The sequence below is a fragment of the Mytilus galloprovincialis genome, chromosome 1, assembly GCF_965363235.1.
Source record: "Mytilus galloprovincialis chromosome 1, xbMytGall1.hap1.1, whole genome shotgun sequence".
In the NCBI taxonomy this organism is placed as follows: domain Eukaryota; kingdom Metazoa; phylum Mollusca; class Bivalvia; order Mytilida; family Mytilidae; genus Mytilus; species Mytilus galloprovincialis.
Genome location: NC_134838.1, coordinates 45,478,478 through 45,622,656, shown reverse-complemented (window position 1 = coordinate 45,622,656; position 144,179 = coordinate 45,478,478). Strand labels below are relative to the sequence as shown.

At 31.3% G+C, this 144,179-nt stretch overlaps 3 protein-coding genes and 1 long non-coding RNA gene across 8 annotated transcripts in view; 2 read left to right on the top strand and 2 right to left on the bottom strand.

Annotated features, from left to right (window-relative positions):
• Positions 1 to 20,510, top strand: part of LOC143075788 (uncharacterized) — a 21,964-nt gene extending 1,454 nt beyond the window's left edge. Inside the window, exons 2-4 of one of the 2 annotated variants that reach the window (XR_012978413.1) lie at positions 12,230 to 12,334; positions 15,920 to 16,126; positions 18,472 to 20,510. This is a non-coding gene — a long non-coding RNA (uncharacterized LOC143075788). The remainder of the gene's footprint in view (positions 1 to 12,229; positions 12,335 to 15,919; positions 16,127 to 18,471) is intronic. The other variant, XR_012978414.1, reaches the window with a different exon arrangement.
• LOC143075742 (TBC1 domain family member 30-like) overlaps positions 1 to 21,219 on the bottom strand; it is a 75,704-nt gene extending 54,485 nt beyond the window's left edge. Inside the window, exons 1-2 of the mRNA XM_076251304.1 lie at positions 20,518 to 21,219; positions 18,698 to 18,862 (exon numbers count right to left, since the gene is read on the bottom strand). Coding sequence (XP_076107419.1) covers positions 18,698 to 18,862; positions 20,518 to 20,881 — 529 coding nt within the window. The 5' untranslated portion in view covers positions 20,882 to 21,219. The remainder of the gene's footprint in view (positions 1 to 18,697; positions 18,863 to 20,517) is intronic.
• A 9,118-nt stretch (positions 21,220 to 30,337) lies between these two features.
• On the top strand, positions 30,338 to 43,989 carry LOC143075733 (EF-hand calcium-binding domain-containing protein 12-like). Its single transcript, XM_076251290.1, has 7 exons — positions 30,338 to 30,437; positions 34,813 to 35,622; positions 35,972 to 36,158; positions 36,956 to 37,485; positions 38,081 to 38,285; positions 42,645 to 42,954; positions 43,647 to 43,989. Exons 2-7 carry the CDS (start codon positions 34,882 to 34,884, stop codon positions 43,912 to 43,914), a joined length of 2,241 nt encoding a protein of 746 aa, XP_076107405.1. The 5' UTR covers positions 30,338 to 30,437; positions 34,813 to 34,881; the 3' UTR covers positions 43,915 to 43,989.
• Positions 43,990 to 48,146: 4,157 nt separating this feature from the next.
• LOC143075756 (uncharacterized) lies at positions 48,147 to 143,223 on the bottom strand. 4 transcript variants are annotated; one of them, XM_076251323.1, is made up of 11 exons: positions 143,054 to 143,223; positions 116,333 to 116,390; positions 91,811 to 91,918; positions 86,027 to 86,166; positions 84,347 to 84,476; positions 81,128 to 81,294; positions 72,970 to 73,023; positions 67,802 to 67,898; positions 66,289 to 66,426; positions 62,038 to 62,103; positions 48,147 to 58,473 (listed from the first exon to the last, which is right to left on the bottom strand). In XM_076251323.1, the coding sequence occupies exons 1-11, from the start codon at positions 143,168 to 143,170 to the stop codon at positions 57,404 to 57,406; spliced, it is 2,145 nt and encodes a 714-aa protein (XP_076107438.1). In that variant the 5' UTR covers positions 143,171 to 143,223; the 3' UTR covers positions 48,147 to 57,403. The 4 variants fall into 4 exon arrangements, with proteins under 4 accessions (XP_076107438.1, XP_076107442.1, XP_076107448.1 ...); XM_076251327.1 differs by having other exon boundaries at positions 66,289 to 66,387; XM_076251333.1 differs by lacking the exon at positions 143,054 to 143,223 and adding an exon at positions 131,409 to 131,523.
• Between the last annotated feature and the right edge of the window lie 956 nt (positions 143,224 to 144,179).

Sequence of the window (144,179 nt, the reverse complement as noted above, 5' to 3'; positions counted from 1 at the left end):
AAAAAGAAAATGATACATTTTTTAAATGGTTAGAATTCTGTGGAAAAAATCGCGTCATCTGCAAACAATAGACTTATAAACTATAATCCTGCGTGTTGAGCGAACAAGCAGCAAATACATATCAGTCTGGTTCGACTTAACCAGGGTCGAACCCATGGCCTATCAAACTCGAGGTGAGTATGCTATCATTCCTCAGAGGAAGGTACAGTAAAAAGACGAAGCAAAACTGTTGCCTTCTGTGCTACATGGGCCTGCTGATGTGAATAAAAGATACATATTCGTGGAGTAAACTGTATAATGTCTTTTAATGAATCGATTGTTTTATCATGATATAATTCTTATATGATTTGCATATCTATAAATACTTGAATTGGATTGGTCAATTAGAATTTTTCTCTAAGTTTACACTTCGATAAACCATGTTCCCGAAACTACTTTTGTAATCTATTCATGCGCGATACACAAGCTTGCAGTGATCCCAGGATTTTCAGCAATTTGAGATTTAAAAACAATTGCATAACAGTTGTTACTATTCTAGTGCATATATAACAAACAAAAAAAAAATAATTCACTAAGCTTCGAAAATGTATAAAAATAAAAGTTAATAAAATTCCGCGAAATTTCATGAAGGATTTGGCGAATTTACGTCATGGCAAAACACGACGTCATACGAATAGAAATTTTCAAGGGAAAGATTATTTCGTTACGTGTATGCTTCAAATTCAAATAACATTTAATTAAAATGAAGTTTTTGAGGTAGATGCTATTTTATTTCAGATTCCGTTGTATTTATCTGACATTTATGGTTTTTAGAAAGTCAAGATGGCGGCGTACTCCTTAGTTACGACTTCCCATATTGTGCTTTTGATGGTAATATATATAGTAGCCATCATAAAAAAAAATGTTTATTAAATATCACAAATGTTTGGCTGAAGAATTATAAGGATTAAATACATTTTTTCTAGAGGTTATTGATGTGTAAACCGGGGCTCTTACTCACAAACTCAACATAAAAGTCCTTCGGACTTTTATTCAGTTTGTGAGTTAATCGCCCCGGTTTACACATCAATAACCTCTAGAAAAATGTGTTTAATCCTATAGTAATATATATAAACAAGTATAAGTATGTCCGAACCAGTGACAACTCTACAATAGACTTATCCATCTGATCACCAGCAGTGATGGCGATACATGGCTGTATACATTCTGTATACACAACTTGTCTAAACATCAACCTAACAATGTTAGATCTGATAATTTGCTTTCGCAATAGAGATAGAAACTTGCTCCCTCAATTCTAGGTCTGCAATTTCCATTTTTGCCGTAGTCCACGTCTTACGGCTCCAACGAGTTTTCAAATCAAAACAGACGTCAGAGCAATCTCGGACTAAGATGAAAAGTATAATCAATTTTTAACTCCAAAAGTGTCAAACATTGATATGAGAAATAATTTGTTGGTTAACTTCTTCAAAATGATAATTAAATGGCAAAAAAAACTGTCTTTAGGAAATTCGCTACAGTTTTAAGATACTTGGTTATTCTATACACACTTTAATAAATTTTAACTATAAGCCGGCATTATTTGACCTTCGAGTCTTCTCATTGGCCACTCCATATTTTCTTACGTATATATATATGATCATATATGGTTTATATACATTTATGTTAACACAAAAAACGCCAATTGGAAAAGATAAATTATCCCGTCCTACGCAGTATTGTACAATTTTTGTTTGCCATGATCTAATATTTAAAAATGTTCTAAATACATTCAATGACCCACATTTAAAAAATGCATCTTTACTAGGATTTCTTGCAAATCATGTCAAATCGCCATATGTCTTCGTACTGTCTCTAAATCTGCAATCGATGTTTCCAGATATAATTCAATTGATAGTAAAAGTAAAATCTGAGTGTGCTTCTACACATTAATACTATCAGGGTTCAGAAGACATCCGATTATGGTAGTTTAATTAAAGCGGAATAGTCAATGAAAATCTCGGTTCGTGACGTCAAACTTATTTGAAATCAATTTCATATCAGATCACGTTTCCTTCGACAATGTGTCAAACAATCTGTAACCGGAAACAAAACATCATGGATGTCTAAAAAAGACGGGTTTTTGTTGAATGACCGAAATCATTTAACTTGACTGTTTATTTAATACTAAGTCAATTCTTTACTATTTTATGAATGGTAATGCAGTTCAAATAAATGATCATAAATTTGTCTGGAAAAGAGAGCAGGAGGGTTCGGTTATATTCTGATGACATAGATAACTCGCTTAACTGACATCAGAAACAGTGATTATTAGACCATAAAACTCGATGGACGACAACAACTACAATCCCAAGCGTTTGCCTAACAGTATATGCTCAGTTATAATTTATACACCCTTTAACAGTCGTAGCTTTTATTCATTTTAGACCAATTGGTCTTTCATTTGTCAATTGTAGACGGAAGAGATCCCAAATTACAGAATAATTGCACTCCTCGTGTCCAACTTTAAGGTAGACAAGGGTACAAATCATTGTTTGGTACCTAACTGTCATTAGTTCCAAATTCGGAGAAAACAAATTTTACCCAGATAGAGGTCAATTTAGCACTTGACAATAACACCTAGCGAGATATCAATACTCAACATATTGATGTAAATAAATACCCAAATATTTTGTCAATTAGGTAACGCATGTCTCTCAATGCTGAAGTTCAACACTAAGGTATCTAAAAATATATAAATTTTAATGAATTGAGAACTTCCTTGATAAGATGAACCAAACACATACACATCGAAAGAACATCGGAGACAAATCAGGGCTCAGTGGCGGATCCAGGGGTAAGGGGTCCGGGGTTGGAACTGCCCTTTTTCGGGACGATCAATGCATTTGAATGGGAACATGTGGTTGGACCCCCCCTTTTTTTTCAAATGGCTGGATCCATCCCTGGGGCTAGTTGTATGAGCTCCACATGGTAGTCGTCTCACATCTGCTCGTTCTTGTTTCAATCCTAAACATCCCGATACTGTCCCTGCAGTGAAAACATCATGATGACAGTCTGATTAATTACCCAATTAGATGAACCAGCGAATGCATCAAACTGCAATATCATAAATCCACTCTAGAAATGTAAACAAAATGGAAGTTACAGAATGTATTACCTTCCACATCTGCACGAAACAAAACCTTATAAATAGCATCTGCACGGATACATCATTGAAAGCGTCAGAAGTGAGAAGTACATTCGTCTAAACATTATTCAGGGTCTGTTCTGGCAGGAAACCACAAACCAGACGACTGCTAAAACCAAATGATCAGTTGGATTCTTATATAACAGGATTATAACTGTTCTCAAGTTGTGAAGAGTCAACACAAACCTCTCAAAAACAAGGTGATTACTTGAACTCTTTTGCTCTTAAACCATATTTAAGAAGTTCCTGCTCCGCATATGGGCGACCATAGTCTTAATCATGACAGTACACATCCGATGAGAAGATTCATAAGATGATGTCAAAATCGAGAAAGAGGACGAGATTAGGTTACAATATTTGTAACAGATCAGGTGTGGTCCTCTGTACCACGTGTAGCTATTTCATATGGATCAATCAACTAGTAATGGTGCCTGTAAAACATTTGAAAGAATCTTCAATTTTACCTTTATAGACATTCGTTCATTAACCCTGATTGTATGCAGCAACCCTATATCATGGAAATCATGATACAGAATAAAGCTCTGATATATCGCTTCAACTATTAAGAAATATATATACTTCACTTATGCAGGCGCTGCTAAAATGTTGCTATATAGAAATGGAAAGTTCACAATTACGAAGCTAAAAGCCTCACGTTTGTCGTAAAGTTTTGTTCTATAGCTACCCTGCTTGTCAATTTCTGAATGCAAGTCGGGATATGAGACATACTTAACTATTTGTGGTGTCCATTTTCTTTAAATTTAGCTGGGATGGATACGTCCTTCATATAGTCACCAAATTTTGAATTATTTTTGACAGGACATCATCTATATATTGAAACATGAAGTTAAACGATAATGCTAGTATGTAAAAAACAAGGATTCATGATTTGCCATAGGCTCTAGGAAATTTACAAGCAACCCTTGATGGGTAACGAACATAGGTTGGGAACCACAGGAATACTGGTGAGACGGGAAGAAAGTTGTAACGCTCTACAAAATTGTAAATATTGTTGTTTACACAATGTTGTCGAAAGTCTTTTTTCACACTCTAAACACTCTAAACACAGGACTGGAGATTAAACAGCAAAATACACAAGGCAGATAGACGCTAAACTGGACTGTTTTCAAATACTCATTCGTAATAAGCTACCATGATACATTTTTAATCTTAAGAGTTTAATCTCTATACTCAATATTTGGTTAACTCCTCAATGAGAATGTTTTGTTTTGAAGTCTTTTATACTATTCATGTTAGAACATTTCTGCTCAAATTGGACAAAATATTTTACCAATATTTGTATCTTACCAATATTTGTATCTAATGAATCTCTGGATTATTTTTTTTTTATTGTCAGCTATATTTTTTGAATGGCGAAAGGCATAACTGTAATTGACAAATTTTCAAAGATCAGAACTTTTCTGCTAGCAGTTAATTTTGCATTTTCCCCTACAGCTATTTCGTTTAAGTTTCTTCTATGTGGCAATTCAGTATGATGATAATGTCAATTTAATTTTCCAAGGGCTTATAAATGTTTCATTTATTATATCAAGTTACAAGTATTATTATATTTTTATGGTGAAAAATGATCCTTGCAGGTTTGTTTGGCTCTAGTCCTATAATTTTAAATAAACTTTCCATTTCACTAACGATGGCTTATAAGGTCAGGCAAACTTCTCTCAAAAGAATCACATTTCACACGTATAATGGTGTTTGTTTTTGTTGCAGTTCAGTATTTCTGTTGTTCAATTGTTTCACTCTTGTAGTTGATGTGTTTCTGTCTGTTTTGGTTTGTGACTTGGATTTAATCGATTTATGACTTTTAAACAGCGGTAAATGGCTGTTGACTTTATCAATCCCCCCGAAGGCTGACAGCAGTAAATCCTTAAGATGATTTTACCCTTTTTTAACCACTACAACATTAAAGAATGCATACTTCTTCTGAATTACTAAAAAGTCACTTTACAACAAAATCATGTTGGTTAATTCAGATAACCCAAGTTGCTTATTTCATTTAGCACCTTCGAATCTATATTGAGAATAACTGAAATTTATAACTACCATAATCTGTACACTATGGCTGCATATTTCCTTATATGAACGGACTACTATATGTTATGATAAACTTCAGATGCAGGCTTGATATATACATGAATTCATCTGACCAGAATGAAAGATAGTAATGTCATTGACAATTCACAGTCTAGACATGTAATATCATCAGAAAACACGGAATTCCTGGTGAATCTATAAACAATTTAATGTCCGACAGACTCTGTCACTTTCAATAACTTGAAATGAATAAAACAAAAATATATTGTATTTGTAGATTCTGTCTTGAAGCTCAATTTAATCCTTGTTTGAAATAACTCTGACCAAAGAAAAAGAAAAATTGGTCAGCATAAAACCAAGTCATGGTGTTCTTTCCATTGAAACAATTTTCTGAATAACTTAAGAAGGTAATGTTCACCATGAAAGTTATTCTATTAAGACTTAAAGTCACTTTATCTATTCAGTATTCTCATTTAGAGTTTATTCAATATTTTTTGTCTGCCAAATTCCACATCTGTGTTAGTCCTGCTGCATGACTTGATACGTCTTAATATGTTCCTTTTCTGCTATTGTTAATAATTTTATCAAGGGTCTGGAAGTTGAACATCCTTTTTAACAGTTGTTTTGAATTCCCTCAAAGTTATCTAGTCTGTTTAGAATTCCCTCTAAGTCATCTAGTCTTTTACTGTAAACTTACTTATAGTTGTGAGATTACACTGTACATGAGGGGTTGAGATATCAAAAATGAAATGTTATCAAACACTGCTATGTATCCATGTGCTAATGCCCAGTAACTTGTTTTCCTAATACTTGTAGCATTGTTTTCTTTATTTAAAGTATTAGGTGGTATACATAGCTGAACGTTGATAGCCTCTGTAAGATTTATTAAGAATCAGACAATTTTGAGCTTGGCCTGTTGATGATGAAGTAGGGTCTCCAATTACATCTCTGCTATTAGCATATTTATTTTATCGTGTTCTTTGCCATTCGTTTTAACATTAGTATGGACTGTCTGCAATGATCTTTATATATTATCTAGATCAGTCTCTAATTATGAATGCTTTAAATATTTCATGCTAGCTTTATTTACTTTTTAAGACTTCATAGAATTGATTCTAAATTATTTGATAAATTTAGGTTTACTGATATGCTTATATGTCTTATATGTTGTCTCAAATAGTATTCTTTTAGTAATGGTCTTTCCCTCTGATAATACAATAACCCCTTTTATAAATGCCAACTGAACCTTTTTCCTTACTTTTCAAGTCATCTTGTATTAAGTTCTGCATACAATCTCAATTTCAAATTCATCAGATACTTTTCAATGGACTTTTTTTTTTAACAATAGATCAAAATGAATTACCTTCACTTATTTTTTATGCTACCAGAACTTGTTTACTTTGGCAATATCTGGTTAAAATCCAATTCATTCATCATACTCAACTTCCTGTTGTGTTTTCTTTACATTTTCATTTGGGCTTGATGATGCTGAGTGTTCCTATTCAATTATTCTGTTCAATTTGGTATTAATAATTTTCAATAAAGTTTCTGATTAATTTTCGTGATTGTTATACAGTTTACCAAAAACAACCACAACAATTTTGTTTCCACAAGTTTGATTGTTTTTTACAGATCAATCTTTATGCCTTTATCAATTCAGTCTTTCCATATTTCAATCTCTTTCTGTTGGAAATGACTGCTTCGTGTCCTGAACAATTTTAAAATTACTCTATCCATTGTTGTAAAGTTTCCCACACTTTTTTCTGATGACTGGTTGTCTGATTTCTTAATACATGTACATGTATTTGAATAGGTAATTTTGCATTTTGCACATCATTTGGTGTAAATTTCTGTTCTAAGAGGTATATTGTGTTGATGATAATTAAGATTATTTTCATATTACACTTGTCAATCTGATAATGTATTTTTCCAAACTTCTGATCTATTCAATGCATTTCCTATGTACTTTTTTCATACAGGAAACTTTAATTGGGAATTGTTATTTGTCAGGAAAATCTCAATTTTTTTGGTTTGAAGACCTGAACAAACTCTACACTTTTACTACAGTTCTATTGTACACATATAAGTATGATATGCCAACACTTGTAATTCATGACATATCTCTTGATAAAATTTTTATTTTTATTTTTTTCACCAGCATACTATAACAACATTATATTTCATTCACCAAATTTACAATTCCATAATTAAACAATTTGAATTCTATCATCAAACAGTATGACTCTTCAGAAATTGCAGTTCCTGCTATTGTAATCTGGCATTAACATCATAAATGTACAGAGCTTGTACCAAATAGCTCATAAAATTTATATTTTTATATCTATTAGAACTAAAATAGCTGCCCATTGCTGTTCTTAAACTTAGGGGTTGCTGATCATTTCAAGAAGTCAGGTACATGTAAATATTAGCATCACAAATATGGTATTTTAAAAGTGAGAATACTGAGTCACCATATATTACATATGTGAACATAAACTTGAGTATTTGGATATCTCTTGAATTGCCAGCTGAGTAATAGACATGAATTATGATACAATGCTTTTGAATTGGTTATATTAGATGCAATGTGCATATATGCATGTGCAAAGTTAATAAAAGTCAACAAAAAGAGATGTTGTGTTACATGCTGATGAGAGTACAACCAAAGAGCACAAAAAATTATACATAACTGTTCTTATGGTGCTTGAGATTTTTTTTATTTTGTATTTGCAGACCATGATAGATATAGGAAGATGTGGTATGAGTGCCAATGAGACAACTCTCCATCCAAGTAACAATTTAAAAAAGTAAACCATTATAGGTCAAGGTACAGGCTCTTCAACATGGAGCCTTGGCCTTGGCTTACACTGAATAGCAAACTATAAAGGGCCCCATAAATTACTAGTGTAAAACCATTCAAACGGGAAAACCATAAGCCTTGTAAGCAAAGTAAAATCAAGGACCATGACAGTTAAGTAACTGAAGCCAATGTACTCTAAATGTGAAAATACTTTTTCAATTATCCAAGTATAAAAATTTAAATTCTTTAATTTGTTTCAAAATATTCAACATTTAATATATTAATTGGACAACATGCATGGATGTTACAAACAGTAAAGCTGACAGAAGACTTAACATTTTTTCAAACATGTCTGTCAACATACAGTCAACTTTCCTTATATAATTGCCTGTTTTTCACTTGTAATGTTTGTTGATAGCATTCAATTTTGTAAGTTTTAAAGGACTAACCCTTTTTGAATTTGCCTTTTTGTTAAACCTTTTACTCTCCTTGCACACTTGTTTTCTTTATTTGAATGAGGCAGACTTTGTACTGAAGTTTTTCTAAACCCTTCAACTCCATGTTCAGCTGCATACATGATGTCCTCTCATTAAATAATTAAAAAGTTTGATTTTTATATTGATCTGCTCTAATCTATTTAAACACCACAGATACAAGTTACTGTGCTTTATATCTTGATTTACATTTAGACATTAACCATGAGGGGCACTAGTACATACAACATACAACAAAAGACATTACATCCAATTTACCCATTCAAATTTCCCTCCATCATGCATATGGAGTATATAACTCCTAGTTGATATAATATTACAAGGATGATACTACTTATTATGATTTCCTTGATGTAAATGTGCTGCTTACACAGAATTACTTCAAAGACCCTTAATGGTAAAGCTGGTCATCTTTTTGAAAGAATTGAAGACACTATCTGTGTTATAGTTGTTGTCTCTATAAGCAAAACGGTGTCTGGAAAATTCTTTTTCTTTCTAAATGACACACAATGTGCACATACCAAAATAAGATTTTTCATTAACCTGTCTACAGGCAGTGTTTTGGTATATTTCAGAAATCAGTATCAGTAAAAAGAGCAAACATTTCTGTACACTACACATAAAAAGTTTACTTACAAAGCTGTAACGTTATTTAATAAGTATATATATATTTAGTCAAAAGTAAAAATCATGAAGGTACAGGGGAAAACCTTTGGTAAAATTTGAAAAAGTTTAAATCATCAAAATGATAAATAAATCTCACTCCTAAAAACAGTACATTAATTGTTCCATTCAAATGTGTAATAAACTGGATTTCAAACTGTTAACTTGCACCACTTCCATTATGCCAATGATTGTTGATGCAATTCATGGCAAGTTTGTTAGCTCAGGCATTGTTTTTGTTATCATATATAGATATAGGAAGATGTGGTATGAGTGCCAACGAGACAACTCTCCTATTCAAGTAAAAATTTATTTAAGTAAACCATTATAGGTCAAGCTACTTCAACACAGAGCTTTGGCTCACACCGAACAGCAAGCTATAAAAAGGCCCCAAAAATTACATTTGTTTGCTAATTACAGAACATACAAAATAAAAATTTCACACAATTGTTTTTTTGCAATGTTGTTTTTTAATGTTTCTTTAAAGCACCCTTTGTTACATTTCTCTTTCACTTATGATAGCAATAGTAAATTGTCTTTAAAAATATGAAGATCTCATGATCAGTAAAAGCTAACAGAGAGTAGAGAACATTTGGGAATCAACCTTTCTCAAATCAGGATTACAAACTAATTGCAACATTCATGTGCAAATTTCATAATGTTATTTCTTTTCAGCAACAAAACTTTAAGATGCTGAAGGAATGATGAATCTAATATAACTCACCCAAAAACTTATTTCTATATTTTTGTAAACAAGACATTTTTTAGTATCAGTATAAGAGTTATGATAGGAAAAAATATATTATTCCCTGAAAAGGATATTATTATTGTTGCATTGAATGTCCATGTTAACCCACATGCAATATTTTACTCTGTATTATAGGGAAAGCTTTCAACATATAATCAAGCCAATGTATTTTTAGTGTTCCCTCGCCACAACAATGACCATGAACAAACAATATTGGCTGATAACACGATTAAGTAATTTAGCATTTTATCTGAATACACCAAGTCAATAACTTATTAGCTTTCTGAAACAAGATATCCTACTTTTGAAAATAATATAGTTTTTTGAAATAATATTATTGTTAAGACAAATCAGCTTAATTTTCATTCAACATGTTCAACAGGACTATAATTGTGATGTATTCATTCATGGTACTTCAATGAGGCTTTGTGGTAATTAATAATCCTAAGGAAAAGGGGTCCAACTTAAATTAACTTTGTCTTATTTTCCCAGGACTTGGATAAAACAAATCCAGAAAAAAGAAAAATTTCTGATTCCAGGATTGACAGAAAACCTTTGATTCATTACTAAAAAAAAACTATAAAACTGGAATTTCAACAAATGAGCTTGTAAACAGAGAACCTAATATAGTCAAATTGTCTCATTGAAAGGGTATGGGGTTTCAAATTCATGATAAATACTTAATAAGCTTTGACCTACAGTTAAACAAAAAACAAAGTCTCTGAAAGGGTATGGGGTTTCAAATTCATGATAAATACTCAATAAGCTATGACCTACAGTTAAACAAAAAACAAAGTCCAGACTGAAAGGGTATGGGGTTTCAAAGTCATGATAAATACTTAATAAGCTTTGACCTACAGTTGAACAAAAAACAAAGTCTCTCAAAGACATGCAGTGCTCAATGTCTGTTGAAATTGCAATAAAATATGGTTTGTTTTGAATTTAACTAATTAACAATCTATGGCTTCCATGAATTATTTCGATTCTAATAGGACAAATATGGTCATAAAAAAAACTGAAGCAAGGGTGGGTATGCTGTGTGTGTGGCTGTTCTTTTTTTACTCCCTGTCAGATAAAGCTCAAATATTTTTATAAATATGTAGCTTGCGTAGGTTATTTCGTGAATAACTGCTAGAAAAAAATCTTTTTAATTCTTTAAATTCTCAAACCCAACATTTGCCATTTTTAATTAACATGTTTTTCTCGTACGCTTTCGTCAAATCAAAAGTTGACATTTTGTAACTAAGGAGCCACCATGTTGACTTGCTGAAATGAGTAAATATGTGAATAATGCAATAGAACAGAAAATCAAACAAAACTTACCTCAAAAATCAGTTTCAATACAATATCATACGAATTCCGATGGTTCACATATATAACAGAAAAATTTCAACTTAAGCAGTTTCATTTGTATGATGTCATGTTTTGAAATTACTTAAATGCACCAAAAAGATTAATAGACTTTCACGGAATTTTATTTTATTTTTATTTTGTTGATTTCCCTGAGCTCTTGTGCATTACTTCAATCGTTTTATAAAATTATTATGCATACAAATAAGAGTAAAAGTTATTTTGTCTTTTTTTAATTGCACTTTTTAAAACAATAAAATCAGGAAAAGGGTCTGCAAATAGGTTCCAATACATGTAGATTTACATGGGAAGTATATTGTAACAGCCATTATTATGTATATCTCTGAGTCTGCGCTAAGTAAATTTTATCGAGAATTTTATCACAGTGTTGTTTACAAAGCTAAAGAAGCACGTCATATTAGAATTAAAGATGAACATTTTCAAAGAATCTTTCACAGTATAGAACATGAGATTTTTTTTTAATTCTTTTTTTAAATCTGTGCTTACCAAAGTAAGTTTCAGAAAAGGGAGAAGGTTTGGTACCATTAAAACAAATTAATTCTGCTGTAAATGTTTGCACTTGTCCTAAGTCAGAAATCTGATGTACAGTAGTTGTCTGTTTATGTAGTTCATACGTGTTTCTCGTTTCTGGTTTTCATATAGATTAGACCAATGGTTTTCCGGTTTGAATGGTTTTACACTAGTAATTTTGGGACCCTTTATAGCTTGATGTTTGGTGTGAGTCAAGGCTCCATGATGAAGGCCCTACCTTGACCTACATGTATAATGGTTTAAATTCATAAATTGTTACTTGGATGAGAGTTGTCTTCTTGGCACTCATACTACATTTTCCTATATCTATCTACAATTATTACATGTACAATGTATGTCAGAAATAAGTATCATATTAAATTGAGCATTGATTTTATTTCCAGATATATAAAGTGTCAATATAAGGTGACGAAAAGTTGGAAACAACAGCAAATCAATGTTCGTAATTAACAATAGCTGCGTCATAAGAAGCCTTTCCATGAACCCTGGTAATTAAAAGTTACACCTAATCGTTAATGATACATAAGCAATGTCTATAATCACATATATGTTATTCAAGATATAACTAGTCTATGTACATGTACTTATAGATTCATGTACAATCAAACATAATTCCTATTTCCCAATCAAAGGCAAACTATTATTCTCCTTTAGCTCAACTTCCTTTATATTATTAATTACTGATTTAATTAATAAGAAGAACTGTTAACACAATCATTAACTTTAAAAATTGTTCACCTTTCAGAGGAGTATACATCAAGTCACAATCTGGCAACATGCAAGACAAAACAACACCTACTCTGATCTAAATAATAATGCCAACCCAAAAAATGTTACGATTATGTACATTATCATATGTTATGTACCTTCTTACAGCTACAAAACATGTTACGATTATGTACATTAAAAGACATTATCATATGTTATATACCTTCTTACAGCTACAAAACATGTTACGATTATGTACATTATCATATGTTATGTACCTTCTTACAGCTACAAAACATGTTACGATTAAATACATTATCATATGTTATGTACCTTCTTACAGCTACAAAACATGTTACGATTATGTACATTAAAAGACATTATCATATGTTATGTACCTTCTTACAGCTACAAAACATGTTACGATTATGTACATTATCATATGTTATGTACCTTCTTACAGCTACAAAACATGTTACGATTATGTACATTAAAAGACATTATCATATGTTATATACCTTCTTACAGCTACAAAACATGTTACGATTATGTACATTATCATATGTTATGTACCTTCTTACAGCTACAAAACATGTTACGATTATGTACATTATCATATGTTATGTACCTTCTTACAGCTACAAAACATGTTACGATCAGTACATTATCATATGTTATGTACCTTCTTACAGCTACAAAACATTTCTTACTTAACAAAGAGATGAGGATTAATTCTATTTATTTCCTTATTTTTAATTATTATCTTTATATTTATTTATTATGAAATGCACATCTATACCCCTAGGGGTTGAAGGCATATACAAAGAATACAATACAAAAATACACACAGTGGAAAAATTAACATATTAAATAGCAACATTCCTAATGATACAGCTATTTATTTTTCTGTTTAATGGAATAAACAAATGTGTCAAAGCCTATCATTGATTACATCTATTTTAGAAGTTATTTCTTACATAGATATATAAACTGTCAAGATAAGGTGACAAAACATGGACACAACAATAATCATGACATAAATCAATGCTTCTAACTGTTAGGTAAACAGCATCACAACAACATTATCCATGAACCATTGCATAGCCAGATCAAGGGGGCCTTGGGGGGCAGCCCCCCCCCCACTTTTTGTGAAAAAAATTTGGTTGATTATATAGGGAATCACTGAAGCATGACTAGAGCAGACATTCTCTTAGGACAGTCAGCAGGCCCCCTCTTAAAAAATTTTTGGATCTGCCAAAGTTGCATTGCTATAATTATGGAAACCAACGTAACGATGATACATTACTTATATCTGTAATAACACAATTTATCTATGATACAATTTTACGGTCTCATAAGTGCCAGAGGTTAAGGTTTCGAACCAAACTCAGTCTTAGGGGGTAGCCCAGGCCCCCCTTTTTTGGGGAAAAATTTGGTTACTTATATAGGGAATCACTGAAGCATGACCAGAGTGGACCCCTCTTAGGCAGTCAGTGGGCCCCAACTTATGAAAAATTCTGGATCCGCCATTGACAGGTAAATTGAACAAACCACAATAGCAATTCAAATAGTGTAATTGTGATTTTCTATGAAAGTGTTTTTAGATTTGTGCAATGGGAAGGACATGACTCTAAAGACTTTTTTCATTGTCCATTTTGCTGAGAACCAATTATTAGTTAAACGTTTAAAACAATATCAATATTCACAGTCAATAAAAAAAATGCATAGCTCATGGTCAGCACTAATCTAAACTATAAAAATATACAAAATAGGAAACAGTTTAATATAAGTTAACAGCTTGTTTCTGGATGCTAGTAATTACTCAAATGTATTAATATGTTCATAACAAATTGTGCATTTTATTTAACTTGAATTTAATACAGAATGTTTACACTAATCCCTATACTGCAAAATAAATAACAATTTGATTTAAATTTGCCATAAAGATTAACTTTCAGGTTGAGGTGTAAAAAAGACCTTTTTAATCCTTCCCCTCAATGTTTTTGCTTACAAATATAAACTTTTCATGTTTTAACTTTTGGTTTTATATGCAAAGAAACTATGGGAGCAAACAATTGATTGTTAATTTTGGGTGTTTTAACGTCACTTTTAAGTGCAGCAATAGGGCTATTTCGTGGAGGCAAGTTTTTTTTTGGTGGAGGAAGCTGCAGTGCCTGTAGAAACCTCTGATCTTGATAGGAAAACTGACAATACTATGGCAGCAAACAAAAATGCTAGTCAGGGAAAGACGAACAAAACCAGAGTACAAAGCATAGAGATAAAAATACAATCAAGTTGGTTTTCCCGTTTGAACGGTTTTACACTGGTCATTTTTTGGGTCCTTTATAGCTTGCTGCTCAGTGTTAGCCAAGTAAGTAAAATATTTGAATTGTCAGGTTTGAATAATAATATTAAAAAAGTGATAGTAATCTTATTAAACAAGAGGCTCTCAAGAGCCTGAATCGCTCACCTGGTAAACAATGCCTTATTAACTAAATTAATAAATTAATGTTTGTTGTAAATTAAACAGAGTAACAAAGGCCATGTACTATCCTGGAAATACCTTTTAAAGCCTCTTAGGAACCTCTGGAAAGAAATGGGCATGAGTTCGCCCTACACTTGATTAAGATACAGTCTAGGTCAATCTGATGATTCACAATACAAACAGATGAGTGTGGAAGTTAGCAAATATGATGAACAAATTGTGAAAAATTGTCATTAAAGGACAATAACCCCTTAAGGGGTCAATTGACAATTTTGGTCATATTAACTTATTTGTAGATCTTACTTTGCTGATCATTTTTGCTGTTTACAGTTTATCTTTATCTATAATAATATTCAAGATAATGACCAAAAACTGCAAAATTTCCTTAAAATTACCAATTAAGTGGCAGCAACCCAACAATGGGTTGTTTGATTCATCTGAAAATTTCAGGGCTGATAGATCTTGACCTAATGAACATTTTTAACCCATGTCTGATTTGCTCTAAATGCTTTAGTTTTTGAGATATAAGCCAAAAACTGCATTTGACCCCTATGTTCTATTTTAAGTAACGGCAGCCATGTTTTTTGACGGATCAAAAATCGAAGCACAAACTTTGTGCAGGATAATCTAAGGAACAATCATGCTAAGTTTCATCTAAATCCATTCAGTAGTTTCACAGGAGAAAATGTTTGAAAAATTGTTAACGACGACAGACGACGACGACAGACGCCAAGTGATGAGAAAAGCTCACATTTCCTTTTAGGAAAGGTGAGCTAAAAATGCATATTGTAAAAACATATTTTATATGAAGTTCAACAACAGGGTTGAGCTTTCTCACATAAACGTCAACTTAATCGATTTTTTATATTCATTTTCACAGGTTTGGAAGAGGTATCATTTCCTAGTGATAATAGGTGGATAAATATACTACATAGCTTATGAAATCAATGCCTGGAAGGACATCAACATCCTATAAAGACAATAATGAAGTTGTTTCCTAATCAAATAAACAACTGCAGCGTACATAATCAATGAAGATAGAATTATCTTTTCAAGGTCTGTGAGAAGTGAGGAAAGCTCTTATAAGGTAAGACAACAACTCTATCAACGCTGAAGGCCAAATAGCCAATAAATATCACTAGCATAAAGAAAATCTTTTAGGAATTTATTGCCTTAATGAATAGACTTATGTATACATGGTATATGAACTTATCACTTTAAAAGCAATATTTTGTTCAAAGAATACTGATCAAATTGCATTATTAGCCAAGGTATTCCTCTTTGGTATAATAATATAATATACAGTTGTGTTTTTAAGTATTTATAAAAAAAATGAACCAATTACATGTATATATGTTTAAATTTAATATACATGTATTTAAAGTTAATGATAATGTAATTATACATTTTTACATATCATTAAGTTAAGATTTGCAGTTCAAAATAATATTTTAAGTTGCATGCACTAACAAGTCATTAAACAATTCTCTTTTTTTTACAAACAGAAACTACAAGTAGCATATATTACATAATATTATATATTCGTATATTTTAACAAATTTGATTCGTTTAGGGATAGTCACATGTTAAACTATATTTTCGAAGGTAGAGAGAAAACGGCGGATAGCAAAAAGCATATTGCACGGTTATTTTTATAATATTCAAAAACCGAAATACTACATGTATGTGACGTCATGTAATGAATTTCAGGATATTGTTTAACGATTATAAACGTTTTTGAATCAAATGATATCTGTGATTGATTGTTTGAAGAAAAAAATCTTTAAATACATAAGATGACAAACAAACAATAAAAAGCAATTGAAATAACAACTAATATATTGTTATTGTCAAGGAGACAATATGATATCTATAAAATTCCAACAAAATGAAATGACGATTTTGATACAAATATGGTCGGAAATTAATAATATCACAAATATAGCCTTTGTATGAGGTCAATACAGGATATATCGACCAAAAAAAGTATATCCACCTCGGACTTCGTCCTCAGTCAATATACTTCTTTCAGATCAATATTATACAATTACTGTCTTTTGATGAGGTAAATATGCGGTTTTATTGACTTTTGAAAAAATGATATTCACTGAGGCCGACGGCCGAAGTGAATATCAGTTTTTCAAAAGTCAATTAAACCCCATATTTACCGAAACAAAAGACAGTAATTGTTTTATTCCATATTCCGAGAAAAGAAAATGTATTTAATGACAAACATAATACCAAAACTAATTTTACACGAAACATTTTACCAATTAACGTTGCATGTAAAAGCGTGTGATGTTTAGCGCGGTGAATAACACTTTCTCAGGTGAATATGCTTTTTTTTTCAAAATGCAATTCATATAGAGAAACATACTAAAATAATACCAATATAGAATAAATCCTTGTATCGACCTTATACAAAGGCTATATTTGTATAATATACAGGGGAAGTTTGTGAAATATGGGATTTTCTTCAATTTTTATTTTGAGTAAATAAGGCAGTTTAATTTTTTGAAATCAATGTTTTGATACGAAAGGAATTTCAAGAGTTGCCTTCTGTGTACCATGGATTTTTCAGATATATTTCAGAACATAGACCATGAGCTCGAGTCACTAAGAGTAGATATTGTTTGTCTCCCTTCAACTAAAAGTCATAAAAACAAAAATAAAGTTTATATTTTCAGCAAATCCAAATTAAACAACAGAAAACAATGTTAATTCAATTATAAAACTGTCCCTGCCAATACATTAACTGACATTAATTAAAATAAAAATATGTTTAAGGGTATGTTATTCAGTTTTAGGCATGCATATACAAACAATCCCCTTATCTACAACTGTACATGTATCTACACCAAATGTCTTAAAAGTAACAGGTACAATAACACCTGCACAGTCACTTAGGAAGTTTGATTATTAATAGTTTAAGACTTTATAATTTTCAAATCTGGAGACAGGAGTGATTCAAATTTTGATTTTGTCCTTTTAGGCTGGTCAATATACCACTAAAACTGCATGTAAGAATGAAATAATGAACATGTATTTGGTTAAAGGACAAGTAGAAATATTATCAATCCTATCTTGTTCCCTCTTTTATTATACTGCTATTACACAACAATTTTTTTTATCACAAACAACCTGAAGCATTAAACAAAAACAAAAATTTTACTCAAAGGGAAGTAACTCAATTCATTTTATGAATCTGTATTTTCCTATTATTGAAAAAGCTATAAACCAAGCTTAGTGCAATGTAGAGGAAACAGACTTAATCATTCAACAATTATCGCTTTTATTTATGAATATTTACTTCCTATGAATGATTGTAAAATACATTATATGTACGCTTTACAAATGAATTATTAAAAGTATAAATCAGTATGTTTTGCACTAGCGGACAAATTCTTTTTAACTGTTGTTATCTTTTTTCAGAATTCTTTAAAATAGTAATCACATCATCAACTAATGCTGTATAAATGTGATCGAGAATCAAAAACAGCTGACAGAAAGCCTTTGAATCATCATTCAGTCAATCATGTCAATATTGCTGGGGAAAAATAGGTGTAATCTGTACTGGTTTATGTGGATACCAGGATAGCAAATATTTCAAATGCCAATAATTGACACAAAATCTTTCATTTTATCATTTTGTACTCACGTCTTTTCTGTGAAGAGGCTTGTATAATAGCAGTTACGATGTCAAAATTATGTTGGAGCTTTGCCAGTCTTCTTTCACGCCGCTTTAATTGTCTTACTAATCTAGCAGACATACAATTATTTCTGTATTGTAGTTCTGATACCATTTTCCTGACCTGTCCTAAACCTGAAAAGAGTTTGATAAACAATTATCATGATAATACTAATGCAAATATAATTCCATGGTCTATAAGGCTGTTACTTTACAACTTGGTAATGCGCAGCAGAGCTACATGTAGTTACAATGTATACTAGATACTTGCAACTGTAAACCAAAGTATTCTGTAGGCTATACTTAAAATAAAATTCAATTATCTTCATTCTAATGCAATATTGTCAAAACTTTATAGTTTTTAAAGTTATCTTTAATATCTTAATTTGCCAGAAAAATAAATAAGTTTGCATAACTTTATTTTGGTTTTTATTACAGTAATAAATCATTAGATTTATACTAAATACATGTATGTTACAGTATGTATCTTCAATTTGTGACTTTGAAACCTATGTTTTACATAGCCTAAGCTTAAAATGCAATCAAGAGTTATCAGTTTTAGTTACAGGTGTACATGTACAAAAAATGTATCTCCCAATGAGTGTATCAAAAGTCAAAAATAATGTCACTAATTTCTGATTTCTTAAAATCTTGACATGAAACACAGAGACTGAGAGAGGTTTTTTTTATATATCAAAACATATTATACATTGTACTTTTTACATGTTTATTACAAGTATTTATGGATTTTATGGTCTTTTTATTATTTACAAAAAAAATGTTTTTCAAATAAATTTTTACACTACAATGTAGTCATCTTTTATTTATTTAAATATTGCTATTAACAGCTACTTTTTACATGTATATATACATGTACATGTATATCCAAACAATTTGATTCAGGAAAATGTACAATGTAAATATTCTAAATATTCTGCAGTATTACAACTTATAACGATTTGGTACATACATGTACATGTTGTCTTTTAATGTGTTGCATATTTGTTTTTCTTTCATTTTTTCAACCTGAATTAGGCCATTAGTTTTCTTGTTTGAATTTTTTTACATTGTCATTTCGGGGCCTTTCAGAGCAGACTCTGGGGTATGGGCTTTGCTCCTTGTTGAAGGCCCTACAGTTATCTATAGTTAACAGGCTATTATTTGAACTTGGAATTATTTTTAATTATAGAATTTGCATAATTTCTTGTGTTTAAATTTTTTAATAAATTCCATGTTTATTTTGGTGTTATGATGATTTGACATGCATTACATGTTTGAGCGGTTCATAACACTTTCCATACAATGTATTTTGGTTAGATAGTGTTGTGCTCGGCACAGTACATCTAGTGAAAATATACTATTTTCTTTCTAATAGAAAGTGTTGTGCGCAGCACAGAACATTATACTTACAAAATAAACATGGAATTTATTAAGAATTTCAATAACAAGAATTTAAGCAAATTCCACTGCCTAAAAATAATTCAAAGTTCAAATAATAGCCTGTTAGTTGTACATTTTCATGAGTCTCAGTAATTAGTGACAAGAATCGTCAAGTAACAAATTACAAACTAGAAGTTTTATTTAGTGACAAATAAATGAATACATGACCATGATGACACAATTTTTTTCTATCTTAAAGCGATAAAAGGTAAAAAAAAAAATTTAAAAAAAAAATTGCTATAACTCTTCTTGTCCCTAGTTAGTGAGACCGAATATTCGCTGCCAATGTTTTATGGCTATCAAAGACGTGGGGATGTTTTCAGAATAAAAAATGTAGAATGTGCTCTTACTTTGTGACTCCAATGTTGAGCGATTTAGCTTTCCAGAATGTTTGGCTTCTATATCTAAATGTATTGAGTTTTTCCTCCATGGAAAAATATCTGATGTACTTGAGCATTCCGTGAAAGTATCACTCTCAAAACTGTCATGTCTGGCATCATGCCATCTATCATATATTTCAAAAAGCAAATCATCAACAATAGAGCTGCGTTGCTCTGACAAATCAAATAAGGTATCATCCATACTTTCAGAATTTAGGTCTAGACCTTCCAATAGTCCATGTCCATAATTGTCTCTAGATTTTGACCCCATTGGCATTGCCATTGGCACTGACATACACCTTTCCTGTGCCAATTCACTCTCACTTTCAGACATAATGAAATGTAAGTGAAATTGTCAAGGCATTGTTATTGAATTAAACAAAAACTCATGTTTGTAAATCAATGCTAACTGCAATCATTACGAAACGTAAACAAATCATGAAATGCACCATTACTTCAGATTTATTTTAGATTGTTCTGCATTTTATGGGTATTATTGAGCAATAATAAGAAATATCGATAGGCCGCTTTTTTAAAACAATGTACAAGGTACTGAATTTCACTCAGAGACCAGTAACCAAGGTTGACGTGTCGCTGTTATCTGATAGAGTAACATCTGGTGCAGCAAGTTTTTTGTTGACAAAATTGTGACAGGAGAGTTCCATTGTCTCTCGTAACCTCTCTAGAGTTTCCATAGTGTGGTACATAAATAAAACAGTACTGTGTTATGAAAGAATGGTAATAGTGAACTTATTTTGTCCTTCTTTATTTGGTTTTTGGGTTTAACTTAATGGAACATAAATTATAAAAAATGAAAAATACTTGTCAGAACGACTGAAAACATTATAGTCAACTTCGGAATAACTACTAAATAGTGTACGCAATCCCGGTCCATAACCCGTTATAAGAACGCTAAGGGACATGCTTTAATAAGATCTGGTTACCCAAAGCTTAATACCCACGAATCCATCGTCAACAAGCATATCATTTCTTAGAACTGCAAAGCTTATAATCAGATAAAAGATGTGAAACAATGTTGTACCAATAACAGTGAAAAAAAACTTGTCCAAAATGTTTATTTATTGCTGAATTAATTTCATCAGATTTAGATTCTTTACTTCCGATAAACCTTCCAAATGCAGAAAACAACATTACGGTTTTAGATATATATATATACTGCGTTTAAGACTGAGACGCAAAGTTTTAATAGAAGATTTGTGAATAGTTACATGGGTTTATATCGTATAGCTACTACTATAGTTACTACTATATAAATCCTTGGTGATTTGTAACACAAGTTTTTAATGTTCGTCAATTATATTCCTGAGGTTCTTTTTCGTATAATCTGGGACTCTGCGTCTGAGTAAGTTATAAATTTCAAAAGATGTATGAAGATGCCACAATGATCTTGGAATTAAGCGACCGGTGTTAAAGTAAATTGGCATGAAAAAATGTCAAAAAGGGAAACATTGTTTAAAAGTACTTTCTATACAGTTTCATCGCATAAAAAAGAACTCTAGACTGGGTTCTATATCAGTATAGAGAACATATATAGTAACCACATAAGTCACAAACTGACTGTCAAACTGTATGGGTATAAAATAGAACTAGTAGTTAAAAATCAAAGCCTTTTACCTATTTTTTTAAAATTCTCACATCAAATGAAGAAAGCATAAATCAGTAATTTCTATTCAAAATCATATAATAATAAAGGCAAAGTTGGAAAACGGTAATACTTGCACCATTTCCTGTAGTCACTTTTTACTTTGGTTGAAGGCATATCTTTACTACTGTAACATCTGAAAGTATCTAAACTGTTGCATGAAATTACACACGATCACCATGCATGCAAATTTCAATGAACTTTGATATCCAAAGAACTAAATAATTACAGAACATGTATAATATAAGTTTCATAAAAATCCGCACTCCTGATTGCCTGTAAGGGACGACATCAAAAGATCAATGTAGGATAAAAAAAAATAACTTAATCAAATAGTTTGGGATTGGGGAGGGGGTAAACTGCTGCAAGTTTTGTTTATCCGACATTGATTTTTACATATATCCATATTGATCAATCAATTTTTCCCAAATTGAATTTAAGAGGGGGTGGGTCAGTGAAAAAACTATGTGAATTAAGTTTTGTATCCTTCATTCAACTTTTTATGTCGTCTCTAAGTAATCGCGAGTCATTTCGATATAAAATTGTATTTCTGCATAAAAATCAATAAACATAGCAACACATGCTTCTCATGACAACTTCACAACGATATGAAAATAAGGAAACAAACAAAAAGTTGCTATTACTCGTAATTTCATGGTTGTAGATTAGAAGTGTAACAAACTAGATTTTTTTTTAATGCTTCTTTTCGTAATTTCATAGAGTTTTAAAAAGCTTTAATTGTGCATGTGCACATTTTAATCACGCTATCAATTAGATATAAGAAAATATGGTATGAGTGGCAATTAATGAGACAACTCTCCAGCCAAGTCACAATTTGTAAAAGTAAACCGTTATAGGTCAAAGTACGATCCCAACACATAGCCTTGGCTCACCCCGAACAACAAGCTATGAAGGACCCCAAATGACTTGTGTAAAATCATTCAAACGGGAAAACTAACTGATATCATCTGTATTAAAATGAGAAACAAGATACACTTATCAAATACATCAACAAACGACAACCACTGAACATCGGGTTACTAACTTAGGACAGGTGCAAACAAATGCACATGGATTGAACGTCTTTATAGGTACCAACCTTTACCCTTCCCAGCAACAATAGTGTGACATCACATCATAGAAAAAAACATACTAAAAGATATCAACTGAAACGGCTTACCTCAATCATAAGACGTATTAACACAAACAGTGAACATACACTGAGCGAATAAATTTGATCTATGACACAATGTTAATACAAAATTAATAAAATAGGGGGTGAGAAATATCAGAAAGACAACCATTGCCTTGGAAAAAATGCCGTCAAATAAAATAAGGTACACAGGTAAATAAAGATATGTTTGTTGTAAGGTATAGTTTTACAGTAATGGTATACGGAAATTCATAGTAAGAGAACTGAAGTGAACATTTATAGTCATACATAATAAAGTGCACAGGTAAATTAAATAAAAACTTGATGTAAATCGTGTTTTCATGATCCAAGCTAAAAAAGCGTTGACCGTGCACACATTTTTAGAATGAAGCGCTTCCGCGCTTCATCCAAAATGTACTTCGGTCAACGCTTTTACATCCCAATAAAGTTACAAAAAGAAGCATTCAATTCTTAAATAATCTAGAGGCTCTTAAGAGCCTGTGTCGCTCACCTTGGTCTATGTGCATACATATATTAAACAAATGACACAGATGGATTCATGACAAAATTGTGTTTTGATGATGGTGATGTGTTTGTAGATTTTACTTTACTGAACATTCTTGCTACTTACAATTTTCTTTATCTATAATAAACTTGGCCCTTTAGTTACACAGAGGAAAATATTTTCTAAAAATTTACAAAAATTTATAAAATTAATGAAAATTGTTAAAAATTGACTATAAAGGGCAATAACTCTTTGAGGGGTCAACTGACCATTTAGGTCATGTTGACTTGTTTGTAGATCTTACTTTGCTGAACTTTATTGCTGTTGACAGTTTATCAGATAAATATTGACTAGATAAACAATGTAACCCCTTTCAGATTTGCTCTTAATGCTTTGGTTTTAGAGTTGTAAGCCAAAATCTACATTTTACCCCTATGTTCTATTTTTAGCCATGGCGGCCATCTTGGTTGGTTTGCCGGGTCACCGGACACATTTTTTTTAAACTAGATACTCCAATGATGATTGTGGCTAAGTTTGGTAAAATTTGGCATAGTAGTTCCAGAGGAGAAGATTTTTTTTAAAACGGTTAACAGACGACGCCGGACGTCGAACGCAAAGTTATGAGAAAAGCTCACTTGGCCCTTCGGGTGAGCTAAAAAGAGGCTGTCAATCCTACACTAACAATCCATGAGAAATCAAAATATAATTATGTCACTGGTTAGCTTTACCCAGACCTAGTTTGTCCAAACTGTATCATGAAAAAATAAATACGGTAGTTCAAATCTTTTTAATGTTCATTAAAGCACGCCTTTTATTTACAATGTCTCGATATCTAAAAAGATGGTTCAAACCAGTAATAGTAATATCTGTCAGAAATATAGACCAGACATGTACTTCTATAAAAGTAAAAATACATCTCCAATATAGTCATCCCATTTATGTGATCTGCCTATATAGATTAAGGCAGACAACCTGTATGTAAACCGCCATCTGAGTCTAGATCTTTGATTAAATCCTGAAATATTTAGACAGGTTAGCTATTGTATTGTAAGAATATTCGTCTGGATGAAGAAAACTGGGCCCTACTAAAAAGCGCCCGGGAGCGCCCGGGTGAAGAAAAGCGCCCAGGGAAAAGAAAAAAGCGCCTGGGGAAAATAAAAGGCGCACGGGGAAAATATATAGATATTGAATTGGCATGAGACAACTTTGTGTCAATGAAATAAGTTATGCACATTGATTTTTTTTAAATGTTAAACAAGTATTTTGTAAATTCAGATAATAGATATTTGTAATAAAGCACAAACACAAGTATGAATGTTTCAATTTTAACATTAATATATGAACACATTATCTAAGAACCACAAAAGTGACACGCACATGTATATCAGCACCAGCAAATAAAACTAAGTATACTATGCATGTTAACAGCAGGTGTTTGGTATAAAACAAATAACATTGAATCACCGATAAGCAGTCGTGATTTAAACAGTTTTGGTTTTACAAAAAAAAATATTTACAATTTTTCGGCATGTTCCACAAGGCCAGAATATCATATTTGCTTTAGCAAACTTTTTTTTTTCTTAGTGTCGGACAGGCATGTTGAAATCCTTCTACGATCTTCAAATTTTTTTAATAACGAAATATACGTTTTGATCGAGGACGATATCGTTCCTGATTCTTTTATATACTCTTGTTTATATTTACGGCTTACTTACTTATATACAATTTTGAAATCTAAAATGTAAAAAAGTGCAACAACACTATCTACACAAATGATAGAATTGTAAAATAAATTAGGAAAAGATTACTTTCAGACAGTGCTTTGAGAATATCAAAAGAAAAGATTGGGTCACCGTACGTTTTTTACCGGATAAAATATAAAATAGGAAAATTCCATGTAGAATCCTTCAGAAAATGCACTGTTTTAGAGTTACCTCCCATTAATGCCAATTTGAAAAAAATTAAAAACAACCAAAAATAATCAATACTTGTAATAATATTAATATTTTTTATAAAGTTATATTCTTATAAATTGGTTCTTTTAAATGAAAATTCACATTAAATATCTGCATTGCTGCATCAAATTTGCTAATTTGATGGAAAATCTGGACCTTAGGTTTTCTGTTTTTTGCAATCCAAGATGGCGGAAGACACCAATACCACCTTAAGTTAAACAAAATCTAAGTTTTTGTTTTTGTTAGATTATATTTTCCAATTTATCCATATAAGGGAAAATAACACTCATAGAAAATTGTTTATACTGGATTTCAAGAACTTGTATAGTCATATTGATCATCATACACAGCCTTATTTCAATACATGCAATACAAATAGCCCACGAGAAGCCAATTCTTCTCACAATCAAATAAAAAAAAATTGTGAATAATCAATGCCTAATTCAATTTTGGACGACTTGAAAAAGAGCACGATGACCCATACTTTTGAAACATAACTTTAAAAAATAATCATTACAAAAATCACAAATTTGGCATGGTATAAGGACTATATAAGAGCATTCTATTTGTGGAAATATACAGTTTAAGAACGTCAAATACCTTTCGGGATTTAAAAGATTTTCAGCTAGTAATTTTAGAAAATCTATGTACATTTTTTTAGGGATTTACTTAATTATTTACTGTAACATATACATGTAGACAATAGAAGCTATGATAAAAGGCAGAATTGATATAACTTCTTCTTCTTTCGTAAATCCCTCCAATATTGGAGCACTTGGAAATAAATCCAATATATATATATATATATATATATATATATATATATATATATATATTAAAATCACTAAAATATACGGTAGTCGAATAATCCTCCACCAGTAGAATAGTGTATTCACATCCACAAGTGCAAAGTTTAAAATTCTGTACACAAGCAATAACCTACTCAAATGTCCACTTAGTATAGTTAAAATCTAAAATTATATTGTCTGTAAAATCATAGAATTTAACTTATTTTATATCACACAGAGATCGTCAGAATCACAATAGACTATAAGCATTAAGCCTTCTAACATGCACAGCATGCAATATTCTCTAGAGATTACTTAAATTGTTCGAAGAAATTCCTTGTCATTTGGCAATAAGTTTTGCTGAACGAGACACTGACAGTCAATAATTAGTTGGCATTTTATTTGTCTAATAATAAACTGACTTTTCCATTTTTCATGACCAATTTTAGATATAATAAGGTTCTTCAGTATTTGAGATTGTGATTTTCTTATATCATTCAATGCCGAGCATCTAGTGAGTACATGGAGAAGAGTCTCATCTTCCAATCTGCATATAGGACAAGTTGGATCCAGCTCAGACTGATTGAATTTCACTTTATGGATCTGTAGAGTATATGTTCCTGTTGCCATTCGAGCTTTTGTTACTGCCTGTTTAACGGAGTTAGTAATGGTATCCCATATATTATGTGTTTTCCCTATTTCCATAATGTCAAATGCAAGTTTATTCAAAGTTGTTTTTAAATTGCAGTCCTCTCTTAATTTGGAAGTCCAATATGAATTGATTGATGTTTTGACAATTTTTTCCAATCTAGTTTATTGAAATGGCCGTTCATTATTTCACTGAATGAAGGTAATTGGTACATAGTGAGTACGTCTTGTATTTTAACAAAGAAACTAGTTGGTTTTCCACTTATATGTTGTCTACGAGCTATTTCTCTGATAGACATGTTATCACTCATAGCAATGGAATGTAAGAGACTTAACTGTCGTTTGTGGATTTCTGCGGCAATTGGAAGAGCGCCAACTAAGAGATATACTGCTGAGGTAGCTGTTCTATTTAGTAAGGACTGAGGTGTTTTAGTGTGCTGAGATGGAAGCTGCAGAGTGAGACCATGTCCTTGTTTTGGATATGTATAGTTTCAAGTCCATACAATAATCTTGGGATGACATATATTTGGTAAATTTTGACGGAAGTTCTAGGATTTAGCCCATTTGTTCCATGGACTCCACTTTTAATCAATGAGTATAAAGTTCTCCTAGCCAATGTTATTCTTTCGTCAACATTAATTTTACTGTCATCAGAAGTAGTTCTCTTTAGACCAAGGTGTGTGGTCTCAGAATTGATATCTATATCATTTTGTCCAAGTTTAAGACTGTTTAAATTATTATTGAAGTTTTCTGATTTTTGCTTAGTAATATTTTTGATAATGGTATTACTCTTTACAGGATGTATTTGAAATCTATGGTCTCCAGCATATGTATACACGGTGTCCAACATTTCTTGCATTTCTGTATGATCATATGAGAGTAAGACGATATCGTCAGCACATGTAGGTGTTTGAGTTCCCAATCGAGATACCAATTCCATGTTTTCTAGATTGCATAGTAGCTCATTAATATATTGTTTATAGAGATGAGTTGACAAGACTCCACCTTGTCTTACGCCTGTTCAATCCTAAAGCTCAGTAAAGCTTTGATCTCCTTGCCATTTCACAGTAGATGTTATATCCTCATATAGATCTTCGATTATGTCCCAGAACTGAATATCCATGCCAAGAAAATACATTTTGTCCAATAATATTTGATGGTTAACAACATCGAATGCTTTTTGGCTATCAAGAGTCGTAATAAATAGTAATTTGTTCTTTCCTGTAATTTCAGAGCACACTTCAGATAGAATAAGTGAGGCCATATTTGGGGAGAACCCTTCAGTAAATCCAAACTGCATATTAGATTGATTCATTTTGCGTATTTTAGCTTTTTCTATAAGTACATATTCAAAATCTTTGCCATAAATAGACGTGACTGTGATGCCTCTGTAGTTTTCTGTATACATCGCATTTTTTCCTTTCTTCGGGACAGGTGTAATTACTCCAGTCTTAAATGACTTTGCTACTTTGCCTTCTTCCAGAATTTGTTTAAAAATGGTTTGGTAAGCAATGAGTGATTCGTCTCCAGTATGTTTTATATGTTCTGCTCTTATCCCATATTCATCTGCTGTCTTGCCATTTTTGAGTTTTAATATAGCTTTCTTTATTTCATCCTTGGGTACATCAATTTTCCTTTTTCTTTCTGACTTTGAGACTTTCTTGATAATATCATATCTTCTTTGGCTATTTTGCATTAATTGATCAATAAATTCTGGTTGTTTTTTTAGGGTGGCTAGTTCCTTGAAATATTCAGCAAAGATTTGTCTTTGTTCATTTGAGGTTGAAGCTATTTGTTCCTTTTTCATAATATATTCTGGTACAGAGAATTTTACTGTTGTCTGATTTCGTTTTAATAGCTGAAAGAAGGTTTTGTCATTCGGGTCGTGCTCTAGTTTGTCAAAAAACTGTTGTCGTTCAATGGCGATTTCTTTTCTCTGTTGTTGTCTTAGTATACGCTTTGCTTCCTTTTTAGCAAGAAATAGCTTGTGATTGTTTCTTGGACGTCCTGCCAAATCCCATTCTCTATGTTTGTTTTTGCTTTTTCTTATCAGCTGCAGAACAGTTGGAGATGCTTTTCTTTTGAATCCGTTAAGTCTAATGAGTTTTTTGGTACGACAGATTCAGCTGTTTTATGTAGAATTAAGGTAAGATCTTGCAGTTTCTAATCGACAGAATAATTGGTCCAGTTGATTTGTGAAATTGCTAGTAGGTCTCTAAACGTTGATTGATATCGTTTTTTATCTACATTGTCCCACAGCAGCTTGTATGAAGTTGTATTTTTCTTTTTCCTATTTTGCTGTTTAGCATCAAGTTCCTTTGTTGTTATGGCTTTTACTGGCAGATGTGTAGAGGAATTTATAGGACTTTGCTGGATAACCATTGTTGTTTCAAGAATGTCTTTGTTTGATGTAATATAATCAATTTGAGACGAAGATCTGCCATCATTATGATAAAAAGTTTTATTGCTCTTCATGTCAGGGTGGATAATCATATTGTTTTTCTTTACTAAACTTTTTAAATTTTGCATCATGGCTGTTATTCCTATCATTTAGATATGTACCATTCATATCTCCACAGACTAGTACTGAATGAGTGTCTTCATATTTGTTTACTATTGATTGTAAAATATCTAGGTGTTCTTGATATTCAAAATCTGAATTCGCCTTTTAGTTTGCATGTAGGCATTTACTAAGCTTCTTCTTCTTCTTCTGGAAGTCCACCCTATCTGCAGGGTCACCGCATTTAAAAATTTTGTTTATTTTTAAAATTGCGTTATTCAAAATTCTATCTACTGGTTAAAATTTAAAATAATAGTAACAGAGTTAGAATAGGATAAAACTAAAAATTAGTTAAAAACAGGAACTTGTATATGTACACTATACATTTAAAATTATAAAATGGATAAAAGTAATATCTTATCAGTTGTTTAAATTTATCTTAGCAAAGGAAAGTGAAAGGAACTACTAATCTGTACTTGTAATTGGTTAAATTTATGGACTAGTATGGAATAAAGCATATGTGCTTACAGGATTTATGATTTGAGTTCGGTTTCGTTGAAAGTGTTTTAGATAATACAGGTGGCGCTTTGTTTATGTAGCAACAAGATGGCGAAAACTTAATTTAAAGATTTGATTGCATATTCAATCAGATAATGTACCATAATGCCCTAAGGAAATGTAAATGTTCACATCAAATTTATATGATAACTCATTTATGTCAAACCCAAATAAAATGAAAAAATCAAATGGGGTAAACGTCAATGCGACGGCATCCTAACAACACTCAAACATTATATTCAAAAGCATGCATGTAGTTTATAGTTATCTCGTACCATTCCAAACTCGTACCAATGTCAACTCGCACCACTAAAAACAAACTCATACCACTGCTAATTCGTACCACCGTAAATCCATACCATTGTAAAAACTTGTACCAACTTATTTGTATGCATTCAAATGGTGTGTAAATAAGGAATTATATATACCAAGTTAAAATCTTTTCCTCGTCATGATTGTTCATACTTAAGTTAACTCGTACCACCGAAAACTCGTACCACGTTAACTCGTACCAAAAAAGTTAACTCGTACCAACGTAAACTCGTACCACTGGGAAGTTGTACCATTAAAAATATATTAAAAATATGAATGTTTTATGTTTTTTTTTTTTGTAAACTTAATAAAAATAAAGTTGAATTACTTGAATTTTATACTGGATATTAAGGAAAGCTTAGACAAAAATACAAATGTTTTTTTTTAAGCTGCTTTTTTTTTTAAACTGATCTTTCAAACTAGTTTTAATCCAGAAGAAAGTAAAAAAACATTGCTTTAACTGTACCTTAAGTTGAATGTCTATATCCAAATTAAATTAATTAAAGCTGTAATCCATGATCACAAATCGTATACTATGTTTACAATTGTTGAAAGCCATGTGCTTTTTGGCGGGAAAATTCGTGAAACCCCTTAACAGGAAACAGTTACATTTCATTGTTATTTATAGACAGTAAGAATTTCATTTTGAAAATCATTTTGATTAACCGTGTTAACTGCTAAGATTTATTCATGAAAAATCAATATTTTCTTGGGGTGAAACTTATAATACTTTAATAATATTACAAATATAATAATAAACCAGTCTGAAGTATTTTCTATCCAGGACCAATAGACCAATACAAATTGGTCATTGTACTTTCAAATTATATATATTTTACAGACTTAAGAGGTATTGAGTGAAAGTAAGGTATATATTCATCATTTAACACCATTTAAATGCATTTAAATAAGTTGGTTCGAGTTAGCAGTGGTACGAGTTTGCATTGGTACGAGTTTTTTTTTAGTGGTACGAGTTGACGTTGGTACGAGTTTACAATGGTACGGGATAACTATAATTCATTTGGATGTAACCTTGTTCTGACAACCATGCGAGACAATGTAAATAAAGAAATCATCTGTTAATGTATGCCCCTTGTGATGGTGTTTATAATTATATTTCTTAGTTGCCTTTGACATCATATTTGATTTTTTTTTAAGAAAACGGCTTATTTTGAATGGTACGGCTTCACAGTGGTACGAGTTGACTTTTAGTGGTTAAGGTTGATGTGGTATGAGTATGCAATGGTACAAGTTAATTTGCTTCCACTACGTACATACATGCATCTATTCATAATGTGAATTGACTATATACAGATATATACATAATTTTTTAGTATTGAAAAACATTACATAGTTTAACCAGATATTTCTGGATCACCAGAATACTATAATATGAGGTAGGAGTTACCTGTAAAAGGGAAAGAAGTCCATATCATTTTTTTTTTTAATTAGGTCCCGCCTTTAGGCGGGTCACCCTATAGTGATCAGTCTGTCCGTCCGTCCGTAACACTTTAACTTTGTGTCCGCTCCATATCTAGAGAACCATTATGATTTCATTCTTTATACTTTACATGTTTATTAACCACCACCAGAGGGCGTGTCATGATGTATGTACAACTTCTAGGTCAAAGGTCAAGGTAAAAAAACTTTGATTTCAGTTGACAACCCTGTGTCCTGTGGTGAAGATGGTGTCCGCTCTATATCTTGAGAACCGTTATAATTTTATACTTAATACTTAACATGTTTATTAACCAACACCAGAGGGTGTGTCATGATGTATGTACAACTTCCTAGGTTAAACGTCAAGGTCAAAAACTTTGGTTTCAGTTGACAACCCCGTGTCCTGTGGTGAAGATCGTGTCCGCTCCATATCTAGATAACCGTTATGATTTCAAAGTTTATACTTAACATCCATTTTAACCACCACCAGAGGGCGTGTCATGATGTATGTACATCTTCCTAGGTCAAAAGTCAAGGTAAAAAAAACTTTGGTTTCAGTTGACAACCCCGTGTCCTGTGGTGAAGATCGTGTCCGCTCTATATCTTGAGAACCGTTATGATTTCAAATATTATACTTGACATCCATTTTAACCAACACCAGAGGGTGTGTCATGATGTATGTACAACTTCCTAGGTCAAAGGTCTGTCTGTCTGTTGGTCTGTCCATCGCTAACAAATTTGATCCACACTATATTTTGAGAGGACAGCTGTTATTATTTCATACTTTATACCTGACAAACATTTTCAACTTAACATATATATTAACCAACACCAGAGAATGTGTCATAATGTATGCATCCTAGGTCAAAGGTCAGTCCGTCGGTCTGTTCATCCGTTCGTTGTTCTTAACAAATCGTGTCCGCTCTACCTCTCGAGAACCGTTAATATTTTATAGTTTATACTTTATACTTGACCGTCTGTCTGTCGGTTTGTACATGACACCAGAGTGTGTGTGACACCGAGTGTGTGTCAAAGGTCTGTCCGTCGGTCTGTCCATCCGTTTGTTGTTCTTAACAAATTGTGTCCGCTCTACCTCTCGAGAACCGTTAATATTTCATACTTTATACTTGACCGTCTGTCTGTCGGTTTACCCCACGTTATTGACAGCGGGGCCCACAGAGATGGCTCCCATCTCCACAGTGCCCATCTCAATGGTATCTAGTTCTAACAATTTTTAATGTGAAAAAGAAACAGAAATACCGTAATGACTAATGTTTCTGAAGCTGGTCCTGTTGTTAGTGATACTAAAAGTCTCATGACAAATAAGACCCGAAGAACGAAAGAGATTTATTCTTCGTATTTTTCCCTTTTTTTCTTTTTTTATGTATTTGTTTTTAGTTTACTTTATTAAATATTTAAACTTAGCAACTGCAAATGCATATGAAATATTTAAAATTAAACAGGGAGCAGTTTAAAAAGTATCTAGAGCAAATACTTGAAAATTGGAGAAGGTTAAAAGTCATATAATAAAACAATTGTTAACCATTGGCCTCGGTGAATATCATATCTCTATGGTTGATAAATCATTATATCAACTGAAATCAAAAGTCAATAATTGTATAATGTGGACACTGAGTATCAACTCTACAAGAAGTTTAATAGTCCTTTTTTGAAAAAATGAAACTGACTTTATATATACATAACGCCTATTTATATTATGAACAATTAAACAAGACAAATTGTGAAAAGCATTTAAAACCCTTAATTAATTTAAAAAATATCAAATCAGTCACATATACAATAAGCTGAAAATACACATGTTGTAAGATGTGTAGAAGAGCTTCATAGAAAATGTGATCAATGCATTTATAACCATATAAAATTATAAAAAGAAGCATTCAATTCATACAAATACCTTTAAACTCTGTAAACATACATTTGTACATAAGCACAATCAATTCAGAATTAGTATCTTTTTTAAATCATTTTACATGTTTTAGGAGGATTCTCTACAAAACTTATAAAGAAAATTTTTTTGGAAACATTAGTCTACATGTATGTCAAAACAGTCATGTGTGCTTTTGTATGTCTACAAAGTTGTTTGTCCAATACTTTTCTTAAATGTACATTTATACAGTTAAGGTGGTACCTAACACTACAGGGAGATAACTCTGTAAAATCAGCTAAACGTTTTAATTATGTTGTGTTGTAATGGGAATATTAAGCTTCTCAAAGATCAAAACTGGTGTTTGTCAAACTGCTATATAACTAGTGTAATTTTTCTGATAAAATGGTTGTTTCAAAATTTTTAAAATTTATATATTTTGGTTAAAGGGTCAAAGTAAATACTTTGTCAAAATTTTATGAAAATTAAACGAGCCAAATTAATTTTAGTGAAAGTGTTGGGTACCACCTTAAATAGAGAATAAAAACAATATGATTTTATTTATGTATGACATTTGTTACTGATTACTGAATTCTCTTAACAATTCAAACCATTATTTCATATGACCCTGTAGTATATTGCCCTGTAAATCCCTGATTTTTGCCAACCCTAGTTTGATGCACATAAAGCCAACATCATCGGTATATATTGTATGTTTTAGAAGTGCTGCCTGCTGGCCATATGCAAAGCCACCAACCTTTCTCACCCTGACTAAGAACTAGGCATGGTGGAGTTATGACCATTGACCACTAGTGTTAATTATTCATTTAATACTGTACAGTCTTTTTTTCTTTTCAGATGTTAGAATGAGTAGAAAGAAGCTATAAAGATAAACCTTTAAAGATCAGCATAAATTTACTAGCCATCATGCCACCAAGAGGAAGAGGAGGTGGGGATATTGTACTGGATAATGATGTCAGCTTTCCACTTGAGCGTCTTTTTGACCACAGAAACTTGGACCATCTTCCTCGGGGAAATCGTTTGGATCAGTTTGAAAAAAGGGACCTAGCCCATGTCAAGCATTATAAAGCTGCAGTTAAGATATTTGGGGGTCCACTTAGTAGGAAGAGAGTTATCCAGGCTCCTCCTATGGAAACTCCCATGAAACACAGACTAGGAGTTTATTTAAACAAAAAAGACCCCCCTCCACCAATAAAGTTATGTTCAGAAATGAAATCAAAACCATTTATGATAGATGAAAATGCTGATGCGATTGCAGCAGGGAAAAAGGCAGTTGCTGAAGAGGACTCGTATAAGAAATGGATTGCAGATCGTCAAAAATTTAGACATGATTTAGACAATATGGGATTAAATGCAGAATGGCTGAGAAGGAAAACAAATAAAACAGAATTAGAAAAACGAGTCTATAGAAAAATGGTAGAAGAAGCAAAACCTAAGCCAATCATTCCAGAACCAATTATAGAAAAAGTTTTAGAAGCTATGATATCTATAGTGCCCTCCGTTAAGATTCCCTCCCCACTAGGTGTGCGAATTCTAGAACAACATTTACGTAAAAACCAGATACGTCTTATAGACTTGTTTGTTATGGTTGATAGGGATAAGAACTGGAGAATTTCTAGAGAAGAGTTTAAGCAGGCTATAAGAGAGGTAATGAACCAAATTTACATTAAATGTTGATCATGATTTGAACTGTAAATCAATAGAAACAGTGAATTATGCATTTGAAATAACATACCATTTACAATATGCTACAAATTAATAATAATATACAATGTACAGTATGGATTTTGTGAGGTTTTACTCTTTGAACATTTATTAATACAGTTTATTCTGGTTATTTTGTCAGTAATTTTGTTCCTTTTTATTTAGAAAGAATTATCCTGAAAATTTAAAATCAATCTGGTTTTCTAACAATTTACTTTATTTGTACACAGTAAGATTTACTTACTTGTAAACTACTAAATGAGATACATATAAGAGTATGTTATTTTTTCAGTCAAAAGTGACAATGTCGGAGTCTCTCCTAGAAGACATGATTCTTTCTCTCGATAGTAACTTTGACAATTATTTAGACTACAAGGAACTAGCAGAAGGACTCAATATGTGGCGAAAGGAAAGAAGAGAAAATAAAAGAAAGGCATTATCAAGGGAGTCTACTAACTTATCACAGAAATCTGAAACAAGTAATTATAATTTATATACATGTACTTAAAATGAGTTGATTAGGTTTCATTGCCATTTTTTAAAGGAAAGTTGCTGTTTAAAAAAAATCTACATAATTTACTTATTTATTAGCAACAAATTTAGAAATGTACATGTTGTTAAAGACTTTTAATGTTGTGTTCCCTTCTTTCAATTTAGTTAACAATTATTAGTATCTCTTGAAAAAAGTGAATAGACCTTTGTTATTTAATTCAGTTTCAATTATGTGGCTAATAAATAAAGGCAACAGTAGTATACCACTGTTCGAAATTCGTAAATCGATTGAGAAAAAAAAACAAATCCAGGTTACAAACTAAAACTGAAGAATATGCATCAAATATAAGAGGAAAACTATGACACACCAGAAAACCAAGTTTAAAAACTAGATTAATATAAATACAAATGTATGTACACACACACACACACACATACACCATGTTTACAGGCAAAAATAAATTTAGTGTTCAAGACAATTTTTAAAAGTCGACATTCAAAACAAAAGAGGTCAAAACAATAGCTAAAGAAAAAAAGGAAGATAAAACTACCAATTTTTGTTGATAGAATGTAGGGTAAGCACCAAATTGCAATAATCTTTAATTTGAGAGAATAATAATTGCTGTAAAAAAAATATGTGTTGGCAAAATGATGGCAGAACAATCTCATTTTGCTAACACAGATTTTACCTATTTACTAATGTGTGTTTTTTTGTTTATCTTTTAATACTGTCCAAAATATGAAATATACTTAATGACATACATGATATGATTTAATTTACTAGTTTCTGCTACACCCCAGTCATTGGAAGAACTATATGATGAACCTGATTATCTTGAACTTATGAAGGAAGGAAAGATGACATCTGCTTTATCAAGACATCAAGATACTAGTGAGGAAGACATTTATGGGGACCCTGAATTGGCAAAGAGTAAGGAATCACCAAAATCGTCCAAAGGCTCTCTTCGAGGATCTGCCAAAGGGAGGATAGATTCAGGAATAAGTAAGACATCTGCCAAATCTTCTCGAAAGTCTGTTGGTATTGACAGAGAACCATCAGAAGAAAATATTGTCATAGGTCAAGGTGAAGGTGATTTAAAGGACAGTGCTGAATCAGAGGTTAAAGTTCGCATTGGTTCTGCTAAAAGGAGTGCTAGTAGAATTAGTGGAAGTAGCAGGGCTTCTACACCACAATATCTAGAGGTTCCTGAGCAGGATCTCAAACCTGATAGAATGATTTTATCTTCAGAGGAGGCTATGGTAGACCTTAGAAAGAGGGACAGAGAAGCTTTAAAGAACTCTACCAGACAGGGTGTAAGATATTTTCAACAATAATAAATTTCTCATTCAATCCACTTGCTGGAGAAAATTGGTATTAATTTTCAATGTTTGAGGAAAAAATGTATTTTCATGGATATTTGATTTTGATGAATTTGTTGTTTTGTAGAAGTCTGCATACAAGACTTTAGATTTTTGTACTTTGTTGAACATTTAGATTCAAGGTCAACCATAACCAATGAATCAAGGTCAACCATAACCAATGAATCAAGGTCAACCATAACCAATGAATCTAGGTCAACCATAACCAATGAAATCCAAGAAAATTTGTATCCCACAAATAATGAACCCACAGTCATTTTAGTTAAATAAGACCAGTTCTGATTCTAAAGAATCAGCATAGAAATATAATAAATGAAAAAGAAAAAAAAACCTTGTAAATGAAACTATCAAAATTAATATTGAAATTCTCAAAATAAATGAATCTGTGCTAGTATGCTAGCTGTTTATAAGGAAGCAAGAGTGCAATCTAGCTTTGTTTCTCTTTCATCAGAGAATAAACAGTCAGCCGTATATTTAGAAGTGTAAGTGTGAGTATTTAAATTTGAAATACATTTTCTATTTTTCATAGTCACCTAAAGTAAGATTACCTGCACCAGGTGTAATCAAGGTGGGAGACAAAGCTATAGATGATCATTCAATGAGATCAACATTAAAGGGAGAAACAGCAGACATGGTTAATAAGTTTAGAGAGTTAAAGCTTAGAGAGTATTGTGATATAACCAAACTCTGTAAATTAAATGGAATAATATTAAGTGAAAGACTATTAGAAAAAGGTAAGTGCTTTTATGCTGATAATAGTGAAGACTTTTTCCTGATACATTTACACATAAGGGTTGTTCAGAAGAAAAATATAGCATTAGAGTTATCACTCTTTTTACTACTGGTATGTATTTTAATCATGGTTTCCTCTTTTCAGACATATAAAATTTTAAAGGAATTTAAATGAAGTGTATGAGACCTCTTTCAAATTTGTACAAAATTGTTTGAGATTCATAAAAGTACCAAAATCAATGAATAAGACACATATTTTAATGTTATTAAACCCATTGAAGATAAATGTTGATTACAATTTTTTTCCATATATCTTTTTGGTGAAGCATTATGTACAGATCTAGAGAAGGGAAAGCACAAAATAATTTAAAGAAGTCCTAGACAGCTGTTTTTCATTATCTCACCATATATACATTTGTTTCTTGTACATGTACATACTTTTCCAATTTAAATTATACTCTCCAGGGTTTCTGCTGGCGGTCGCCATTTTCGCAATTTGCGAAAAAATAATAATTGTGGCGATAAAAAATTGTCATTTGCGAAAGAATTTGGCGAAAGAAATATTTATAACGATTTATTTCCTCCATCTTGTTTGTTTACTTTTTTTCTGAGTTTCTCGGACTTTACCCGATCAGACAATACTCGGAATTCACCTTGACCTCATTCAGATTTGGACAGAAAATCAATAATCAGCTGATTGCATTTTATAGCTATCGACAACAAAGGACTAATTAATAAAGGTGTTGATTGTATTGTTTGAAAAAATGATATGGTTAAATGGCTTCCGCTAAATGTCACATACATAATTTATTCACACTTTGCGACGCACGTGTTTGAAGCTAACTTTTGACATCTCCTCTCCTTTTAACGATAGTTTAGAAAAGAAAGCTGTTGTTGTGACGAAAAATGTTCAAAAGCAAGAAAAATCTCTGATTTAAAACTTTAATTATCCTTTGACTTTAATATAGGTAATTGCTTAGGGAGTCTACTGTAAAGTCGTTTGAGTGACACACGTGTTTCAAGCATAAAATTACGTCTCAACTTTTTCATTTACGATGGTCAAGAAAAGAAAACTGTCCAAAAGGTTGGGAACAATCCCTCGAATAAGAGTAACCCTTTAATGTAATGACTACACATGAAATGAGAAATCAATTTCATGTGATGAAAGCTTTTGTTTTGTTGTAAAAACCACTTCTTAGCTAGTACAAAAGGGCACATCAGTATTTTTCTTTTAAAGAAACTTTCCCAACGAACTATACTGGTATTATATGATCAAAAGATGTCCATGAATTTTGTTATATTCCAGGACTTATATCTTCTTTATTATTAAAAATATAGTGGCCCCCTCATTTAGAAAAGCTGTTTAAAATACTATGAATATTTTTCCCTTTTAAGTTAAAAAAAATCTGTTGTTTTAAAGTAAATGTTTAGTGTTTATTCATTAAAATGTAGACTCTAAAGTAAGTTTGAGAGAATAATCATAGATACAATGGCGCAAAATCATCTTATTTAAGGGAAGTAGGAGGGGGGTAGAAAAAAAAGGTAAATTTTAAACAAAAAATATATTTATGTCACTTGGCGAAAAAAATAATTAAGTGGCGAAAAATATATTGTTTTGGCGAAAGAGGTGGCGAAAAAAAATAATTGACCCAGGGGTTACCCTGATACTCTCAAGATTTGATACAAAATAACCAATATCAAGAAAACATTCTCGTTTTTCATCGTTTGGTGTCATAGAGACAGTATTCTGACTTGTCTAATCACAACTTTGTTCTTCTTTCTTGGCATCTTTTACCTTGACTAAGTTGAATACATACAAGTATTTTTTATGTGTTTCTGTTCAAACACACAGGATTTATTAAACTTAAGTTAGTATTCACCAATCATTGAACAAAACCCCTAAAAATTGTATGACAAAAAGATAAAACCTAAAGTCATATTGTAAGCCATATAATGTAACTTTGTCCTGGAAATATAAGTTTGCTATCCAATAAATGCCAGTAACACAGTAAGTAATACAGTATAGTGTTATATATGTCATAGATATTGAAAATTGAATATTGTATCAAATGTGGTACAGAACTACTGTAGTCTAGCATTTTACCTATTCTTTTAAAAGTCTTATAATACAATTAAGAGTTAGATCTCTTTTCCCTGCTACTTTTGAATTTAAACAAAAATGTAAAACAAAATGCAACATTTCAACCTTTGCTCACTTAGCCCATGCATCACTGGTGTCAACGTGATGATCGTAACTGTAATTACAATCATCCCAATCTTAATAAGCATTGCCATTGAAAGTGTTATTCCTAAATAGAAAAACAACCAGAAGAAGGAAAATCGAGATAAAAAAAACATGATGATGATCGTAATTTCGTCTACAGATGATCGTAACTTGTACTTGTTTTTATAAAAAGATGATCGTAACTCAAAATTTACGTTGGTTTTTTCTTTAAAGGAACATCTTTTTTAGCAGTCATGATATATTGGTACATGTATTACTGAAAATAGTATGATTTTAAAATTAAACAAAATGAGCGTTAATGAACACCGCCAAAAAAAAGAATAACTTGGGGCTTACAAGACATATGGAAAAAGCTGGTGATCTTTCTGTAGTACTGAGTTCATCTCGTATTTTTGTGGGTGTTTGTTGCTCAGTCTTTAGTTTTATTTCTGATATATGCAAGTGTCCTCAATATTTTATTTCTGATATATGCAAGTGTCCTCAATATTTTTTTCTTATGAGTAATTAAGTCAACATTTAAAATGAATACGTTTATATGAAATAAACACAAATATCGTCCTCATGATACAGTTGAAGAATACAGGCCAATACTTTCACTGAATATTTTAGAAATAACTAATAAGTAATGGTTGGCATGAAGTCACATTATTTTGATGTGTTTCTGTCGGTTTTAACTTGTTACCAGAGGGATGGCCAGGGTACCTGTATGTGTCCCCTTTTTGTGGAAAAATTTGGTTGATTATATAGGGAATCAATGAAGCATGCCTGAAGTGGACCTACTCTTAGGCAGCCAGTCCCCAGCCCCTTTATGAAAATCTGTGGATCCGCCACTGGACTACTGTTGCCTATATTTAGCATGGGTAGGCTATTTATGTAAGGAAGGAAAAAGTTGAAATAGATGGTATACATGTTCATATTAGATTCCATGTTTTTTTTCTAGCTATAAATCCACACTTATGGTATATGACATGTAATATAGAAGTTAGTCGAAATTTATTTAAGCCAAACATAAGGTAGCTACCATTTTATTTTTATAGAGAAGGAAGGGGGGGGGTAAATTTGGAAAAAAAAAGCAGGACAGGAGTTTTGAGTAGAAATGCCGGATGAACAACTTGGCCAAACAAAAGGACAGGATGACAATTTAGGGAAAATCAGCATGAACTAATGAAAAAAAGGCAGGATCAATAGAGTAAAAATTAAAATCGCAAGACAGAGATTTTAACTTAAAAAAATGCAGCACAGAGATTTCAACTTAAAAAAATACAGGATAGAGTTTTTCATCCTAGCCCTTCCCCCAATGAAAATCAAATAGTAGCTCCCTTTATTGATGGTTTCTTTGTGTTTTTTTTTTCCATTCAAAAGATATGGTAACACTTAAACTTACTCCTATATTTTTTCAACCTCTCCTTTAAAAATCCTATTTCTGTTAATAAAAAAACTATAAAGTCTGAATTCCCCCAAAATACCAGGTTCTGGAAAGGAACTATTGTCCCTAAAAAGTGTAGGAAATTTTTTTTACCAAATAGCTGGACACTAATATGAAATGTCCAATACCTTATTTATATAAAATATATGTAATCAATATAAAGTTGTTAACCCTCAATGTATTTTAACTAGATAAAAAAAAACAGGAAATCATAACCATTTGTGCACTTACCAATAGGACGTTACCCTACCCTCAGTGGTAGTTCCTCATAATTATCACAATATTAGCTGATAATGTTCATTTTTCGCATACCAGACAGCTTAATCTATCAGAAAATGCTTCTTTGGAACAGACAGTTACGATCATCTTAAATAAAAGTTACGATCATCATTGATAAAAATAAATAAAAGTTACGATCATCATCGTGATTTTTTTGTATCTCGATTTTCATTCTCCTTGTTGATTTTCCATCATGTACGAAACAATATTTCAATGGCAATGCTTATAATGATGTTTCTTGACATAATACAAATCTGTAAATAAGCTGTCAAAGTGGAGAAATCAGCCTTATAAAATTTTCCTAAATTTGTGTCCTTCATATTGGGAGGATCGTAACTGCAGTTACGATCATCACGTTGACACCAGTGATGAATCATTGAATTATATTATGATCAGTGGTTTTTGTTTCAGTTTTACTCTACCCACCTGATAGACCTCATCATGAAATTCATAGAAATGTCAAAACTCCTGCTGATCCTTTACTATCCAGTCATTATGCTGAACCAAAAAAAAGGCCAAGGACACCTATAGAGGTCAAACACAAGGATAAGGTCAAGAGGTCAAAGAGTGGTAAACTAATGTTTGATAGTAGACATAGATATCCACAGAAATCCAATGTTGCTTCTTCAGGAACCAAAGAAAATCTATCTACCGGAAGAGCGGTTATCAGAAGTAAAGTCGATTGTTGGATGACGTTTGAGGAGTATGAAAGATTAACAAGGTACTTAAAAATAAACTTTGCATATTTGTATCATTAATCTACTGTAAACTATTGGGAGGTTTTGATTAATGTGAATAATGTCACTGAATGGGTATTGCAATATTAAATTAAATTTTGCATTCTTATACATGACATACATTTTTTTTTACCTGAAACATAATACTGTATGTAGATTTTCTTGAAATTGAAATATTCATCGCTAATTTTCGTTGATTCTACAAATTCACAATAATAAATGTAAACAATAATTTGTGAATTTACAATATACATTAAATCCTTGTTGTGTGGGAATTTGTTTTTGTCAGTCCTAAGGCCAGTGTGTAAATGCTCATTTAGTATACATCTTGGCTCATTTAATTGGTAGGTTTGAAAATAATGCTTATCTATATGCATCTTTGCAAATTTAAGGAGATTCTGTATGATAGCCATTGATACAGTAATCAAATTATGATTATGACAGAATAACAAGAAAGTGAACAAGTTCAGGCCAATATAGGGCCTAGTTAGGAAAGTTTAGTCTAGCATTTAAGGCACTATGATTTTCTAATGAGGTATAGATCCTTTATACACATTGAACCTCATTACGCATCCGCTCTTCCAACTTTATGTTTTGGGTAAAAATGTGTATTATAAACAGCCAGATATCATACGGTAATGATTATATTAATCAATTTTTTTTAATTTTATTTCAGACATTTAGAAACAAGATACCAGCAACTTCATGGTAGCATAGACACTAATGCTTTCTGGCCTGGTCACTTACTGGACAAAGTACGACTCTGTATGCCACCTTATGACAAGCAACATCCTTCATTGAACAGCTCTAATGCTCTGTTTAGGGATGTTGGTATAAACAGAAGAAGCCATGTTGTTCCTATTAGGGAGAACTCAGCATGGCCTGTTAATGAGTATGGTTTTGTTCAGAATGGCATATATGATCCCTATGCCAGAAAATATTAATTATGTAAACATTTGTAATAAGACTGTGACACAATTAACATGTTATTTAATGGATTAAAAGCACATAATGCATTCTGCTGATCAGTCTTTTTCTTTTAAGGATGTACTTAGGTGAGGTTTTTGAATTTGTGCTAAATGTTCGGACTACTTGGTGTTTTTCCCTACAATACAATGTAAAATATTTTGCCCCATAACACCCTTTTATTTTTTCATATTAGACTTAATAGCTCATGACAGGCCATTTACCAAAATTTTAGAAGATTCTTAATTTTCTTTCTTTTGTTTTGAGACCCAAATAGTACCAATGCATATATAAGGTAAAAGTCCAAGTCAGCCTTTTCCCGCCATATTTTAAATTTCAAATATCTCAAAAAGGAGGTCCATGACCTATCAATATTTTTAGCTTATCTTTATCCTTAATAGATGCTCTACCAGCTTATAGTATCAAATTAATTTCTGAATTTCTTAATTTTTACCTAACCTCACCTAAGTACATCCTTAAGGTTAAAAGTTTTAGTGTGCTGATTTTGCTTTACACCTTCAACCATGTTTTTGAAATGTTTGTAGTTTATAAATTTATTTTTAGCCCATTATAAACAATCTGAAAGGACACAGCCTCTTGCATAAGCACTACACACTGTAAGGAAAAAATAATGGTGTTTAAAGTGCAAAATACATGTTTGAATTTTATGTAAAGTTATTCTTATTCATGCTTGTATGGATACTTTTTTCTTACTTAATTGAAAACAGTCATAGTAAAACAGTATTTTTTTTTAATTTGAAGTACATGTATAAGAACCATAAGATTTAAGTCAAATTCTATAACAAAAATGCTATTCTTTTTACATGAGTAAGCGAGCGTCAGTGTATTTTTATATTCTTTATTTTCTGGTAGTTAAATTGCTTATTTGATTTAATATGTTATCATCAGTACCAAATCTGTGATACATATGATTGTTATGTGTAATTGATTTTAATTTTCTAATATCTATACATTTTTTTTAAACAAAAACATTTTGATAGTCATATTGTGAAAACAATAAATAGTAAGTTAATTGAGTATTATAAAATATTTGTTACCAGCTTTATCATTATTTAATGGTTTGTTTGTCCATATATTTTTCAAATGTTTATAGTTTTGAAGTCAGTTTATTTGCCTGGTATGTTGATACTTGAACATTTTGGTATTTTTTTGTTAATTTAATTTATTTGTTTCATAAACTAAACATTTGAGAAATAGAGACTTAGATCCCAGAGTCAAAACAATGTAAATGGCACCTGAACTTTTTAATGACAAAAATTGCATTCAATTTGGAGGGTTTAGAAGATACTAAGATTTTGCTTAAAAACTAAATCAGTTTTACTGACTTTTTTACCATGAAAAGTTTTTACATTTTTTATTTCTTCAATGTGCTTTAACTAATGTCCAGGATTTTATTTTTAATGAGAAGTCTGTTATTAAACTACTTTGTTTTATTCAGGAATCAGTAAAAAGCTATTTGATCAAAAAGATTTCTTTAAGTAAATGTTTTTCTAATAACAGACTTGAAACCATTTTCACTGGTCCAGTTTGTTTGTATAAGGGTCAGGATGGGGTTTCTTCATTCTATATTTTAGTTACCATTTTCACTGGTCCAGTTAGTTTGTATAAAGGTTAGGATGGGGTTTCTTCATTTTATATTTTAGTTACCATTTTCACTGGTCCAGTTAGTTTGTATAAAGGTTAGGATGGGGTTTCTTCATTTTATATTTTAGTTACTATTTTCACTGGTCCAGTTAGTTTGTATAAGGGTCAGGATGGGGTTTCTTCATTTTATATTTTAGTTACCATTTCCCTATTCTTTCTCTATTTTTTCCATTATTCTCTTAGAAATCTCTTTTCTTTATATTTCAGTACCACATAATTCTATTTTCTATATTTTTTCCTATTTTTCTCTTTTCTTTATTTTATTGCCCTTGATTCTACTTTTTTTTACAAATACTCTATTCTGTAAACCCCATTCAGACCCTCTTGTATGGGACTGATATATGCCATAACAAAGCTATATTTTTAGAAATACCTCTGTGCAATTTTTCTATCAGAATTCCTTATATTATTTGAACTGTGATATTTGAATATATTTAAGTTTCAAGAATTTTGTTATTTTATTTTGAAATAAAATATATGAAATTTTTCATGTATTTTATTGATGCTGAACATTGTATCTGATCAGTCTGTTTTCTTCTTTTCGTATAGTAATAATCTGGGCTGCATTCAATAGTCAACACTGAAGTTATGAGTTCAAAGCCCGCACGTGTGAGTGCACTCGACTCCAATCTTAATTGACTAGAATTGTCAGTATTCCTATCGAAGGTTAGTGGTTTTCTCTGGGCACTCTGACTTCTTCCACCAATAAAAACTGGCCGCCACAAATTAACCTAAATGCAGTGCCTAAAGTGACGTAAAAACACCAAAAATCAAATACTCTAATTGAAGTTATTCTTTGTTTTTAGCTGCACCACAACACATGAAAGTACTACCTGTCTATTTTCTTTGTGAAAAAAATTACACAAAGTTGGTTCAACAGTGTCTCTGAGTTTCATTGTAGATTTGAAAGTTGCAATGTATAGAAAAAAGGGGGCACAAAAAAGTACCAAAAAAAAAGACATGTCAGAGGTTGTCGTGTTGCCATTTTAATTTTTTATCTTTTAAGAGCTATCCTGTTTATTTTGTCACGTCTGTGGCAAAAGTCGTAGATTAAAAGACATAGGGATAGCAATCTGGCCACAGGTTAAGCTTTTTATTTTCAGAGGATAGAAGACCTTCATGCTTCATACCTTGTATATATGCAGATGATTTGTGTTATGATGTTTTAATTTTTCACATGTCTGTTTGTTGTACTTGACCTCATTTACATGGTTCATTGGACAATGTTAAGTTTTCATGGTATTGTCTGTTTTTCAGATACTATAAGCAATAGGTCATTTATATTTTGTGTATGGCATGATTTTATAGTGTTCATGTCTGTCTGGTAGGGTTCATCTGACCTTGAACTCATGTTTATGATTCATTGATCAATATTGTATTTTCATGGATATGCCTGTTTCTCAGATTCCAAAGGTCAACTATATTTGGTGTATGAAATGATTTCATGGTGTACATGTCTGGCAGGAATCTCCTGACCTCATTTACATGGATCATTGATAATGCTATTTTTTTGTGATGCTTATTTTGAATAAAATGATAACTATCTTTTGAAGTTGGGATTCCTACAACAAGGTGTACATCATACATTATGCATGGGTCATTGACCTCCTTTCATAGATCAGTGATGAAGATTGGGTTTATTTGTTAAGGTCAGATACTATAGGTAATATGTCATGTATTGGTGTACAGAATGATTGTAAGGATACATTTCAATCTGGCAGGGCTTTTATTGATAAGTTGTTATTAGTTTCATGAAGTTATCCTTTTTTTTTCAGATAGTGCAGTAGGTAAAATAATATTAGTGTATGGAATGATTGTAAGGTGTACATGCCTGTCTTGGTAGGGTCATTTGGTGTGACCTTAGTTATAGTTTTCTGAGATTAGGTCCTTTTCTAATTTACTTTAAGCAGGAGGTCAAGTATGTTAGGTGTAAGGAATAATGGTAAGGTGTACATATCTGCCTAGAAGGGTTGTTTTGATATGGACCTCATTTTTATGGTTCATTTGGTCTACAGAAAGTTTTTGTGGTTTTACATGTTTCCTTTTAATTATTTTCATGGATCTTGACTATGTAAAGCTTATGTGATATCTGTAAAACTTTAATTTGAAAGACTTTCAACGATCAGTAAATCAATAGAGACATCTCAGTGTGTTCATTCTCGTTACTTTTTATGTCCATTTTTGTGTGTGCCTGATTTCTAGATTATGATAAATAATTTACAAGTAAAGAACTGTCCACAAACCAAATCTCCAGTCAAACTTTAGCAATGTTGCATTCTTCACTAAATACTTTTGGAGCCTCTGACAGTCTCCATGCCTATATTTGGGATTTATAGATTTACAATGCCCTGTGGAAAAACTTCAGTAACTGACCAGAAATTATTTTCACAAGCTTTGCTGGGTGGATAAACATGATGAATACCTTTGCTAACTTTGGTTCTCTGCTGATATAGCCATTCTGTGCTTATTTGACAAGACATCAACCAATCAAGCAAGTCACCTACTTAAAAGAAGTATTCATGCCAATAAAAAGGAACACTAATCATTCTTTGATTTTAGAGGATGGTTTTATTTCATCAAAATATATATGTACTACATCAAACAAAAACATGAGTCAAAACATTTGTATAATTTGGATAAAACATCACAATCACCAAAACACAGTCACAGATAATACAGTGAAATGAGACGAGGAAATGCACTGTTGATATAAAAAATATTCTGCACTTCAGTAAAATATTATACATAACAAATATCACATTAAAAAGTTTGACATGAATATATATAAAGCTGACTATGCTTGCTTTACCATAAATTCATATCCTACTAATGCAATTTAAGTTCTTTTCTAAGAATATTTACACTGTTCAATTTGGATGTAAAAAATATTTATAAATTGGATCTGTCGTAAACAAACATGAATGCAATATTATAGGTTAATAATTTATCTTAAAGATGGACTTTTGGGTCAAAGGTCAATTGCCAAGGTTATATCCAGTTGCCAAAAATCCAGTGAAAAAAGTTATTGACCTGACTGAGGTCAAAGGTCAATTCTGTTGGTATAAGATGATGTACCCACATGCCAATTATCAAAAGCCTATGTCAAGAGGATAAGACAAGAATGTACCCGAAGATTGACATAAATATGGGATATAACACTACATCCCATATTATTCCAATGGTAGTCATAACATAACTACTTAGATGACTGTTCCCTTAGGAATTATTTTAAATCTTAAGATTACAGTTCAAAAGAATACGAATCTTTTTTAATGCAGAGTGATTAAAATAAATCATAAAAGTTTCTTCTAATTCATAAACATGTGAGACTTGTTATAAAACTACTGAAGTGCAGGATATTGAAATTTATTAAATAAAGGAATGTTGTTAAAATACAAACAAAATAAGGAATGCCCGTTAAAGAGAGAACACATAGTACACATTATTTCAATATTATATGTTTCTTAATCATATAAATTAACAAAATCTAACTTTCACTCATTTTATACTTTGTTCAAAGCTGCTATACATATAAAAGCATTGATAAGTTATTTTCTAGTCAATCCATTCTCAATGAATGATTAGCTAGTCAAAACAGTTGAAAAAGAAATCAATTACTCTGAAAATCTTTGACAAAAATAAAATGTTTGAAAATTTCTTAACCACTTGAGCAAGTCTAGAAAACATAGGAGCTTTACCTTAATTATATAAACATGTCATGATAAACTATATATATATATGAGATCAAATCTTTTTTTTCAACAAAGATGTTAAAGTTTCGATGTTTAAGTACAACTCGATAACATCTTATATCAACATTAATTGAGTTGTACAAAATAACATAAATCTTTCGGATTTTCATGAAGGCCACATACATCTGTCTTTTAATAAAGACATGCATATTTGGCAATAATTGGATGTTTTTTTATCATTGCTAAAATTTAAATACTTCAAATTAAATAATCTAATTATCTAGTATCAATTTATTAAATTTTCATTAGTGCCTCTTCATCAACATCCTTGAGAAATTTATAAATGTGAAATGATGCGTGCAGACAAATTCTATCTGTCTAATGGTATATGAAAACAACATCTACACTGTTAAGCAATTCGTTGACATCAGAAAATATGGTGAAAATATAATCTTATTAAAATACATATTCTATGTCCACAATTTGAAATCAAAAGATCTGACAAAACTCTGTTCTAGTTTTTTTTTTTAAAGACATGACAGGATTCTGATTGTTCAGTTATACAACTTAAAATCTGTCGACAAGAATTCCATTGGCTGATATAAAAATTACGACGATTGAAAGCAGAACGGAGTGGTCTCTAATCCTTGTAAACCAAGTTTTGGGCATAGGATATGTATGTTAATCAGATTGTTAAAAAATAGGAACTTCATTTTACTATATCTCTCTAAATGCATACCCGTCATTTGTTCAAAATTTCGTTGAGATCATTGTGGCAAGGCAAGATTTCGTTTTTTATTACTGTTAATTCAGAAATTATTGAGAGAAATGCGACAGAGTTGTAAACGCAATAATTAAACTTGCATTTTGAAATATTTTGTATGAATTAAACAGGATTTTTCTCAAAATCGTAAAAATTAAAATCGCATTTAAGTCTGAAATGACAAAATGGCAATAATAAATGCATGCAATAATTTCTGAATGTACAGTATTTTTGATATCATTAAGTCCCAATATTTATACAAAATGATATGTAACAGCATATCACTGTTAATTCTTACATAGAGAAATGCTCTCATTTATTTTCTTTTCTTTCCTTGCAAAGACAAATATGTCTCATGTTCTAACCAATCTTTTTACAATGTACAATAAAAAAAAGACTGTATGGTGACCTATTATTGTTCACTTCTACTTAATGTGTTCTATTGTGGGGAGTTGTCTCATTGGCTATCATACCATAACTTATTTTTACAGAAGCTGAGTTACCTCCAATAATAACAGGGATACAGTTTAAAATGTTCCTTCCCTGACAATGGCTAAGGGGGGACAATTCTTTTTTTACTACAGAAGCTCAACAAACCAAGCTTAATGTCATTTCAAAAACCAGACAAATATTAAATGCTAGCTTCTTCACTATATTGTTACCACAAGAAAATTAAAATTTATTTTTGACTGGGCATAAAACATGGCTGAAAATGTACTACAATGTATGTCAATGCACAGAAATACTTCATGAAAAAAGAAGACATTCACAAAATGAAGAAATAAATAAAAGCATCCTCTATAGTGCAGAAAAAACAATTGATTTACAAAATTAAATCAATGCTTTTTACATAATCTGAAGGGAAGCAAACACATTGAGCAAAAAAAAGAGGTAAAATGTTTTAGATCAAGATAAAAGCTTGCAATACAGAATCATGCACTGAAAAAGAACTGGGTTATTTATCAATAGTACACCAATCAGAAGATGGCAAGAAATCGGTCTAAAGGCTGGTTTTTTTTCCTTTCTATCCTTTCTAGGAAGTATTTAATACAAGTAATTAATTGTCTTAAACAAAGATCAGTCACTACAAAAATGTAAGAACTAATCTGTGAAAAATTAAAAATAAAACATAACATTATGTACATAAATTTTTCAATTATTTTTCTTTTCACATGTAAATGTTTCTACATGTGTACACTTTGCTTTGAATAACTGGCAAAACTAACTTAAAAGGCAAAAAAAGAGGTAAAAGTTTTGAAATATAGTTGACACTATTTAAATTTGTATTTGATTAAAGAAATGGTATATGATACTGAATATTTTCTGGAAATACATGATGTATAATATCTGAGTTTTGGTTTCTTTAAAGCAATAAAATGCAAGTGACAACAGATTTCAGGAGAAAATCATTACATATTTCACATTCATGTTAAAGCTTATGAAATTAGTTTTTAGTTTTTAATTTATGTTGAAAATGTCATTATCATACGAGATTTCTAAACCCGACAAACACAGTCACACAGAACTAATTTAAATACTTATTAATTCATTTATTCATTTATACACAAACAAAAGCATCAAATTTTGATTTGTAAATAAATCATTATTGACTAAACAACTTGAGCATGAAAACTATATATAACAAAAAGTTATTTCAACATCAAAGAAAAAGAAAAGAAATTTTGGAGGTATTTTGAGCAAAGTGGTTTTATAGAACACAAAATACACATGAAGCAGCAAAAGTGTGTTTTTTTGAAAATTGAAATACTATAAAAGTTGTGTGAAAATAACGTTCATAGATTTATGGCCAAAGTTTTTTTTTAACAGGATTTCATCCCCAATTTTTAACTATACTAGAGTTATATAGTTAAATTTTTCATGCAAAATGGTCTTGCATATTGAACTTAAATCTGCACTAATTTTAATTTGATGCCTTATATGACCATTTTAGTTGTTAATATTAGATTTTATTTGTTTTCTACTCTCAAAATGGACACATACATATATACATGGTATATATAACACACAAATTCTATATAAATTGTGAATATAGTATTAAAAAGTGAAATAATTAGAATATACAGTTATTCAGATACACCCTTTTTACCATTACATACCAATTCTTTCAAGTATATTATGCATTTGATTTGTAATTTGGATTTTAAAAGTTCTCTCTTCAACACGATTCACTGTCTGTGAGTGTAAAGAAAAATGGGTAATGCCTTAGCTTGAACATTAACAAATATATTTTACTGACACTTTTAAATCTTTACTACAGAAAATTTACTCCAGTTTATTTTAATCAAATAAATGGAACCATTGGATTTCAATTAAGAACTATTATGACTGTAAAATTGACAAATAAGGCAACAAAAAATACAAAAAAGCTAAAAAATACAAAATTGGTTTTTACCACTATTCTACTACATATAAGAACTTACTTGAACATAGAATTAGTGAGAATACAAATGTGTGCACCGGGTTAATACTAATACTGTTTACAGAGTGAAATATGGACAAGAAACACTTAGGCATTAGTAATGTATTACTAAATATTGCTAAAACTAACAGGGTTATTTTAATAATGATTTTTTTCTTGAAACTCCAACTTATCTACACTTACATCTGAGCTAATAGCTTAGCTAACCTAAACAAATTATACAATCAAATAAAGAATTGAAAAACCAGAAAATTTCTTTAAAATGGTCAGATTGATTTTAATTTGTCAAGAGATTTAATTAATTAATTGAAGTATTCTTACTGGAAATTTCATAAATTGTAGCTATTTGTAAAAAGATCTATTAATTAATCAGCTAAATATCAATGAAATTGCTTGAGTATTTTTAAATCTTCTGACCTGATGAAAAATAAGGATGTGAAAAACAGGTAATAAAATTTCAGAAATAATTATGAGCATATATGAGAGAAAATCTTTTAACAATAATTTGAGGTTGAAGTCATTATTGCAATTTCTTGTAGTATAAATTATCATAATACTATTGAGTTTTCATCATAATGTTGTAAGCTAATTTTGTCATTTTTTGTTTTAAATTTTCAAATTGATAGTTTATGAGATTTACATTATAACATTGCAAACAAAACATTTTGGAGAAAAAGCATGATTTTGATTCATCATGAACTTAAAATAAAAAAGCTCATAATTTGCTAAATATTTTATAATAATTGCACAAAACTATGTAACAAAACTGTATGCATGTGAAATTACAAAATCTAACATAATAAATGCCATCAAACTGGCACAAAACAAAAAAAATATTCATCTTTGAATGGTGAAAATGCCCAATAATAAAATATAATGCCCGTAAATTTCTATACGAAAAAAAAATCTTTTCTTAATAAAATGTTCAGCCAGAGTAAATACAGCACACAAATATTAAATAACAAGGTTTTATAATTTGAGAATCAGATTATAAGATTAAGAGTAATACATGTATCATGATTTTAGTCCATGCATATTGTTTTTAAAGTTAAGTCTATGTATCTGAATTTGTAAAAATTAAGTCCAACCAAAATCCTTTTCAGAAGTTAAAAAAAAATTACCCACATAACAAGGAAAAAAGGGATTAATCATAAAAGGGGTAAACTGGAGTTCTTACAAAACTTACCTCTCCTTTGGTTATCTATGTTTTTCTGATTTTGTAATGGTTGATTTTATGGTTGTGTCATAGTTTCATTTAAAAATTGTCCGTTAAATGAAAAGAATAAATTATAAAATTCATAATGATAAGAGAAGGCCTTATTTAATCCTAAAATTAAACATACCAATGTCTAAATTTAAGAATGAGCCAAACTGAAGAATGACAAAAAGTAAATGCCTTAAAAAATTCAACCAAGGATCTTAAGTTAATAGATGTCAATCACATTAAGGTCATTAGAATATTACAGACTTAGACCTATTTCTCTGTATGAAAATAATATCATTGTAACCAAATGCCCCATTTTGAATTGTAACAGCTCGGTGAAAAATAAAATAAAGATCTAAAAAGCAATCATATATATTTGCAGGAAATGCCCTTTCACACACTATATCAATTGGCAAGGAATGATTCTATCAAATGCTATTGACTTCTTTTTCATATATGGAGTACATGTTTTTGTGGATTTTATGAATATAGATGATCCACAAAATGCAGTGTTGAACAAAATTCACTTTTCTTGTGGACTTACATTGAAATCTTGTCATAACTTTGAAATTAAGTATCCACAAATTTCTTAATCGACAAAAACTGGTATCTTTAATGAAAAAATAAATAAATAATTCACTGTAATTGTTCCTGAGAATATCAAATATTAACCAAACTTGATAATTTCCTTAATAAATAATTTATAAAATTCATAGTTATGTATTAAAAATTGTTTTAACAGTTAACAGTTATCTCTCAACCAACAAGCTTCATAGAAATATTACTGATGTAAACTGGCCAGAAATGAAATTCTAATTAAAATATATAAAATAAACATGAGGTCCTTTCTTGAATAAGAGGTAACATCTGTCAGAGGTAAACAAAAATCTGGCTATTGATTGAAAAAACGACTTCTTCAATCTTATACGTGGATTCATTATTATTCGGTGGATACTGATTTTTGTGGATTTCGTTGGTTAAGGTGAACCACGAAATTAAATGTTCCATGAATGACAAATTTCGTCAAAATCTCAAAATTAAATATCCATCAACATGTCAGTTTTTCTTAATCCAGAAAATTGGTACCCACGACAATAAGTGAATCCACAGTATTGTGTTTTTTTCAAATAAGTATTTTCATAAAAGCTTAACTGGAAAATTTTCAAAGTGGAAAAGACAATTAAATGCTATTTCTTATTTCATCCACATGTATGTAATGTTTAAAATCAAGTTATTCGGCAACTATTTCCATTACAGTTTTTTTTTTTTAAATTATTGAATTCCAAGAAGATGTAAAATTGACAAAGTTGACTTCTTCTTTGAGCTTGATTGCATCATAAAATTACAAAGATGTAGTCTTCAAAAGGTTGTAAACTTATAGTTATTTAAAAAAATGTAAAATAACAAAATTTGTAATATAATAGTTTAGGCACAAACTATGACACTAAAATGTAAAATAAATTGTATTTACAGTAAATCTCATAATAAAGCAAATGTGGTTTTGTTTTGTTTATATCATGCTTTTATGGTTCATATATCATAATGGTGGAAATACAGAAGTAAAAAGATCAAACTAAACTTATAAATATACAATGGAATGGAAATACGAGAGTGCACACGCTGAAATGTCTCACCTTCTTTACTAATCATTGATATTATGCTGATAGTCCTAAATATAAAGCTTTATTACAACTGTTACATAAACTTAACATTAACCAAGAAAACTAAACATTGACCAATGAACCATGAAAATGAGGTCAAGGTAAGATGAACCATGCCAGACAGGCATGTACAGCTAACAATTCTGCCATACAACAAATATAGTTGACCTATTGTTTATAGTTTAAGAAAAACAGACCAAAACACAAAAACTTAACACTGAGCAAGGAACTGTGAAAATGAGGTCAAGGTCAAATAAAACCTGCGCGACTGACATATAGATCATAAAATATTTCCATACACCAAATATAGTTGACCTATTGTTTATAGTTTTAGAAAAAAGACCAAAACTCAATAACTTAACTTTGACCACTGAACCATGAAAATGAGGTCAAGGTCAGATGACACCTGCCAGCTAGACATGTTCACCTTACAATCATTCCATACACCAAATATAGTAGACCTATTGCATACAGTATAAGAAAAACAGACCAAAACACAAAAATTAACTATAACCACTGAACCATGAAAATGAGGTCAAGGTCAGATGACACCTGCCAGTTGGACATGAACACCTTACAGTGCTTCCATATACCAAATATACTAGACCTATTGCTTAAAGTATCTGAGGTATGGACTTGACCACCAAAACTTAACCTTGTTTACTGATCCATGAAATGAGGTCGAGGTCAAGTGGAAACTGTCTGACGGGCATGAGGACCTTGCAAGGTACGCACATACCAAATATAATTCTCCTATTACTTATAATAAGAGAGAATTTAACATTAACTTTTTTTCATGTCGTCACTGAACCATGAAAATAAGGTCAAGGACATTGGACATGTGGATGACGAAATTTTGTAACATGGGGCATCCATATACAAAGTATGAAGCATCCAGGTCTTCCACCTTCTAAAATATAAAGCTTTTAAGAAGCCAGCTAACACCACCGCCACTGGATCACTATCCCTATGTCGAGCTTTCTGCGACAAAAGTCACATGATGGACAAAAAAAAAAAAAAAACAATACAAAATGTTAAATTGGAAAAATGATTATATTACATCATTCTACTATTGTGTTGAAACATACTCTGCACATGAAATAAACAATAATATCTCTAATATATTATCAACATAATCACAAATTCAACAATTAACATGCAAAACCAAAAACTATCATGACGCTATAATTCAAATCACAATTTTGTTCATTTATATCACAATTTTAATGTCATTTACAATATTTAGAGAAACTGGAAATATTATTGAAAAGCCTCCATCATTTATCCTTTAAAATATTACGTTTAATTCATAAAGTGCCTGCCCTAACCGTTATCTCTTTCAAGAGGTAATGGCAATTGATAGGTCATTTTTCGCAACTATTTCCATTATCCCTTTGACGTTAATTTTATACATTCATCAAAAAAATGTGGAATCAAAATTTACCTCCCGATTAAGATAAATTTGTAGTAATCCTTGTGAGCTCTCAATACATATTTAATTTAGATTTATCATAAACCATTAGAAAAGGCTTAAAAAATATTCCCTGTATACTTAGCTTTTGAACTCTATTATTATCTTTTTGAAAGATAAAAAATCTTATATAAGCTAATTCTATAGTTTTTCTAAAATAAAATGGCACAATTTCTCAAAATTTGCATGACTTAGTACCCTGTACATAGTCATAAGTCAAACTAGGTTTTCTACATAGGGACTAAAACTTTTAACTGAGCAAGTAATAAAATACATCTATGAATTTGTTTCCATTATTCCCTGGGTCCATGTCTTTAAATTCAAAGAAAAAGCAGAAGTCTTTTTGGCATTTTTTAACATACCAGTTTCGAAAAACATAATTCAGTTAAAAAAGTTCATATACAATATATCAAGATTAATGTTGTAACAAACTTCTTTCAAAATTTCGATCATGATTTACCAAACTCATTGCTTGACATTTTTCTATCTGATTTCATTTGAATTGCAACCATTCCACCGTTCTCTCCACCATTTTAAGTGCAATGAACAACTTTCATAGGTTTTCAACTTTTCAAATTTGAAAATTTCTTTTATTAATTTCCCATATATGCTGACTAAGAGATTGTCCGTCAACATCTAAACTGTCTGCATCTGAGTCTGGCGGGAAAAATTCTGGTCTTGTTTCTAAAAATGGTGCCATTTCATCTAAAGGTATAGAATCCACTCCGCTGTCAAGTCTTCCTTGATTCTGATTCTTAGCGTTTATTTCAAGTTTGATACCTGAATCTGAAATTCCACTATCAAAAACATCTTGTTCAATGCCAATTTCCGTCGCTTTAATGTCTTGATTGTCATAGTTTGTTTTTGCGGAATGAAGTTGAGCCTGAACTAGGCCATGAATCTGTGTTTGTTGAGGTTTGACGTGGTCTGAACCTGATAAATGAGGCGGACTCTGATAGTTGAGACAGAACTTATCCACATATGGATGTGTGTGCATGTCATACATCACGGGAAATGCTAATAAAGGTTGAGTCTGGTGGGAATCTTCTACAGTACTACACCCTAGAAAGTCATCATCGAACCATTTCTGATTGTCACGCATGTAAAGATATAAAGATAATAGATGATTTTTAAATGTTAAGATTTCATGATTATCATTTAAATCTAATCTGATTTTCTCTTTAGTTGTGTCTTTGTACGATATACTCTCCAGGAATGATGACACTTTTCCTAAATCTAAATCTATTTGCTCAGTGTCTGAAATTTGATATAAACGAGGCACATTTTTATTCTTGAACATACAACAATCAAGCCAGTTTATAGAAACAATAGGTGAAAGAAGCAGCATGTTTGGTTCGACATCTTTCATATCTTTTATTCTTTGAAGAAAAGATAAACCCGAATTAAAGGCTCTATTCCAATTACAGTTGCCGAAATTTCCATCTGCACATATATGATTAATTTGATGTATTCCTTCAGTGATAACAAACACAACCTTCCGATTTGGTTCTATGTTTCGATTATCCGATACAACTTCCACCTTACTATTAGTTGTCTCCCTTATAACTTGCCCAAGACTCCTGACGATGTTGTCAACATAATTGTTTTCAGCACAGAAAACTATTGCAATGTTGTTGTCTCCTGAAAAAACATAAAGACAAAAATAATTGACAGAAATCCAATTTAAGCTAGATGTTAAGTTACAACTCTAATTTTACTATTATTTCCCAAGAGTGAGAGATCTGCAGTTATTATAAACAAGAATATGTATCTAGTACACGGATGCCCCAATCACACTATCATTTTCTATGTTCAGTGGATTATAAAATTGGAGTCAAAACTCTAATTTGGGATAAAAATTAGAAAGATCATACCATAAGGAACATGTATACTAAGTTTCAAGTTGATTGGACATCAACTTCATCAAAAACTACCTTGACCAAAATCCTTAACCTAAAGCAAGAGAGGGAGAGACCCAGACCAGAAAACATAATGCCCCTCTACCATTGAAGGTGGGGCATAAAAATATATCTGTAGATTGGTCAACCATAATGTAACACAAACTTGATCTGTAGATTATCATTATATCCTAATGTACTAAAAATTTTACACCATACAAGCTTATGATGAATCAAATGATTCAGCTTTAAGTCAATAAATGACCATCATTTGTATGAATCAATATTTAATGTAAAAAATAGGTAGAAAATAAAGGTGTGATTGATTTTATTGTTCCTCCAGCAAAAGAGTGACCTAAATTTCTTTGTTGTCTGTAAATATTCAAGTACATATGCTGTAAATGTTAATTTTATTTTAATTTAATCCAAATGCAAAATATATTGAAATTACACACATGTCTTCATTTGTAACATCTGGTTGTACTAATTTTACAGACTACACTTATTATTCCCTTTCATTTGGAGTAAAACATCTGTAATATTATACATGTATTTTCAAGCTGTTCCAAGTCAAGGACCATATATTGGGATTCATTTCTGTACATCCAAAGCAACACAATAAGTCAACCACTCAAAAGACACTTTACAATATCAATATATCAAAACTGGATTGTTTGTAAAAATTGTTTAAAATATCAGGTGAAATATTTGATATGTCAGATGAAAACTAAAGAATCCTTTCATCAAAATACAAATATGATACTGATTAAAATGTTTGTTGAATAACCTCCGTCAAGTACACTTGAGACTTAAAACTTTCAGAAGCCAAATGCGTTACATAACACAAGTGGGGAATTCCAAATTTTAATCAATCTGTTGACTGTCTCTCTCTTGTTTAAAAGATGGGTAAATGAAATGAATTATATATCATCATAGAACAATTAGCACAACTTGATTGTACTTCCTGCTTTTAAAACTGTTGACCTTTGTTTTTTCGTAACCAACTGTTTACATATTTCTCAAAGCAACATATTTATTGTTTAATTCAAGTCTGCTGAAGTTAAATAGTTTACAAATCTTAAAAGTTAATGACCGGTAGTGTTTTTACAATGTACTTCTGACAGTAAATTGGGATATTGTGATGGTAGTCATATTCTTTTGTTACACACATGCTAGTGTCAAAATAAAACATTCCTTAAAAGATAAATGCAAGATTTTTTTATTAACAAATGCATCATTTTGAGCAATGATTATGACTAAATAATAAATTTTATGGCTTTTTTACAACATTTTCCTTTGATCTTACTGAATGATAATTCCTTTTCTTGGCACAGAAGAGTAATATGAAAAATTATCGCTAGAGACTAAGGTTGCACATGCTCATTGTCAAAGGTAAAATAGCAATAAACAGATTATCATTGGTCATCTCAACTCGATTGTTTGTCTCACTTTCGCCGTACCGGCTCAAGCAAAATAATCAATCTAGTTGAGATGATCAACGATGATCTATAACGGTCTCAAAATAATTGAATTTATTGAGAGAAAAAAATAAATCAATTACGCCAACGATAAAATTCAGATTATTGTATCACAAAACAAGCATTAAACACAGGTTAACTTCAATTTACCTAACATCTGTTGTTTTAAGATGAATTATTACAATTCAATATGATCTTTGATTTTATGAACTAATTCTTTCTACTTAAATTTTCCTGAAGGTGTTTTCTTTGAAGTTTTGTATCTTATCCTATTTTATGTGTCAAATCAATGTTTGTATTATATACATAAAATTCAGTAAACTCACTGACATTTGCAAGTGATTAATAGCGAGACAGTTAGAAGAAACTGCAAAAAAATATATTAGCTTTTTAAGTAGAATTTTCCAATTAAAAAAACTGTACCCTTATATAAAAAAGTAATTGAGGAATGCTTTATATGAATAATTTGTGAATTATACTTATATGAAATCTAGTTCAAATTCCCTTGAAAGGGCAACACCTACTGCTAAAATGAATTATACTTATATGAAATCTAGTTCAAATTCCCTTGAAAGGGCAACACCTACTGCTAAAAAAAAAAAGTTAAAAGTTATATGAAAACTTAAAAAAAAAGTTTAAAATAGTTAGGTTTTACTCTGAAAATAAAATCCTTGACATTATCAAAATCTTCATAAATGTACCAATTTTGAATTACTGACTTCCCAGAAAGTAATTCTCTGATATTTTATCGTTTGCAGTAACTTAAACTACAAGATCTCTCCTTATAACTTGGGCCACTACACAGCGAAAGTGTGGTGAGGGGAAAACAGTGATGAAAGAATGTAATCAAACATGCTCTTGAAGGTAAATAGTAAAAACATTCTTAAAGAACAAGTTTGATACAACAAATCATTTGATAATGAACATTAAAGAATAGTTTAACAAATGGGAACGCATGGAAAATATGAAAACAAATGGCATGGCTCTTTCAATTCACTTAACTGTCACCTTTTTCAAAAGCGCTTTTTTTGTTTTTTTGTTTAACAGTCACAATCTGAAAATCTCTGTGACAAACTCGAACTTTAACTGGCTTAATTATTAACCGAACATTCAAAATAGCTTATTTATTTAAAACCACAGGATTAGGACCTAAGGGCGGGCCTAGAAATATTTATCAAACTTATATGTACTGAAAGTAATGCCACTTTATACAACAGATCAATGATCTGTCACAAGTAGATTCTATCAAACGAACTTAAGCAGAAAATGTAACATTGAAAATTGCTAATTAATTTAGTTACCGGACCATGCCTTAGAGGACAGGGCATCAAACTGATTTATACTGATAGTAATTCAACTTATTCAGAAAATTTCAGGGACTAAATTATTTTGGCTCTTCCTTGACACTATTTGCGTGAATGGTTTTGAGAAACAATGATAGTCTGTCGGAAAGGGAAAAATAAATTGCTGACCTGTGTTAAGAGAGAGTCATATCTCTTGCACTATTAAACACCCTTGTAGATTTAAAAAAAGAGCAGGCTAATGCCGCTACAAGGCAGCACTAACATCCGCAAGGTGTAAAGGATTAACATAAGTTGCAAGAACTTGTTTCCCAATCCCCTATAAATAAATAAGTTTAAACTAATTCAACTTCATAGTAAATATTAATGATCGATCACAAGAAGGTCCTACCAAACTAACTTAAGCAGAAAACTAAACAATTATTGACGCAAGATACAGAGTTGTCGCCAGAAAATCAGTCCCTTTGTCCTGCTTTCAGCGAAGAATGCAGACCAAGCAAAATTCTGTTTTCAGTTTATAGTAAATACCTTCATCTGGTCCATTATTTGGCAGAATAATAGATTCTTTTACTGTTTTACCCTTTTTTAAAATACCTGAAATAAAAAATAAATTGCTAAACTTACTGGTTGGCCAGAAGAAAAAAGTGGCAAATTTTGTGTGTTTAATTGGCAGCTTGTGTAAATGAAATTTATATGTTAGTTTCACACTTGTGAAATCAGTTAGAACAAAATTCATTGTTAAATTAGGTGAGTGGCAAATATGTTACAGAAATATATCATTTTTACATCTTAAGTAGGGCAAAATATAAATCTATATCTGCACCTAATATAACCAGGTGCTCTGCAGGGCACAGCTTTATACGACCACAGTGGTTGATTCCTGAACGGTTGGGGCAAATTTGGTCACAATATTCAAGCTTGATACTGTCTGAATTTGGATTGTTATCAAATTTTTGACACAATAAAGGTTTTTGTCACAAAATAAATGTGGTCAAAGATCTAACAAATTTATTGCACAATACTGTGCAATTGAAGATTTCTTCTTGAAACTTTTCAAAATTTGAAATTTAAAAAATTTTGAAAAAAAAAAAGGAATCCCTCAAAAATCCCCCCCCCCCAACTTATTAAAACCCCCTTTAAACAATAACCCTTAAACTTAATCCCATCCTTTCCTTTGTAGTATGGAACCTTGTAGTACAATTTCAGAGAGATCCATACACTTAAACACAAGTTATTGTTTGGAAACTAGAAACATGCTTCTTTTTGGCCCCTAATTCCTACATATTTTGGGCAATTAATCCAAAACTTAATCCCAGCCTCCCTTTTATTATATGGAACAATGTGGTACAATTTTAGAGAGATCCATAAAATTACACACTATAAAAATGCTTCTTTTTGGCCCCTTTTGGCCCTTAATTCCTTTTGGACCCATAGCCCCATGAATGAATCCTTACCTTCTACTTGTGGTTTTAAACATTGTAGTACAATTTCAGAGCAATTGAAATACTTGTACACAAGTTATTATCCTTAAACTAGAAAAATGCTTGTTTTGGGCCCCTAATTCCTAAACAGTTGGGACCATCATCCCCAAAATCTATCCCATCCTTTCTTTTATGGTATTGAACCTTCTGAAAAAATTTCATAATGATCTATTCACTTGAACTAAAGTTACTGTCCGGAAACAAATGTGTCTTTGGATGACGCAGACGACGACATCATACCATTATATGATCCCAAATTTTTTTTTTTTGCAGTCATATAAAAACTTGACAAAGGTAAAGGTACAAATTGGGGCTAACAATAAACATGGCACTATAAAAATATAAAGATGTATGATACCATTATAAGACATAAAGTTTCTGGTTTAAAGTTTTACACTTAAGGCTATAAGATCCTTTAAACAAAAGTAAATAAAAGCTTTGGGTTGATGTGCATGTGAATTTTGTTCTTCGGTACTGGTACTACACATATCTAATGTTTTTAAAGATGTTATGCACCACAATCCAGGAATAAAGGGTTTTTAACTATTAAATAATGTGCATATTAATTGAGAATTATTTTTTCCCCATTGCTGAATTTACACATACTAATATTAGGGAAATATTTGGTCAATATTTAACAATGATTATTCCCTGGTCATTTCTGTATTGTAAAAAAAATGTAATGAGCTACTGTGTCATAATGTGAAAGAACTATATGATACCTTGAAATTGCCCCTGTAATTTGAACTCTAGGTTATATATTGATAAGTTAGAAGACATCAAGAGGCGCACAAGTTATTAATAAACAAATTCAAAAGCTTAAAAATCACAGAGCCATGGTGTATTAACTTTCTATTAAAGTTGAACTATTGTTAATTTGGTACTGATTTTACTTTCTAGTTTGATATATCTGGAGCTATTTTTTTTTTACAAGAACAATACCATTAAACAACCATATATCAGACATGTAACAGAGTTGTCAAGCCACAACTAGAGACTTGGAAATTTTCAGCTGGAGTCTAGGCTTTATAACTGGAGCTTTTATATCAACCTTTTATCAATGTGCATGATGTGGCATACCTGTCAACTGACCCGTATTCTGCGGGTGTGACCCGAGATTTTCACAATTCTGAGGGATCACCCGGGACACCCGCCGGGTCATTGAAATAACCCGGGAATTCCGAAAATGACCCGATTTCACCCGTATTTCTTAGCCTTGAGATTGATTTTCATAAGTAATATTTCTTTGAAATACCGGCAAATTTGTAATTCTTCCATGAACAGGCAGTTCATCTAGCTATGTAAACTGTCAAATTAAGTGACCCATTAAGTGCATGGCTTCACTTGACAGCTTTGGTGTCAAACACACTGTTAATTAACACCAATTACCTTAGCTTTAGGTCGTAAATAAATTGCACTACTGGTTTACAAACATATTTGAACTAGAGTTACTTCCCCTGATTTGTCACCATTCAAAATTATTCCTTATATTTACGTTTTATGGGTGAAAAAGATTAAATCATAAAAATATAAAATTCAAATACATATTGAAAAATAACTTTTCATTATTTTTATATCTTTATACAATTTTTTAAAAAAAGTTGAAAATTATTTTTTACATTTATACTTCCTTAAACTGTATTACTATATTTTACCATAGTCTAATTTCCTTGTCAATTGAGAGATGAATGTTGATAGATGTAATACCTCTACATGGTATGTTTCAAAGGTTTCATAGCCAGTAGTCTCATTTTAAAACTATATTTGAAAAATAAATTTTAGATGATGACAAAAAGTAAAGCACATAAGACTGAGTTACACAAATTTATAAAAATCTTTAAAAGTGCAATGAAATAATAATAAATAAGATTTAAAATGACTTAACCAAGTGAACATGCATTGATGTTTTGATATCTTTGATATACATTATAAGAAAATGTACCATAAATACTGAAATTCAGCTCGAAAAAGTTCGTACGCGTTATGACCCGAGATTTGATTCTTCAATGCAGGTCATGACCTGCATTTTCATCGTCACAGGTTGACAGGTATGATGTGGTTTGTTTTTTTTTTGTGTGTTTTAATCTGCAAATCTTCCGTTTTTGTCAACAAAGCAATGATTCCATACCTTTCAACACCTGCATAGCCATTTTTACTTGATAAAAATAGAAGATAAGGGGTTTTCAAATATTTATTATTATGAATAGTTCAAGATTAAGTGATTAGCCATCATACATAGTTGGCAAAAAGTATCTCTGCTTAAGCTACATTCTCAACTTTTGGTACCACTACTACACTACCACACTAATAACAGAAGGTGTTGAAATGATATACATTTGTAGTGGGCTTTCTTTTGGGTAGCTGTCTCCATATTTGGTCAAGTCATTAGGGCTACAATAGTCAGCTTTGCATTAAGTATAGTAAGCATGGTCTTGACCTTAGGCATTGGACATTGCACCATTTTAAATCAGATCTCCAGGCAGAGTTTGAATTTGGCTAGATACTTGGTCTTCTTTAATTTGCTGCTGGAGTATTTGGTGATAACATACAGTTTGCATTTTGTCAAATATGAAAATTTTAGAATTGTTCAAGACAAACATACTCATATAGGTATTCCTTTCGCTTGGATGGAATACAAGCCATAAATATCATATTTGAGTTGATTTCATTTGTCTCTGAAGTTCTGTATTTGATCCTTGCAGAATTGTTATCAACAGCATCAAATTAATTAAAGAATAAAGTCGTTGTTTATACAACTAATCTCTTGTCAGTATTTCACTTTTAATAATAAAGGTATGTGTCGCAAACTAGCTTGTTATCACCAGGTATTGCCAATTGTCTTTTATTGTTGTATAATCTAATCCTAAACACCTTCATTGAATTGCCTATTAATCAAAACAGGAAATAGTGACTTCCGGTTATCTCAGACTTTTCCTGTATCAATTTCGAGTTTCTCGGACTACTTCTCTGTCTGTATTCAAATTTTGTAAACAAAAATGTCTACTGAAAATTTTCGTGGTTGACATTTCCAAAAAAAAAAAAAAGCGGAAGATTTCAAATTTTAACAGGAGGGACGGAAGAGGGTCTAAAGCGGGAGATATATTATATGATTATTATTACCAGTACTTCAAAATCATCTGTGTACATTCTATATAAAAGCATAATAATTAAGTTTCAAAAACTAAATAAATTATTTAAAAATATCATTTCAAAATGGCAATATTGGTGACCAGATTTAAACCAAATTTTCAAGGATTTGTAAAAAAGTATTGTAATTGTCTCTGAACTTGAAGCTTACCTTTGCGATAGAATACAAAGACTGTTAGAGAAATGACTATTACCAAGACCAGAGGTATCACAACCCAAGTCATCACTTGCATCTTTTCTTTTTCTTCTTCTAAAAATTGGTTGTAAACAAAATCATATATTTCATTATCTAAAACAAAATGATGCAAAATATCATTATTTGTAAAAGGTATAAAGATTCTACCTACAGAAACATCAGACAAATTATATTTCAAATTCAAAGACCAAATTTTCTATAAAACATGCACATTCCTTCTATTTACAAACATTGGTAGGGGATTTTGATGTGGTATGATATTTTGATTTTACTTTGAGATGTCTAAGGTACCCTCAGTAACAATATAAATTATTATAACAGCCGAAACCTGTATATTAAGGTCAGCCAGCCACAGAAAACTGACTATATAAAAGATGTGACCTTTGATACAAAGCTTAATATACATAGATATTATAACATCAGGACAACCAGGTGCTCAACAGGGCGCAGCTTTGTACGACCGCACAGGTTTAACTCTGAACAGTTGGGGCAAGTATGGACACAACATTCAAGCTTGATACATCTCTGAATTTTGACTGTGATCAAATTTTTGACATAATATGAGTTTCTGACACAAAACAAATGTCAAGATCTTACAAATCTATTGCGCATTATTGTGCAATTAAAGATTTCTTCTTCAAACTTTTAAAAAATTTGGAAATTGAGAAATTTGGGGAAAAAAATTGAAAACTACTACCACCCCCCCCCCCCTTTTTTTGCCAATTAGTCCAAAACCTGACATATGTTAAATGTTTTTGAATAAACTCCCTTAGACTGCTTTTAGATTGTCCTAATTGTCCATTGACCATAAAAACCTAATTCAAAATCATTTTGCCCCTAATTCCTAAACTATTGGGACCATATCTCCCAGTTCAAACCTAACCTTCCTTTAGTGGTATTGAACCTTCTGGTAAAAATTTATAGAAATCCATTCACTAAAATATAAATTATTGTCTGGAAACTAAATGTGTCTTCGGACAATGACGACACAGACAACATGATAGCATTATACGACGCAAAATTTTTTTTGAGGTCCTATAAAAACAGTGCGACTTCACAGAACAGGATATTTGTTTGAAATAGATGATAGTAATAGCACATTTAACTGTAGCCTGATTTTCAAAATTCAGAACTTTTATGAACTTGGAACAAGTCAGAGCTTGACCTATTGTTAAGACATATGTCTATTGTTGAAGACTGTGTATTACCCTCTAGATATCTTTTAATTAAGTTTGTTGTTGGGTTATTGTCTCATGGAGGTATATCCCACATCACTGTTTTTTCCTATTTTTTTCCTATTTGCCTTTTCATAATACCTACTGTCCAAATTTTTTCCCATGTTTGAATTTTTTTTCAAGCTGATAAACCTGTGAACAAATTTAGCTTATTGGTGAAGTGTAAAATACTGTCATGCACAAAGTGATCACCCTGCGTTGGTTTGGCACAGCTTATAAATGTTTAAGCTCACCTGGTAATTGATCCTGTGTTAGTTTGGGTTCAATTCTAATTGGTGAATACTCCACATTGTGACTCAAAGGTTGATTGTCTTTATCATACGGCCTCACCTGTTAATAAAAAAAAATTTATAATATACAAACAAAATTTGGAAAAATTACCTAGTATATAAGAAATTCATATCCGTATCAAGTTATCAACAACATTGTTAAATTATATTATATCTTGTATAAACTAAATGCACTCTTGATATTTTTTTTTATAGAAATTAATTCAGTCTGCTCTTTTTAAAGGTAAACTAATTAAAAATAATAATTTTCAATTGGAAGGATTAAAATTCATCCAAAACCAAATATCGTGAATTAAGCTGTAATGAAAATTATGATACTGTCAATATCTTTTTTATTTGATGCTTTGAGAAGCATTAGCTTGCTTGATGCTTGATGGTAAAGTGCATTTCTACTCTCCTTAATACACGGATAAAACCATTACAAGAGTGTCTCGTTTGTATATTCTAAAAAAATAAATATGTTTAGTTTAAACAAAAGAGCCATAATGATAAAATGCCTAACTTTTTAAGACATCCATAGATCTCTCACTGAAGCCTACATATTTCAACAGATCAACATACAACCTTGAGTATGTGTAGAAAAAACTTTAAAATGCCAGGTCTGTAGTTGCAATGCTCAGAATATTGGAAGCATTGAATGTTTGTAAATATTCAGATTGTAATTGATATCATGTAAAAAAAATTACACACAGACATAATAGTGTTATATAACATTTTCCATTAAGTATGCAAGTTTTCAATGGTAATTGAAAGCAATGCAGGATAGAACAAAATATTCAAGAAATATTTATGTTCCTTGTCAAACAAAGTCAAATCTAAGTTTCAAGCCAAACAGATATAGGATAGAAGAACACGCCTATGTCAAGAAATCACATAACCAGATGCTCCGCAGGGCGTAGCTTTATACGACCGCAGAGGTTGAACCCTGAATGGTTAGGGCAAGTATGGACACAACATTCAAGCTGGATTCAGCTCTAAATTTGGATTGTGATTAAATAGTTGACACAGCATAGGTTTCTGACACAGAATGAATGTGTTCTAATGAACTTAAAATTTTTGTTTCTCTTAGAGCAATTCACTATGCTGTTGAATATTAATCCTCTCAAAAAAATGTTTGAAGAAATTTTCTTTTTTATTTATGAAATTTCAAATGAGAAAAATTGAACCCAATTTTTTTAATCACATCCCCCTTTCCCTTATTCCAAAACTAATCTCAATTAAAATTTCTAATGGAGTTTGCAACAATAACTACTCATTTAAATACATCATAAAATATTAAGATGTAAAAAAACTGCTTGTTATCACTGAATGGTAAAGATTATTTTAATTTATCAGTTGGTAGTAAAAAGTTAATATACATTGTATATTGTATATAACAAAGATTTAAGTTGATTCTGGACAAAGAAAGATAACTCCAATTAAAAAAAAATCTTGCTATTGCACAATATTTTGCAATTAGATATTTCTTGCTTACTATTCTGGACAAAGAAAGATAACTCTAATTAAATTTTTTTTTTATATTTCACAATATTGTGCAATTAGATATTTCTTGCCATTGCGCAATACTGTGCAATTGAAAAGACTTGCTATTGCACAATACTTAATATAATAATTTTAGATCCTGATTTGGACCAACTTGAAAACTAGGCCCATAATAAAAAATCTAAGTACATTTTTGAATTCAGCATATCAAAGAACTTCAAGATTTCAATTTTTGTTAAAATCAGACTAAGTTTAATTTTGGACCCTTTGGACTTTAGTGTAGACCAATTTGAAAACAGGACCAAAAATGAAGAATCTACATACACAGTTAGATTTGGTATATCAAAGAACCCCATTTATTCAATTTTTGATGAAATCAAACAAAGTTTAATTTTGGACCCCGATTTGGACCAACTTGAAAACTGGGCCAATAATCAAGAATCTAAGTACATTTTTAGATTCAGCATATCAAAGAACCTAACTGATTCATTTTTTGTCAAAATCAAACTAAGTTTAATTTTGGACCCTTTGGACCTTAATGTAGACCAATTTGAAAACGGGACCAAAAGTTAAGAATCTACATACACAGTCATGACAGTTAGATTCAGCATATCAAAGAACCCCAATTATTCAATTTTGATGAAATCAAACAAAGGTTTAATTTTGGACCCTTTGGGCCCCTTATTATGTTGGGACCAAAACTCCCAAAATCAAACCCAACCTTTCTTTTATGGTCATAAACCTTGTGTTTAAATTTCATAGATTTCTATTTACTTATACTAACGTTATGGTGCGAAAACCAAGAAAAATGCTTATTTGGGTCCCTTTTTGGCCCCTAATTCCTAAACTGTTGGGACCTAAACTCCCAAAATCAATACCAACCTTCCTTTTGTAGTCATTAACATTGTGTTTAAATTTCATTGATTTCTATTTACTTAAACTAATGTTATTGTGCGAAAACCAAGAATAATGCTTATTTGGGCCCTTTTTTGGCCCCTAATTCCTAAACTGTTGAGACCAAAACTCCCAAAATCAATCCCAACCGTTCTTTTGTGGTCATAAACCTTGTGTCAAAATTTCATAGATTTCTATTAACTTAAACTAAAGTTATAGTGCGAAAACCAAGAAAATGCTTATTTGGGCCCTTTTTGGCCCCTAATTCCTAAAATGTTGGGACCAAAACTCCCAAAATCAATACCAACCTTCCTTTTGTGGTCATAAACCTTGTGTTAAAATTTCATAGATTTCCATTCACTTTTACTAAAGTTAGAGTGCGAAAACTAAAAGTATTCGGACGCCGGACGACGACGACGACGACGACGACGACGACGACGACGACGCCGACGCCAACGTGATAGCAATATACGACGAAAATTTTTTCAAAATTTGCGGTCGTATAAAAAGTTCGTAATCGGGTGTAAAAAGCATCAATTTTCTAAAAATAGAAATTTGAACGAAAGGGGGATGGGAGGGCTAATTTGAAAATTTAAATTATTCTATTCTTTGATAACCTACTTTTCTCTAGATTCAATGTTCACAAATGATTAACGTAACTTAATAGAAGCCTATTGAAACGATTCAAAACTTGTCAGATAGGAAGTCAGCATGTCACTCAGTTATACCTCAACATCATGAAAATGCTAATTTTGATTATACAATACCAAAATGGGTCATTTTTACCAAACTTCTATCAAAAATAGATGTGAATCTTTTATTTTCATTCAGTTTGACAAATTGATACCATGAAAAATGATAAAACCATTCAAGTAAGTTGCAAAAGTACAGAATCTACATTTTACTGCTGATAACCTGACCATATTAAACATGACTATAAAAATAAACCAGTATTTATAAATATCTAAGGTGCGTCATTATTAATGCAATAAGATGGCTATTTCTGTACAAATGGACAATCAAGGTCTGTGTCAATGGTACTTAAACGTGAGCAATTCTCAGATATAGGAGTGAATTCATCAGCTCAATGTCAAGTATGTCAAACAACATTCAGACAAAACGCATCCTCAAGAAAAAAAACCACTTTAACGATAACATACCAAAATTGTCATATTAAAGTACAACTTCTTCGTTATCAACGGTTTTTTTCTAAATTTCATTAAATGCTCACAAAAAAAATCATTGTAATAAATATGACAGTATGAAACATATGAAAATTGTCATCACAACAGCCATAGACAAAACAAATTCAATAACATAATCTTTAAATATGGAATTAATATGAAGTTAAGGCCATTTGAAAATTGTCTATCATCACAACAGTCATAGACATAAAATACAATAACATAATCTTTAAGCATGGAATTAATATGAAGTTAAGGCCATTTGAAAATTGTCTATCATCACAACAGCCGTAGACATAAAATACAATAACATAATCGTTAAGTAAAGAATTAATATCACGTTAAAGTCCTTCATTATATCAAAAACATCCTGTTTAGTCTAAATGAAAATATCATTGAACAAAGAAACATCCTCTAATATTGTGGATCTAAGACAATGTAATAATAGGTCTTATAGTAAACAAATTAACCTAAATAAAGGTGATAAACATTGCTCTAATTCTACATGAAACAATTTCTTAGCTCTATTCATGAACAAAAAGAGACATCACCTATTTTGTATTTACTGAGTACACATAGTACATTACCGATCAGTAAATGACAAAATATTTTCAAGGAGTGTGCTTAAAAAAACATATTAGTTTTTGATATAAGGTTCATTTCTTGTATTATTACAGCTGTTGGCCTTCTATTGTTTCTTCCTTCTGCAGTTCAAAAAAGACAGCATCCTTAAAAAATACAAAAACACAGCTCAGGGGTAGAAGCACTGAATTAACCAGCTTGTCAAGTATGTTGTTCGATTTTCAGATTAAAAAACAACAAGAGAAAAACTCCCAATTGTCTGCAATCTATTTAGCAACAACAGACACCATTGTATCTAAATAGAGCCTTGTTTTTATTGTTAATGCCACTTCAATGACAGGAAAAAGTGAGCCAGTGATCTGTATTTCATGTTCTGCGACATTGTGTTCAATATTCCAAAAAAGTATGGTTAAAGTGGTATGGTAATTATCATCCATAAACAAAGTTATGGTTACACCAAAGTCGTCTTTCAAGCCTAAAGATAATGTGTACTCATTTAACATAAAAATTTATGGTTTACTTGTACGGATTAAACCCCCAAAAATCCAGGAAAAGTGGTATCTGGAAAAACAATGAATTCTCAGTAATTCTGACTATACACCAGATATTACTGTACTGTAAATTCAGAAATTATTTTGAAAATGCAACAGGGCTCTAATTGCAATAATTTAAACTTGCATTTTGAAATTTTTTATATAATTCAACGGAATTTTTTGCAATATCGCAAAAAAAAATAAAAATCTTAATTAAGTCCAAAATGATAAAATCGCAATAATAAATGCACACAATAATTTCTGAATATGCAGTATTTAATGCAACAATATGATGAAACTTCAATAGAAAAAGTCCACACAAGTTGGATAATCATCTCTATACCCTGAACATATTTCATGACATCCCATTGATGACATGAGAATATAGTAAGCTTGTACTAATCTGACTTGGTTTTCTTATTGAGAAGCAAATTACCTGTATACTGTAGTTTTCTCCTGGTGATAGACATAATGTCACATTGTTACCAGGCTGAAAGATAAAACATCCAAGGTATCATTATTCTGTTATACAGATGAAAGCGATACTTAAAAAGATATATATTTACTGCAGGCTAGACAATAAATCAATTGGTTTAATTGTGCCAATAAGTTCAGTCTGTGTCTGTTGATCTGTCATTCCAAACCACTGTTGGTTACTGAATGCTCCTTTTTTAGTATCTATCCTACTAACCATGAAACTTGCAAGTAATTTTCTTCTGGAAAAGTTAATGTTTATTGTCCACCTTCCAATAGATCCCTTAAGATATAGTTGGGAACCTGCCAATATTTGTGTTGTTTTTCTTTCAAATATGAAAATCGGCATCCAGTTTCCTGACAGAGAGAATCATAGATACTCCCACTTATGAAAAAAAATCTCAAAATTTCTCAAACTTTCATCTCATTTATTAGTCTTTTAAAAACTGATGTGAAACGGGTTTTATCTAACAACCTTATTACAAATCTCTGAGGAGTATGCAGGCAAAATTTAGCCCCAATCCAACATTTCCCCATTTCCTACCTGTTGCCATAATCATTCTTTTTGAAAGTGTTCTAATGTGTTCATATCCTAGATATGCACGAAATGTTTGCCACTGGACATAAACCACCACACATATTGCCTGTATAAAGTCAAGATGATCAGGACCATGTGTTTTCTGTTGTTGTTTGTAGGTCTATTTGAAAGAATTTGAAAGAAGTCAGATATAACAGATGGGTTTGACCTATGTTTGGTTATTCCTGTTATTATTTTTATGTCGAATTAAATGAAAATTTTCACCAGTATAATGTTTGGATATATATTACCTATCACATTCAATAGATTCAAATATCTTGGACATTTGGAACCAAGGCTCAACTGGTATTTGTGAGGTGATGTCATCATATGATGTGCTATTGGGTTGGTGGGGTTTGGTTTTTTTTTTGGGGGGGGGGACAACAAAAACAGCTCACTGTAAATACCAATAAAGATTAGCAGAAAAAAATCTTACAATTTATTGCTCCTGTTTTTTGTTAGGCCAAATAAAAATATATGTGTGGTTCCAGTAACCCGACCGACCCTAGTTAAAACCCCCCGACCCTAGAACTTTTTTTTTCATTACTGAAAAATAAATTTTCAAACGATAAAATTTTGAGGATTGTGAATTAAAATAATTAAATTCATTGATTTCTGTCATCTGAATTTCCATCACAAGTATCTGTTATGGCTAAAATGCAACAATTCATAACAGAATGCAACAAAATTAACTAAAAACGTATCATGACTGTTTATTTTACAACCAAACACATGGAATAGGATCCCAGTTAGGGCAACCAGTCCGGTACCCACGAATGTAGTTCTTAAAAAAAATATATAACTTTTGTTATAAATTGTGTAGTGTTATTATTTCACTAGTTCTGTAACTGAATGTAGATTTATTTGAAAGGGTAGGCTTTCTAGTTTGAATTTCTGTAAAAATTTTGATTGATTTAAATGTAATCTGGCGTCAGTACATAGAGTAAATTGACTAAATTCTAGCCTTTATTCTTTCCCGGAAGTAGACAGACTGACCCTGTTGTCAATAAAAACAAAATTTTGCAACGGAATGCCGGTCATGAGGCACTGAGATTGTACTTAGACACTTCAAAATGAATGCCTAACATGAACCAGAAGTCCCAAGGTGGCTATCAAAATTATTTATTGAACAGGACCCTATGTATTTACTATGATTTTCAATGCGTTCCAATGGGGCAAATAATTGGGTCCCCGTTCCTGTCAGAGAGCATGTTTTGAACACTTCAATCTGCAATTGTAAGCTCATTTTTGAAGTTTCATGGATGAAATTTGGCTACTGGCTTCAAAATTCAATAAGGAAAGCAATGATATAATTATTTTTAAAATTTGAATTAAACTTTTTAAATTAAATTGAAATTTAAATTTATGAAATTTAAAAAAGTTTGTTTTTCAATTTAAAGTTTAAAAAAAGGGCACAGAAAGGTCATTTTGTCTGTATTATGTATTCCTACACTTGTAAGTTAAAATGGAGGGATTTTTGAAAAATATCAGCAAACAGTATTAGAAAGAGCCACAGGGAAAGAAATAATAAATGTGTTATATGGGATCAGGGGACAGTGAAAGATGGAAAATATGGGCTTATTTCTTTATAGTATCTTATTTCTGGGACCTGAAAAAAGAAAAAAATCCCATAGTTTCAGTTTTGGGTCTTTTAATAAGTTTTTGATAAATTGTGGCTATTAAATAAATCATTTAAGTGCCACGGTTCAGCTATGAAAGTTGTGTGCGAATCCAGCTCACATTTATTTAGAGCCGCATCACACACATAACCACATATATTATTGTGTAAACTCAGAAACACTTGCCAGGGACTCTCTAATTTTACATTTTTTGGAAGATATTTAAGGGGTAGGGCTATAATATAGCTTATTAAAGCAATTTAAACTGAAGTGTACAACAATTTTAGACTCCCTTTTAAAGATTTTGATGGTCCTTAAAAGGACCGTTTATTTTATCTGTATCTGTTTCAGCAGTAGATGCATGGGGCTATATCTTCCTTGGTTTTAGAACTTTTGAACATCAGCTTCTGGTTAAGGAAACACTTAGTGCTCTTTTAATAGTTTCACTGTTTGAATTTCATTTTCATTAATGCTTCTTTCCTAAGTTTCATTTTTAAAAGTTCCTGCATTAATAACTTGTCTTTGTTATCTATATCCAGGTTGGTGAACTTGGACTAAAGTACATGGATCTCAGCCACCAAGAGTTTCAGTGTCGCCGAGAACACACATATGAACTAGTGGGACATTCAGACCAGTTAAAAGTACAACAACGCACAGTAGCATTAAGCGGTCAGGAAGATCAAGGATTGCCCTCCACATCTGTTAAACTATAGGAGGTGCTGTTTGACTGGTTTTAGCTACAAGTGAGAACTTCTCTGCATCTAGCCTCTTATATTGTATTTTAAATGACCTTAGCAGACTATTTGAAGACTTTGTCTCATATTTTATACCCTTGTTATGGGGTATGCTTGTTTTGCATATGTAATTCTTTAAAACGGAAGATTTTTTTATTTTAATTGAAAAAAAAAATATATTTAATTTATTTTCAAACAAATTTTGGTTTCAACTATATTTCCATACAAAGAATGAATTTATCTATCTTATGCAATTTACAGAATGTAAATATCTCTTAAAATAAAAAAGTTTTGATGATTTTTAGCATATTTTCTTCATGAATTTAAGATTTTCTACGATCAATTTTCTGGTATTTGAGATGTTATAGATAAGGATCTATAATTCTGTAACTGTTTGATAAATTCTTTTGAAACTTTGCATAATAACTACTGAGATGTATATCTTTATTTTAAAAGTGCAGTTTTAAGTCTGGGGAAAAAAATAAAGTCTGACAGGAATAGGATCCCAGTTAGGGCAACCAGTCCGGTACCCACGAATGTAGTTCTTAAAAAAAATATATAACTTTTGTTATAAATTGTGTAGTGTTATTATTTCACTAGTTCTGTAACTGAATGTAGATTTATTTGAAAGGGTAGGCTTTCTAGTTTGAATTTCTGTAAAAATTTTGATTGATTTAAATGTAATCTGGCGTCAGTACATAGAGTAAATTGACTAAATTCTAGCCTTTATTCTTTCCTGGAAGTAGACAGACTGACCCTGTTGTCAATAAAAACAAAATTTTGCAACGGAATGCCGGTCATGAGGCACTGAGATTGTACTTAGACACTTCAAAATGAATGCCTAACATGAACCAGAAGTCCCAAGGTGGCTATCAAAATTATTTATTGAACAGGACCCTATGTATTTACTATGATTTTCAATGCGTTCCAATGGGGCAAATAATTGGGTCCCCGTTCCACATGTAAAAATGGTGGACTTCCGGTTGGGGCGTGTATAATAACGGAAACAAATTCGGTAAACACACGATTTTTTTCCGGATTTTGACTTGCAAAAATAAAAATTAAAAAAAAAAAAAAAATTTGCCGACCTACCGACCCTATTTTTTAAAAGTATGTAACTGGAACCACACATATATTTTTATTTGGCCCTTAGTATAGAATTAAAAAGAAAATGCTAACATTGAAATATATCTGTCTGTTTTTAATTTCAATGAAAAAAATGGCGATACTTAAACATGTATTCAGAGTTACTGAACCATGACTAAAGGTGCATGCCAATGATGACCATAAAACCTTCATGGAATTAAGATGTGCTAATTATAAAAATAACACAATTGCATACCAAATATAAAATCATTCTGAATACCAGTGTTTCTTTTCAAAAAAGGGATATATAAATATATGTATTATATATATCATGTACCGTACAAAAACTAGAGGCTCTCAAGAGCCTGTATCGCTCACCTGATTTTACTTGGGTTTTTGAAATCATATAAAAAAATATAAAATTTGGCTAAAAGTAACAACACTTGGCCAGCTTCTCATAAGGAAAGGAACATTCATGCTATGTTTGATTTCATTCAATTCAGTGGTTCTTTAGAACAAGACTTTTGTATGCATTGCATATAGGGTCCTATGTTCAACTAAGTCCCCAACTGGAGGCCATCTTGGATGTTGCAATGGCGACAAAGTAACAACACTTGGTCAGTATCTCATTAGGAACATTCATGCTATGTTTGGTTTCATTCCATTTAGTGTTTCACTAAAAGAAGACATTTGTATGTATTTCCCGTAGGGTCCTATGTTAAACTAAGTCCCCCGCTGGCGGCCATCTTGGATAATGGATCGGCTACAAAGTAACAACATTTGGTCAGCACCTCATAAGGAACATTCATGCTATGATTTGTTTCATTCCATTCAATGGTTCTCTAAAAGAAGACATTTTGATATATTTCCCTTGGGTCCTATGTTAAACTAAGTCCCCTGCTGGCGGCCATCTTGGATGATGGATCGGCTACAAAGTAACAACACTTGGTCAGCACCTCATAAGGAACATTAATGACATGTTTGGTTTCATTCCATTCAGTGGTTCTCTAAAAGAAGTCATCTGTATGCATTTCCCATAAGGTCCTATGTTAAACTAAGTCCCCTGCTGACGGCCATCTTGGATGATGGATTGGCTACAAAGTAACAACACTTGGTCAGCATCTCATAAGGAACATTAATGCCATGTTTGGTTTCATTTCATTCAGTGGTTCTCTAAAAGAAGTCATTTGTATGCATTTCCCATAGGGTCCTATGTTAAACTAAGTCCCCCGCTGGAGGCCATCTTGGATGATGGATCGGATACAAAGTAACAGCACTTGGTCAGTACCTCATAAGGAATATTCATGCCATGTTTGGTTTTATTCCATTCAGTGGTTCTCTAGAAGAAGTTCAAAATGTAAAAAGTTAACGACGACGGACGACGTGGACGGACAACCGACGCCAAGTGATGAGAAAAGCTCACTTGGCCCTGTGGGCCAGGTGAGCTAAAAAAAGAGAAGAAATAAAGCAAAATAAGGCTATCAGTGAAGTGCACATGTGAAGACAATCAATAGCAATTTGAAATTAGTAAATTGCTTCACTTGACAGCAGGCCTTGTTTCCATTACTAACACTGAAGGCTTTAGTTTTATCTGCTGACAACAGAGACAATGTCTAAATAAGGGATTAATATAAAGACAAACAGTGCAATAAATTGTTGATAACTCTCTGGTGACCTTCATAACTAATTCTAAGGATTCTTAAAGTTCACAAAAGTAGGTATATATTTTACACAGTAAACAAATCAATTGTAAAACATTAATCTTTCAGCTGATCATAAAACGTCTTTTACCTTAAGCTTGAAATGGGAAAGGGCAGATAGATGTTTAACCTTCGACTGATCATTTTCCTACCATGCATTTTTAATGATATTTGAAAATGAGCAAATATCTATTTTACAGTCTCATGTTAAACCAGTTCTTATAAACCAAATGGAAACTTCTACCATTAGACCACCTAGGTGTTATACATGGATTGGCTGTTTAATAATTGTCTACTTAATATCCAGTAGGAAATATTACAAGCACATAGTAAAGCAAACGGATACATGCCAGAATATTTGTTCCAACAGGAACAGGTATTATGGCAATGTTTATAACAAAGTTTCTGGTGGAATTTCTGTTAGGCGACACAAATATACCTTGACATTCTGTCTCTATGCTCACCAATCTTTATGTTTACTACTATATGGCATAGGCAGAGAAGCAGCAAATGCCATTTAAAATGTCCTTGGTTTGACCCAACAAAGGATTGAACACTGAACATTCATCAAGGCAATTTGTATATCTAATTATCTCTCCATGAAATGACATAATCATGCTAGCTATTGGTATATTTGTGTCAATACACATATATTGTAACGAAATGTTGGTCCCTTGAAATGGAACTTGTTTCCCCTAAAATTGTGTGATGACATGTTTAAATCTTACTGATAATTGACTGTTCCTATTATATATTTCTTGTACAACTATATTTAAACATTGTAAACTTTTTTATTATTCTTGTCTATGTTTTTACAATCAGAACACCTGTGAATTATTTACTTCAAATGACCTACAATGACGTCATTACTAATTTTGGTAGTCACTAGTTCCAGTTTTGGTAATTTAGGTATTTACGAAATGGCAAATGGTAAACAGTAAACCAAATCGGTAGATTGGTTTACCTAAGTTCAAATACGGCAGAGAATACGGATAAGACTTCAGTACAACTTGACCCTGGGCAAGTAACACATGCTAATTCCAAGATATTTTAATACACACGTACAGACATCATTTACCAAACCAAGTAGTAACCAAACAGCCAACACTATTACAATGTAGGAGGAGACTGTATACTGTTGGTTTGTTAATTCCGTAACATGTTGCATTTAGAAAATAACTTCTCGAGAGAAACTTTATCGTTTGGCATTGAATTTGATTTGCCCTTTGCGGATTACCAAACTATAGCTAGAAAACTTTCAGGGTATATTTATCCTCTATTCATATTCTTTAACTATTTAACGAGCCTGCTATTTTTACAAACATTGAGAGTTACCATACAAAACCTATACTCCAATTTACCCTTTATATCCTAGTCATAAGTCTACCAGAGTAACTGACCTTACCAGGATAACCCACCTTACCTGGGTGTAAACAGATAACTAGAGTACTAAGAAACCAGAGTACCAAGCTACCAAAGAAGGGTCACCAGTTATAACTTTTATTTTTTCTATACTCATAAAGTCTTACACAACACATTCTTATAGCAATGCACTAAAGGATAAACATTTAACACTAAGGCCTGACCGCTCAGTTTTCAATACAATATGACAGAGAAGATACTTTCTATCTAAAATATATGGAATGGGACGGCTATTGGATGTCTCAATTACCATAAAAGATGCATAACCCTAACCTATTACTAACACTAATTTACATCCTATTCCTGAACATAACTCTAATCTTAAATACAGAGTCTGATAAATTAAATCAAAAGCCTTTGTTATTCTTGTGTAATTTTGTTTTGGTTCATTTGTATGTTTCAGAGTTAGTAGCATCCATTTTGCTGAAATAGTACATGTTATAGTTTAAGGGCCAGATGAAACCAGCTTTAGTTGTTAAAGTGCCAGACCCATTTGTGGCCTTGGGCTGTTTTCTGTTTTTTTAGTCAGGTTGTTGTCTCTTTGACACCTTCCATGTTTCTATTCTATATTCTATCATTACAATTTGTCTCTTAAATACTCATCAAAACGAAAATCTTCTCTTTGACCTGAATCTAGTCACTTATTTGCAAAGATGACATAACTCAGAGGTAAGATTAGATAATTATAGATTATCGTTGGTTATCTCAACGAGATTGATTTTCTGCTTGAGCCGGTACAGCGAAAGTGAGAAAAGCAATCGAGTTGAGATGACCAATGATAATCTGTTAATTGCTGTTTTACCTATGAAAACGTTGTTGATTTCCATGACAACGGCACATGTTTCCTTAGTTTCTAGTGATAATTTTCTTATCACTTGACTCGGCTGAGAACGGAAATTATCGGTCAACAAGATCAAAGGAAAATTGTAAAACATGAATAAAACACATTTTAGTGTAACGTCACTGTATTTAGTGAACTTACATATTTAAATGAAGCATGTTGTACTTCTTTGCTGTTCAGATTAATAAGACTGACAAGGTGACTGTAGGCCTTGGTAAATGGTGGATGTACAACTACTATAACACAATTAGTCACAGTGTCTGCTGTTTCTGTGAAGTAGATCTCTGGCTTCCAACTATAGTATGGTACTGAAATAACAAATCAAAAGAATACATAAAGAGTGCATTTGTTTCTAACCCAAAATTTTGTCATCGATGACTATCGTTTAGTAAACATAAAGCTGCTAAAAAAAAAATACATCATTTAATGAATTTTATCGACCCTGTGTAGTGAGACAGAAATATATTACACACACTTACTGTAAACACACAGGTAAAAATGTGGGAAATGAATAACAAAGACTTTGTGAAAACAACCTGTGCTTGTAATTATTTAAACTACAGATACAGAGACAAATGTATTGTTTACATGTCTAAACAATTAACGATCAACGACTACTATTTGCGTGTATTGTTCATGTGTACGATGTCAACGTTGACCAAAAAATGTAGAAACAATGGATTAAACTTCTACAATGTAATCGTTTACAACGTTTAGATTAGAAACAAATGCGCTCAAAGTTACATCCCACTCTTTTATTTGACTAATGTACATTGTGCCACTGCATGTAATGTTAGATGTAATCTCTTCAACTGGACAATTCAACTTTTAATTTTAAAATGGGAAGGTTTTATACATTTACAATTATAATTAACTAACGAAAGTGGAGAAATATCATATTTAATGATATTATAAGATTGAATGTAATTTCATAATTATTCTGAGTTTTTTTTATTGTTCTCAACTCAAAAGAGGGGTATGATGAGGAAACTGTTTTTTTTCCACTTTAATTAGAAAATCCAAAAGTTAAATAATGCTGCCAAAACTCATCTTTAGAAAATCATGAAATGTAAATTAAGAGAAAGAAAATCTTAATCAAAGGAATATAATTTACAATTGTTGTATTGAATTGTAGAATATAAATAAGTATCAAGGTCATGATGAACTATTTCAAACTATTTAAACACATCAATTTAGGTCACAGTGACCTAGTTATAAACAATGATTACATATATGGATATTATTAATCAATTCTGACATGAATACCCAGTACAAGAATGTCACAAGCTTCTACCTAATCAAATATAATAAAGAATATATACAACAGAGTAATAACTAGCTGTCCTTCACTTGTTACTAAATAAAGCACAGCCACTGAGATCCATAAAAGAAGTCTGTATATCTATCTACGTTAACAGTAATGACATCTATTGATTATTTCAAGCAAGATGATGGTTGGAAAGGTTGGTCTAACCTTTTACGTTCTTCTCCCGAACAATTACCAAGTTATATCATAACTTTAATATGAGAGGACATTCACCATGTACTAATAAAGTAGGGAGAAAGGACTAGCAATATGGCAGTCAATACTTATAAATGGTATCTTGAATCTTGATATATATTAAGTACATTGAAATAGAGTACTGTTTAATTTCAACACCATATAAGTATTATAAAATGTGACTTGTAACAACTGTTCCAATAAAACATAGATTTAACATAGGGAAGACACTTTTAAATGCAGTAACCATCTATATAAATATTATTTTATATAAAGATAATTTTAGAATTTACTGACTTTTTCACTGATATATAGTGCACCCAACCATAATTAAGGTTTCAAATTGTTCCCCTGGGTAAAAACAAAAGATTCTGGTTATAATAAATTCAAAGATTATATCTTAAATTCTAACATGACGTTCTTCAAACGCTTTGAGTACACACCCGTGGTAAAATATGAATATATTGTTTGGGCTGTTCCAATGGTACTCCCACGTCATATGCTTTTTTATGAATGAGCTACCCGAAGTCATAGAATGATGACGTCAGAATATAAGCATTTTACTGGAAAATACTCGCTTTAGAATCATCACAACAAGGAAATGTAAATAAACCATGCTAAAATGTGTTATATAAGCCATTTTTGTATACAAATAAGACATATAAGTACAATTATCATTTATATTCATATACATCTATCTAAATATGTTATTGTAAATAGTTATAGTATGTTACTTATTCGGTTTTCTCCCTTCTTTTACGTGAATTTAATAGTGCGTTTATTTATGGGAACGGCAAATAATGCCTTCACCTAGAACACTTCGATCCAAAACAGTTGCCGTATTTGTCCTATTAGAATCGAAATAATTCATGGGGGCTGGAATATATCCTGATTTTACCACGGGTTGTCCCTTTATGCCGATATTTTACCCCTCGCTATCGCTCAGGGTAAAATATTTGTCATAAAGGGCCAACCCGTTGTAAAATCACGATATATTCCAGCCCCCATGAATTATATCCTAAATATGCAGGTCATTTTTATCTGGATGGAGTTGAAGTGAAATATAAATTGGTTGATCTTAATTCCATATGGAATTACAACCTTGAAAGTTAATGGGTTGGTTAATGGATTTTCGTCTATTTCAGTAAGAAAGTTCTACAAAAACAGTATCCCAATACTTTATTTATTAGATTAACCCTTTTACCGCTTCCTATTCATCTCTGATTTCAAAAAAACATTATCAAATGAAGACAGCCGCAAGTATAAGTTTTATATCACTGTGGCATACATCTGAAGGTTGTAAAACGGAAGCTAATCAATAAATTGCACAAACTAAAGAAAAACAATGGGAAAAGAAATGGTCTAATTGATTATTATTAGAAAAAGGAGAAATGGCTGTCACTTTTACAGATGATAAATATATATCCAATTACTTCTATGACGTATACCACCCTATAGCTTAACACTAGAGAAGCCATTGTTTCATAGATAAATTTGTTGTTGTTGTAATATCAGTTAGATTAAAAATAACAAAAAACAAGATAGCCGTAGAAAGAAATAATTTCTCAAATTCCCCTTTTGTATAGATTTAGAAACCTCCCTACAGGTATATAGCAATGTGAAACCGTAAAAAAATATTCTGTAAAAAAACCTGATTCTAAAAATTTAGCAATGAAGTTTCTAGGGAGCAGATTTTTTAAAACTGCATGACCTATCAGATTCAAAGATTGCCTAAAAAAACTTTTTTCATTTAACTGAAACCAAACAAGGATAAGACTGTTCTAAACAAAGGATTCCTATATTCCCAGTACGGACCTTCTGAACAAAGTGGAATCTTAAAATGTTAAAATATGATATACCTGTTCCTTTTATATCTACACTTTGTTTAACCACTTTCCATCCTTTATGAGGTCTAGGTATACTGGATACAGAGAGAGTAACTCGAGCTGGATACTGGGATTTTACACAGTTAAACTGAAATACAGATTCCTGAAAAATAAAAATAAAATAATGTATAATAAAATAAGTTGTAGAATGAACTACTTATAGTAAATTTATAAATAAATTTAAAAACAAGAGTGTGTCAATAGTACACGGATGACCCACTCGCACTATCATTTTCTATGTTCATTTGACCGTGAAATTGGGGTCAAAACTCTAATTTGGCATCTAAAATAGAAAGATAATATCATAAGGAACATGTGTACTAAGTTTCCAGTTGATTGGTCTTCAAATTCATCAAAAACTACCTTGACCAAAAACTTAAACCTGAAGCGGGACAGATGGACGAATGGACACACAGACAAGAAAATGTAATGCCCATAAATGGGGCATAAAAATTAGTAATAAATACACCTCTACAATGAGGACTATTTTTGCAGACTTCAAAAATTAAATTCTTTGACTACTTGTTTGAAGTGATTTGAACTGTTTGTTCAATACTAGGTCACCAAGGTTCTTCATTAAGACTTTAAATGGCTTTCCTTTCAGCTTTATCATTAAGATTATTTTTTTTCTGGCATTTAATATTTTAATGAATGTGAACTTTATTCATATTTTTTAACGATTTCAAAAAGCCCACATTTATGCAGATAAAAGATGACATATTGATTGAAGCTTCAGTATTATATCGGAAGAAATAATACCAAAGACATTTATCCTAATTCTCATTATATATTCATTATGATTCAGTATTTATTGAATAATACATCTGATATTAAAACACAGCAATGATTTTTTAAATTTATTAATTTACATGCCATGTTCAGCAATCATTCAAAATTTCAACCTCACTCTATGCTACTAGCAGAAATCAATCAAATTTAATACAAGATATTGTATAATGGATTTTTTCTTCAACTTAAAAAAAAAAAAAATCTCTTCAAAACCTATTCATCATGTCCTTTTTCCATCAAACAGGTACTGACAAAATAACCATTAATGTTTACCAAGAACTAAGGCCTTCAATTAAAAAAGAAAAAGAAGTATTTTTTTTTTTATCACTTTTCATTAAGAAACTCTGTTTTTGAATTAAGTGTATGAACTCAATAACAAGTATTCTGAGAAGAGAAATAAGTGCTACAACTTATGGTGACTCTTTGAACCCGTCTACAAGATGCCAGACAATGGTAAAATATTCTACTTTTGTTAAAAAGGAAATTTACTATCTCAAGTAACTAGTCATTTTTTAAGAAGGCGCTGAACCATGAAAATGAGGTCAAAGACAATGAAGATTGAATGAACATATGGAAGATGGGAACTTTGTTACATACAGCAACACAAAGATTTCCAGTTCTTCCATATTAGAACTGAAAGGCCCAAGAACACAGGTTTTTCTCTCATAGACTAAGTATCCACCACCAAAGTTATAACAGAAGGGAACAAATCAATTGACATATTTTTTGAAAGACAGTGATATTGTTGGCTTATTTACATTAAATTTTAATTTGGGGACCTTTCAGAGTCAGGCAAATACTATGAGCATTTACTGCTCATATTTTGAAAGATATACGTAAGATATCTATTCATAGCTATCTTACATAAGCATGTGGAGATTCTGTCCATGAGCTGTTGGTAAAATTTAAGTAGAAACACCATGGACTTCCTGCAACAAATGTTCCCCTCACGTCTTCAAATGTTGTTATTCTTAAAAGAAATCCTTTCAAGGAGTGGATGGAAGCTGAAATAAAAAAGATCATGTTTTATTTTACTTTTCTAAATTTTTGTGAAATAAATATTTATTATTTCTGTGTGATTTTCACAACAGTAAAAGTATAATATAGAAGCTGTGGTTAAGTTTTATCGTCCAGTTAATTCACATAACCCTGATGTCTGAATACTCAATATAATAAAACCCGATTGACCTTGTAGTATTATCTTGCAGCATCTGATTCAATCAATTAAATTCTATCCAAACTAGTCCATGTTTTATGTTTTATTTTCTACTTGAAATTGCTGATGACATAATTTTTTCCTCAATAAATTGCATTCTGCTGTCAAGTTAAACAACCATAAATATGCTTTTATCATTATACCTCAGACTTCATGTATTGCAATATTGAAAAAAACAAAATCTGATTCAGCAGACAAGATTTGTTAGGAAAAAAAATCATTTCAGGGATGAAAGACACCATTATGTAAAGATTAAACGTAAAAACTTGTAAGTGTATCTTATCGTAGAAGAAATGTTCCACCTGATTTCATTTACACCCACTATGCACATTTTGTTTACTAGATATCACTTATATTTAGCAATGGTTATGTGCATGTTTTGACATGAAGATTCCTAAAGATCAGTCTAAATAAAACAGAAAAAAAAAGAAAAAGAAAAAAAAAAAAAAAAAGAAAAAAAAAAAGAAAAAAATACATATAGCTATGTAAAACGCTTTTGTAATTCAAATGACAGAATGCTTTAATATCCTAGAAACAGACCAAACCATGAAAGATTAACATAAACCAATAAGATATGAAAATGAGGTCATTTTCAGATGATGCATGCCAGACAGACATGTACAACTTCATCTGAAATAATCTTTTAACATTTCAAAATCAACACAAATAAACACTTGAAAGAAAAGAAAAACAAAAACAATAAAAAATTCAAAATACATACACTGAGTGATATCTACTAAGAAAAAATAAACAAACAAATAAATAAATAAATAAGAGAAAATAGTAAATGAAAAAGAACCTGACAAATGACAAAAATATCCCTGACTAACAAAGCCAAAGACAGGAGTGTTGAATAAAACATTTGAAACAGAAGAAGTTACAAATACAACTCCAAGATAGTGAGTAGTATAACTTATTGTAATTTTCTCCACAAAAATTGTACAAGTAATTACTTGTATACCGTAGTTATATTTGTACATGTAATAACTTGTATGATGGCATCAATTACTGCACAAAGTTTTTGTACAAGTAATAACCTGTACAAAATAATAATATCTACACGACATCCAATGCAATCATAGGTTTGAACGTAGTTTTCAATTTAGACTTGTATATAGATTAAATTGAAAACTATGTTCAAACCTTGCGTTTAATTCACATAATGTCTGATTCTTATAAATATAGAATACTTTTTTGAATTGCTATTAAATTGTCCAAACTAAGCTTTCATATAGTTTTTCTTTCTAAAAGTATTCTATATTTATAAGAATCAGACATTATGTGAATTAAAACATTTCATATTCAGTAAAATATGTGTAAAATTGCAATATATGTTTGTAGGAAGTTTCCATGGGGGAGATAATAACCTTTCTTTCAAAAAGTCTTTATTCAAAAGAATAATATTTTAGGTTATCTCCCCTGAAAATTTATCAATAGCATATTGTTATTTCACACATATTTTACTGAATATATGATGTTTTATTTAAAATGATATCTGATTCTTATAAATATAGAATACTTTTAGAAAGAAAAACTATATGAAAGCTTAGTTTGGACAATTTAATAGCAATTCAAAATAAACAGTTCCCCTTCAGCATGGAAATGAATATAATATAACTATACAAACTGATAAACTAAATTTTGTCACAACAACATTAAAGTGGAGTTAAAGTCTTATGGGATTGTAAGTATATTTTATTTTATCACCTTGCACTTTCATGACTTGGCTGTGGTTTTCTACAGCAGTTGGTTCAAATTTCTGACCAGTTGAACAATTTGATTTAAAAAAACAAATTGCAATTTGGTCAAAATTTTGAATGAGTTGCAATTGGTGGAGAGCAACACTAACAGTCAACTCACTGTAATAAGTACGTCTGAGTCAGTGACAACTCTACAACAGATTTATCCATTGGATCACCAGCAATGATGGTGATACATGGCTGTGTACATTATGTATATACAACTCGTCTAAACATCAACCCAACAATGTTAGATCTGTAAATTTGCTTTCGCAAATTTTTTGTTCTTCCCTCGCCCGGATTCAAATCCATGCTACGGAGATATTGTGACACCAAATCGCCTGCACTGTTGCCGTCCCCCTAGACCACACAACCACCCGGGCTTCACAATAATAAAGCTTTCAGTGGATGTGTGTTACCTTTCCTTGTCAGTTTTAATCTAGCGGCGTACTACAGTACATGATATATAAGGTATGGAGATGTTATTGTTACAGATCAGCTCAATTATCTATAGTAAAGGATCCTACAAATTAACATATTGTTTATAGTATTAAGAAATAGACTTAATCATGAGAACTTAACATTGACCAATGAACCATGAAAACAAGGCCAAGTCAGATGAACCCTCCTAGACAGACATGTGAACCTTACAATCAGGGAGAATTTTTTTTATTAAAAATTAATCATATAGTGCATTTAAGTATCTAAATTCTGTTTTTCAGTACTGTAGTGTACCTAAATTGCATTTTTCATTTTCTAAAATTCCTTAACAATCTGTCTGAGACCTGCTGAGGAAACCTTGCAGCTAACATCAATTTCAAAATCTCATATATTTTTTTCATATTTTAACCAATAAATATTAACTTCCTTCTTATGAAAGATATATATATTTAAAGATAGAGCCATAATTTTGAAACCTTATAAAGCCAGTTGCATTCGTAGCATTGTATCATCTGAGATACATTATCGTCTTATTGAAACATATTACATATCTATTGTATTTCTGATCAATGTCTTTTCAAAGAAGAATTATTTAGGTATTTATTTGTTGTATGTTAAATTAGTTTATACTTCAGGCAACACTTGTTACATTTTTTAACTTCCTCCTTGTGGATCAGATGTCTATGAATGATGGTTATTAACCTAGTATTTCATTTCAAAGATTAGTACAGAAAGACGAATTTGATAAACATCCCTAGAACAACTGACCCTGTGACACATCCCTAGAACAACTGACCTAGTGACACATGCCTAGAACGACTGACCCAGTGACACATCCCTAGTTACTCAGCCAGTAACATCTGTCCTTTTAATATAGTTGTACTGGCAGCATTTTTTTTGTCAATGAATGAAACGGTTCATGATGTAATGGTAATGACAGCAATTTTTTTTTGTCAATGAAAATAAAAACAGTTCATGAATGTTTTGGTCTACCAACAGCAATTTTTTGTATCAATATTAAAACAGGACATGAATGTAATGGAAGTGGCAGCAGAAATCTGTACAGCAATTTATAATTTTAGTGTCAATTAAATAAAGGGAGTACGCTCCAAGTATTCATTATGTTGTTGTTGTACCCCTATTTGTGTCATATTTACCTACCCGGTATTGTGTTTGTTTTGTTCACATATTGTTGTCAATATAATGGGTTTTGATGAAACTGTCTTACAAGTGACAGGTTTAGCTAGCTTTAAACCCAGGTTTAATCCACCATTTTCTACATAGGAAAATGCCTGTACAAAGTCAGGAATATGACAGTTGATATCCATTCATTTGATGTGTTTGAGATTTTCATTTTGCCATTTGATTAGGGACAACATCAAAAGTTCAATGAAGGATAAAAAACTTAATTCACATAGTTTTTTCACTGACCCCCACACCCCCCTCTTAAGAAAAATTGATTGACCAAAAGGGATATATGTAAAATCGATTTTAGATTAACAAAACTTGCAGCAAAGTTGACCCCCCACCCCCAAACTATTTGATTTAAGTTTTTATCCTACATCGATCTTTTGATGTCGTCCCTTAGGGACTTCATGTTTTGAATTTTCCTCAGAGTTCAGTATTTTTGTGATTTTACTTTTTTGTATGTCAACATCTTTATTTGAGACTAGATTAAAATAAGCCATGTTGCTTGTTTCTGGTCCCTATTGTTTACAAAGTATTAAAAATATACAGCATGATTTGATTTATTGAATAAGATATTGTTTAAACCCACTCAAGTGTCTAGATCATAGATGACCAATATTAACTGAATACTCCATGTTTTCTGTGTAATAATCATCAAGGTCACAAGATAAATCAACCAACATCCAAGAAAACTGTTAATTCTCAATTACAGAGTAAAGTTCAAAGATTAGTTAATACTTCATCTGTGATCATTTTCATAATTAGCTTAGTGAACTTAATGCACTAGGCTTAGAAAATAATTGGACTCAGCCTACTGAAGTAAATAACTTCTATGTCCTGGTTTCTGGTAGAGTTGTCTCATTGGCAATCAAACCACATCTTGTTTTTTTCATATTCATTGAGGTGTTGTACAAAAATTGAGAAGAAATATATAAATAAATGAGTTTTGTCTCCCGGGGAAGAAGTTATATCATGATATCATGACCAAATCTTCAAACCTCTTAACCGAGGCAGACATCGATTTTTGAAACTCCTTTTTTTTTATATATATTGAAAATATGACCCTACTGTTAGCTTATATCTCCCCTTGATCTCCTCCATCTTTTCCAAACAGAATTCCTTATAATTATAGGATTTATTGTCTTTTATCAAACTATCACAGGTATTCATTTCCAATATGAATATATAATGATACACCAACACAAATTTCTTGTATAAAAAAAAATGCTTTAAAATTTCATGTTCACATTGAATCTTACCTATTTTTTTTAATGTAGTCTTATTATAGATGCTGGATTATGAATAAGTCTTAGAATCTATTAACAGATAAATTGGTTACCCAAAGAACATCAAAGATTATCCTATTAATTAGCTATTCATGACTTCACATAAGGAGTTCCTCGACCTTTAGAAACTTTTTAATGATTTTCAAGTGCATGTATTTCTAACCTTTACACATTTTGCACTAGTTGGGTGACAAGCTGTCTTTAACGAGAATCATATTGCAAATCTATAATGCATAAAGCTTGGATACTAAGAAGAAAAAAATATAGACTTAACTTTTTCTTTTAAGTTTTATATAAGGCAGCTACCATTTGATTTTTATGGGGGGGGCTAGGATGAAATTTGAAAAAAATAGGCAGGACAGGAGTTTTGAGTAAAGAAAAAGGCAGGATGAGACACTTTGCCAAAAAAAAAGGCAGGATGACAATTTAGGTAAAAAAAGTCAGGATAAACTAATAAAAAAAAAAGGCAGGACCGAACAGAGTGAAAAATAAAAAGACAGGACAGAGATTACAACTAAAAAAAAATGCAGGACAAAATTTTTCATCCTAGCCCCCCCATAAAAATCAAATGGTAGCTCCCTAACCAGTCCTAAGTTTAGAATGCTTGATTTGCAGTGCTGTTAGTAAAGCCATTCCCACATCTTTTCTGTCGTCTCCAGATACAAATAATTACAAAATTCAGGCAATATGAGTTAATATATTTTTTAAATTGAAAATAAGGAATCATCACAGTTTAATTATTGTGGTTTAAGTTGTATTATTATATAACATTTCTAACCATCATATGGTGGTTTCCATGAGAACTGAGCCTGAGTTTCATTCTTGACTTGTGTAACCTTTGCTTGTATCTCCCTTGGTGGTCCTGGCCATTGCTTCCCATGGATGGCTGAAATAGAGAATCATTAAAGTTGTCATTTTATACACATAAAATTCAGAAAAATAAAGCTAGAATTACAGGGCCATTTTAGGATCTCATTGAATGTACTGAGAGCGTAATCATTTTGAATGTTCAGTCTCTTATGTTATGCTGTTTGACCACTCTCCCAGGTTATGACACAACTAGACTGTCTTATTCTGTAGGTGCCTGTCTAAAGTCATGAGCCTGTAATTAATAAGTTGTTGTTTGTTGCTGTATGTGTTTACCATATTATTTTTTCTTCAATATTTGAATTGTTTTACATATCATTTCAAGGCTTTTTGAAGCTTTCTCTGCAGTATGGGTTATGCTCATTCTTAAGGGCTGTACAGCTCAGGCCCCCCTTTTTGGGAAAAAAATTGGTTGCATATATAGGGAATCACTGAAGCGTGACTGGAGCGGGCCCCCTCTTAGGCAGTCAGTGGGCCCCCACTTATGAAAATTTCTGGATCCGCCAATGACTATAACAAGACAACAGTATCAAAGAAAAATCCAGCTATATATTAATTTGAAACAATAACTGACAACTGCTATTGCATTTAAATAGAAATAACTATACATAATTATTCATCCCTTATTTTTTTGATTTTGTATTTACATTGTATCATAGATCAAATTTATTTGTTCAGTGTTTGTTCACTTGTGGTAATACATTATTGTCTTTTGATTGAGTTAAGCCATTTCCATTGATATTTGATAGTGTCTTTCTATGTTGTAAATCAATTATGTTACACTATTGTTTCAGATAAGAGTGAATGTTTGGTACCATTAAAACATCAAACCCTTAAACCCGCTGCAATCGTTTGCACCTGTCCAACTTCAGGACTCTGATGTTCAGTAGTTGTAGTTTGTTGATGTGGTTCACAGGTGTTTCTCGTTTCTTGTTTTTTATCATGACTAAACTGTTGATTTTCCCATTTGAATGGTTTAAAACTAGTAATTTTGGGGAGCTTAATAGTTTACTGTTAGGTGTGAGCCAAGGCTCTGTGTTGAAGACTGTATTTTGACCTATAAAGGCTATAATGGTTTACTTTTATAAATTGTAACTTGGATACCACATCTTCTTATATCTATGCATACCAAATTTAAGACTTTCCGAAGTAAAATTTAGATTTACTTCACCAAAGCTTATTTCCAAAAATGCATAATGTGGTATGGTCTTTGCTCATTGTTGGAGGCCATATGGTGACCTATAGCTGTTTATTTCTGTGTCATTTGGTCACTTGTGACGAGTTGTCTCATTGGCAATCATTCCATCTCTTCTCCTTTTATACATTATATAAAGAATACTGAAATAAAAGAACTATTAAAACAACAATTTCTCTTCAGCACAATGTACTGAAATACCTTAATAATATCTTTTTCATTGAAGGTCAGGCAAACTTTTTATCATTATGTAGGATTGACTATTGCATTTAGATAATGTGACAAAAACAATTAAAGGTTTTTCTCATCCTACTGTCTAAATCCCAGAGCAGTTAATTATCTGTTTGTTCATTACATTTATGGCAGGGCTCTCTGTAGAATTGAATAAGAACTTTATTGGCTGTAATTAACAGATAACAAAACGTTTTTCAACCTTGAAAGGTATAATTTAATAATGTTTGTTTATTACAGAGCATTTACATTTTTTCTGAACTATATTACTTTCCCTTGGTATGATTATTATTGATATATTGAAAGCACACCATTTTTTGTTGAAGACTTTAGATCTAATCGGATGTTTTTTTGTTTCTGAATTGAGTTGTTGGGTTGATGTCTCATTCATGTACACCCCATCTCCTGTATTCACTGTAAAAAATGCCTTAACTTAAACCCAATATTTAGTAAATAAATTCAAACTGAGATCTGTCTTAATATCTTATGAGAAAAAAACATTAAAAAATATAAAGATATAACAAAAGACAGCCACCCACTTGGTGCACATGGACATGTGTCCTGTTTGTAATAGTCGTTCTAGATCTTAACCTTGCTACTGTTGATCTTCATCAGTGGAATAACAATATCTTTATAAAAAAAAATGTACACTTAACTAAAAATCAGAACAAACAAGAGGCTCTCAAGAGCCTGAATTGCTCACCCTGAATCGCTCACCTGGTAAACAATGCCTTATTAACTAAATTAATCCAACTCACGATACCATGTTTACTACATAAACCAAATATCATTGAAATCCAAGCAAATGTAAAAATTGGTGGGAAAATGGCAGCTATTTTAAAAATGGCAACCCAAAACAAATTTTCATCATCACCATTAAACTCAGGATAACATGTTTACCTTCAAAGTAGCTTTCATCTTCATTTTCTTTCTATTATTCAGGAAAAAATAGCAAAAAACAGCATTTTGCCCCCTATGTTCTATTTTTAGTAACGGCGGACAAGTTTTTCAACCAATCAAAAATCCAAGCATAAACTTTTTGCAGGATACCCTAAGGTACAATCTTCCCAAGTTTCATTTGATTTTGAATAGTCGTTTCAGAGAAGAAGATTTTTGAAATAATAACATAAAAAAGAGCCAAAAATGTCAAAAAAGGGCATTAACTCATAAAACAGTGGACAGATTTTCACAAAAATCTGCACACAGGCAGCTCTCATCATGCTTAACACTTTCAACCTACCAGAATGTGCCTAAACCTAATAGAATTTGAAATATTTGCAAAAAAATGTTGTTTGACCCCTATGTTCTATTTTAAGTAACGGCGGCCATGCTTTCTGACGGATCAAAAATTGAAGCACAAACTTTGTGCAGGATAATCTAAGGAACATTCATGCTAAGTTTCATCCAAATCCATTCAGTAGTTTCAGAGGAGAAGATGTTTGAAAAATTGTTAACGACGACAGACGACGACGACGGACGCCAAGTGATGAGAAAAGCTCACATTTCCTTTTAGGAAAGGTGAGCTAAAAAGCACTTAACTCTATAATAATGGTGGGATAGTTTGCCCCTAATCCATTAGCAAGTAACGAAGTATTTTTCTTCGTAACAATAGTAATAAATATTGTAATATTTGCAGTCACATTTTTGAAAATTTCAAGCCATATGTTTTTTTCCCTCAATTTGAAAACTCTTTATTTGTAATGTCAGGTTATTGCCAGCTCAGGAACTATGATGTACACCAGTCAGACAATTAATGTGCAAGTGTTATTTCATTTAATAATTCATTTTCTTCCAGTGACAAATGATACAAGTCAAGAGCTAAATCAGAATAGCAGACTATCATCAATAGATTACAAAAGAGTGTACACACTGAAATGTCTTGCCTACTTTACTGATGTCAGGAAAGGAATTGATTTCAAGTTGAAAATCTTTGAGATAAAGGTTTAAATTTACTAAAAATATCACATTTTACATGGTCAAAACTTGCACTATTTTTAGCCATGTCAACTATCTTGGTTGGCAGGCAACATCATCCGTGAGACACATTTTTAATACTTAATACCCTAATGATGATTTAGCAAAGTTTGATTAAATTTTGCCAAGCATTTTCAGAGGAGAAGATTTTAGTCAAAGTAAACAGATGAGCTTGATGTCACCGAAGAGGTGAGGTAAGCTCACTTAGACCATTGGGATAGGTAAGCTAAAAAGAGTCGACTGATAGAAGGACTATTACCCCATAAAAAGGTGAGCAAATGCCATGAAAATGAATTTCACCTCACAAATGTCCTTCTAAATGTCAAATTTCAAATCTAATTGTTGCAAAGTTGATAAAAAAAATAATGATGGAAGGACTAATATATTAACAACTATGATGGACAGAGGTTAAAGCAGTATATTCCACGATCCCTTACACCTTCAGAGATATTCAATCATGCAGTATGCAGTTAGACAATAGATCTATTGCAGTTTAAGCTGACTAAAAATACCCTACTTTCTGTAGGTAAACCTTTTTCCCTGACAACCCATTAAACATCATGTAATACTAATCAATAATTTCGAATCTGTGACAAATCCAGGGATAAAAATTGTAATCACTGCAAGTCACGGCAGATTACTTCTCAAAATAACTAAGATGTTCTATTCATTGGTATTCATGAGAAAGCCAGTTGCAGGGATTTTGGTAAAAAAAATAGAATTAGAACTAACAATTTAAAAGGTAAATGGTCCAAGGACAAAAAGGCAAGAATCAGTTATTATGTCTTTTCTCCAAAATGTATTTAAGTGGAAACTTTAAAAGACCTTGTGGGTTTCTCCCTATCGTTCTTTTGACCTCTCCCAAAATAAAAGTCTAATTGGCAATTTTTGCTATACAAGATAATGAATGGACATCTAGTATATATTATATCAGATGTGCATTTGACATTCTATGTGTTCCCTCTTTCCATGAACCTTTTTTGTCAGTTGTCAAACTGATGTTAAATCGCATTCAACATTAAAGATAAGTAATGTTATTATTAGTCCTAAGGCCACACCAATTTGATTCCTTGTTCGACGGACCCGCCCGCACCTATTTATTTCAAAACAGAATTTTTTTATTTTTTTTATATTCCCGCTTCCCGCATCCGGATATGTAATCATGTCCATTTCCCGCACCGTTTTTTTTGTAAACATTATAAAAAGATATCAACATTTGTTTTTAAAATCACAGTCTAACCTGTATATAACGATTTTAAACATAAAAGCACCCCAGCACACTTTGTAAATATCTGTGAGAATATTTGTTTCAGCATGAAACCTATTTATCCAAAGCGGGAGTGCTCCGATCAAGGATTTGTATCTCCGATATAAATCTATATCAGCGGAAATACCGGAGTAAAGAACAAAAATTGGTTACTTTCCCCCTTACGTATATTCCCTATCAAAACAAGTCGTTGTTAGAATAAAGTACAAAGAACTTCTGAAGGATTTGCCTTCAACTGCAATTATATTGTATGCTGGCGAAACAAAACTATCCATAGCCGCTGCATGTTTATGCACCTGTCCTGATTGATTGAGGGGCCTGTCGTTCAGCAGTTATCTTTTGGTAATGTTGTTCATTGGTATAATTTTTCCCGTTTGGATGTACATGATATATAAATTAGATCGTTGGTTTTCCTGTTCGAATTGTGTACGCTAATAATTTTGGGTCCTTTATAGCCTGCTGTTTGGTCTGTATCAAAGCCCTGTGTAAAAGGCCGTACTTTGACCTGTGTTTGTTATTTATATCAGGTTGAGAACAACCCTCCCTCAGACAACATGGACAAGGGGTCATTTTACTGATGTAGAAAAGAAAATAGAAATACCAAGGATTTGTATAGTTCTTCTATACAAAACCTTTGAAAACTTAGAATTTTGTACCCAAAAAGAGGAGAGTTACATCATATTTTAAACAACTTTTTCTAAAAGAGTGGTCCACTTATTTTGAATAATATTAAACTGTTAAAGTAAATGTGTTAACATGGTTAAAGTCCAGGAATATTACAAAATTCTTGGACATGTTTTGACCATTTAATACCAGATAGATATATAGTTCTTTGAGAAAATATGAGCCCTTTTGTACAAACAAATATATTATAACTTATATTGATCCCTCATAAAACATGTAAAAGGGATATTTATAACATTAAGGGGTTCTCCCCAAACTGATTATGACTTGGATGGAGAATTGTCTCATTGTCAGTTACACATACATGTCATACATAGACCAGATTTAATTATTTCTTGGTGAACAGGGAAAAAATACTTTAGAAATTAAAGAAATGTCAAAGTACAAGTGATAAATCAAGCTTTAATATTGTCAAAACCTACTATTTTATGTTTACAAAAAAAATTATAATCGCTCGCCTCTACTTTTCAAGCTTCGCCTCAAAAATTTGCAAATTAAATATTTTTTTATTTAAATTTTCAAATCGCTCGCTCGCCCCAAATTTTGAAGTCCAAAATCCGTAGAACAAGAAATTAAATTGGTGTGGCCTAAACACCTTTTGATTTGAGATCCTTGGGCAATGACATGAAAAATGAGGATTATGTAGCTGTTATAAATTTTGACCTTTGCATGTTATCATTACTCCTCTGAAACTGAAAAAAGATGAAAAAAAAATAGTGTAAAATGTTTATAATGTATTGAGAGACAGATTCTGTTTAGGATCTGAGGAAATGTTTATCCACTTTTTGATCTGATGACTCAAATGTTGGTTCCCTTTCTCCAAACTTTGTAAATATTTACGTCATATTCATGTCTCGAGATTCAAGTCATCAACAAGCTTGTATTTAATGTTTCATCGCATTTACGACTGTCAATTTCTAAACAATGCAACAGTTTTTAATTAAAATATTAATGATTCCAAAATGGTTAATTCTCTGAAGAATCGCCAACAGTTCATTTTAGATTTAGTATATTAAGTTCAAGCAGAGTCATTTTACACTTTATCAGAGAATTGTCATTATTACCTGTGAAATGGAAGTACCTATGAACTAATTATTAATGGTTTATGAGTCGTTTATTACTTCCTATAAGGACATGATACTACTGCTCCCATTTTAATAGAAAAATGCATCAACGGATGTCAACATTTATTTCAAAAATGATTTTTCTTTTTAGTAGATTTTACTATTATTATCAACTATTTGTCACTTAAATGCTAAATCAAATAAAAAAATGATGTTGGTATGTAACAGTATATAATATATGCATCTTTTCGATCAATATAAATAATAAGTAAAGTTCTGTTTTAAGTTAAGTTGTAAGAGAAGTTTATGCTTCAATATTTCATATATCAAAGTAAGAGTGATTACAACACAAACATTAAAAATGTTACAAAGAGGTCTTTTGTCATTATTTCAAGTTTTATCAAAAGATATAACCTTTCAGTAATGTATCCAGCTCAGATGTGAATTTGAAGGTGAAGTAGAAACCTTAAATTGTTCTCTAAATTAAACAATTAATTTTGAACAGATATGTAAAACATTTAAGTGCTGATGTACTGAAAATTGATATCAGTAGATTTTCAATAGCAATCATAATTTTGCAGTTGCCAATAAAGTGAAATCAGGTTTGAACTTTAACCCAAACAGAAAATCAGAAAATTCAATCATATTTGTGAGAGGGGACCATTAATATCATATTTTAAAAGCTTGACTTTTATCAATGCTCTTCTTCTTGAGGGTTGCTAGAATGTCTTAAAATTAAACTAACATTCTACACCGCAAATGATAAAGTTTTTTTTTCTTACAACCTTGATTTAACCCATGAGGATCTTGCACATCCCCTCAATAAACCAGATGCTCCGCAGGGCGCAGCTTTATACGACCGCAGAGGTTGAACCCTGAACGGTTGGGGCAAGTATGGACACAACATTCAAGCTGGATTCAGCTCTAAATTTGGATTGTGATTTAATAGTTGACACAGCATAGGTTTCGGACACAGAATGAATGTGGTCTAATGAACTTAAAATATTTTTTTTGCCTTTGAGCAATTCACTATGCTGTTGAATATTAATCCTCTCAAAAAAATGTTTGAAGAAATTTTCTTTTTATTTATGAAATCTGAAATGAGAATGAAGAAAATGCTTATTTGGGTCTTTTTGGACCCTAATTCCCAAACTGTTGGGATTAAAACTTCCAAAATCAACCCCAACCTTCCTTTTATGGTCATTAACCTTGTGTTTAAATTTCATAGATTTCTTTTCACTTAAACTAAAGTTATAGTGCGAAAACCAAAAGTCTTTGGACGCCGCCGCCGATGACAACTATGGACAAGGATAACGCCAACGTGATACCAATATACGACCAAAAAAAAATGTTTGCGTTCATATAAAAAGCATTTAAATGACATCAAAGGATTTATACAGACTATTTTACCTTGGCCTAAATTTTACCAATAATATTGGTTAATAGTATTTTTTTTAGCAACAATTGAAAATTTTCATAGAGATAAAGACAAATTTTTAAAAATGGAGATATTGTGTTTTGTGTTAGAGAAAGATATTGTTTCAGCACTATTATTCAGTTTTCAGAAAAATAAAAAATCAGTTTTGTCAATCCCAGAGACACCTAAAAAATCTTTTTTCAATAGGATCTGTATTTTACTCAGCATGGGAAATAAAGATTGATTGTTGGTTACTTACTATCTAGTCGCAAATATTTCATCCATGTTCAGGACGAGTATGAGAATTATATATAAGGTCTGTTGGCATTTGGACCACCACTTAAGGATCCAAAATTTGAAAAAAATAATGAATAATTGGGCTTGTCATGTCATTGAGTCATTTTATCTTTAAACTAAACACCTTATCATGTAGTCAAGGATAAGAAAGTTCATCTACATCAGTCTTATATGACCCAATTGTAAGCAATTAATCAGTTTTCTTTGATCAATTTAACAATGACAAAATTCTTTTTACCTCTGAATTTCCAATATTTTTTTATTTTATTTTTAAAATATCAATAGAATAAAGAATAAAAAGTCAAAATTAATCCTTCTATTATGCATTGTTAATGTCAAAGTGATATTAATCAATAGAAATGACTTATTAAAACAATCCAAGGATAAAACAAAGTTAATCTATACAGTTTCAAGTCAATTTACTTGTGATAAATTGCTCATATGCAAATGGTTTTATGTAATTCTCTGTTTTATAAATTCCCTATTTTTTCTGTAAATAAGTTTCCATATTTTTTTTATTTCCAGCTTCTATAATAAAAATCAAGCATTGCAGAGTTTAAAAGCAAATTGGGCCAATTTTTAACATGCAAAACATTTCCAAAAAATACATAAAAGTCATTGTCAAGTATATGCCACTAGAAAAAGCCAATATTCCCCTTAAAGCAGAAAGATTTTGCAGTATTAACCACTAAATAATTGTTCCAGGAACAATTATCAAGATCTTTGAAGGCTAAAATTTAATTAATCCCTTTGAAGACATTAAGATTTATGCCTTTTTCTTTATTAAATTTTCTGCTCATCAGATTTCATCTGTCCTTAAAAGATTATGAAGCAAAATATTCAATTTTTCTTTTGAACAAAGCAAATAAAACAACAAGTACAAAGTCATAAGAAAAAAATGTTCTAAGAGTACTCACAGTTACTGAGAGCTATTCAAAAGCCAATAAAATATTATAATTCAAATATTTTCTCCTAAACTTAAGTATCAAACACTATACATCCAGCAGATTAGTGTAATGACATCATAGACAGTCTGAGAAAAGCTTGATTGTTTCAGGTAAGGGTGAAGGTTGGTTTCTATTGAAACATTTACATCACATGCATTTGTTTGCACCTGACCTAAATCAGAAACCTGATGTTCAGTGGTTGTCGTTTGTTGAGGTGGTTCATACGTGTATCTTGTTTTTTTTATATAGATTAGACAGTTGGTTTTCCTGTTTGAATGGTAAATTTTACACTTATCATATTTAGGGCCCAAATAAAAGCTTGCTGTTAGGTTTGAGCCAAGGCTTTGTGTTGAAGTCTGTATAATTAGTACTTTGTATTTTATACATCTGATGAATTAAGCCTTTTCAACTGATTTTTATAGTTTGTTCTTATGTTGTACTGTTATACCACTGTCCCAGGTTAGGGAAGGGTTAGGTGTTAACTATTGTGTTTTCTATAATTTTGTTTATATTATTTTCAGGTACATGTTACTGGTGGGTTTTGTTTATAGACTAGTAAAGACATTAGATAAGACATTAGATTTTGTAGTAATAAGCATTGTGTATTAGTTTCATTACATTTAGGTGAGGGCAAATTAAAGTAAAAGAAGGAAAACCAACTTTAGGACATACAAACTGATTGACATGCAGACAGACTATGGTTAAACTACAGCATAGTGCATAATAAACAAAAAAAAAAAACAAATACGACTGCAGCAAATTAATGAAAACCACCTAAATTACAGGCTGTAAAAGGCAGATGGAAATGGCTGTTCACATCAGATTGGAACAAAGCAAATAAAACAACAAGTAAAAAGTCATAAGAAAAAAGAATGTTATAAGAGTACTCACAGTTACTGAGAGCTATTCAAAAGCCAATAAAATATTATAATTCAAAAATTTTCTCCTAAACTTAAGTATCAAACAATATACATCCAACAGATTAGTGTAATGACATCATAGACAGTCTGAGAAAAGCTTGATTGTTTCAGGTAAGGGTGAAGGTTGGTTTCTATTGAAACATTTACATCACATGCATTTGTTTGCACCTACCCTAAATCAGGAACCTGATGTTCAGTGGTTGTCGTTTGTTGAGGTGGTTCATATGTGTTTCTTGTTTTTTTATATATATTAGACAGTTGGTTTTCCTGTTTGAATGGTAAATTTTACACTGATCATATTTGGGGCCCAAATAAAAGCTTGCTGTTAGGTTTGAGCCAAGGCTTTGTGTTGCGTACTTTGTATTTTTATACATCTGATGAGTTAAGCCTTTTTCAACTGATTTTTATAGTTCGTTCTTATGTTGTACTGTTATACCACTGTCCCAGATTAGGGGAGGGTTGGGTGTTAACTATTGTGTTTTCAATAATTTTGTTTATATTGTTTTCAGGTACATGTTACTGGTGGGTTTTGTTTATAGATAAGTAAAGACATTAGATTAGACATTAGACTTTGTGTTGAAGCCAAATATAGACATTTATCAATAGTAGCAGAGCTAATAATCAATAAAGATGGCAACAGCACCTAGTTACAAGAACCCATCAGGTTTAGGCAAAGATAAGAGTTATCAACAATGGAAAAATGAAATAAAAATGTGGCAACTCGTGACTGATCTGGATAAGAAGAGAGGTTTGGCTTAAGCTTTGTTGCTACAAGGAAAACCATGGGAAGTAGCCCTAGAAGTAGATCCCAGTGATTTAAATGTTGATGAAGGAGTAGATAAGCTGATAACCGAGTTGGACAAGCTTTTTGAGAAGGATAAGATAGACCAGGCTTATGCTGCTTATACTGTATTTGATCAGTTCCACAGAGGAGAGGATGTAAGCATGTCTGATTATATCATTGAATTTAAGCAAAGATATAATAAATGTAAGATAATGAAATGGGACTTCTAGACACAATTCTAGCTTTTAAATTTCTGGACAATGCTGGATTAATTCAAAGTAATCGTCAACTGGCATTAACTGCATGTTCTGACCTTAAATTCGACACAATGAAATCTGCTTTGAATAGGATATTTGCATCAAAATCTCAAAATGCTACTGGAGACCGAGAATCTATTGTAACTGTTAAAGAAGAATCAGCTTTTGTTAGTGATGGCTATTATCAGAGAAGTCGTAGTTCAAGAAGAAATTTTCCTCGTTTATCGAGCTGATAGATCAACCAACTTTAGTAGACTAAAAACTAAAATGTATCCAGTCTTAAATGGTAATGTCTCAAGATGTAAAATATGTGATTCCAAATTTCATTGGGTCAAGGATTGTCCTCACAAGCAGCTTGATGTAAATTTAGCAGAACATGAGAGTGATGAGTTAAACAAAACTGTAAATATCACATTATTTACTTCAGCATAAGAATATAAGCCTCTAACAGTGTTTGTCGCAGAAGCCTTCAATGCCGCAGTTATTAATACTGCATGTTCTAAGACAGTATGTGGTTCTAAATGGTTGTATGAATTTGTAGAATCACTTAATCCAGGTCTTGATCAAATTACTTGTTTTGAAAGTCATGTACCATTCAAATTTGGTGATGGAAAAATAGTATATTCATATCAGAAAGTGAAAATCCCAGCACTAATTGGATCAGTTAAGTGCTCAATTGAAACAGAAGTAGTGGATTGTGAAATACCTTTATTGTTAGTAAAACATCTCTGAAATGAGCAAGCACTATCCTAGATCTTAGCAATGACAAAGTTACCATGTTTGGACAGTTAGTGGATGTGAACCTAACTTCAAGTGGTCATTAGAGTATCAACATTAAAGACAAGCAATTTACAAACAGAAAGAACTAGAGGCTCTAAAGAGCCTGTGTCGCTCACCTTGGTCTTTGTGAATATTAAACAATGGACACAGATGGATTCATGACAAAATTGTGTTTTGGTGATGGTGATGTGTTTGTAGATCTTACTTTACTAAACATTCTTGCTGCTTACAATTATCTCTATCTATAAGAGTACTTTCTGTGGAAAATGTTATTGAAAATCTTCAAATTTTAAGAAAATTGTTACAAATTTACTATGAAGGGCCATAACTCCTTAGGGGGTCAATCGACTATTTTGGTCATAGTGACTTATTTTTAGTTCTTACTTTGCTGTTCATTATTGCTGTTTACAGTTTATCTCTATCTATAATAATATTCAAGATAACAAAAAAAACAGCAAAATTTCCTCAAAATTACCAATTCAGGGGCAGCAACCTAACAACCGATTATCCGATTCATCTGAAAATTTCAGGGCAGATAGATCGTGACCTGATCAACAATTTTACTTCCTGTCAGATTTGCTCTTAATGCTTTGGTTTTTGAGTTATAAGCCAAAAACTGCATTTTACCCCCATGTTCTATTTTTAGCCATGGCCGCCATCTTGGTTTGTTGGCCAAGTTACCCGACACATTTTTTTAACTAAATACCCCAATGATGATTATGGCTAAGTGTGGTTAAATTTGGCCCAGTAGTTTCAAAGGAGAAGATTTTTCTAAAAGATTACTAAGATTTACGAAAAATGGTTAAAAATTGACTATAAAGGACAATAACTCCTAAAGTGGTCAACTGACCATTTTGGTCATGTTCACTTATTTGTAGATCTTACTTTGCTGAACATTATTGCTGTTTACAGTTTATCTCTATCTATAATAATATTCAAGATAATAACCAAAAACAGCAAAATTTCCTTAAAATTATCAATTCAGGGGCAGCAACCCAACAACAGGTTGTTCGATTCATCTGAAAATTTCAGGGCAGATAGATCTTGACCTGATGAAAAATTTTATCCATGTCAGATTTGCTCTAAATGCTTTGGTTTTTGAGTTATAAGCCAAAAACTGCATTTTACCCCCTATGTTCTATTTTTAGCCATGGTGGCCATCTTGGTTGGTTGGCCGGGTCACGCCACACATTTTTTAAACTAGATACCCCAATGATGATTGTGGCCAAGTTTGGATTAATTTGTCCCAGTAGTTTCAGAGGAGAAGATTTTTGTAAAGGATAACTAAGATTTACTAAAAATGGTAAAAAATGGACTAAAAAGGGCAATAACTCCTAAAGGGGTCAACTGACCATTTCGGTCACGTTGACTTATTTGTAAATCTTACTTTGCTGAACATTATTGCTGTTTACAGTTTATCTCTATCTATAATAATATTCAAGATAATAACCAAAAACAGCAAAATTTCCTTAAAATTATCAATTCAGGGGCAGCAACCCAACAACAGGTTGTCCGATTCATCTGAAAATTTCAGGGCAGATAGATCTTGACCTGATAAACAATTTTACCCCATGTCAGATTTGCTCTAAATGCTTTGGTTTTGAGTTATAAGCCAAAAACTGCATTTTACCCCTATGTTCTATTTTTAGCCATGGCGGCCATCTTGGTTGGTTGGCCGGGTCACGCCACACATTTTTTAAACTAGATACCCCAATGATGATTGTGGCCAAGTTTGGTTTAATTTGGTCCAGTAGTTTCAGAGGAGAAGATTTTTGTAAAAGTTAACGACGACGGACGACGGACGCCGGACGACGGACGCAAAGTGATGGGAAAAGCTCACTTGGCCCTTCGGGCCAGGTGAGCTAAAAATGAAAGGGAGGAGGGTTTGTGTATTGATGCAAAATCATCTTTTAAGAAGAAAAAAGAGATTCTATTGAAGTTGCACAAGCAGTTTGGACATAAAATTGAGAAAGGAAATGGTGAATATGTCAAAGCGACAACCACCCGACCATAGAGCAAACAACAGCCGAAGGCAACCAATGGGTCTTCAATGTAGCGAGAATTCCCGCACCCGTAGGTGTCCTTCAGCTGGCCCCTAAAATATGCATAATAGTACAGTGATAATGGACGTCATACTAAACTCCGAATTATACACAAGAAACTAAAATTTAAAATCATACAAGACTAACAAAGGCCAGAGGCTCCTGACTTGGGACAGGCGCAAAATTGCGGCGGGGTTAAACATGTTTATGAGATCTCAACCCTCCCCCTATACCTCTAGCCAATGTAGAAAAGTAAAAGAATAACAATACGCACATTAAAATTCAGTTCAAGAGAAGTCCGAGTCTGATGTCAAAAGATGTAACAAAAGAAAATAAATAAAATGACAATAATACATAAATAACAACAGACTACTAGCAGTTAACTGACATGCCAGCTCCAGACCTCAATTAAACTGATTGAAAGATTATGTCTTCATCATATGAATATCAGGTACAATCCCTCCCGTTAGGGGTTTAGTATCATACTATCATAAAATATATGAGAAGAACATAACCCGTGTCATGCCAACAACTGTTTTTTTAGAAATAAATGTGTTTAGTTCCGATGCAAAGACCCTATCAGTGAATCAATGTTAAAGCCAAAATATGCAATCTTTAATGACCTGACAACAGTATCGTAACTATATCCCCTTTTAATAAGTCTATTTAAAGGTTTTGTTAGTTTCTGAGGAGAATACTGACATTTTTGTGCTTTATAAAGAATATTTCCATAAAATTTTGGATGTGAAATACCTGAACGTATAAGATGTCTGCATGTTGAGTTATATTTACGAATTATTTCCTTATACCGGTGATAAAATTTAGTAAATGTTTTGACCAGTTTGTGATATCGAAAACCCTGGTGTAATAATTTTTCAGTAATACATAAATTTCTCTCGCTAAAATCTAATACATTGTTACATACACGAGCGAATCGTACAAGTTGAGATATATAAACACCATAAGATGGTGACATGCATCATTAGATAAACTTTTATCCCTGTTGCAAAGTGCTGGTTCTGTTGATTCTGAAACAAAGACAATTCTTAAAGATATCTGCACAAAGTGTTTAATTTGCCATAAGTTTAAACATCCAAAAGCCAAACCAGTGGTTGCCTTTTCACATGCAAATGATTTCAATCAAATGGTGGCAATGGACCTTCATGAAATTGACCATAACTTTTATTATCTACATGTAATTGACTTATTCAGCAGATTAAGTGCAGCTGCTATCATCAGAAGAAAGGATTCTAAAGTTATTGTAGACAGGTTTATGCAGATATGGGTTGGCATTTATGGTGCACCTGAAGTTGGTGTTTATACAGATAATGGAGGTGAATTTAATTAACAGATATTTAGGGACATGGCAGAAAATTTGAATATGTCAGTAAAAACAACAGCTGGATACAGTCCATGGTCCAATGGTGTAGATGAAAGACACAATGCAACTCTAACAGAAACCATCAATAAAATTAGAGAGAGCTCTAATCTTTCATGGGAGCCCGCCGTCAGTTGGGCAGTCCATGATAAGAACAGTTTGTTGAATGTTTATGGCTAGTCCATATCAGATAGTTTTTGGAAGGAACCCAAACAAGCCATCGAATATAGTTAACAAGCCTCCTGCATTAGAAGGTACAACCATTTGTAATATTATGGGAAAACATCTAGTTGGCTTACACAAAGCTAGAAAAGCATTTATTTGGGGCTGAATCCTCTGAGAAAGTTAGACGGGCACTACGTAAGCAAATCCAGCCTTCAGGAGAAAAATTTTAAAATGGTGACAAAGTTTTCTTCCTTCGAGACAATCAATGGAAAGGACCTGGCTAGGTAATAGGCCAAGATAATGCAGTTGTTTTTGTAAGATATGGAGGTACATATGTGGGTGTACATGAAAGTAGAATAGAAAGAGACATTGATGTTGAAAGAAAACAAAAGATTACTCTTAAGCACACAGCAAAGTCAACTCATGTGCATAAAACGCAATCTGCAACCTGTGACTGAACCCGATCATGACCTAGTATACTATGAGAGTGATGATGAAGAGCCTTATCATAATGATAGTGACAATGATGAAAACCAAGAAAATGTTGAAGAATCTGCAGATGAGAGTGCTGATGATAGTGCATATCAAGATGATAGTCATGCTGGTAATGGTAGTTTGAATGGTGAAGATAGTCCTGAATCTAAAGGGACAGACAGCCTTGGAAAATCAGACAGAAAATGATATACATGAGGAAAGTATTGAACATAATGAGGAAAGTGTGGAACATAATGCTGAGGAGTCACAGGCAAATAATTATATGAAATTAAAGAAGGATCAAATAGTGAATTTTAAAATTACTGGTGAAAATGATACAAGAGAAGCAATAATTTTAGGCAGGGCAGGAAAGGCTACAACTGAGAAGAAGAGTTGGTACAATATAGAATACAATCAGCCAGAAAATATGAGAGGTGATCAGATATCAATTGATCTAAGAACAGTCAATGATTTGATAGTTGTTAACCAGTCAGATGAAGTGAATGAAGATGTACTTTTAAGTGATATTGATTTTACTGAGGCTAGAGAGGCAGAACTGGATAACTGGAAAAAGCATAATGTGTATGAAGAGGTTGTAGACAATGGTCAAAACTGTATCTCAACAAGGTGGGTTTATACTATGAAAGAATTAGAGAACGAATTTCATAGAAAAGCTAGATTGGTAGCAAAAGGTTTTGAAGAAGACAGCTGAACCTCAATGAGATACCAAAGAATTCTCCAACATGTGAAAAGCAGTCTCTAGGACTGATTTTATCAATTATAATGCTAGTAAAAGATGGTCAATTAATTCCGTGGATATTTAAACTGCTTTCCTCCAAGGAGAAAAAAATGCAAAGAGAATTCTTCTTGAGACCTCCTAAAGAAGCTAAAGCAGATGGTAAAGTCTAGCGTCTAAACAAATGTGTATATGGTCTTGCTGGTGCATCCTTAAAGTGGTATGAAAAAGTTAAAACAACACTGCTAGATTGTTGAGGAACAGTGTCAAAAATTGATTCAGCAGTATTTTATTGGTATGATACAAAAGGTTTGACTGGTGTCCTAGCAGTTCATGTAGATGACTTTCTTTGGGCAGGATCCAGTTCCTTTGAAGAAAGAGTTGTATCTAGAATTAGAGATATGTTCAAGGTAGGGAAAGAATCTTGTGAGTCTTTCAAATATTTGGGTCTTGATCTCAGCCAAGAAAATGAAATTATTGTTCTCAGCCAGAAAGACTATGTCAGAATGTTGAAGACTCTTATAATAGATAAAGACAGAGTTAAAACGTCTCCTCTTTCATCATCAGAGCAGACTCTATTTAGGTCAAAAATAGGACAATTATTGTGGTTAGCAAGACAGACATGTCCAGACATTGCATTTGATGTTGCTGCCATTTCATCAAAAATTAAAACTAGCACAACTGAAGATCTAAAAAAAGTCAATAAAATAATTAGGAAGGTGCAAAATGATCCTGTTTCACTGCAATTCCAGAATCTTTGACATAATGTGAAATTTATGATGTTCAGTGATGCTTCATTTGGAAATCTTCCAGAGGTGGAAGTCAAGGTGGTTATGTTGTCTTTTCGATGGACAATAATGGTAAAATAAACACCATCACTTGGCAGTCTAAGAAATTGAGAAGAGTTGTACGTAGTACTTTGGCTAGTGAAGCTTTGGCCTTAGCTGATGGTGTGGACTGTGTTATACCTTTGGCAGCTCTGTTTAAGAATTATTTGATGCATACTCCAGTAGATTGTTTCGTTGACAAAAAAGACCTTTATCATCCAATATACTCTGATAAACCTGTTGGAGAGAAAAGACTGAGGGTGGAAATCAATGCAATTAAGCAATTGCTTCAAGGTGGAGAGCTTAAAGAAGTTAAATGGATTCAAACTAATGAACAAATTGCCAATGTTCTTACAAAACATGGTGCTTCTGGACAAGACATCTTGCGTTGTTTTCAAAAAGGATTTTTGAATTCAAACCTTTTGTTATTGGTGTAACTGACAATAAAAAACAAGTGATAAGAAAAACTCACTTGACCTTTCAGGTCAGGTGAGCTAAAAAGAGAAGAAAGATCAGATAAATACTACATGATATTATGACATTCAATTGCCGCCCTTAATTTTCGTTATTACTGTATTTGGACTTCAACATTTCTAATGAAAAGAGAAAAGGATTAGATTGTTAACTAATGTGTTTTCTATAATTTTGTTTATATTATTTTCAGGTACATGTTACTGGTGGGTTTTGTTTATAGATTAATAAAGACAGTAGATTAGACATTAGACTTTGTGTTGAAGCCAAATATAGTCATTTATCATTGGGATCCCTCTAACATGTTTTACCCCTCCACATTCTCTATGTATGTGGCTGTCCAAAGTCAGGAGCCTGTAATTCTGTGGTTGTCTTTTGTTTATGGGTTACATATTTTTTTTTTTTTCATTTTATGTACATAAATTAGGCTGTTAGTTTCTCATTTGAATTGTTTTACATTGTCATTTTGGGGCCTTTTATAGCAGACTATAGGATATGGGCATTGCATATTGTTAAACAGACCATACAGTTGTTAATTTCTGTGTCATTTTGGTTTCTTGCAGAGAGTTGTCTCATTGGCAATCATACCACATCTTCTTATTTTATATTTGACCTATAATGGTTTACTTATACAAATTGTGACTTACATGAAGAGTTGTCTCATTGGCACTCATACCATATCTTCTAATATCATTTGATCTTTTGTAATGCCAAAATATAAGTAATTTATATCTTTCTTAAACAGGTTGGAAATATATGGAGGGTCTGAAGAACAATTGTACGGCACTCTAAATGCAAGCAAGAAAATTAAGAGACATAAAAATGGTCTATATTCAACTAAATCTGTTGATATATGATACTTTTTTGTTAATCTAGAAATCAAATAACATGTGTGAGACTTGTAGGGAAGATTTAAATTTTGGGTTTTAACACCACTTTAAAGCACTGCATTTAGGCTAATTCATGTCGCCAGTTTTTATTGGTGGAGGAAGCCGGAGTGCCCCGACCTAGTAAGAAAGAGGTTCCTGCTGTATCAAATTAATTTATCCAGTCAGCATAAAATGTCCTATGAATCTGTAACACACACATGTTAATTCCTTACAATGAAACTTTATACCAAATTAATACTTGTTTAAATAACTAAAAACAAAAGTACAAACAATGAGATGTCTTACTTGCTTCACTGGTCATGATTGAATTGATGTTGAAAGATTTTTATCAATATTCCATGCATGTTGCTCATTGTTAAAGATAGTATGGTGACCTAAAGTTGTTAATTTATGTTTCATTTTCAACTGTTGTGAAAAGTTGTCCCATTGGTAATCATACCATATCTCCTTTTTGATATCTATCTAAATGAGATCAAGGTCAGATGAACCCTGCCAGACAGATATGTACACCTTACAATCATTCTTAACACCAAATAAATTTAACTTGTTTTACTGTAACACTATCTGGAAACAGACCTAACCAGAAGACCTTAACAATGAAAAATGATGTCAAGATCAGAGAAACCCTTCCAGAATGACATCATACACCATACCATTCTGCACAAAATTAAAATTCCCCTATTACTTATATAACCTGTCTTTGAGAAACAGACCAAACCACAAAAATGTGAACAAGAGTGCACATGCTGAAATTTCTCTCCTTCTTTACTAATCATTGATATTAGGTTGATAGTCCTAAATATAAAGCCTTATTACAACTGTCACATAAACTTAACATTAACCAAGAAAATTAAACATTGACCAATGAACCATGAAAATGAGGTCAAGGTCAGATGAACCATGCCAGGCAGGCATGTACAGCGAACAATTCTTCCATACAACAAATATAGTTGACCCATTGCTAACAGTTTAAGAAAAACAGACCAAAACACAAAAAGTTACCAGAGCAATGAACTGTGAAAATAAGGTCAAGGTCAAATAAAACCTGCGCGACTGACATATAGATCATAAAGTATTTCCATACAGCAAATATAGTAGACCTATTGCATATACTATAAGAAAAAAAGACAAAAAATCAAAATCTGAACTTTGACCACTGAACCATGAAAATGAGGTCAAGGTCAGATGACACCTGCCAGCTAGACATGTACATCTTACAATTATCCCTTACACCAGACATAGTAGACCTATTGCATACAGTATAAGAAAAACAGACCGAAACACAAAAACTGAACTATAACCACTGAACCATGAAAATGAGGTCAACGTCAGATGACACCTGCCAGTTGGACATGTACACCTTACAGTCCTTCCATACACCGAATATACTAGACCTATTGCTTATAGTATCTGAGATATGGACTTGACCACCAAAACTTAACCTTGTTCACTGATCTGTGAAATAAGGTTGAGGTCAAGTGAAAACTGTCTGACGGGCATGAGGACCTTGCAAAGTACGCACATACCAAATATAGTTATCTTATTACTTATAATAAGAGAGAATTTAACATTACAAAAAATCATAATGTTTTTTCAAGTTAGTCATTGAACCATGAAAATAAGGTCAAGGACACTGGACATGTGACTGACTGAAACTTTGTAACATGAGGCATCCATATACAAAGTATGAAGCATCCAGGTCTTCCACCTTCTAAAATATAAAGCTTTTTAGAAGTTAGCTTAAATGCTGCCGCTGCCACCGCCGCTGGATCACTATCCCAATGTCAAGCTTTCTGTGACAAAAGTCGTAGGCAAACAAAAATGAACACTGAAAACGTGGTCAAGGTCAGATGAACCCTGCCAAACCAGCAGGTACACCATACAATAAGTCTTTTAATTCTATTAATAGCTTGTTTTTAAATTAATTACTGGAAGTTGTTTTAACAGTTTACCAGCTAATCTTACTTGATGGTTTAAAATTGGCAATTTTTAGAGGATACCCCAATTTTAAATAGTTTCTACTTATAATTGCTAAATATAATGGAAATATAAAGTGCTTGCACTATTATACTGTCAAAAATGAAGGTGATTCAAAGGGAAATCTGAGCATACATGTAATGTGCAATTTTTCAAAGACATTTCTCTTTAAAGCTGGATTATGAATATTTTCAATAGCATATTATTTTTTAAGTCTGCAAAAAGAGAGTCAAAAAACATGGCCACAATTATTTTGGTAAATAATTAAAAAATCAATTTCTTCAGACTATTCTGTATCAGACCGGACCTACCTTCTACTCATGTTGTTAAAAACAAATTATTTTTTAATTCATCCAAAAAAAATTATCAAATACAGTTGAATATCTTTTAAAATCAGTGAAGGAAAAAGTTTTTACGATCTACATTAAATCACCTTTAATAATGATTGAATACAAAAAACGGCTAATTAACTCTTGAAAAGTTGGGTTCTATAGCTGGTTTTTTTTCCAATCGTAACTTAACCTTGACTTAACATTAATTTGTTAAAATTATGATAATTTATCTGTTTATTCAAGTGTCAAAATTTGAAATAAAGAATAATCATAATCTGTTTTACAACATTTATCTTTTCTATATTTCATTTTTTATTGTGATTTAACTTTTGTATTATAAGCGTGAATTTGCTTTTTTTTTTTTTTAGGTTTCAAGTTTTTCATTATTTTCTGAATGTGACCCTAATAAAAAAAAATATAATATTTGAATTTCAGATTAATGTGTTATTACACAAAAGACTAATAACATGTCTTGAATCATTTAAATATCTGTATTGGATAGTAATAACCATGAACCATATAAATATTACAGTTCTGAATAAGTTTGCCAAATGTTGGTCAAAGCATTAAATTTTCAGCTAAAATTTTCACTTGATTACTTTACAGAAAGTAACCTGTAATATTTAGTTATGCATTTCCAGATCTATTAAAATTAATTCAGAATCTCTTTGGGTTCATTTCTGAACCCTAAAACTGCTTTTAAAAGGCGATAAAAGTGCATTAAAAACTGTACTTTAAATTTGGTATATGTATACATTGTATCCCTGATATGCTTAGTCATTCCTTAAGCCATTCAAAACATTGATAAGTCACACATTTAGTTTGCAGAAGGCTTAAAAAGATTGTTTACTTTTATTGAAAAAGATCAACAAATATAAAATATTGATATATGCAGACACTAAAGTCAGAAATAGGTCTTCACATATATATCATTATTTATATCAATGAGATTAAAAGTCAAATAACCTGCAACAAAGGACAAGGTTCACTAATGGCACAAAATGGCCTAAAATATCAACTTTATCATAAAACACCAAAAAGGTCTCAATTTGGTTCGTAAATGGGTCTATTTCAAAAGTATAAATGCTAAATATATCAGTTCTTTTCATAAGACTACAAGATATTCGCCAAAGTAAGCCCATTTTGGACATATTGTCAAAATATGATGATTTTGTGCATTTTTCAGACCTAAAAGCTTTTGAAACACCTTGGCCGCAACCTACGATCCAGAATGTGTTGTAACCAAAAGATTCCAATTTTGATATAGATTTCATCAATATAAAAACTTTTTGGATCGTAGATGGAGGCCAAGGTTAATTATGCCAAAAACAATTAAAATTATTGACAAAAAGTACCAAAATTGACCTTTTAATACAAATTATGTTCATTTAAGGGGTCATTGCTCCATAAATAGTAAAGGAAAGTGCTAGAAAAAATATTTTTGTCTTAGTAGTATTATCACAAGTATTTCTATGTGACATTTGTAATTGTTTGCTCCAATTTAAAAAAACATAAAAAAATCAGGGCCAATTTTAATCCTTCGTGAACCTTCTCCTTTGATTATAATGTTTGTATCATGTACAGAATACTAATAAAGTTGTCTTACAAAACAATTTCTAAAATATGGGCATATGGCTTACAAAATGGTCAGTTCAAGCGCAATTTTCTGTATTGTTTTTGTGCCAATGACATTGCCCTAGGCACCAAAATATGTTGGTCAATAAATTTTCTGCAGCAGTCCCTAAAGTGTTTTTGTTATAAGACTTTCTAAATTTTGAAGAGTCAAAAGCTGAGTTCAAGATCTGACTTAAACAATACCTTAAGTGTTCAATTGCTTTTATACATTACTTTTCAATAACTGCAAGCTTTCACATCATGCTTTTTTGTATAGATAATAAATGTCTATATAATGTGGCATATCTAGAAATAACATATTTCTGTGGGATTATTGTTGTCATTCATAATTTTTTAATAATGTGAAATAAAGATATTTTCAATTACTTTTAGTGTATGTTGCCTCACAGAAATATTTTTTCCAAAATATGAAATTTGTAGATTTCTGTGGCTAATCTTCCACTTGGCATAAGAAGATGACCTCCCACTAGGACTAGGGAGATTTCAGGCTTTGAATGTTGAAAAAGTTTGAGGCTGAAGTACTGAGTTTAGATATAAATATCAGTATTATTGTATGTATTGCTACAGTATAACTTAAAAGCTATTTAGATAAATTTTGATATGCAATGATATGATAAAACAGTAAAAGGAAATAATTAGGAAATGTCAATTATTTTTTAACCCCAGATGGAAATGTCATGTCAAGGTCCGTTTCCTGACCATTTCTGTAATGTCAAGGCAGATTATTTTTTTTTTAAAAGTTATATAAATATTTGCAATTCTCTTGGGTCATCAATATTTCATGAAGTAAAATATAGTAAATAAGCTTTTGTTTTCATCTGTTTCATAGACTAGCTCACTACAAATAACAAGTCTAAAGCAAAAAGCATTATTTCAGAAGACAAATGACTATCTACTTTATAAGTCTAGAGCAAAAAGCATTATTTAAGGAGATAATCATATAATTATCAATCAAGATTAGTGATACTGTAAATGTGGCTATTTTTGTTTAATCTCATCACTTTAAATGTGGGAAAATATTTCTCACATGAAAAAATTGGTCTGAATTAAGGGCACAATCTGACCTTCAATCAATTTGACCTTTTATATAAAAGGTAAATGCATGAAAATACTGAAAATTTCCACATGTTTTTCTAAATTCTATAATTGTAAGTGTAGTACAAAATTGGATTATTTTTTCATTAATTAAAATCTTCAAAGGACATTTTGAACATTAGTTTTTTGGTAATGTCTCATTTGTCAACTCAAAGACTATGGACACTGTATGGAAAATCTTGTATCACAGTAGAGCTTAGAAATAAGGACTGTGTCAACTTAGCATCTGATCATAGATATATTAGAATACATAATTCAGAATCAAAGAGTTTTGAAACTAAATTGACTAAGCAGCCCACATTGGCAAACTGCAAAGATCAAAGGCCATATAAAGAAGATCTTTCTTCTGTGTGAAGCAAATAAAATAATGGCTTTAACTTGAGACTCAATCACTTTCAATCAGAAATTTAGCCTTATTAATCAGGGGCAATATTCTTCATAAGCTAGGGATGATACATGTATCTTAATAATTTTTTTGGGGATCCTACTTAGGCATGTAAGGGGTGACATTTTATAATTAAATTTATTTATGGTTCTAATTCCTTGAGTCGAGTGTTATATATTGTGATGTTATATAAAAATTCTAAACATTACCTGTCATGGCTGATAAGCAGTTATCATGCATAACCTGTATTTTGCATGGCACCAAATTCTGAAATTAAAACATGCAAAATGTTATCTAGGGAAAAACATGCATTTCTAAGTATTAGCATGATTAGTAGATAAAATATATGACTTTCAGAGTTTAAATCAAACATTCAACTTCTAAAACTCATACCATAAATGGGATTATTTATTGTCTTCTATGAACTGTACAAACCATTAATAAAACATATCTATGTATAAATCCTGTTGCTACAGCAATCCAATTTAATAGTGTGCCTGGGTAGATGTTATAGCTATTAGCAGAGTTTTCACTAACTCTAAGCTTAGAAGCAGAATTCAGATTTACCAGTTAATTGCAAGCTTAAATCATATAAGGGAAGACTTAAGAGATCAAAGAAGAATGAATTGTTCATATATTTGATTAAATATCAAGTCAGTTTGTGGAAGAGGTTTAACCTTAAAACTTATTAACATTAGTTATTATGCATTAAATTCATGCAATATCACAGTGGAAGTTATTTTGATGGAAAAGCCAGATTGTCTAAGTACTCTGAGATTTTTAAGTTTTTGACGAATCTCAAGTATCAATGGCATTATGGGTATTAAGGATAAATATACAAATACAATTTAATAATGCAGCATTTTCTCAGCAAGAAAATGAAGATGTGGAAAAATGCTCATTGGTGATGACTTGCCAGTATATTTTAACAGTTTTCACCGATGACGTAATGTAGGATCGCTATGTCTCGCTTTTTCAACTAAAGTCGAAGGCTCAACAAAAATGAAGTTACAGTTATAGAATGTCTTTTTCTAAGCAAATACTACCAATATATATATACATAAACATTATGGAATCTGATGTTCAGTAGTTGTAGTTTGTTGATGTGTTTCTCATTTCTAGTTTTTTATATAAATTAGAAGACCATTCCCCTTTGAATGAATGGTTTTATACTAAACAATTTTTGGGGCCCTTTATAATTAGCTTGCTGTTTGATGTGAGTCTAGGCTCCTTGTTGAAGACTGTACTTTGACCTATAATGGTTTACTTTTACAAATTGCGACTTGAATGGAGAGTTGTCCTTTTTGCACTAAATTGTATCTATAAATATAAACATTGCCTTGAAATACAATCATTTAACCTCAAATCTAGCAAGTTTTGGTTTTTAAATTACTTTAACAAAGTCCTACTGTTCCCAGAATAATGACAAAATCATACAGACAAATTATAGCTGTTTCAATCTTCCACATCAATGTCCCCAACCTGTCACACAAGATTTATGAGTAACATTTATTTCCATTATCTCATCTTTAAAGGAAAAATAAATGTGCATATAATTTTATTATGGCTTATTTTACATGAACCAAAATGCCATATATAGATATAAGAAGATGTGGTATGAGTGCCAATGAGACAACTCTCCATCTAAGTCACAATTTGTAAAAGACTCTATTATAGGTCAAAGAACTTATATAACAGGCTATTATTGGAACTTGGAATTATTTTTAATTATGGAATTTGCATAATTTCTTGTGCTTAAAATTTTTAATAAATTGCACAAGAAATTATGCAAATTCCATAATCAAAAATAATTCTAAGTTCAAATAATAGCCTGTTTTATATATATGTACCGGTATAACAAGTCTTACTTGAAAACTACATTCAAACCTATGATTGCGTTGGATAAAAACCACAATTTTTTCTTTGTAGAAGGGTCTAAAATTTCTAAATACAACACAAACAACATTTTCCAAAAGACCGAAAAAGTGAAAAAGTATATTTTAACAAAACGCATTTAACTAACAGGTCGAACAACTGATGTTCTTTAAACCCTGCTGATTGCCATTGGCAATTGCCAAATAAATTGATCACAAGACGTAACAAAATGGATCTTAATATTAATAATATATATAGCATGTACTGTATTACGACGTAACATTAAAACTGACATTGAAAGGTAACACCTGACCACGGAAAGCTTTATTATTGTGAAGCCTATGTGGTTTTGTGGTCAGGGTAGCACGTCGAATACAGTGTCAGGCGATTTGATGTCAAGATATCTCAGTAGCACAAGTTTGAATCCCAGCAAAGGAACAACAAACTAGTGGCTCTCAAGAGCCTGTGTCGTTCACCTTGGTCTTTGTGCATATTAAACAATGGACACAGATAAATTCACGACAAAATTGTGTTTTGGTTATGGTGACGTGTATGTAGATCTTACTGTACTGAACATTCTTGTTGCTACAATTATCTCTATTTATAATGATCTTGGCCCAGTAATTACAGTGGAAAATATTTTTTTTAAATTTACCAAAATTTATGAAAAATGTTAAAAATTGACAATAAAGGGCAATAACTCCTTAAGGGGTCAATTGACAATTTTGGTCATGTTGTCTTATTTGTAGATCTTATTTTGCTGAACATTATTGCTGTTTACAGTTTATCTCTATCTATATAAATATTCAAGATAATTACCAAAAAACGGCAAAATTTTCTTAAAATTACCAATTCAGGGGCAGCAACCCAACAACGGGTTGTCCGATTCATCTGAAAATGTCATGGCAGATAGATCTTTACCTGATAAACAATTTTAATCGTTGTCAGATTTGCCCTAAATGCTTTGGTTTTTGAGTTTTAAGCCAAAAACTGCATTTTACACCTATGTTCTATTTTTAGACATGGCGGCCAGCTGGGTTGATTGGCCGGGTCACCGGACTCATTTTTTAACTAAATACTCTAATGATGATTGTGGCCAAGTTTGGAATAATTTGGCCCAGTAGTTTCAGAGGAGAAGATTTTTGTAAAAGATAACTAAGATTTACGAAAAATGGTTAAAAATTGACTATAAAGAGCAATAACTCCTAAAGGGGTCAACTGACCATTTCGGTCATGTTGACTTACTTGTAAATCTTACTTTGCTGAACATTATTGCTGTTTACAGTTTATCTCTATCTATAATAATATTCAAGATAATAACCAAAAACAGCAAAATTTCCTTAAAATTACCAATTCAGGGGCAGCAACCTAATAACAGGTTGTACGATTCATCTGAAAATTTCAGGATAGATAGATCTTGACCTAATACACAATTTTACTCCCTGTCAGATTTGCTCTAAATGCTTTGGTTTTTGAGTTATAAGCCAAAAACTGCATTTTACCCAAATGTTCTATTTTTAGCCATGGCGGCCATCTTGGTTGGATGGCCAAGTCACCGGACACATTTTTTAAACTAGATACCCCAAAGATGATTTTGGCCAAGTTTGAATTAATTTGGCCCAGTAGTTTCAGAGGAGAAGATTTTTGTAAAAGATTACTAAGTTTTACGAAAAATGGTTAAAAATTGACTACAAAGGGCAATAACTCCTAAAGGGGTCAACTGACCATGTTGATCATGCCGACTTATTTGTAGATCTAGTTTTGTTGAACATTATTGCTGTTTACAGTTTATCTCTGTAATAGTATTCAAGATAATAACCAACAAGAGGCTCTCGAGAGCCTGAATAGCTCACCTTAATTTTTTTGGTTAAATCTCTCATCAATGATTATTTTGGCTCTTCAATTTATTTAAATTTTCTTTGAATTGTCCTATTTTCTTCAAAAGCAAAAAAAAAATCATTTTCTCCTATGTTCTATTTTAGCCATAGGAGCTATGTTTCTTGACATAGAAGGAAATAAAATATAAAATTTATACTAGATACTCTGAAACTCATTTAGCCTAAGTTTGACTGAAATTGATACAGCAGTTTCAAAGGAGAAGATTTTTTTAAAGTAAGTCAACATGATGAACAAATTGTGAAAAAAGTCTTTAAAGGGCAATAACTCCTTAAGGGGTCAATTGACAATTTTGGTCAAATTGACTTATTTGTAGAAATTACTTTGCTTAACATTTTTGCTATTAACAGTTTATCTGTATCTATAATAATATTCAAGATAATAACCAAAAACTGCAAAATTTCTTTAAAATCATCAATTCAGGGGCATTATACCTGAAAAACCAGTAACCCAATTCGGCTGAAAATTTCAGGACAGGTAGACCTTGACCTAATAAATACTTTAACTTCTTGTCAGATTTGCTCTAAATGCTTTCGTTTTTGAGATATAAGCCAAAAACTGCATTTTACCCCCATGTTCTATTTTTAGCCATGGCGGCCATGTTTTTTCACAAAATGGAAAATAAAACAAAATCTTTATTCTAGATACCCTAAGGATCATTAAGCTAAAGTTTGGTTGTAATTGGTTCAGTAGTTTCAGAGGAGAAGATCTTTGAAATAGTTTACGACAATGACGACGCCGGACGGACGGACGACGCCGGACGCCAAGTGATGGCAAAAGCTCACATTTCCTTTTAGAAAAGGTGAGCTAAAACCAGCAAAATTTCCTTAAAATTACAAATTCAGGGGCAGCAACCCAACAACAGTTTGCCCGATTCATCTGAAAATTTCAGGGCAGACAGATCTTGACCTGATAAACAATTTTACCCCGTATCAGATTTGCTCTAAATGCTTTGGTTTTTGAGTTATAAGCCAAAAACTGCATTTTACCCCTATGTTCTATTTTTAGCCAAGGCGGCCATGTTTTTTGATGAAATTGGAATTAAAACAGCAGGGACTAAACTTAACGCTCGCCCAGTCGCCCAAGGCGACCAGATTTTCGATGGGCGAATATATTTAGTCATCCTGATCGCCCAGCTGGCGACTGTAAAAAATGTTGAAGTAAATCCCATTTGTACCCTTTCCCCGCGAGACTGTTCCCAAAAGGAAATCTGTTTTGTCTTTTCAAAGCGATATATAGTTATATAGAATATTTCCGAAAACCAGTAGGTTCTTTCTAATAACCTTAACCCAGTCTAACAGCTACGTTTTTAATCCGAAGTGACGATATGTCATATACCTCCTTCAATCACCATGTTTTCTTAACTCTGCTAAATTTTCTACGATTATTTCATTAATGAATAGTGTTTTCTTCTAAACTGTTCAATAAGCATCGCGAAAGGGATCTTTTCCAATGTCCTCGGAGTCATTACAAGCCTGTGTTAGACGGTAACTTGTCCCTGAATCGCTATTTACAAAAAATACTTGATGTAAAAACGAAACGCAGTCTCGTAAATAAATATCCCATTATTAAAGTTTGATATTCAATCTTCAATTCAAACTTATTGCAAAATATATTTTGATCAACACTATTAGAGGATGGCTTGGATTGAGATAGTATTTATTAAAAAAAACAAAAAAAAAACAGCGATATTGTCAGGTCCACAAGAAGTTGAAAAAAATTGAAGGGAGACAATTTTGGGAGGAAATAACCTAAAATAAATATTGTCAAATCTTATAATACATTTTTGGTGGCAATAATTTAAATATTATAAGCTTTATTAAAAAAAACTGTTTTGTTTCATACCATGAACATACATTTAAAGAAGAATCAGAGAAATTTGTAATTGAACATAAACAAGACTGTACTTCCTGTTTTACTTCTTGTATTTATGATCCTCCTTACATGGGGGCACTTATAAAATGCTTTTAATTTTAACAATTATGGAGAAAAAAAGTAACAGTTCTAAGCTTCTGCAATATATGCAATGTATTGTTGCATCAAAATAATATAATCCTCTCCCATCTCACCTGTTTTATTTATAAAACTCCTTACTTAGGAGCACTAGCACCCTTCTGCCCTGAGATTCAAGCTGGAACATTGTTAGCAAGTATATAAAAAGTTATTTTCAGTTTTATTTTCATTTAGTCTTTTTGTATAAAGATTGGTAGGGCTCCTAAAATTTCAACTGGGCTCCTGAAAAAAATATCTTAGGGGCCCAGCTGGCCCCTAGACAAAAACAGTTAAGTTTAGTCCCTGAAACACAAACTTTATTCTAGATACCCTAGGAATCAATCAGATGAAGTTTGGTTTGAATTGGTTCAGTAGTTTCAGAGGAGAAGATCTTTGAAATAGTTTACGACGACGACGGACGGACGACGACAACGGACGACGATGGACGCCAAGTGATGGCAAAAGCTCACATTTCCTTTTAGGAAAGGTGAGCTAAAAATTTGTGAAAGTAAATCTATTGATCTAACATTGTTGGGCTGATGTTTAGAAGACTTGCATAAATATATATTATACTTTATTTGGAACTAAAATTATTGACATCATGCAAATACTGCTTAAAAATTTAAAAAATATTACATTAGAAAAATTTCTAATATAAATAAATACCCGGTATAACTAAAACTATCCTGTAAAAGGGAATACTCATCACAAATGAAATTATTGTTGAAGGCAATACAGTGGTGTCCTATAATTGCTTTTGTCCACCTCATTTGAACTCTGAAAGATAGTTCTCCCATTGGCATTGGTAATGGTTCCCCCATCTCCTTATTTTTTATTTACTTTAATAATGAAACCAAATATCTATGAAGGTAAGCTCTAGCAAATCATGAAGAGCTGATCAAATAAGAATTGTTGCATTGAATTTTGAAACAATAAAGTGACAGATGATTGCATTCCACTTCTTTTTGAGAGAACAAAGAGGGAGGTCAAGCATCCCCTTCTTATCACAGTTTATCCAAAAATATCAAAAATTTAAAAAATTTAAAATCAGTTTTCATCAATTTTAATTTATTATATTTTACTTGCTTCTAGAGAGGCACTTGGTTAAATCATATTTTTTTTAACTTCAGTTCATGTGACTCAAAAAAAATTATTTTGATTTTCAATCCCTGCAATTCTAGGAAAATCTGTCAAGAATTAAAAAAAACCATGTTAAATATTAAACAAAAATACAGAACTCCTGGAGTTTATTCAAAAAAGAAAGTCCTTTATAAAATGGCAAAAATCAGTGCTTAAACAAGTGGTAAACAACTGCCATTATCAGTCTTGACTTGTAGTGCAGACATTTTCTAATGTAGGAATGGTGGATTAAACCAGGTTTTATTAAAAAGCTAAAGTGAAACCAGTCTCAAATTCATATATTTATAGACAAATAAACAACTCTCCTGAAGTTAAAGGAATCAAGACACTAAAATTAATGCATTTTGTTTGAAACAAATAAACCTTATTGGAAATTGTTGAACATGTATAAAACAAATTTATTATCATTATTCTAAATTAAAACAAAATTAGTTCACATCTGTTTTACATTAATTCATCATTAAAGGTCAAAATCAAACGATTATTTGTAAGTAATTGTAAAAAATTCAGGTAGTCATTTGTAATTTCTCACTTTTGTGATATTTCAAGAATAAAGATCTGTTTCATTGTTCCCAATCCGTCTGAGACAAACTATAATTAACTTCAATCAAAGTCTTTTGAGTATTTTTATAAGTAAGGGTAATAAATGCATGTAGACATTTGTATTTTATCACTTGTGTCATTCTAAAAACTGATCTTACTGATCTGTTTTTTGTCTGAATGAAACTATTGCTGACTGAGAAACATTTCTTTTACTTTAGTTGTAGTATAATTTAATACTTCAAATAATTACTATATAATTTTAAATACCTTTTCAGTCTAGTGGGGAACTGGACCTTTCAACCACTAAGTTATTATTTAAAAATTTCCATTTTTTGACAAAATATATACAATTTTTCTAAACTCATTTTTTTTCTTTAAAAGGTACTTTCCATTGACAAATATATATGTTATAAGCTGTGCTTTAGTGGTTGTTGTTAATTGTTGGTGTACATGTAGTTCATAGGTATTTCGTTTTTTATAAGAATGGACTGTTGGTTTTCTCAGGTTTGAATTGTTTTACACTAGTCGTTTTGGGGCTGTTAAAAGCTTGCTGTTTGGTGTGAGCCATGGCTCTGTGTTGAAGGCCCTACTTTGACCTATAATTGTTAACTTTTATACAATGTGACTTGGATGGAGAGTTAGTCTCATTGGCACTCATTATACCACATCTTCTTATTTGTATTTAAGCATTAAAGTACAACACCAATGTATTACAAAATCAGTTGAAGAAAGAACATTGACCTTATTCCAGGTCAAAATAGAATTGTCACATTGAGTCAAGTCTAATAATCAATTCATTGTTATATAACATTCCTTTTCACTTTTAAGTAACAGAGTTATCCCTATCAAATTGAAGAAATAATGACAAAACAAAAAGCGTTAAAATAATGTCAAGGAAAAATACGAAAATCTTTGTAATTGCATTTGGCATTCCGTAACTTTATTATTTTTACGATTAGCTTCATCAGCAGTCTGTTATTCAGTGGCTGTTATTGGTTGCTGTCTGCAATATTTGTTTATTGTTTTTGTTGAAACTATAAATCAGGCTTTATAATTGTTTTTTCTGTTAAGTTGTTTCACATTTTTTCATGCCAGAGTTTTTATAGCTAACCTTAGGGTATGTGTTTTGTTCATTGTTGAAGGCATGATACAGTGCCTTTGAGTTGTTCACATCTTCATCCTTGTGGTCTCTAGGGGATAGTTGTCTCCTTGACAATCATAATACATCACCTTATTTACTATATAAATCTGCCACATTATTCAATATGATTAATTATTAAAAATTTTATATAAAATTAAAATTTAATTAAAATTCTTTATTTGCAAAACAGACAAAAACCAATTTTGGTTATGGCAAATACATTGACAAAACAAACATAATGAAAACTCGACAATATTATAAGAGATATGATAAAAACAGTTATTGTTCTCCTTTCCTCAGTTATGTAATGACTCTTTAATAAAAGAAACAACTGCTTTTACATCATTTGGTTTGATGGATTTAGTATAATCACGAGTTTATCAGTAAAATTAAGTGTATTAAAATTTACATATTTTTGTATATAGTATTTTAGAAAGATTTCTCTTTTATTTTTATTTATTTTACAGTTTAAGAAAAAATGGAATTCATCGTCTAAGATATTACATATTTTACATTTTCTTTCATTTCATGGTATTTTCCAGTTTCTAATCAATATACATCCGACTGCAGCATCCCTGATTGATTGATGATTGCTTTATGCCACATCAGCACAAAAAACATCATCACAACAAGGCAATATCATGGCAAACATACAGTTTTGATTTATTTAAAAGTAAATTTATTATTTCCCCTTTTACCTAAGGCCAAAAAGTAAAATTAAAATGTTCATGTTCCCTCTACCTCCTATTAAAACAGCCTAGTACCTGAAAATTTTATGACAATTATGTTCAATTTTTTTTCAAAGTGATTTTCTTTCTCTTACATCAGTTTCTTGTCCAAAACATGTTACTTCTGTTGTTGGCAAAATATTCTCTACCGACCTACTCAACCCTACAAGGCATGCCGGTCATAAGCAACATCAAACAAAGAATTTGTTAAGAGTGGCTTAAACTTGTCATTAAATACAACCCAGTTAAATTTAACCTTTTTAAACTTGTTTTTAAATCTCAGGTTTAAATCAAGTAACAAATTCTTTTTTTGTCTGGTCTTTGTTCATACTACTAGCTATTTGTTATCAATAACAATATAGTTCATGATTCTTTAAACTGATAGCTCATTTGATTTTATCAATGGTTACAAAACTATTAAAATATAAAAATTGTTTTTAATTTATCTTATAATCCTACATAACAAAATTTAAAGACCTTTGACATATATATTTTTACAGGTCATATTAAAGTGCTACCATACTTGATGCAAGTTATATCTATACAAGAGGACACAGTAACTGTCTTATCTCTGAATAACAGCTTTGTTTAATCCTTTCATTACAGAAATCGTTCCAATGATCTTTTGGTTTAATGAGGATTTACTATCAAGGGGTGGAGTTGAAAAGACCTTAAATTTTAACTATAAGTTGGCTGGTAGTCTGACTTATATCTTAAAAATTAAGACAGGGAAATTGTCCAATGTGATATTTTTATTTGGTCATAATGATTTCTTCAGTTGTGTTTGTGGTCATCTAATGAAAACACACTAACTAATTATCTACAAATTAATTAATTCTATTGAAAAATATACAGAAAATTTCCTTACATAAATAAAATATGTTCATATCAATAGAAATAGCAATGCTTCCCAACATAATCCTTGGAGAATTTTGCTTCTAGTCAAACCAACTGTATTAGAATCAATAAAACCATACTGGACCCAAGAATATTTGTGTTTAGATTTGGTTGATATGAAATATAGATTTCAAAATCACAAGCCACAAATACTTATTAGAAATGATGGAGATTATGTTTGTCTACCCGTGAGTGAGATAACTGTCAAACAATATCAAAAGTCCAAATAACGCTATGCATTGAATATGGAATTTTTATCCTAATTTAAATAATAAATTTAATCCCTAATGGTCAGGGTCATCAAATGTCAAATGCCCAAGGACAGTTCAAAAGGACTACAATTAAATTACATGAGACAACCTGTAAGTACATGTATATATATAGAACACTTATTAAATATCAATTTAGTATAATAAGTGTGGTTCATTTGGTCACACTCTTATAAATTGATAGTATATAAATGAAGGAAAAAAGCCGAAAAAAATGAAGGGTCCATAAATGTGCTTGTTTTTCAAGATATAAGCCATTGAAAATTTGGCAGGAAATAATTCTCTCTACACTTTTCATATATTTGGCACCCTTTTTCTTTCACAATTTATGAATAAATAACAAGGATTTTATAAATATGACTTTTTAAACTATTTGTAATAAAATTATGGAAAGAAAATTAAGGGTTAGTGGTAAAAAAATTTCAATGACACTACATGAATAAATCCAGAGGAATCCAAATATCTTGCAAAAATTCAAAAAAAAAATGAGCAAACATCCTTAACATAACATATATTTTAAAGCTAGAAGTAATGGCAACTAAAATAATTCAAGAAGTTTATCTCTTATTATAAATGAACAAAAATAGTCTGCATCTTATGGATCATAGGCATATATTTTCTCAGATAGAATTTTCTTACACTAATCTATAGCCAAAATGTAGATTTTACCATGCTTTTTTCTGGTCACATATATATGCAAAATTGGTACTAAAGAATCTGTTTAAAAAATCTGCTTCTGTCTCTTTGAAGTTCCAATATTTGATATACACCATTTAAAAGTGTAAACAATATATGAACTCCATTTGTGCCACTTGTAAGAGGTCTTGTACAGTTTAAATAATTCAGTTCTTAATTAAAGAACAAATTAAAATTTTCAGATTGAATCATTTTTTTCAGCAGTTTTTGTTACCAAAACGTGTAGTATATCAACTTACCTAAGATTACCATAAATTTCACATTATTTAAGATATATAGAAAAGTTTAATTACTGACTGTATTTCACATCTCAAATATCATGGCATTATTATCATTTACATTTCAAAGTAATTAAATTAAAATCATGAAATCCTAAGGCAGCAACCATTTGATTTTCTGGGGGTGGGGGGGTGGGTGGGGGGGGGTGGGGGGTGGGATGGTGGGGGGGGGGGGCTATGTTTTTTTTTGGAAAAAAAAGTTTGTTTCCAGTTTTTGGAGAAAAAAATAATTTGTTTTTGATTCTGAGAAAAAAAAATTGTTTGTTTCACCCTCAGCTGCCACTATATATAATGCTAAAATTGAAAGAAAAAAATTGTTTTCGACTTGTCGCGAAAAAAATAGATTGTTTTTCGCCGCAGGCGAAAAAAAAAATTTGTCCAGGAAAAAAAAACATAGCCCCCCCCAGAAAATCAAATGGCTGCTGCCTAACTAAACACAACTTTTTATACAATATTAAATATACAATCATATTGTGATATAATTATAAATGAAACTGTTGCTTTTCAGCAGTTTACCCTATACATTGACTTTGATAGTTAGGATTAGCTAGAAATTTGGGGAGGGAGGGCCAGTTTTTGTTAGTGGAAGAACTGGAGAACCAGTGTAACCACCTTCAAATTGAGGAAAACTGGCAATCGTATAGTCAGTAGAAATAAACCTTGAATCAATAACTATAAATTTCTAATTAAAAGAAATCACAAAAATCAATTGTATTTAATTGCATATAACATAGAAAATCCTAACAATATTTAAGTACATGTACACCAAGAAGCAGATGAGAATTTACAACAAAGTTGAAAGTGTATCTATGTTCAAGTTGGCAATAAAACAGTGATTGAATGTTCCTAGAATCTTGAAGTTCTGAGCCAATTCTGATTCAAAAATGGTAAGGGAATCTTATTTTCATGAGTTTATTTTATACTACTGATAAACTCAATAAAAGTCATCTTAGTGTGTACCAACATAATGATAAGTGTATAAATACAATAGACTGAAAAAATCACAATTTTCATTGAATTTTATGAAACAACAATATCTGAAATGACTGAACTTATCATTTGGACAATGAAAAAAACAGCATTTTTAGATTTCTCTTTCAAACACAATTGACATGAATACACCTATTAGCATGTAAGAAAATCATATGTCATTCATTTTCAGTGACAATGTCATCTTGTGTTTATTGATTTGAACCATGCAGGGAGGTAAACACAGGAGATTTCTTATTGATTTTCCAGGTACAGATTTATACTAACAATGCCAATTAATAAAAGCTACTTTCAATTTCCAATATAAGTATGTTAATGCAACATTTTAATATTTTAAGACAGACTCTTCATTGACTCATATAGGATAAACCTGTATAATGGACCAGAAATAAGTTGGATGCCACTATAAGCTACCTTGGCTTCATCATGGCAGCAAGTTTGGCAGGAAAACTGATAATCTTTTTTCAACTAAGATCAGAGTGGAACACACCTTGCCACAAACCTGGTTGGAAGTCACAACCTGAAAAGTTGACAGACAAATGATCACTGTAGATGAACACTTTAGACCACTTGACGTGACCAAGGTCCCCTAGGAATAAGTAATGATATCAATTTTATATTTCTTTCAATGTTCTTGAGACAATTCCTAATTTTCATGTTTCACATTTAACTTTCTTAATTATTATTTTTTTAAGTGGACACCAAAAAACAAAAAGAAAAGAAATAAAACTATTATTGGCCTATAAAAGCTGTTTGATTCCTTAATATATTTTCAAACATCAAACTTTTGTCTATAATTGTTTTAAAACTAGAGCTACTTAAAAATAACATTTTTGAAAAATCTGTATGAATGTCTCATTAATAAACATGTATGTTTGATTGACCTTGACTGTTGTGATCTGTTATGGATTTATAGTAGAAACAGATTTTAGGGTCAATATAAAAAAGAAGATGTGGTATGACTGCCAATGAGACGTTACTATCCACAAGAGACCAAATGACATAGAATAAACCTTTCTGCTTTTATGATCAATACTGCAAAGTCTGATGAAAATTAAGAAATAACAACAATTTGTCCAAATTTCAGTTTATAACCTTGACCTTTGGAGTAGTGACCTCAAAAATCAATAGATGTTCACCTTTATGGCTAAAAAAAGGGAAGAACTAGGAAAAAATGTTGACCTAATCAACAAAGATCAATAGTGGGTAGTGTTCTTCTTTCCAGGTTATACAAATGATTCAAAGATATTGTCTAGCAACCAATATTTTTAAGAACTCTGACCATAACCTTTGACCTATTTACCACAAAATCAAAGGTGACTGTTCCTCTTTCACAAGGCATTTAAACAAATCAAGTGTGGTAATGAAACTACATATAACTCAAAACATTGCTAACAATGAGTGCCTCAGGTGCAGTAAAATTAATGGTTAAAAGTTGTTTAGTGTATTTGTACTTCTCTCTTTACAAATAATTCCATTTGGATTTGTCCCTATGGATTCTAGACTGTCTGACATTGACTAAGCATCAAGTTATAATCCTTTTAATAGCTATCCAGTGTTGAAATTAAATACTTGTTCATATGGTAGGAAGCATTCAGATTATCCGACCTATCAAGGAAATTGACATACAGCATGTCAATTAATATAGCTGTCAATTAATATAGCCACTACTATACTGGTAATATTTGGGATAAATGCAATTTGACTTACATAAACTCAATTTTAAAGTGGTCTGAACAAGAAAATTCTTTGAAAAGTTCATAGCAATAATCCTGACATCAGCCAAGAAGTATTTGAACATATTAAATTGTCAGATATGTTGTGTATGCAGCAAAACTAAAGGCTCAAAAAGCCTGTGTTGCTCAACTGGATCAATGACAATGTTCACCTTCAACTGTGTTAGTCATTCATCAAACTCAAAGACTAGAGTTTAATTTGGAAATAAAATCTCTGTTTTGTTGATCCTTAGAATCTTGCTAATGATTGTAACTGTTTGTAATCTTTCTCTTTCTACAATAGCCGTACATGTATTAGCCACAAACAAGAAACTGTAAAAATTATAATTTAAGTCTATGTTCATATTTATTTGTAAATCCTGCTGATCATTGTTGATGTTTACAGTTTTTATTGATAGAGGATATTGTAATAGTATCCAGTCAGTTTAAACCACAGACCTACCACAGGAACTTTGTTTTAAGTAGCAATCCTAGTCAATAAAAATAGGAGTTGAATGCACCTGCCACAATTTGGGTTTGAACTCATATCCTGAGTTTTGGCAGGATTAGTGATAGCTATAGATGAACTTCTTAGACCATGTAGCCACCAAGGCCCTGATTCCCATGTGTTGCACAAGGTGAATGTTGTTAGAAGACATAATCATTTGTTGAAACAGACAACACAGATGTAGAAATAGATAGACAATACATTGTAAAGCCTCAGTACACAATAGAAGCAAGGTACTACTACTAAAGTTTATGAAGATTGAATCATGAATGCAGATTGAAAGTAAAAAAAAAACCAAAGTTGCATCTAATTGCTCTACATTTTAAAAAGGGTTAAATACCACGTTTTCTTATTGAAGAACCCTGAAAAATCCCTATCAAAAATCAAAGTATATGTAACACATGATATTTTATATATAGCGTTTATGACAAGCATAATTGATACAAAAACAACCTTAAGTTATGAAGCAAATTTGTTAAATTCCACAACAATTTTCAGGCATTTTCCAAGGTTTATTTTCTAAATGACAGAGACCAAGCTGTTTTTCTATGACAGTAAGGCAAAGCATTCTGATCAAGTAATAAAATGTTTTGAATATATATACATGATATACCTACACATAAAATGAAGTGATTCATGTCAAGTTTGTCTCCAATGTTGACTGTAGGAAATAATCAATTTTAGGTTTTCAAAACTTCCACATTAGAACAGAAGACAGATTTTACAATTTTCCAGGAGAAACTGAAAAATCAATCCAATCATTTAGTGATTAAAGCTTAAATATACGTCAATTTGTCTCACATACATGAAAAATATTTTAAAAATCAATTATTTCATGTCAATCTAAAGTGTAGCAGATTTAGAATTTATAAACTCTTTATCTTTTGAAAGACTTCATTGTCTAATAAAGAAAAGGGTTGAGTGGTCTAAGTTGTCAAACTATACTGCATCACTAATCTGGTAGAAATATATTTTTTTACTATTTTATAAAAAGATCCATGACAACTCAAAATCTAATGTTAACATAGATCATGGTTGATCATCTCAACAACATTGATTTTCTAGCTTGAGCCAGCACGACAAAAGTGAGAAAAGCAATTCTAGATGAGATGACCAATGATAATATGTTTAGTGCTATTTTACCTATGAGACCTTGTTAATTTCATTGACAATAAGCATGTGCGCCCTTAGTTTCTAGCGATAATTTTTCATATCCAGGGGTTCAAATTAGCGGTGGTCCGAGGTCCGCGACCTTCCACTTTTGCAAGCGGACCTTCGTTTTGGTTACTAGCTACGCCAGACGGACCTTCGATTTGAAAGAAAATAAAAAATAACTTCGCAGACCTTTTTATCAAAATTTCCAAATAAACGATCTCAAAATAAATTCTCATCTTTATTATTCATGACAGCAATATTCATTTTGTCCAACCGCTAATTTTATACCGAAAATACCAAACAAGTAATTTGTAAATCCGAGTGAAATCGTATCTGACTGACAACATCAACATTGAAAAACAATGGATGCCATATATAAACCGGAAATGAAGATAATTACAATACCGGATCAGTTTCCGGGACGGATAAGGGTAATTCCGGGTTTGCCGATCAATTACAATAAAAAAAATAATGTCAGGCTTGAAGTTGTGACAAAATACATCTAAGATTATGAAATATAATCACTAGAATTGAAAACCAAAAGATATATGGAAAAGAAAGAAAGACCAGAAAATATTTTAGGTTGAAACTCAAAATTACTTAATAAGTTTTTTAGTTCACAAATTTCCATGTCAACATCCAATACAATGTGACAGCATTTTTCTTTTATCATTAATACATGTGGATATGACATGCAGATGTTTTTAAAGTGTAAACAAATTACTGCAATTCCAAGGGGTAATTTCTCCTCAATTTTTAGGGGCCTGTAAATAGCTGGAAGTTTCGTACTTTATTATCAAAAATAGTGCAACTAGATATGATACAATGTAACAAAGTAACAAGCTCTAGTGGACTTTTAAAATCGAGTTGAAGTAGTGTGAGCCCTGAGGTAATGATATAATTAGTAATTAATTACTAATCTTTGTTACAACACACCTACCAACAGTGACACCCTAACAAATAAAAAAAAAATAAAGATAATATGAATTCATAATATACAAGACAATTATATTTATTAGTTTATTGAACATATTATACAACAGTGACACTGACAATGTAACAAGATAACCTAACACCAAAGGCACAATAATTTTGTATCTTACTGTGTTATAAAATATTTCAAGTAAAAGTAGGACCTGCAATTTAGGTTGTGGACCTTTCAGTTTTGAGTGTCAAAGGTCCTGGACCTTCCAGTACCAAATGTTAATTTGAACCCCTGATATCCCTCTACTGTGCTGAGAAAGGAAATTATCAATCAGAAAGATCAAAGGAAAATTTTGTAAAATAGTAATACTAAATTATCCCCTTTTAAACAACTCTGACAAACTCTTTTTGTGTTGCAGACTTCATTACCAAATGCAGCAAAATATAACATTCATTTTAAATAGACATAGAATTTTTTTTAAATTGGGATGAATAAAGGCTAGATTTTATTTCGATTTAAAATCATTTACTCTGTATAAGGCTATTAAAATAACAATCATGAAAGCTAAACTGATTAAATTTCATAAATATTAGTTTAATATTACCAGAGATTACTATAAAACAGTAATTTCAGGTATTACTAGAACCTAAAAATCCAGGGAGTTAATCTAAAACTAAACAGGGTTAATAAAAACATAATACATTCATTCAATTTTTATCATACTTTGTTAAGTATGCATACATAGAAAAATAAGTTGTGGTATGATTTCCAATGGACAACTCGCCACATGAAATCAATATGACTTAGAGTTTAACAACTACAGGTCACGGTACAGCCTTCAAAATTGAATGCAAGAAGTAAATTTTTTCAAAGTGGTATGTAGATTGTACACTTTACAATTGCAAACTTAAGTCGATTAAATCACAATCTAAACTGAATAAGGACAAATAGATTTAGACAAGCTTAAACATATAATCTCAAGACATGGGACAGATGGACATCAGCCAATCATATACTGGTAACTAAATCTTTATAGATCTTTTCACTAAACATTCTTAGAAATGACCCCTAAACCTAATAAATAACATGTATTATAGTACCTGAAAAATTACAATTAGGTTTTGGAAAACAGTTGTCAACTTATACATGTAATTCGCTTTGGTCATTGGTAAAGGTCATACTGTTACCTGTAAATGATAATTTCAGTGTCATTTGGTATGTTGTATTATATATTTATATATCTGTTAAATCTTCTTATTTTCATATAAAGAAATGTTTTTAAGACTAAAAGGCACAAAACACAGACGTCTAGTTTTTCTGCTTTCTGAAATACATTTATAAAATAAGTTAAGAATGTAGCCGCCTCCACAGACTAGAATACCTGTCTCGCCATATACAACATTTGTTACAGAAAAAAACAAACAAAAAGTTCACAGAAAAAAACATGAATATTATTAAAAGAAATTCTTTTGGGGTCAATAACATTTTCCTCTGTCAATAGCAATAATAAAGTTCGTAAGTACTTATCGATCCATTTCTTTCTTTTGTTCTCTTTCATAATACCATGAAGTGATTTATTTGCAAATAGATTACGTCCCAGTGTGATTTATGTTTCTTTAAAATTCTATAAAAAATCGATGATTTTATATTGTCCTTTTTAAAAGATGCATCATAATCAGTCTGATATATTTCAAAAGAGCAAACAGTTTACAGATTTATTCATTTTACATGTTTTATGGGTAAAAAAAATGCGATCAGAGATTCAAATTGTGTATATTTCCTCCATTATAAAACCATTTTTTATATATTATAATATTTTATATTTATGGAGTTTTTCTTATGTTTACTTATTCATAGTGACAAAAATAAATAAAGCAATCGTTTGTCCAACAGGCAGTTATTCCATAACCTGAAATTACTGTGGTGACAAATTTTGTGACGTGTATGTAGTCATTGCATCCTTAAAACTTTGTGATGTGTTTAAATAGTCATTGTTACTTTAAAACTTTGTGAAGTCTGTGTAGTTAATTGTAACTTTAAAACTCTGTGATGTTTATGTACAGTCAATTGTAACATTTTAACTTTGTGATGTGTATGTACAGTCAATTGTAACATTAAACTTTGTGATGTGTATGTAAAGTCAATTGATACTTTAAAACTTTGTGATGTGTATGTACAGTCAATTGTAACATTAAAACTTTGTGATGTGTATGTACAGTCAATTGTAACATTTAAAACTTTGTGATGTGTATGTACAGTCAATTGTAACATTAACACTTTGTGATGTGTATTTACAGTCAGTTGTAACATTAAAACTTTGTGATGTGTATGTACAGTCAATCATAACTTTTAAACTGTGAGATGTGTATGTCAAGGCATTGCAACTTAAAACTTTGTGATGTGTATGAAGTCAATTGCTACTTTTGTGATATAAATGTACAATTGTAACTTTAAAACTTTGTTATATGTGTATGTACAGTCAATTGTAACTTTAAAAACTTTGTGATGTGTATGTACAGTCAATTGTAACTTTAAAACTTTGTGATGTGTATGTTTAGTCAATTCACCACTCAACTGCAACTATTGGGATATGTATATATACAGTCAATTGCAACTTTAGAACTTTGTGATGTGCATATGTACAGTCAATTGTAACTTTTTTGATGTGTATGTACAGTCAATTGATGCTTTTACCTAGAATCATGAACATGATGAATGTCAGTAATTCCTCCCCTTCCCTCCTCTTTGAATACAATTTTATGGTCATGAAAATGTCCAGTGGATAATTCTGGTAATAACCATTTCGCTAAGAGAAATTGAGGAATATGTTTTATCTATATTCTGATTTCAAAATTTGTAGTTTAACTGGACAGGAAGTTTTTTCTTTGTTTTTTACCCATACTAGTAATGTGTCCTTGACATTTTCATTCCATTGTAAACCAAATAAATACTAGTACATTTCAATTCAGAAGTCAGGTATATTTACTTAATACTATTGTGTTGAGGTCATCATCCCTAAAAATGTTTCTTTCAATTATAAACAATAGAAATAAATAGAATTCTGAATTTCAGAAGTCGGGTATATATTTACTTAATTATACAACTGTGTTGAGGTCAACATCCCTACTAATGTGGGTCAAGGTCATTAGGTTCAATAATCCACAAGTACCTGGTATACCTTCCCTAATAAAATAAGTTTTATGAATCCCAAAGCAAAGTTCTGTCATCTACCATTAAAATGTTGAGCTAGAATCAGTACAACACAAAAATCAATAAAAGCGTACTCCACAGATTTTGTTCACCTGCTGGTGTTCCTGTAGTTATTGAACAGCTGTTCGCACAAACAAACACACAAACAGTATGTATTTTTTTGGAAGGTCTTGTAAGAAATGTACAGGGGTGATGATTACGACTGTTACATGTTTATTATTAGGTATTATAGAGATGTTTTTATGCTACATTGTATAATCCTTTTCAATATCTGAGTGGGAAGTGTCACTGACGTCAATATGGAAAAAATTAGACAGAGAAGTCGAACATGCAACTACAACTGTACATGTATGTTAAACTTCCAAGGTTGGGTTATGCCTTATATTGTTCCTTTGGACCTTCAATATCTGAGTGGGAAGTGTCACTGACGTCAATATGGAAAAAATTAGACAGAGAAGTCGAACATGCAACTACAACTGTACATGTATGTTAAACTTCCAAGGTTGGGTTATGCCTTATATTGTTCAGCATACGTTTACCCTACATATTCAACAGCTAAAAATTAGAAGATTTTCTGAAGAAATTGAACAGTTGCTACACCACACAACTAACCTAGAATTGTAATGGAAATTCAATATGGCTGTAAAACGATGAGATTATACATTTTTTTCTTTTTAGAATTAGCTATAGAAAAATCGAAAACTTTAGTAGCTAATATGGCATACTTATTTTAACTCATCCGAGTTATTAGGTGCAAATATAATCAAAAATAGGATTCTATAATTAGCTCACAATGAAAATATACTTATAAAATATCATAAATTACTGAAGATTCATTATCATTTGTCAGGGCCTGGAGTATTAATTTTATGGTAAACAATGCCCAATGCCATGAAATAAAAATATCCATGAAAATACAAATTTCATCGGTCCATAAAAATTAGTAATACTAAAACTTTGTATATATATCAATGGAATACTGTAGCAAAGAAAGAGACAAAAATAATTACTTATTTAATAAACATGTACCTTAATGGAGGAAATTTGGAGACCTCATATTTTATATTGCCAAACTTTGTAAAGCAGTAAAATGTTTTCTTTGACTTTATCTTCAATACCTTTAGTTTACTCATTTTAAGTTAAAGAATTAAATGAATTTTATTTGTAAATTCATTTGGGTGTAAAAGGTTGACCAAAGTACATTTTGTATTTCTGACTACTTCTAAAAATCTTCTACTTTTAATACAAGTATAATTATATAAGCTGCAGCCAAGATTTTTATTTAAATAAAATTTTTAACCAGATGCTCCGCAGGGCGTAGCTTTATACGACCGCAGAGGTTGAACCCTGAACGGTTAGGGCAAGTATGGACACAACATTCAAGCTGGATTCAGCTCTAAATTTGGATTGTGATTAAATAGTTGACACAGCATAGGTTTCTGACACAGAATGAATGTGTTCTAATGAACTTAAAATTTTTGTTTCTCTTAGAGCAATTCACTATGCTGTTGAATATTAATCCTCTCAAAAAAATGTTTGAAGAAATTTTCTTTTTTATTTATGAAATTTCAAATGAGAAAAATTGAACCCAATTTTTTTAATCACATCCCCCTTTCCCTTATTCCAAAACTAATCTCAATTAAAATTTCTAATGGAGTTTGCAACAATAACTACTCATTTAAATACATCATAAAATATTAAGATGTAAAAAAACTGCTTGTTATCACTGAATGGTAAAGATTATTTTAATTTATCAGTCGGTAGTAAAAAGTGAATATACATTGTATATTGTATATAACAAAGATTTAAGTTGATTCTGGACAAAGAAAGATAACTCCAATTAAAAAAAAATCTTGCTATTGCACAATATTTTGCAATTAGATATTTCTTGCTTACTATTCTGGACAAAGAAAGATAACTCTAATTAAATTTTTTTTTGATATTTCACAATACATGTATTGTGCAATTAGATATTTCTTGCCATTGCGCAATACTGTGCAATTGAAAAGACTTGCTATTGCACAATACTTAATATAATAATTTTAGATCCTGATTTGGACCAACTTGAAAACTGGGCCCATAATAAAAAATCTAAGTACATTTTTGAATTCAGCATATCAAAGAACTTCAAGATTTCAATTTTTGTTAAAATCAGACTAAGTTTAATTTTGGACCCTTTGGACTTTAGTGTAGACCAATTTGAAAACAGGACCAAAAATGAAGAATCTACATACACAGTTAGATTTGGTATATCAAAGAACCCCATTTATTCAATTTTTGATGAAATCAAACAAAGTTTAATTTTGGACCCCGATTTGGACCAACTTGAAAACTGGGCCAATAATCAAGAATCTAAGTACATTTTTAGATTCAGCATATCAAAGAACCTAACTGATTCATTTTTTGTCAAAATCAAACTAAGTTTAATTTTGGACCCTTTGGACCTTAATGTAGACCAATTTGAAAACGGGACCAAAAGTTAAGAATCTACATACACAGTCATGACAGTTAGATTCAGCATATCAAAGAACCCCAATTATTCAATTTTGATGAAATCAAACAAAAGTTTAATTTTGGACCCTTTGGGCCCCTTATTATGTTGGGACCAAAACTCCCAAAATCAAACCCAACCTTTCTTTTATGGTCATAAACCTTGTGTTTAAATTTCATAGATTTCTATTTACTTATACTAACGTTATGGTGCGAAAACCAAGAAAAATGCTTATTTGGGTCCCTTTTTGGCCCCTAATTCCTAAACTGTTGGGACCTAAACTCCCAAAATCAATACCAACCTTCCTTTTGTAGTCATTAACATTGTGTTTAAATTTCATTGATTTCTATTTACTTAAACTAATGTTATTGTGCGAAAACCAAGAATAATGCTTATTTGGGCCCTTTTTTGGCCCCTAATTCCTAAACTGTTGAGACCAAAACTCCCAAAATCAATCCCAACCGTTCTTTTGTGGTCATAAACCTTGTGTCAAAATTTCATAGATTTCTATTAACTTAAACTAAAGTTATAGTGCGAAAACCAAGAAAATGCTTATTTGGGCCCTTTTTGGCCCCTAATTCCTAAAATGTTGGGACCAAAACTCCCAAAATCAATACCAACCTTCCTTTAGTGGTCATAAACCTTGTGTTAAAATTTCATAGATTTCCATTCACTTTTACTAAAGTTAGAGTGCGAAAACTAAAACGACGACGCCGACGCCAACGTGATAGCAATATACGACGAAAATTTTTTCAAAATTTGCGGTCGTATAAAAACTATTTTTCTTCTTACATGTTATATCATTAAAAGGTACCTATCGTACCATTATTGTCATTAGTACCATTGGCATATTGTCATAGGGCACTGATTCACTTTTTCATTTTTGTAGACTGAAACAGTGTTCTTAATATGTTGGAAATACTCAAGAATTGATCTTTAGTAAAAATCAATGAAAATCATTGTTTCAAATTGTCTCTTCATGAAAAACACTCTTGAATTACAGGTGCCTTTGTCTGCCACCTTTGTGACATAATTCACAAGTCTATGTCAAATATGCCAAGAAATGTTATGCTTGTTTAAGACTCCACAAATACTTTATTCAATTTTCTACATTATGTGATCTGATTTGATGGATCAATAGACATGATAGAAATCATGTTAAAAATTTTATTTCCATTCAGTCACTGTCATGGTTGTCTTATTTCCAGTTCACAAGATAAACTAAGGATATTGAACTTGTTTTCATAATAATTCATGATTTTACAATGTTTGATGACACTTTTATAAAACAGAAATTTCTTTTTCCAAATTTTTCAGTTTGAAAACTTAAGTTTAATTTTACAAAATCTTAAAATTAAATAAACTTTCCAATATAATCATCCTAAATATTATGAAGAGTACAAATGTACAGTATGTCCTTAATATTAATTTTTGTGTTAATTTTAAATACATTGTATTGTAAATGCACTGGCTTAAATTACTTTGAATATCTAATGAAAGCTGAAGATGTTGAATTTTGAATTGGTTACTCTCCATCACAAAATTAGAGTTATCGCCCCCACTATTTTTAAAATAACCACTTGATTTTCAAATTTAACAAGAATGTGTCCCCAGTACAGGAATGCCCCACTCGAACTATCATTTTCTAAGTTCAGTGGACCGTGAAATTGGGGTAAATACTCTTATTTGGCATTAAAATTAGAAAAATCATATCATAGGGAACATGTGTACTAAGTTTGAAGTCGATTGGATTTTAACTTCATCAAAAACTACCTTGACCAAAAACTTGAACCTGAAGCGGACGGACGGACAGACCAGAAAACATAATGCCCCTCTACTATTGTAGGTGGGGCATATTGTAGGTGGGAAATAAAAATAACGGATAAAATATTTTTTGAAGGCTTTTTGACTTGAAATGTAAACTGAAAATAATTTTGAACTTTTTCAGGAAATGTAACTTATAAAAATTAGAAGATTTGGTATGATTGCCAATATGAAAACTCTCCAAAAGAGACCAAATGACACAAAAATTAACAAACATCGGTCACTGTTACACCGTCAACATTGAGTAGAATGAGTAGAACCCATACTACGTCAACATCGTCAACATTGAGTAGAACCCATACTACGCAAAGTCAGCTATAAAAAAAAAGGCACAGAAATGTCCAATGTAAAACAATCCAAATGAACAAAAACTAATAACCCGATTCATTTTCAATATAATGAAGAGAAAACAAATATGATATATAGCAACAAACCATAACCACAAAATCCACTGATATTTTTGCTTTCCAATAAACAAAACAAGGCAATACGTGTCTATGAAGTTGAGCATGAAATGAACTGAGATATTTCAGCAACATTCAATGAACATGTTTATTTCTGTGATAAAACCGCTTCTGAAAACTCAGTATTCATATCCATGGAAATTAAAGAGACGTCTATTCAGAAGATTTCCAGGAATTATCAATAGAGGGGTGAAAGATAACAGAGGGACAATCAAACTCATAGATCAAAAATAAGCTGACAAGGCCATGGCAAAGGACTGTCATGACTAAGGATGTTTAAATTAACTCATTATTTTGACCAAAATTAGCGGAAATCTGTCACCTGGTTCTGATAAATCTAAAGTTTAAACTTTTCTAGCATATGTTGCACATAAATTGTTCTCAAAGAACTTTCTAGGTCTTTTTTACCAGGAAAATAATAGGCCTATAAATCTTATAACATTAAAATAAAAAAAATCTGTTGGAATAACACATTCTCTTTAATAAACTGGAAAGGCTTTAAAGAAATGTAATTTAAAGTGAAATACTCTTATTTGTTGCAATATTTAGTGTATTTATTCTATATATTTGTACACTACATGTTTCTATTTTGTTCCATAGGAACATGTAGGTAGTTTGGTAAATTATTACTTTTATTTTATGTTTACTATATATTGTTAAATGTTCTAGACTTGAGCAGCGCTTAATAACCAAAAATGTGTTGCCTGGAAATTTATGTTGGACAGGCAGGAAATACAGTATATGACAATATGTAGAACTGTAGTTTTTGGTATAACTTGAAATAAATTGCTTGCTTGCAAAGTTTTGTAAAAATTTGCAAGATCCCGCTATTATTCCTCCAACATCTAGGCAATATTTTAAATTCAGTTATCATCTACAAGGTTCATGCAGAATGCACTACTTTCTGCAACTTGTGCAATTTCAATTATCAAAACAGTTTTCTTGAAAACTTAATGCACTTCACACATCATTTTGTCAATTGAGAAAAAAAAGGTAAAATATACCCTGAAATATTAATCTCAGCAATATACAGTGGCCCACTCCAGTCATGTTTCAGTGATTCCGTAAATAATCAACCAATTCTTTCCCCAACAAAAGGGGGCCTAGCTACCACTTGAGCTCTTTCCCCCCTAAATCCTTCTCTGATATATTTAATAATATAAAAGAAATCATTGTAAATGATTTGATTGAAATTTCCTACTTGTTGGAATGTACTCTAACAGTAACTCTTGTTAAAATGCAACTTGCTTAATTAAGACAGATAATGTTAGTCTCAATTGAAATTTACAAAACTTCATGTAAGGCATGCTTTTAACATGTTTAATGCAATAACTAGATTACATGCTTTTAACATGTTTAATGCAATAACTAGATTACATGTATATACAAAATATGATCAATTATTAAATATATCTCCATCAATTCAACAAACCTCAGGATACCTAGCTACAAGTTTATATTTTGATTTTTAACTGTAAATGCATACAGTAAGTGAGTTAATGTAATCTTTCTTAATTCTATAATGAAAAGGTATATTTTATATGCTATTTAAAATACCTGTACATTTATTTAAAGTCATGGTTAACAGTTAATATGATTGAATTTTAAATTTAATCAAAACATCTGCCTAGTATGCCTAATCTGGCTTAATCTGGATATATAAAATTCATTCTTGGCTTTATTCTCCAAGTCTGCAGCAAAAAGGAAATATCTACATTTATTTGGAAGACAAAATATAGCCATATATAACATGTAAACTATAAAAGAATGTTTGTTCCCAAGTTGCTTTTTAGAAAAATTAAATATTAATTTAATTAAAGACATGAAAAAATAGGAATATAATATCATGTGTAAATTAATTAATGTTTTAACAATAGATGTCAGAAATACAAACTAAGGTAAAGAATGAATTCTTTTTTAAAAGGCTTATCTTGTCAGTGTTATCAAAGTTGTACCTGAGGCTGAGCCTGAAGTCCCTGGATGGGACTCTGAGGAGACTGTACAGCATCTCCCAGTTAAACCAGAAATAAGGGATTGTATAGCAATCTTAAATTAATGACTATAAACTGGGATAACTATGATATCAACTTAAAACATAGAATTCTACACAAGAAATTCGGTCAAACACTTATGCATAACATTTGATGCAGAAGACAAATTATATCGAAAAATGGAGTGACACTAAAAATTTACCTGATGAGAACATTCCTGGCATTCAGTAATATTGTAATTAATTCGTGCATGGCATCCATAATTGAGCAAATAAAACAACAAATACACTGTCAATGCCACAACATGTTTGTTATCCATAATATTTTGGGAAATGTTCACAACTCAAAAGCAACGACATGCTTCTGCTACTTTCTAAGGGAAGCAACTCCTGTCACAACAAGAACCACAACTCATATCAACATAACATTATTCTGTGCGTGGGTTCATTTTTTTTTAGACGGCTAATCATAGAGGATCATAGAGGCTAACCATAATAGAATGATAAACTAATATTTTATTCTACCGTGAAATAATAATAAAATCGTCATTTGAAAATACCTTTTATACATAATTTCATATAATATTAATAAGTAAATCTGGGATAATGATCTAGTCTCAGGTACGTATACAAATCCTTGATCATAATATCACTATTTAACGAGCGAATTTTATTTAGCCTAATTAAAATCAGGGCATACAGTGATATACAAAATAATATGGTAATGTCGAATGCTGACTGATGACGTACTTCACTGAGTAATCGAGAACCCCGTCTAGTGTATTTTGCAATTTTATTTTTATATGTTCAGCCGGGTTGATATCTCACAAGATTTGAAATCAGAATGTGACAAGTTTTAACAAGCCGTAATTTTTTGCGCCTGTCCCAAGTCTTCTTCTTCTTTAGTTACGGAATACCATCAACTTTTTGAGGATTACTTTCCGGCGCATGCCTGTATGAGGTCGCTTTAAGTTAATTTCATTTTTTTTATTACTTTTATTTATTTATGAAATTTACAATTTTTTTAGTTTCAATTTTTACATTTTTTATATATATTTTTTTTATAACTATAAGATAAAAACAATAAGCACATTTAGTTCAGATGAGAGTATGTTTTAAGGAGCACCTCATGAGTGAGTGCATCCTTAAAGTTGTCTGTAGTGGTTTGGTTTGAGATATCGGGTGGTAATTTGTTCCAATCTTTGATTGTTTGGCTGAAAAAAGAAAATTTAAAGGTGTCTTTATTACACTGAAGTTGTCTGTATGTCTGTTGATGGGTAGTTCTTGTTTTAGACTGGCTTTTTATGAGTATATCTTGTGTTGGTATTG

What these genes read in the sequence shown, in the direction of transcription:
- LOC143075733 (XM_076251290.1), top strand. Translation starts at nt 34,882, where the DNA reads ATGCCACCAAGAGGAAGAGGAGGTGGGGATATTGTACTGGATAATGAT. An exon ending in TGAAAGACTATTAGAAAAAG is followed by an intron (nt 38,286 to 42,644) that starts GTAAGTGCTTTT and finishes TTTTTGTTTCAG; the next exon opens with TTTTACTCTACCCACCTGAT. An exon ending in GAGTATGAAAGATTAACAAG is followed by an intron (nt 42,955 to 43,646) that starts GTACTTAAAAAT and finishes ATTTTATTTCAG; the next exon opens with ACATTTAGAAACAAGATACC.
- LOC143075756 (XM_076251323.1), bottom strand. Translation starts at nt 143,170, where the DNA reads ATGGATAACAAACATGTTGTGGCATTGACAGTGTATTTGTTGTTTTAT. An exon ending in ATGGAAACCACCATATGATG is followed by an intron (nt 86,167 to 91,810) that starts GTTAGAAATGTT and finishes TTTTTATTTCAG; the next exon opens with CTTCCATCCACTCCTTGAAA. An exon ending in CTTTGTATTCTATCGCAAAG is followed by an intron (nt 62,104 to 66,288) that starts GTAAGCTTCAAG and finishes TTTTTATTTCAG; the next exon opens with GTATTTTAAAAAAGGGTAAA.